The sequence below is a fragment of the Gambusia affinis genome, linkage group LG16, assembly GCF_019740435.1.
Source record: "Gambusia affinis linkage group LG16, SWU_Gaff_1.0, whole genome shotgun sequence".
NCBI classification, from domain to species: domain Eukaryota; kingdom Metazoa; phylum Chordata; class Actinopteri; order Cyprinodontiformes; family Poeciliidae; genus Gambusia; species Gambusia affinis.
In genome coordinates, this window is record NC_057883.1 from 14,335,933 (window position 1) to 14,473,286 (window position 137,354).

Here is a 137,354-nt window from a genome sequence, read left to right on the forward strand (position 1 = left end):
TCTTCTTGTAGATGTGCGTCTCATTTAGGAGCAGAAACAAACTTTCTTGATTTAATAAAAAATACATAAGTTAAAATAAAAAAAATGACAAATTAACACTAGTAGGGGTATGGATAAATTTGACCTCAACTAAGATTTTTTTTCCAGCTGTTACACTCCCATCATCTTCTAGTAATACAATATATTTCATGAGAGACATAAAACTTGAGAAGTGTTACTTTGGTGAATAAATCCCTCAAGATCCCCTCTTAAAGGCGTTTATTACACTTTCCAATGGATAAATTTGAACCCTGTTGATGTGAAAGACAAAATCCGAGAACATTCTGGAGATTTAAGTTCCCCCCTTCACTTATTGCTCGTATTAATGGGTATTTTTACTGCACCTCATTCGGCAAATAAAGAGACATTTTGATGGGGCAGCGACAGTTTTCACAACCAGAAGCTTGGCAAGAAATACACCTTGTTGGATTTGCAGTTTATGGAGTTGGTGCCAACATTTCTCTCTGTACATAACTCGATATTACTGCAGATGTAAGGAGCAGATACTGAGTATGGGAAGCTATGAGGCCTGTAAGTCTAGATGCCTAAACCTCACCTCTGTCCAACAACAACAGCGCTGCGGTCTACAACAAACTGACAGCTGCTCCTGCAGCTACAGGCCTCCAACATGGTCATTAGTTGATGAGAAATATATTTAGCCACATATTACTGAGTATTTACCGAGTAACTCCTCTAGAAATATTCAGGCGAGAGCAGTCAACTTCCAGCTGGATCTTCTCACAGGTGGACGAGACAGAGCTGGCGCAGGTGGAAGCGATTAACTTAATTACGGTCTCGTCCCATTTATTTTTCCCGCGTCATGCTACTAGCTTTATAAGACTGCTTTTCTCCTTCTGTTAAACAATTTGTCTAGACTCTAGACAGTAAAGTAGATTTATTTTGGTGTGGCCAGTGTTGTAAAACCCACAGATAACAAAAAGCAGCAAAGACCAAGTATGGTTGTTTGTTACAAAAAGTAGCTACTTTGTATTGGCCAAAGTCATATCACTAGCTGGCACAACGCAATATTTTAAAATAAGTGTCCCATTAGCCATCTTTGTCAAGTGTAAGAGGAGAAAAAGCACTAAATATCTCTAAAGAATGTTTTTTTTAAGTTTAATTACTTTATTCTCTATTTTTGTAAAATAACAATACTGTCACAATGAAAAGTATTCACCATCTTGGATGTTTTCCCCTTTTGTTGCGTTGCATCACTAACAACATTGGGTGACCCTACCATGGGCATGAAGCCCCAGACAGCATAGCTCCTAGGATCATTGGGGCACTCAAACCCCTCCACCACGATAAGGTGGCAGCCCAAGGAGAGGCTTATATTTTTATAAGCACTGCAATTATTTGGACTTCAAAAGCCATCATAACACTAAAAAGCAAATACTGCAGTTCCTTTTAAGTGTAAAAGAAAAAGAGGTAAAGCAAAACAAAATAAGTAATCCCCTTCCTAAACTGATTACAATATATGACAATGTATGGCTCCTCCAAAGAAGTTTGTTTTGAGGAATCACTTGAAACTAAAAAATACTTAAAACAACATTGTTTTAGTTTCTGTTGTCTGAACCATAGTATAAACAGATCTTGACTCAGATGTTCAGTGACTCATTCCGCCTGTTTTTTCCTACTGAAAAGGTCTAAATACGTCCTTTAAAACACTCTTTACTGTCACAACATAAACCAGACAATGTATTTACATGGCATATTATGTTCATGAAAATGATCACTAATACTTTCTAGAGTGTCACAATGGTTTTATTGTTTCCCTCTGTTAAGTCCTGTGCACTGTCAATCAGCATGCTAAATCAAATAGAAGCAGCCCCCTAACCACATCAAATGTCAGGTGCACAGAGTTCATATGAAAAGAAAGTTTTTCACACATTGTAGGTCCAAAACCCAGTCGGGATATCGCTGTGTACCCTTGAGCGAGCTACTTTACCAGAGTAAATATTTAGTCAGCTGTATAAATGGGTGTTTTGTAAAAAGCTGCAAAGTGAGCTGGCAGTGCTGGGAAAGAGTCAATGCCAAAGAGAAACGCCTCCACTCAACTATTGAGTGATGAAAATACATGTGTGATTGAATTACACTGTATAAAAAAAAAGAAAGGAAAAGAAAGCAGAATAAACAATTTTTTTAAAGAGGCAGTTTTGTGTATTTTCCAGGCACAAAGTGCCATTCTGTGCCACAATCATGTTTACTTCAGTTGGTATACAAATGCTGTATATGTATAACATGACTTAAAATAAATTTGACTTTGTGATCTGTCGCCTTGAAATTGAGTCTTTGTGTCTTTAAGAAGCTCCTACTCTTTTTAGAACACTCTGCCTTCAGCACATCATCCCAATATTTTTTCTTTGAATCACCTTAAACAGTTAGGCTCAAAAAGGTTTGGTTTGAATGCCTCTCATAACAAAGAATGATCTCTTTTTATTAATGATTTTATTGGCCTAATTTAAATATTCAGAAAGCTTTGACAATTCCCATTAATTATTTCTTTTAGTTGTCGCATTAGCTATTTGTATTTATTATTGAGTGAATGAAATGAAATGAAAATGCATTTTCCGTGAATATCAAAGAGTTCAAATAAGAATCCATGTCTTTTCTTCTAAAGAATGTCTAAAGCTTTGAATGTGAAAACAACCTTAATCATGTGATTGTGTTTTAAATTTAAGGATAGTTTTGTTAGGTTTTCCCATCGCTTAAGGAATGTAGGTTAGAAAAGGAAAATCGTAGAATACAGCCTACACTTAATTTAACCTTTGGCTTATCAGGCCTTTGTGATATCTCCTCTCCTGGCAGCAGAAATTCTGTGCTATCAGAGAGTTTACACTCTCTCTTCAATTTTCATGCACACATTGTTCTTTGGGGAGTAGAGAGTGAGTTGAGGTTGTTCAATGTCGGTTTCTTTAAACTTGTTTAAATGTAAAGTAAAGAACCACAAAGAGATCTGAGGCAGAATGTGAAGATTGTTCTTTAGATTTATTTTAAGTCCTCCAGTGTCTTTTTACTTAATTAAATATACAATAAATATATCTCAGATAGATTATCAATAATGGTAATTCTTGATCAGACTGATTTCCAATTCCATTATTTTCTTGTAGATTATTATTTTTTTTTATTAAAGGGAATTTTTAAAGCTGATGAAAAATAAATCTTATTCTTAAGAAATACACAGAAATCTCAGTGCTTTGGTTATTTGTAATAGAGTTTGCTCATTAGATTAGTAAATAATTAATTATTCAAGCTAGTTGTAATAGATTGAGTCTGATTTATTTACGAACATAAATATAATTTAACACAGCGCCTCAATGCTATTTTACACACCTTTTAATGGTGTAAAATACCCATGCTATGTATTTTTAATCCTTTACTAAACTTAAACCAAGATTTCACCAATCATTTAGTCTAAACATTTACCAGTAAAAATTGTTTTAGTCCTTAGGGGTCTAAACTTCAACATTTCTGAAAATAAAAACACATAAGCACACACACCCCTACACACGTAGTCAACATGTTTATGAAACAACACTCAGCCCTCTTGGCCCCACCGCTATTACCCAATTACACTCGCCCTGCTTGTAATGATTGTGTGGTCTGAATGATAGCCAGCCTGTTTTGTTGTTTCTTACCACATTCCCTCTCATACACACAAGCATACACACGCATTCACACACGCACGCCGTCTGTTTGCATCTGGATGGATTTCCACTATAAGAATTACAAGTGAAGGCAGCGTCTCAGTTAGAAGGGAGTAGGGAATGTTTGAGGCTGAAACACGAGACTTTAATGATCTGGAGGGAATCCAAAAAACTCTTCGCCCCCACACCTCTTTTTTTTTTCTTTCCTTTCTCTTCACCCTCTCTTGTGAAACTTTGGCTGCCATGAGCCCTGCAGAATAAATGTGTTTGTGTGCCGAAGTAGCTGAGAAACAGAGTCAAGTCTCACTGTAAAGAGGGTGTCTTCGGGCGGAGGTGGAAGCCACAGTGGGTGGACACCCACACGAGACATTCCTGACTGACAGTGAGCTGTAAACAAACATGTCTTGGCTAAAGGGCTCCAAAGGTTTTCTTCGGAAGCAGAACGGAAAACGTTAAAATATGGACGATATTATGAGGCACTGACCACCAGCATTGTTGATTTTGGAATGGAATTTCTGCAACTCTGAGAAGTGGGGTATGTTTTTTTAGTCAGTCACCCAGAAATTAATAACATGACTGTGTAAAAAAAAAAAGAAAAAAAAAAAAAAGAAAAAAAAGAAGGTAAAACATTTGCATTGAAGCATTCAGATCAGACATAACAGCCTTTGAAAAGTAATAATATGGATTTGTGGGAAAAAGAAATTACAACCTCTTAGTTTTTACATATTAACATTGGTCAGTATCAGGGATAATTGTCTAATAAATGTCTGGTTTCAGTTGTATTTCTAACTGTAAGTGTGCAAATATGCATAGCCATTTCAGGATAAATATATATTGAACAGAGCTAAAGCTAAAATAGAAAAAAAAAACAACTGATGACATTACACCTGTGGCAGCAGTAGACATTTTCTCATGGTTTAACTGTAACCCAGCCTACTTTACAACAGTTTATAACTCTCTTAAACTCCCACCAAAGCTTTTGATTCAGGCCAACTTTCAGATAACTGAAACAATAAAAATCTTCTTGTCTTTCTACACTCAAACCATGACTGCAAGGCATCTAGTTCTTGAAACTGTGAGCAGGCCCATAACATAATGCCTCCGCCACCGTGCTTAAGAGCTGCATGAGGTGTTTGTGCTGATTTGCCGAGTTTACTTTTTGAACAGCTTAAAATTTTAATCTTTTTCTGCTTATGTATGAAATAAACAAAAGAGATCTGCTTAAGTGGAGAGATAAACAATGTCCATATTTCTATTATACCCTGATTAAACCCTAAAAACAAAGTAAAATCATACTTTCTGTAGTATGTAGAGTTAGACTGTGTCTTTAACATCCAGATAAGCCGTTATTTATCCCCTCTGCCACCTCATTTTATCCAAAGAAAAATCTTTGATGAATGTTCCTTGGATGTCTAGAGGGAACTTGTTTGAGTTGGCAATGGACATTGTTTGGGACAATGCACAGTAATTTGAGACAGCTGCAAAGTAAACCTCAGCACCAGAGGCAAACTGTTTCTATTATTGTTAACAACTATTCAGATGTAAAAGAAAACACACAAGTCTAAGTGCCAATAAGAAGTTTATTTAAATTCAGTCAATATTGTAAAAAAAAAAAAAAAAGAGCCATGAAATACCTCCGATATTTCTTTATACAAACTCTAGTTGCTTGAAATGATCTAAAAAAAAAATCCTTCCTGCTAAACATCTGCAGAGAAAACTAGTAAGGCCAACTGGAAAATGTTTCCTCAGAATTCAAACCAGGCCTGGTTTTCCTCAGAATTCTGACGATATGCAATAAATTTACATATTGAAATCAGAGCAATGAAAAAAAAACAATATTTACAATTCCTTTTTAAATCAGATTTGTTTTGTAACAAAAGTCTGAATAAGAAAGACAAAAACATGTGGCAAAGAGGAGAAAAGCATTTTGTTTCATCCACATTAAAGCACTTTCCAGAGCTACTTTATTTATGCGTACATTTGCTACTTCAGATCTGCCTTCATGCCGGAGGGAACGCGAAATGTGACCAGGTTCTAATTATCCCAACGCTCCTCAGTTCCTTTTTTACTTCATAAATATCTTCGGTTTTGCTTGACTTCAGTGTTGTCTCCTTCACCATGTACGTTATGAAGTAGCTGTTAATCTGCCTCTTTTTGGTTCAATGTGCATCACCTACATCAAGAAAAAAAAATCAACATGTTTCTTTGCTTTGACAAGAGCTTTTTTGAATTACTGCAGCAACAAGGCAATAAAAATACTTCACTATGAGCTACATGTGTTTGGATATTTCTAAATCTCAGGGTTTATTAGTCCTGAGACATTTCCTACAATTCTGAGCTGAGCTACTCCCCCCTAAATATTTGAGGCAACAAGGGGAAAAAAAAATAAATAAAAAAATAAAAAATCAAAGCATGCTTGCCAGTCTGTTACAATTTTTTTTTTTTTTATAACAAAGCATCTCTGCATTCCGGTTTGTATTATTTTCAGCTTCTAGTCTAACCCTGTTAAATACTGTAGGCAGAAACACTGAAGCTTCAACACTGCTCACAAGATTTCTGAATCAGCTGAAAATGAAAGGAAAAACACTTAAAGATTTCAGTTACAATCCAAGAAGAAAAAGAAGAATCTAATTTAATCTTCCAGAAACAAAGGCTTGTGACATTTCCTCTGCTGGCAGAGACGACGTCAACCGAAAGGTCACTTATCTAACTCTGAACATTGATATGCTCCGCTATAACGTGTCACACGTACAACAGTAAGTGAAGAACAAAAGCGATTAAATGATCAATGTGGAACAAGGGTGACCCCTGCTGATTCAACTAAGAGAAACCTTCATAAGACCAGAGGGGGAAACAACAACAGGATGAGCAGAGAAGGAAAAGAAGTCCAGAGTTTTTGTTTTCTTCTTTCTCGTAAAGGAGGCACATCAGTCCAGATGCTGAGGAGTGGAAGGTGTGGGGCAGTGAGAGAGGACGGGGGAGTGGGTTGGGGTTTTAGTGAGGAATGTGGGCCGTGAAGAGAGGTTTATTTGACCAGCCTCTTGGCTACATCTCCATAGGCGATCTCTATCTCCTTGTCACTGGGGCAGGTGTTGGTGAACTCTTCACGTGTGTAGGCGTTATTCAGGTACTTCCAGATGGACGTCATCTCTTTGGGAATGTCAAAGCCTCGGTACTTCTTAGTCACAACCTAAAAGAGAAATTTCAAAGTTCTCTTGAATAACCTTCAACATGGGACCAAGAACTGCAGGCAACTGAGATGAAGATGCAAATGTCTGGGGGTATTTTCAGTCTTCATACCCTCTAAAAACCCTTCATCACAGTCTGTTTAAACTTAAAAGTTATGATACATACTGCTGTGTGAGAAAAATTCCATCTTGCTCCCGAGGGGTTTAATCAGTTTCAGTAAAGTTCATCTAATATGACTCAAACTTGCTTAAACCATCAATGTTTACCTTAACTATGTGCAGTTTGGGCAGCAGGTTGCAGTCCGCCAGGGTCATTTCATCCCCGTCCAAGAACTTGCGGCTGGAGAACTTGATGTCCTCGATGCTGTTGTGGTCGATCTCGTCGGGCAGCGGGGAGCGAAGGTAGTCGTCCAGCTTCTGCAATGTCTTTAGCAGCCCACGCTCCAGAGCTGAACACAGCGACAGCAAACGGAAATCATTTCACTGCACCTGCTTAGGCTGTATGCTTTTCAACCACACGAGGGCAGCATGTATCAAGTAACATACAACATGTACATTAACTAAAAGATTGGTTTTATCGTATGCATTCTTGATTAGAAATTTCTTTTAGCAATATTCTGCATTCCGTTTGAATGGAAGGCAAATTCTACACAAAACACTTTTTATCATCTGTGATTGTTTAAGAAATTTTATTGTTAGAAAAAATTTGATGAATTTGAGGGAATGAAAGCTTCAGCGGTTCAACAGCTGCTATGTTTTAGAGCGCTTATCAGTGAACTATGAGATTCAGCCTCTCACTGTTGACACAGCCCTCGTGGCTCTCGTCTAATCTCACTATAGATCAATATTTTCCCAAGGCGGAGCACAGGCAGCTGAAGCGAGATATGGACTTCTCCATAAAGATCCGTAACAAGAAACCTAGCCTAGATTAAGCAACCCCTAAAAGATTTGATATTCTAATCTGTAGTCTCACTGAGAGAAGCTTTACTTTGCAGGGTTAATGTAAAATAACAGGGAGGAGGAGACTGTGGGCACTGGCTAATGAGGGTTTTTTTCTGGAAAGCTCCAGGTGAGATGAGGAGTGACACAAGAGGAGGCAGCAGAACAAAAGAGCTGTGTTCCTGAATCAGGGCAGAATCCGCCAATCAGGGCAGGGCTACAAAGGTTGCCTAGCGACCAGACAGCACTCCCTACACAGCTGAAAGGTATCCATGATGCAGTTAATCTTACACACCTGTGTGAGAATGCAAGCGTGAAAGACAAATACAAGTCATTTACCCTCGTTTGCGTCTGGCTTGGAGTTCTTGATGTAGGCAGAAAACTTGGCAAAGATGTCCATGCCGGCTGTGTTAGACTCGGGGTGTTTGGCACCAAGCTTGATGTACCTAAAAAAAAATAAAAAAAACAGAAAATAAAACAAAGTCTGTGCTTTGCCAAAGGAGAATATTTTTGTCATTATAGCAATTACAACAGAAATAGCAAAGAAACAATCTTCAGTTGCTCAAAAAAACCCTAAAATCATGATTAAGGCAATGTAATCTATAGTCTAAAAGTAATGTACCCATGTAGAGCATAAAACTAACTGCACATCATCCTGGTGAAATTAAGGTGGTTTATGCTTTTCTTCAACGTTAACAGGCCAGATGGATGCAGCCAAATACAAAGCAACTATGGAACGAAGCTGAGAAGGACTTCAGATAAATGTAGGTTTATCACACAAGACAAACCTCAACATGCAACCAGATCAAAAGATATAACGATGTAGACTAAAGCAGATCCATGCGCTGAAATGGCTCCCTTGAACTCTAAACTTAAATTCAGTAGAGAATCAGTGACCAGACCTGAGATATACTGGTCAAACGCACTCACACACACTTCATACAACTGAAAGATGGTCAAACACTCCTGTCTACAAAAAAGCTGGGAAGTTGTGATTTTACTAGTAAATTACATTTTAAAGCATGTATAGTTTTATTTTTATTTAACAATTATGGGCTATTTTGTGATTGTGTATCACATGAAATCTATCCAGTGGCTTTCACTCAAAAACAGACTGGTACACCAAAATTTGCTTTCAATTCATTCATTAAACTTAAAGCAGTCAGCACTCACAAAAAAATAGTGACCCAAACTTCATTCTTTTTGCTGAAAAAGAGACTTTTTCCTTCTGTTTTTCAAATCGAGCCCAGAATAATTTGCAAACTTGTTGCCTCTTTTTTAAATAAAAGGCAAACATTCAAAAAACCTTTTGGACATGTAGTGATTCACATTTCCTACAAATAAATCCAACTACTTGTTTTAATAAAATACTGCAAGCCTAATTTATTGTTGATGCTAAAACATTTGGACACCGCTGGTGTAAATCCCTTTTTCTAGACACATTATGGCAGAATTCCCTAACTGACTCAAGTTGAGGCCTCCACTCCCGTTTTATGTTCAGTGTTATGACTGTAATTTGGTGCATAGGTGTGGTGTGCTATTATAATATGGGCCAGAAAGGACTCACTTGGGTGGGCTGAGAACATCCTCCAGGAACTCCTCGATCTTGTTGACATCAGTTTTGACCTCGCCATTAAACGTGATGAAGGGCGGGTGCGTGCCGGGAGCCAGGTTCTGGAGGTCTGCGGGCTTCCTGTGAAAACAAGACCATTCGATTCAGTCAAAGCTGTTTTTTTGTTTTTTTTGTTTTTTTAAACCAAGCCGTCCAGACATTTCTCCCACTGCAGCTCCAGCTGCTGTCTCTCTAACCAAGTGTTGTGCACTTGTGTGTGTTCTCCATTCTCCGGCCTTCGCAGCCAGCACATTCTGTACCAGATGGCAGGCAGATGAGGCCGAGACACAAACAGAAATGAGCATGTGCTGAATGAGGAGTGTGAACACAAGTGAGTGGTCAAACACAAACAGCCTGTTAAATCCTCTCGCTACAAAAGCAACACAAAACACAGCAACGATGTTGCTGGGGGCTACAAAAACAAACGTCCACAGATCCTCAATGTTTTCATTGTGACAACGGTGGCTGCAGTTTGAGAAAAGCCATTTAAGGGCAAAGAAAAAAAAGGGGAAATGACCTCAACTCTTTGGCATGTTAACGGGGTGTGGTACAGTCCCCAAGTGATATCACCGAGGAGCGGGTAAAGAGGTGCCCTCACAGTCCAGGAGAGCAAAAACATGTTGACCAATCAGAAGGTTGAGAAATTCCAAAGAATTGTTATTAATAAATGTAAAACATGTTTTTCCAGGGAAACGAGTTCAACATGGCCTCCACTACTGGTTAAATTCTACAGTAAAACCACCATAAACAAAAACATGCATTTCATGTTAGTTCAAAAGGCTCCAAATGACAAAAAAAGGCACATTTATGAGCTATTCATTCTAAAAACAAAAATATAGCAACAAGAAAGAATTACAACTGAATGGAAGGGGAAAAGAAGGTAAAATAAATAGTGAGCAACATCACCTTTGAACTAATTGTGAATGTGCAGGCATGCGAGTAAAGCCTGACAAATAACCAAATAGGCATGGCTTTAACTTCTAGCACACTTTTTGAGATTCAAATTCCAGAGGTTTTGGTTGAACTTTTGAGTTAAATTATATGAATGACAAAATGGTGGATGAATGGAATAAGAAATTGATGGAAAGGTGGAGGAATTAATTAACAATCTAAACAGAGAGATAGATAGGATGGATGGAAAAAAATGGATAGATTGGCTTAGGAACCAAGAGGAATGTGACTCAAAGTTACATTGTTTTTTTTTGAGGGTCCCAATCATATTTCTATTCATGAACTATTCTTATTTCCCCAATCATATTTCTATTGCCATATAAGCAAACAACATTTCAAAACAAAGTGGCAAAAATACGTAGAAGACATAAATCATCCATTATAACCCTGGACGGAGGTGAAGATAATCGGGACCCTGGAAAAAGTACATGTTCCTGAATCTGGGCAGCAAAACTAAAGAAAAACTCAGAAGTTCACTGTTTTCTTATCCAAGTGGTTGGAAAACATGTTCCACACCAAACAGGAAGGGAGTCAAGTCAATGAGCTTTAAATAGCTTGTCTGGAGCCAATATGTTTATTTTTTTTTTTCATTTTCTATAGCTTGGGAAGGGGTCATGGGAAAACCAAACAAGGAGTGAGGAAGCAGCGAGCGTGTTAAAGGGTGGATCAAACAGCTCCACTCAGGAAGAAATCAAAAAGATGGAAGAAAGCATTTTGTCTGAAATTAAGCAAAGGTTTAAAAACAAGCAGGCCTCACCTTTTCAGATCCACCGTGGTGACGTTAAAGACGACTCCTTTAAGCCAGAGTATCATGAAGAGCCTCTGAGAGAAGGGGCAGTTTCCGATGCTCTCGCCGTCGCTTCCCGCCTTCAACAAACAGAGTGAGAGTTAGAAAAGCAGAAGAATAACCAAACAACTTCACGGACCTTTCTTTAGAAAGAAGAGGACATAATGGGTAAAAAAAAAACCTGATTTAATCGCTAGGACCATGGAAACCCTAACAGTTAAGATCGAAGCATCTTTGAATGCACTTGACTTGAATTTTAGGGCTGCAATAATTCGACAAGTAGAGACCATATCTCTGTTACACACCCTTTTCAAAGTTCACAGCATTTCACTTCACTCCCTCCCTATGTGAGGGTCTGTTTCAGACAATGATTCTTTCAGTCTCTCTGCCTCAAAAAAGATAAGTAGGAGTGAAGCGCTCGACACCGACTCTTAAGTCCTAAAGACTTCAGCACATTTTCCTCTTCATCAATCTGCAAAAACACTTCAGAGTAACGGGAAACTTAAGAATGAGACTTTTTTTTCTTAAGTAAGCCTGCGCAAACAAGAGCTGGGTGATTAATCGAAACAAACTCTTTCAGTCTGATGAATATTGTTTAACGACGGGATCAAAACAAACCGGGGGCTTGAGAAAATCAAAGCTAGCCAGTCACAAAGAGTTTGTTTTCTTTGAAATAAATGTCTGAATGATCTGCCCTACAAAAGAGAAAAGTTAAAAGCAGTGATTTGTTTTCTCCTTCACACCAAACAATAATCACAAATAGACAAACCTTCAGAGCAGAAAGAGCTTTACCCGAGGTATCCTAATAAAATCTTCTAATATGCACATTTAGATAAATACCAATATCAAATTTAACAGCCTGAAATTACAGAAGTCTTAAAAAACACCGTATATAACTCCAGACCAATTTAAAAAAAAATAAAAAAATCTGAAAAAGGTTTTTAATACAGAAATGCGAGCCTAAATATTTACGAGGAAGACTGATGACTCTCTCTACAAGGAGGTTAAGCAACAGACAATCATTGCTCTTTTCAGAGTGCTGTATTCAAGCATGTCAATGGAAAGTTAAGTGAAAGGAAGAAAAGTGGTGGGAAAACATGCACTTAGTAGCAGTCAGTTCTTCAAGAGAGTACAGAGGTTTAGGTTGGACATGGACTAGACCAGTCACATGTTAAGTCACACCTGGACCAGATGCCTCATCAGAACTGTCTTACATGATCTGAGGAGAAAAAGGATCCAGTTCTTGCTTGGCGTTTCAAACTCTATTCAGATTAATATAAATTGTGCATTTCACTTGGAAATCAAGGAAGATGAGTCTGAATAAGCACTTTGAAACTTTTCTGTATCCACAACACAAAAGCAGATTTTCTTTTACAGCACGACTTGCACTGCTGAATGTACCAACACCTGGTTAACGATCGTCTCATCAATGTTCTTGTCCGACAAGAACATTTCTCTGATTTAAACACCACAGGAATCATTGTGGAGAGGAACATAAGGCGCCAGACTCAGCAGTGCTGAGAAGCTGGAAGTGCTATAAAAGCAACCTAATCTTCCTGAACGTCTCAGCTGAGCCGCAGCCCTAACAACTCCAAATCAGGCCGAACTGATAAAGTAAATCCTGCAGAACCAAGTACAGCATGCCTTCACTCTTTTCTTTAACCAATTTAGAAAATGTCTTATTTAAATTGAATAAAATGAATAACGTCCTATTTTCAAAGTTGAACAACACAAAGGTGAAAGTTCCATATTTATTTTGCAGGCTGCTGGGTGTTTGTGCATGTAAAGCAGTTCTGTAACTCTGTCCATCAGTTCTGCAGTGCACAAGCTGAGGTCATTTGAATGCTGATGCCCTGGAATATATTCATTATGGTAGAGCTGCAGAACTCTGCATTCCTCTTTCTCTCTTCAGTTCTCCTTAAGGTGGTTTCACGTCGTTAAGAAACGGCAAAAATCATGCAAAGCGGGCCAAAAGATAATACTCATAGTTATTCTAGGACAAATTTGAAGCGAGAATTAAGACTGATTAAAATCAGTTAACATCTTAGATAAACACTTTCCTATCAGAGATGCAGGTCTGATCTGTGGACAATAGAGGACTTTGTTCCAACCAAACCCAGCATGGTTTTGCTCATGTGGACAGACTTGCTGCTGTTGTCCTCTGTGTGACGCCCTGTGGGATGGCTCTGTTTGAACTGTCTGCTGGCTCCCATTGTACAGCGGCTGTCCTCTCCCTTTCCCTTTTTGAATTCAGTATCTGCAACGCTGGGATTAAATCCCACAGCCGTTATTTGGTAAATGAAATTCCCCTCAAGCGTTTGCATGATCAGCTCCAGAATAAAGCTGCGGCCTCGGGGTAGTCAGACCTGTGTTAGGATCAGCGGGATGAATGTCTCCCAGGGCAGCACCTACAGAGAAGCATTCAGGTCTAGATCAAGGGTGGAAACGCGACACAGCAACTGTTCCCATAGCAATGCCCGGAACATATGACATGGAAAGAAGAGCTTCCACTATGCAGAGGAAGAATTACACAGGTGAACTGTCTGAAGCACGCTCTTTATCAGTGATAAAATGGAAAGCACATGACAAAATGACATTTGTAAATCAAAAGAGGGTTCACTGTAATTCAAGATACAGAGCAGCTTTAAAATAGAGTTCACATGAGCCACTGTGATCGAGAAGGAGGGCACAGCAGGCCTGAGAAAGAAACTGCACCGTTTTCTTCCTTGTTCTCAGTAAAGCGGCAGACAGCAGCTCTGCCAGGAGAGATGGGCAGCATGATGAGAGCCAGAGACGTTACAGGAAGCCAGGAGGAAATTAAGCATCAAATGTTTTGATAAACATGAAGGAGTGCGAGAGGTAATGGATGCTTTAAATGGGAATGAAAGGAAGAAGTTAGATAGCAAGCTCTACAAGCAATGTGCTCTTTGGCTAATAGCCCTCTTCTTCTTCCTTCTCTTCCCTTTTAATCCCTTCTCCCCTCATCCTGGGCCCCTCTGTGGAGTTGGGGGGGGTTGGGCATTTGGAAAGAAGGGAGAAACTATTCCTGAAATGTCCTGTTGCACCCCCCCAACCAGGATGCCTTCCTTAGTTTAGGAAGTAATACTGGGAGAGAAGTGTTTTACTGTACAGAACAGCAGAATGATATTGTCCTCAGCATTGGCATTAAAAGGTTCGGGTTAGAAAATTCATAATCCATAAGAGGTTTGGGAAGCCTTGTAAACAGTGTCCGCCTTCATCCTACTAACATGTTCCAGAGTTTGACATTTAGGAGAAAGTTACTGGAGAGACTTCTGTAACACACCAGTACAAAGCACGGCTTGTTTGTCAAGATTTAGATCATATTTTAGTAAGAGGAATAAAAAAAAAAAACACAAATAAAACTCATGCACATGAATAAGTTATGTACCCATAGAAGGCAAAGCACATGAATTGGCAAAGGTGTAGCTTTTCCAAATAGGGCTGCTATTCTGATGATTATTCGGGGGGAAAAAAAACCCCTTAGCATATTATGCAGATTTTTTTTATTTGTTATGCGATATTATAAATAAATTAAACATGTAAATAAATACATACCTTGCTACTTTATATGAGCATTTGACTGCTAAAAATGTATTAACAGCATTCATTTAGTGTACACTTCTGCAGCTGATAAAATACTAACATCAATATGTGAAAAGCTGAGCCCTTTCTGTTGGACTTGACATCAATACAGTGTAGATCTGATCTGTTGATTATGTTTTGAATTAACCGATAAATAATTGGATAGCTATAGGTGTTTAATAGGAGATTCTTTTTACTTAATTTCAACTGGGTAAGGCTAAACCTATGCCACTCGACCAGTTCACAGAAGATAAGAAATAGTTAAATGTTTTTTTACTTAAATGTATGTTTTTTCAATAGTTTTGCCTTAGCTGTTGCTGTGTGTGTTTTTCTAAGCAAATTAGCTTTTTCAGTCTGTATGCTCCAGTTAATGATTAATCGATTACTAAATTAGTTGCTGATTATTTCAATAATAATCATCACAATTAATCATTTCAGTCCTATTTCAAATTAATTCAATTGATTTCTTAAAGCATGTAGGAACATTTACTAGTGACAACTGTACTCATTTGTTTTCCCCACTATTAGAAATGTCCATCTGCTGTACACATATTTAACTAATTTGGAAAAAAATTAAAATAAAATCTGAAACAGGAAGTAAGAATCAGCTGACTTTTGCAAACAGCAGAGAGAAAAGTCAACAGATTCCAAACACACACACCGTTGCAGTGGAGGGTGTGAGTGTGAGGTATCTAGGAGATGATGGCCTGGTCAGTGAGGCCAATCCAAAGTACTCAGGATGTGGCAGGGTATGCCCTTCCAGGCACCAAGTCCAAGCCCATAACATTTTACAAAGATAAAATACCAGCTCGACATTCCATTTCTAGAACGGTGACGCGACAATATTCTACAATAATGAATCCTGGCACAGTCTGCTCAGCCTCTGGTATGGAAAGCTAATTTTAGTAATGTGGCGGCCCGTGCAGCTCCCCTCCCCGACACACTTCTTTTTCTAAATTGGTTGGACTGCTCTGAAGGTTCAAGCCGCACTTGACCAAATAAGGAACTGACAATGTAACGAGTGCCACAGCTTCCCTCCTGATGCTTTCACACAGTGGGAATGCAGCCATGGAAACCTGAAGGGCAACGCCTCTCGAGGCGTTCTGAAAACGTCTCCAGAGTTGGTGGGTGACTAAAATAAACCCTGACTACATATGAAATGAACAACTCTGACATAATTACAGAGCTTGTACTGGAATTTTGTTCACTTTATAGATAGAAAAAAAACTAAGTGTGATAATTACTCATGGGCCATATTTTTTTAATCATTCAGCACCTTGCAAAATTATGCACACCTCTTTGAATGCTTTCATACTTTGTGAAGCTGGGATTTTATATGATACACGATATACGTGATATGATAAGGTAGTGCATGTTAAGATCACTATGCTGCTCCTGTGCATTAACAGAATCTCCCAGCTTTGAATTATTTTAATAACAGAAAGCTAAATACACTTCAGATTTGTTATCTAAACATTGTTCCACATTACAATAACATTCTAATTTTCGCTGACTTATCATAAAACTGAAGAATATAGAAGTTTCTGATTAACAAGTAAGAAAATCTGAAAAAGTTTAAGGGCTATGCCTACTTTTTCAAGGCATTAGAGACAAAAAAAATCTTTAAGGGTAAAAAAGTGAGGTTTGGCCTTATGAGTGAATGACTCAGACTGGACTGGGTGGGTAATGAGTCCTGACCACAGTCAGAAAAATGAGTGTACACAGTAGTCATTTTCAGCTGGAATATGGGAACACCAACACATCTTTAGTCTGACTCTGACTCAGGCTGCCGTCACTCTGTGGAAAACTCAGAACATTCCAGTTAGTTGTTTGACTACTGCCCTGGATTAGTCCATAAAAATCAATGGATTTTTGTGGAAACTTTGACCCTGAAGACTAAAAAAAAAACCTTTGAGCAGAAATGAAGGGAACATAAAGGTAAAACAGGAGGTAAATGTTTCATCTTCACAGCTGGAAACCAGTCCATAATTCCAGTGTTAGTATCCCGATTGATGCCACAGAAACTCTGGTTTTATCAACCGTGCTGGACAGACAGAGGCCAAACTGACGTGCCAAAAATTTGCCTCCCAGATCATCTGCTACATCTTGCTTTTCCCTATAACACCATAAATAATCAAATATGCAAAGCAACAGCTCATGCTCCAGTCTGCAAGTTTGAATAGGTCAGTACATAGACTATTTTTATGCATCTTACTGTCCTTTTCTATCAACTAGTGTTGTATTTCTAATTTCCATACAGTATGAAAATACTTTATTTCAAGCCTATCAAAAGGTCTCAAAGGTATGATCAACATTCTTTGCTAAAAAAAAACAAAAAAAACCCACACAAATTCTTTTTTTTAACTCCATTTCTTTTCAGCAGATGAACTGTGAATACATAGCAAGAAAACAACACAAGTTACTCTCACGTTCAGCTTATTATTTCATGAGAATGCTCTAATCCTGAATGTTTTACCTCCAGATGTTGAACTTGTAAAAATGCAGGCTAAAAGTTTGCGTTTTGGTCATTTTTGTCTCTCTTCCACATATCTGTGGTTACAATCAACATTCTCTTTAGCTGAATAATAGCACAAAAGTTTTTGTCTTTGTGTTTTACTACCACAGGAAATGACCACAACAGACGCACTCATCCTCAGATTAGCTGATGAAATGTAAAAGGATGGAAATAAGTTTGAAACTTAAAGCTTCAAAATTGATTACGATTTGACTTAATTTTTATACATATATGTTTGAAAGTTTAAGAAAAAACTTGACAAACTCATGCATCAAACTGGCTGCATCGTACATCAAATGGTAAACAGAGAATGGTAGACCCATATACTGTTAGTACAATGAAGCTAAACTATATAGATATTGTACATCTATTGTCTATTCTTGCATTAAGACAATCTCTTTTGTTGGTATCCAAACAACACCAGATCTTATTTCACAGGCACAACTAACCTTGTTGATGTGGTCAAGAAGAGGTGTGTTTATTTAAGGACATGAACACAAATTAGTTTTGGTCTAATAGAAATTAAAGGGACTTGCTTCTGCAGCACCTGTCCAAATTGGTGTAATAACACACCAGCAGATCGATTAGGCCAGCAGCCAGAGACTCAGTCAACCAGACAGAAGCAGCAGCTCACGGCCGTGCTGCAGAAGCAAATTCACAAAGCGTAAACAACACACAGCAATACTCTGTGACTAACTTGTGAGACAAGACATTAATCTTTGTCCTCTAAACTCATAATGCTGACAGATGAATAAACTGTTTTATTGATTTACGAATAAGTAGAAAATGGTTGCTGAGAATGAGACGAAGAATAGCTTAAAACAGAAAAATAAGACACCAGTCGGCCTTGGATGTCATTAAAGGAAGTAAAGAGAACTGTGCCACTTTGCTTACTGAAGAAGATCTTTGTGTTTCCATAAAACCGGCAAATCACAAGGCGTGTCTGACCGTCACATGTTGCAACAGATAGCACACCACTGGAGCAACTGTCCCTTGGGTCTCACAGTAAATCTCACAGGACAGAGATTTTCTGAGCGTTAATGTTTACCATGAGGTTCATAAATAGAGACGATAAAATTAAATCCGACTGGGAGCCCCGTCTTCATTGACGGCAACAGAAACGCTAAGTTGTTGTCAGCTTCAATGGTTCCCATGGGACCATCCCAGAGGACACGCACAAACACAGATGGGCTCTTCTGCCATCCAGACCTACAAGCACTTCTTAGAGCACATTTACTGGCAGCAGGCTGGAAGTCTGGAGGCAGCAGCAGAAGGCTTTCCAACCCTAATGTGTGACCCTGGCACGGTCTCGGCGTGCAGACGGAGATAAGGACTGCCTGTTTCCCAGACTCATCAGTATTCTGCTCATTTCCATTCAGTCAGGTCGGATGGAGGCGGAGAGCGTTTCTAAATTAGCAACAGTAACTGTTAAAAATATGCCTACGGTACCCTTTGAACTTTTCTTTTTTAAATAAACATTTTGTCCCATCACAAACTTTTATCTATATCATTAGCGCTGCATGTGACAGACAAAATTGCACATAAATGGGGGAAAAAAAAAAAATCATTGATGGTTTTATTAAAAATGGGAAGCGTGTCATTCATTTAGCCTCTTAAATCAATACTAATAAATAAGCCACCTTCACCACAAGTCATATAATCAGTAAATATTGTCCACCTGTGTGTAGTTTCTCTGAATCCATATCCAAGTCGAATACATCCACATAAACTGAAGGGCTGGGCAAAGGGGAAAAGTAAAAAAAAACAAACAAACAAACAAAACATTTTGACGTTTATAGTTGTAAAAGGACCCCATTAGACACATGCTACATTTAACACATGGAGACTATCACCACACAAAGTGACACTTGATGAAGGTTATCTACTTGACGTTTCAATGAGTGGAGGTGCCAAGTAAAACAGACGAGCAGACGACAGGAAGTCAACGTCCAGCAGGAGGATACTACTGAAACCAAAATGTTATCTAATCTTTTGATGAGGTCAACATTGGACCGCCCCACTTACAAAGCCATTATATCATAGGCATGTGCAATTCAAAGCTATAAAAACCAGCAATCATGAGAACAGTGTGAAATGCTACCATGGCAATGTGAACATTGTTGTTGCTATAAACAAGGGCAGGTAGAAAGAAAGGCAAGAACAAAATATTGTCAATCTGGGGCCGTCAGCTTCTTCTAAAAGGTAAACAAGTGAAGCTGTTCATAAAGAGCTTATGACGAGTCTTTTTTCTGGAAAGATGATTAGTCAACTTGGAAATTTCACAGTAATCTGACAGGTAAGACTTCGCACTGCATGAAGAACTTACTGAACCCCAACTTACAGTAATGTGCCTATGGCAACCTGTGTGTCTCTGCTATTGTCTCCCATTACTGGGTTTAATGCAGCAAAGTGAGAACAACCTCATCAATAATACATGCAGGCCACTGCAGCTCCGAAAACAACAACAACAAAAAAGATACACATTGCAAAAATTTTTTTGGACTGCATGGACCAAAGAGGGAGAGGCAGATGACAAAAGTTGGCCACAGTTCTAAACCTTTGAGACCAAGAGATGATGCAACCTCTACTCCAAGATGTGAAATCAGAAATAAAGAGAGGGTTAAGCTTGTTGCTTAGTTCCAATAACACAGTCTTGCCTTTAGACAGTTTTTCCTCAATGTTGCCATGGAAGTCTGCCACCTCAGTAAACACTAAAACTTAAAAGTATGGACATACTGGCAGACATTTAAAAAATGTTTGGACCTTTTCCAACCTGATCTGCTTTGTCCTTCAGACAAAAAAAAGGAGGAAAAAAGCTGCAGTGCAGCTTTGAACAAGCTGCAGTGTTTGCATGAACACTGCAGGCACATTCCACATCTAATTTGTCAGATTTCACATCAAACCTACTGCAACATTTGTTTACTAGCTCACATTTTACTCACCTTTCCTTTCAGTAAAATACAGAAAACAGTTTGATAGGCTGTTTGTCAAAGCAACATGAATTGATGGATGGTCAATGCAAAACATTCACAGAAAACATCTGAGAAGAGACGGGTATAAAATAAAAAAATAAAAAAAAGAGGTGAAAAGAGCATCACCTGGTCAATTTGGATTTGATGGCATGTGGTGCTCATATTCTTAGTTCATTATAATATGTTTCAGTTTAAATATTTCCCATTGCACGTTTTGGAAGATTATTATGGGCACCTCCCTTTGGAGGTTTTACAGATGCTGAAGAGAGCACTTATTCTTTCTGAGCTGGGAATGCCAGCAATCCCCCAGAATGAACTGGAGTGTGTGATGGAGGTGGCTGGGAACTGTTAACCCTCAATCCAAACCCAAATAAGCGTAAGAAAATGGATGGGTGGATGTATTTCTGTTTTGATTAGCCTCTGTGAAGCAAAAAACATTTCTCATGTAGTTATTTGTTTATTCGATGCTTTACGTTCACCCCGTAAAGTGGTTGGTACAAGAGTTTTAATGCTGCAAAAACTAAATAAGAAGAACCACTTTAACATGAGATTTCCTAAAGTTGCAAACCAACAACCTCTCTCAATGCAGGACCACCTCCCACTACCCCAACCCCCTTTCATTCCCCCTTTTTCTCCCCCCTTTTACTATTTTCCCGCCCTGGAAAGGAACACATGCTAAAGAAAGAAAACAACCATTCACAAGTCCTCACCATCATCATGGTCACTGATGAGGCAGAGCTGCATGAACTGGCCTCAACGCAGCAGGCCTGAACAACTAGTATAGAAGAATATAGAAAACGCGTATTCAAGTAGACAGGCTGCATTACAACAAAAACTACAATCTCACCAATTTTGTGTTAAAACAAAACCAGCTTCCCTTTAAACAAAACAAGTAGGGGACTTCACGGACTACCTGATGCCCATAATCCAAAACATTTAATTAACACAACTGATTTCCAACACAATCAACTGCTTTAGAACACGACACCTTTCAGGAATAAACGCAGCACAATGAAAATGGTACAAAGCATAATTCCCATTGTTTAGTTGATCAACCCAGACTGACCGCAGTGAGCCTTTGTTAGCGCCCCGTTTCCAATTTATGTCCCCACCTTTGCGGATAAAAACCTACATCCACCCTGGCTAACACTCTGCAGACTCCACCTGGCTCCAGTTATTTAATATGAATATGTATTTAAACAGGCAAAAACACTTGGCATGTCACAACGCCAAAAAAAAAAAAAAGTCCTCCAACCGAGACATAGCTAAAACAAAACGTTTGAACAACAAAAAACACTTGAATGTATTAACAAGATTTTTGCTTTCAAACGCGTTAATGAGACTTAAATAATCAAAGTGCTCACTGAAATTACTGTAGCAATGAGTCTTCGCTGTAAAAAAAACTTCTACTTGTACTGCAGTCTTACCTTGACAAAAAGCTCGATAACGGGTTCATTGTCCGCCTTTACTCCGTTCTGTGGCACGGACAATGACATTGTGGCTGCTTCTCTTAGTTTTAGGGCAAAAATGACTTTTTCCCCCTTGCTACCACGCCCGAATCAGTTCGGTTCTTTCCCCCCCACCACTTCTTTTCCCCCCCCTCTTTCTTTTGGTAATTTTAGCACCAAAACCTCGTGGATATTTTCTTCCCCTCCGAGGAGGAGCGGCAGTTAGAAGCAGACAAAAGCGAACAAGGAGAAAAAGGACAGCGGGGTCTACCAAGTACAACTGTTTCAACGTCCACTAAGCTAACGTAGCTACAAAACTAACGTTAAAGCGCGAAACTATCGCCGTTGGTCTTGTGTGGAGAACGATGATGGCTCAGGGTGGGAAGAAGCAACGGGAATACTTAGCAGCGTGATGTCATTCAGAAATGTGGGAGGGAGGTGAAGCTTGGGCTGAAGATGGTGATCCCTCGGAGCCGCTTGGTGGCTGGCTGCAGAGGAACGATGGGTATGGCAAGCTAATTTACCACATGATAGTTATTCATATTACATTGAATCCTGGGAAAAGCAAAGTTCAGAATTCCCCATATTCCTGACATTTTGACTTTAAATTACCTTTTGAAAAATTAAGTTACATTTTTTAAACGGCACGTCAATAATTAGCTATACTCTTGCACAATCAGCAGAAAAATCTTTTATTGACATTACAGCAATGAAACCCTCCCGATAAGTTTTTATCCCCCAAGAACCAAAACCTCCCAGGAACTGATGTAATCTGTTCAAAATACTTCTTTTACTGACTTGAAGAGCTATTTGTGGAGAAGGACCAGGGTATCTGAGGACTACTGCATCAAATCAGGGACTGCTGCTGAATGATCCCCCAGACTAATCTGAAAAACAGATCATTCTGTTTAGTGACCTCCAGACTCTGGAACTCTCTTCCTTTCAACTCAGTGGTCTCTTTAAGAAGTTACAAACTTATCTTCATTCAGAAGATGGATGATCTTCTTCCGCTTATCCGGGGTCGGGTCGCGGGGGTAGCAGCTTCAAACCTATCTTTTTAAATATATTTAATTTTACAAATAACTTGTTTTATGCATTGTTGGCTCAAGCTGTTGTATTATCTTGTTGAGAAGCACTTTGCAATGTTTGTCTTGAAATATGTTATATAGTTTTACTTGCTCACATTTGATCAAAAGTGAGCAAGTTAAAAAAAGAAAAAAGAAGTGCACGGTGATGACTGCATGGCCACTCCATGAATCCCCCTGCTGGGTGCCATGGCTCAATCAGACCTCTGCTGGGAGATGCTGTGCCTTTCTTTTACTTGGTATCAGATCGATACCAAAAGGAACCCAGTAAGTCGTGGCAGAGGGGTGTTTGTACTTAGCCACATTCAACATCTATGTGCTATAACTTTTCAAAACTTATGGAGCCGTGCTTTGTTTTACACTTAGCCAATCATACTCCTTTAAAACACGAGTGACAAAATTCAGTTTTAAACAAAAAGGTTTACGCTGTGTCTTAAAAAAGGTTTAATTCTGAAAGCATGACAGGATGACGAGAGAAAAGGTTACTAAATACAAATCATACACTATAGCAGTCCCACAGAAATTAGCACGGTCAGGGGCATCAACATAAATTGCATATCAATCAGTTTAGAAAAAAAATAAAGCATGTTTCACATCAAATTGCTTTCATTTTCAAATAAGACAATTTCAAAGTCAGAATAAAGCAGGTTAAATGATCCAACACCTCAGTTAAGTTAGAATATGAAACAGGACATTTTGTTAAAGCCTCTTCAGCTGCTCATGACGTTGATGCAGCTTCCACTGGGGAAAGACATTAGTAACAGTTTCTTATTGTATGGTGTTATTTCCCTACGCTCTTCATATGGTCAGTGGTCAATCCACATCAGAGGTAATCCCTGAACATGCAATCGCTTTTTAAATGATCTACTGTACATTGACATATCATTAACCTGCCCGACTCAAACCTATGAAATTAAAAATTTCTCCTGTTTAACAATCTGAAAGTATTGACAACACAAGTTTTACAGTTTAGATAAACTATCTAATGGATCCATTTTTTTTATTTTTTTTTAAAGAAACTCACTTTCCAGAATGTACCAAACCTGTAAAAAGAAACAAGATTCAAGAATCAACAATTTGTACATTCTAAAGCTGAACCTAGGATGATGACAAACACCAAAAGTGAAAGGAAAACTCAAAAGCTTTATATTTCAGGACATCTCTGAAGGAGACATCTGGGCCTTCCTCATTGAGCGCAGTGCCTTTTCTCTGAGGTGCTTTTCCAGATCGTCCAAGGTGTCGTCGACTTCACTCTCCGATTCCTGCACAAGGATTAATACATCTTCAAAAAATTATTTTTATATCATGCCCTCATCGACACAAAAAACTAGAAAAGAATCCCTTACCTTTCTTGAATCACCGTCTTCCTCTGCAGGTCGACTCTCTTGGACGTCGCCGGTCACAGCAGCACTGCTTTTCTCCTTCTTATGCTTCTTGTGCTTTTTGTGTTTCTTATCTTTCTTATGTTTCTTTTCCTTCTTCTTCTTCTTTTTCTTGCCACCACCATCAACATCTGAATTCTGAAAAAAACAAATAGATGTTTACATTATGATTAATGTAAATGTAACCTAGCGCACACCATGGAATTGAGCTCCTTTTTCTGCCATAAATTCTAGTACAGGTGCATGTGAGAAAATTAAAAAGCATCATCACAATGTGAAATTATTTTAGAAATTAAAAATTTAATCCTTACACAGAAAATTTGATATGAAAGACAAAAAAAAACATCTGATGTAGAAGTGCTGTCTAACTGGAAAGTCCTTGTATTGCACAGTATATGCACTCAGTGCTTGGCTGGGGTTTCTTTTGCATGGAATGATGCATCATTGCAGTGTTGCATGGAGGGAAAACAACCTCTGGCTCTGCTGACGTAAGGAGGCTTAAGTTGCTTTGATGATAAATTTGTCAAAATTAATTATATTTTTATATAAGTGCTACTAAAAATTGTAAATTCTTTGCAGACACAAATTTTTCAACAAAATCGATACTAAACTAAATGGCTAAACAGGCACTTTTAGCCATTTGCAGAGGTTCATCCAAACAATCAGTTTAACTGTGAAGTTTAAAAATCCACCAACATGGCGAGTTTATCTGGAGATGACTGATCCTTAATTATTTTGTCTATGAGGTCAAAGGAACAGGAAAAGAACCTTCCTATAACTTCTTAAAGACAAGATCTTGTCTACCTTGTAAGAGGAAAAAAAAGTATTAGCAGCACAGTAAGCATATTGTTACACATCATAAGTAACAGTTTATATTCTTCTCCTCTTTATTAGAAAGAATCCTGCGACTTCAGAAAAGGTTACTTCAGTACCTAAAATGGTGGAGTATCAAATTTTGTGACAACCATATTCAATACTGGCCTTCAGTTTATCTACATCACTAGCTCTGGTGTCTCAAATTCCTTTTAAGACTTAGTAAACTTTCTATGGGGCTTAATTCAGATCAGAAGGCTGAGAAATCAAGCTCGATGACATCACAGTCTTTAAAGAAGACACCAGGACTCCAGTTCCTGCTGGACAATGAAATCAATATCCTCACAAAACTCAGCAGAGAGAGGCATGAAGCCCTTTAAATATTTTAGTGGTGCAGTTGTGGTTTTGATCAAAGAATTCAGACAAATACCAACAGATGACATGGCTCTTCAAATCAGAACAGACTGGAGGATTAACATTTGTCATCAAGCAGCACCGATATTGAGAAGCAACTGTACTGGACAAACCTTGCTGGGAGACTGACTGCCAGAACCACTGGTAGCCTTTTTGGCTGGGGGAGGAGGAAGTGGAGACCCGCTGGCAGAGCGGGAAGGTGACGGGGAAGCCGAGGCCGGAGCTGGGGCTGGACGTTTCTGAGCTGCCGGTTGAGGGGAAAGCGATCGGGATCTCGACAAAGCTCTTCTTATAGGCTTCGGACTGGGGGAGATTCTATCAACAAAAAAAGAAAGAAATTTAGAGGCTAAATATTCAAAAGCGACATTAAATCTGCATCTGACTGAAACTTGTTCTGAAGTCACCTTTTGTTGCGCGGCTCTGGGGTACGAGACACCCTACGGATGAGCTTACTGCTGTGCAGAGGGGACTGCTGTCTTCGCTGGGCGGAGGGGGACGTGCTGGACGAATCAAAGCGTCTCTGGGGACTAGTGGACCGCCGAACAGGGCGACCTCGGTTAGCGGGGGAAGGGGAGAGGCGTCTAGCTGACATGACAGGGGATCGGGCGTCCCTGTTCGGCCTGGCAGACAGCGGGCTCCTTCTATGTCTCGGGGGAGACGAGGAGGAAGGAGGCGAACGTCTCCGCTGAGCGGGAGAGCTTCTACGTTTAGGTGACCTGGAGGAGCGTCGCTTAGGGCCTGGAGAAAAGCGCTTTGTGGGAGAACTGGACAGCTTCCTCTTCTGTGGAGGCAAAGGTGAGGGGCTGTAGCGGCGCTGGATAGGGGGAGAATATCGTCTGGGGGACAGAGAACGACGGCGGGGAGGAGGGGAAGGAGACCTGGGAAGAAAAGCATTTATAAAGCAAACCAGTTTTTCAAATATTAAATTATAATGTTTTTCATCAGTAGCACGATTATACCTGCGTCTGGGAGGGGAAGGAGATCTACGACGTCGAGTGGGAGAAGGAGAGCGACGTCTGCGTCCAGGAGATGGAGAACGTCTCCTCCTGAAGGTACAAGCGTCAAACAATTTTTTATTTTTATTTTTTTTTACTTCACATTAGGAAAAATATAAAAATTGTATGCAGAAAAAAATCACTATCAAATAATCTAGCTAATTAAAAATCAAATTGTCTGACCTTGGGGAGGGATCTCTATGTCGCCTACGAGGTGAAGGCGTACGGCTGCGTTTCCTCCTTACTTCACCGTTTCTGGCGCCTGGCCCTGCTGCTGACCTCTTAGGTCCTTCATCTTCTGAGGAGGAAGATCCTGAATCTGAAACGAAGAAAACAAAAATCTAACTTTTTTTTTTTCTTATGGCTTTACGCTTTGCTGAAAAGACAAAAACAACACCAAGGTTGGGACAAGGACACAGCTTCTAAAGTCCATGGGACGATGGAGGCAAGATGACAGAAGGAGACTCGGTTAGAAAGAAGGGTGAAAAAAAATAACGTGGAAAAACAAAAGCGCTTCTTAACCTGAAGAGGACTGTTGATTCTGCCTGCGATACTGACGTCGCTGCTGCACCGAATCTGCTGTTGCCCCTTTTTCATTTTTATCCTCCTCTGAAATGTAAAGCATTGAGCGTCTGATCAGTGTGAGCAAAGCCATGAACAGAGTGCCAAGGAAGACTTACAGAAAGTAAACAGTGTTTACAGTTGGCTTTGTCAGAATATGGTGCAATAGAACAACATGGGAGGTGCTAATCTCCTTTATGGAGTTATACTGTATGACTGGTTCTATTTTTGTTCAATAAACCGACTTTGTAACTTTGTAAATTCACTGCTTTGCAAAAGTGTTCATACTCCTTGACCTTTTCCCCATTTTGACACACTACAACCACAAACTATGAGCAATTTTATGACAATATGAGTTAGTTAAGAATTGTAAAACTGAAAACTTAAACAGATTTTTTTCACCAGAGTCCTGAATCTCACCTGATCAGAATTACCAAGGACTAGAAAAGGCATTTTGGATCATTTATTGCCACAGTGACAATTTTTAACGTCTTATGATAGGAATCTGGATTTTTAAAATAAATTGAAACTGAGATTTTTACAATTTTCTCCATGAGAGCATTCAATGAAAAATAAAAGGTCCATACTGCCCACCACTTTTCTCACTGTCTTAAAGCTGGGTCATAATTTCCATGTCCCGATTATGAATTAAATAGTGCTTTATGAGATGCTCAGAGCTTGGAATATTATTTTATAATTAACTACATTTTAAATTTCTACATATAAAAAGAGATCAAACATCACACTTGTGTAGACTTTGTAGATGTAAATAAGAATATCTGAGTAAAGTAGAGGGCTGAATATTAATACACACTAAACATATAATTATATCTATAATTATAAAAATTGAAGATCATGAATCATTTTTTTTCTTTACAATACTGCATTGCTCTGTATATGTTTAGTCCAACCACAAAAAAAGAAAAAAAAAAAACAGAAGATTGTGGTTGCAAAATATGAAAAAGGTCAAGATGTATTAAACTTTGACACATTTCTGTACATTCGCAACAAAAGCTGGATCAAGTAAACAAATTAAAACCTCACAAAAATATTCTTAAGTAAAGCTTTACTAAACCTTCTACTATATATATATATATGTGCTATTTTTGGACCTAAATTTTCTCAAATACCTGGACAGTTTCTGTGGTGTGACAATTGTCATTTATGTTCTCTACTGACGACCATTTGCAACTTTATACAGCATTTTCACAACTCACCTTTGCAAACAGTATTTCTGTACATTATTATGGTTTAGTACTGAGGCAAACAGGAGTAGTGGTGTACATTAAATCACAGTAACATAGCATGTTTGCCATTTTTAGACAAATAGTATTTTTTTTCCCCACAAAACTGATTCCAGTGCTAAACCGGTGCTAGTGAAAACTCTGTACCAGTATTTTTGTTAGAAGCTGGAGGTCTGGTCATAGAAATCAAGAACCAATCCAAAATGTTTTAGCACCATTTTTTGGAACCAATATTAAATTTAGCATTCACTCTAATTTAAGATATACATTAAAAAAAACACTGGGCTTCAATAGAAATAAAAAAATATTCATAAATTACAGAATATGTTTGTAGGAACACTTGTTTAGTGGAACTGTCATAAGATCAACAATTTACTATACAGACAAGTAAAAAAAATAAACTCAATGGCTTGCCACACCAGTCCTTTTTTGAAAACCCATTTAAAGTCCAGGGCTGGTTGTATTTTTTTTTTTAAGACGACAAACTCTTACCTGACTCAGACCCCTCAGAGGTTCTGGCCTTTACAAAATCAGGTGGAGAATCTCCCCTTCCTCCAGGTTTTCGCTTTACACCTAAAAGTGACAGATTCAAAACTCAACATGCATTCACTGTAACTGAAACCTGAAGATCTTTGGGTGAAATATTCTGACTGTAGTAAAAAAAAGTTTGCTCAGCAGAAGAGGTGAAGGTCTTACCTGATGATCTTGGTGGGGAAGCGGAGCCCCGGCCTCTCCTGGCTTGAGGAGACGGCGAGGGTTTGTCCTTCCCAACAGGGCTTACAGAAGCGCCAGGACGATGGAGTTGTTTCCGGGGCGGCGTGGTAGATATTCTCTTCACAGGTTTCTTAGGTGAACGTGACCCTGAGGAGCTGCTACCAGAAGAGGAAGCAGAACGGGAACGCCTCCTAAAATTAACATATTTCCAGTAATTTAGGGAAATCTAATCAAATCTAATTAAGTTAATCTTCGGGACTTTAAATATCTGATGCTTCTGTGAAGGTGCGACTGACCTGCGAACAGGAGACCGCCGGTGTCTGTGCCTGGAGCTGGTGGGGCCCCGTCTAGGGGGACTCCTCCGACGGGGAGACATTCTCCTTCTGGGACTTTGTCTTCTACGAGGGGAGTAGGATCTGATATAGTAGAGAGAACAGAATTTTATTACATGTTTTATACATTTGTTTCTGTGATATTTTTGCAAAAAAAGAGAAAGCATCACCTGGAACGGGAGCGTCGCCTGCGAGAACGAGAGTGAGAACGTGAGCGAGAGCGGTGGTGGGGTCTTTCCCTCCTCGTTTCCTTTTCTCTTTCACGAGACCTCGGTCTTTCCTCTTTTTTGAGGGATTTCTCTGGGGACGGTTCTTTGACTTCGGCCACAGAGTCGGCTTTAACTGACTCTACAACTGTGTCACTATAAGAAAAAAAAAAAGACAAATGAATCAATACATTTTAAGTATGCAAGAAGAAAGAAGCAAAATCTAGTTGTCATAGAACAGGGAGTTTTACATTAACCCAGTAGACGAAGCTTCTTGGATAACGGTTTCTGGCATGCCTGTTCCTGACGTGTCTGGCTCCTCAGGCTGCTGTGACGTTTTAGTGTTGGACTGCATCAGAGGTGGAGGGGGGGAGTCTCCAACAACTGGGCTGGGTTTGCGCACTGGGGATCGAGACGGACTACGCTTCCTTTCACGCTTCCCTGGAGACCTTGTCTTCCACCTGATCAGACACACAGTAACGTTAGCTTCGATACAGAGACAGATCCTCATGTTTAACAGGGGGTTCAATTGTATTTAACTTAAGGAAAAGTGTCATTGCCAACCTAAAGTATACCTGTCTGGTATTAAATTTAAGACCCCAAACAGAGTAAAACTGTAAATCTTTGGTTTGAAAGAGCCAAATAAAAAACTCTGGTATGCTGATCAGAATACAATATTGTCACTTCAATGCTTTGAGATGAGCAAAGAAGATAAATTAAGGTAACTTTCATTACAACAACAAAATAAACTGTCTGCAAATTCAGACACAAAGCAAAAGAAGCCCAAAGAAGGAAAAGAGAAAACAAATACCTTCTTGGGCTCTTTGATCGAGTCCTTTCTCTTGTGTCCTTGTCCTTCTTATCCTGGTCAACCTTTTTCAAGGAAGCAAGCTTCTCCTGTTCAATCTGCCAGATATGAATTGCATGTAAAATGATGTTGCAATAAGAAATTTATAAGACTTTTAATAATATTGTAAAATACTGAGGTAAACTGGATCACCTCTGTCCAGATTTCTACAAGAATGTCTTAATCAAATAAACACAACATAAAACTTAATCTTAAAAAAAAAATAGTTTTAATGTGACGTGTTTAATATTTATTCAAATTTGAGATTCCCCACAACTCCGAGCTGTTCTGTTGTGAAGATAATCACCTGTCTCTGTCGGATTTCTTCTTTCTTCTGCTCCAGAAAAGCAGAGGGGATGCCAGCGATGTTCTCCTGCGCGCTCAGCAGTAGGGGCCAAAGGTCCCTCATGAACTCCCGGGCGTTCTTGCCATTCAGGAACCCCGTCAGGTTGATCTGCATCATCTTGCTATCAGGGTGCTGCAACACAAACATGAAGGGAAGAGAGAAACAAATATGGCCATTTAAATAATTGAAAAGAAAACATCTAGAGGGAGGCAGGGCCCCAGAAATGGGGTGACCTACCTTCTAACCCTGTCTAAGCTAATCCTGAGCAATAATTAGCCTTATCAAAAACATGTACAGCTCTGAAAGCAATACTTAACATCTCAGGGTTTCACTATTAGAATCGTACACAAAAAAAACTAGTAGATTAACTCATACTGTATTGTACTCAATCTCTTGGGACTGACAATGTGAGTTAGCTGAAGGGAGACATATCTAGTAATAGAAATGCATGCAAAAAAATGTTTTAAAATCCTAGTTACATCCCAGTAAACCCTATAGCAATCTTTTGAGAGATTATTTGTATTCTCAGAGCTAGCCCGCTACTTTTCATCCCTGTGCCACTAACCACCCCCAGTTCTTCCAGTCTCCCCACAGTCTATAGTTCTGAGGTTAAACAAGTAAGCACAATACAGAGTGCATCAAAACCCAACACAGCAAGTACAGTTCCGGTGTCTTCAGTGAGTCCCGTGGGATCAGTGGGCACGGAGCTCCATTGGCTGGCTTCCGCCTCCCTACTGCTTGAGACTCAACCACCTTGAGCATAATGTTATATCATTTATCTAAATTGCAAGAGACGAACAAGCAATAATGAGTACACAGTTACACAAAAAAATATATTTTTATTCAAACTAGATAAAATTGAGACATATCATAATCTCAACTCTATTACAGTACAATTTCTTTCCACATTGCAAAGGTAATTGTTTTACAGTTAGCTTTTAACACAACCCCTGCAAATAAAAAAACTAGGGCAAGCTAAAATTTAAAGTAGAACATTAGCTAAAACTTATGTTGCTGTCAAAACAAACATCATGTGAAATAAATGACTAACAATCTGAACACAGTAGAAAAATCAAGGTCCTAACCAAGGCCAGTATCCATAGATGCTTGCAAAGGGTATCCCATGGTGTAATAAAAATATTATTTAGGATTTTTTATTTAATGACTTGAGTTTCTGCTTCACACTGGCCTTCTATTACTAAAATAAATGTGTGTGCAATGATAACCAGCCAATAGTAGACATCACAAGAGGTTTGTGTATTATATATATAAATATATATATAAAAAAAAAAACCTTGTCTGTTTTATTTCCTTGTTTTAAACAAAAAACGTACGAGGGGAATAAAAGGCCATAGCTTATTCTGACAGGAGTGCAAATCAAGTTATTTGAGACTAAATTTCTTAAGACTAAAGTTTGTTATGGAACAGATAAACAGTTTTTTATGAATGTGTGCATTGGTAAGATGATATGTAGCTGAAAAGTATTGTTTCTAGTAGTTAAAATAGTTTTTTTGCTGACCTCCAGTGGTTGAAGTTATCAACTTACAAATGTAAAACACTCTCCTTATGTCTGTAAACAAGGAGAGTTTTGGGATTTAAAGATGTGTAATAAAAAGTTCATTAAAAAAGATAAACTGATCCAAAAAAATCAAGAACTTAAAAAGGAAAGGAAGTAAACTTGAATAGGCAGTAAAGGGTTTAGTAAAAATTTGAGCTAGAAAAAATTTAAGGCACCAGTTTGTGATTGGTTACTATGGCCTTTACACACCATTACAAACAATTTCACTTTCAGTTTTTATCCAATTAATGACTAAGGTGAGAAGATTTGTTTTTTTCTCCTTCCTTAATAGCATTGTTTTATAGTTTTTAACAACTTATGGCTACTGATAGTGATCCCTACTGGCCCTAGCAACACCGCTTCACACTTTAACAACTTTTAGAGCCTATGTTCTTTTTCACAATTAGATGGAAACAAAGCTATGGCAGGGTGTATGGAACTTCAGACCCCACCCTAAAAAGCTAAAGGTGAAACTTGCAATCAGGGGGGTCAGTGAGACAATACTTTTCAGTTTCAGATTTGATAAGTAAAGAAATAAATATTAATAATACCAAAAAACAAGCTACAGATTTTTTTTTTTTACCTTTTTCTGTATTATCTTTTATAATCTGTAACATTGTTAAATATGAACTTAGCAGCCTAATTATAAACTATATATACATACGGACAGTATGATTATGGTACTGTTCAGTTTTGTCTTTCACTGGCATGATATGGATGATCCCTATATCAACTCACCTCAAAACACACACTGCATCATGAAGGGAGAGTTGGGCTCAGAGACTTTGGGCTCAGGAGAGAGCTAATTAGATGTTGGTGCTATACTTCTGATGCAAGGTATAACATCCATATTGGTTCAGGCCTTTTAAATCATAAATCACATCATCATTAGAAGACTGCTGAATAAAGGCATGTTGTCACAAAACAGCAAAACATGGAAATTTAAGACAAGTCAGATTTAAACCATTTTTTTTTTTTACTTTACCCATTCAATTTCAGTGTCACTAGGATCTGCAAATATTTGTTCATGTCCCTTTTTACTGGCTTAACAATACCCTCAAATTAACAACAGTTCTTTAAATAAAAAAAAAACAAAACAAAACATTAAGACAATGACTTTACCTTCTCTTCAAGTTGGTTGAATATGAACTCTATGACCACATCATCCTCAAATCCCAGAATCTCAGTCACACGTTGAGTGATCCATGGTTTGATGACTTCTAGGTTCACTTTGGTCATGTCCACCTACGGAAAGAACAAGCAACAGTTGTGGAAATGTAAACATACAGCAAATATGCTAATAAAAAGTAAGAAAAAAAAAAACTTATGTCAGCATACATTTTTTTCAACAGTAAAGTAAATGGCTCACTCTGTGCTAAACTAAATAACTAATTTGAACAAATGTTCAAGTGAATGTAAGCATAACAAATAAATTCAGCTGATGTCCAAATGGCTGCCTCTAACATGCAGCCAGGACGTCTCTACACACGTTCTAAAATTCAACTTGGGACTACTTGATGATTAGAGATTTTTCCAAAAAAACTACACATGCTGCATTCAAGTACAGCTGGGACACTAGGTTGTCCCAGCTGAAATATTAACTTCAAAGTAGGGTTGGGAGATATGGCTGAAAAACCTATGATATAAGTGTTTCACATCAGTCGACATCAATAATTGTTGATTTTTGTTTTAATTATCTGAAATACTGCCAAGACCATTCCTGTTTTATTCAGTTTTTAAATCACACCGTGCTTTTTTTGTTTTTTATAAGCAGTTATGAGCCATAGTGGTGAAACCTGAAGCTGCTGCTGCAAGTTACTCAACAGGTTGTTGCTAGGTAACCAACCTTACTAATGGGCTGTATTGGTGGAATCTGTGTAATTCTGGGTTGGAGTTCAGTGAATATTCTATCAGATGTATTATCTATATTGATCACATGTCTACCGTAATATATATTGTTATTGATTTATTGTCCAGCCCCACTCTGAATATGTTTAAAAGCTATTTAAACATATTTAATTATCAAATATGAGCAGTTACTTCTAAAAATGTCTTAAATTTAACACCAATTGTTTTCAATTGGTTAATCTTCAGTCAGTTCTAAGCTCTTCCATTTTGAAGGTTTAGAACAAAAAGTTTAATTAAGTTTAAAAACTGAAAAAGATTATTTGCTTACTGCAGACCAAGGTGAAAAAATATATATGTTTTCAATTTACTTCTACCGAAAACGTAACAAGAAGAGATTTTTGCCCACTGCTACAGTCCTACTCCAGTCTCCTATAAGGAAATTTGACAATGCAACTATTAAGACTTATCAGCAGCAGGTCACTCAAAGAGTTATTTTGGGCTGATTAGAGGTCAAAACTGCTCATATTTTGGGCCACAAGTGCCACTATTAAAATAAAAAAAAAAAAAAAAAAAAAGATAACATACAATATATTCACAATAATTTAAAAGATTTGTATGTTTTCTTTATCTTTGAGAGTCTTCAAATTACATAAAAATTAAGTAAAGAGGTGCAAAAAGGTTTGTTATCTGCACAATTTGGAAGTACAAACAAATGGCAACATTGTGTACAAAATTTGGGGTATTATTTCCACCAAACTGACTTAACAGCATCACAAGCTTTTATTTACAAGCTTATGATTAAATGCCTTTAGTAAACTACGTTAATATGATGTTCTGAAATGATGTATATACTAATATATAATAGAACCTTATGCATACTGGACAAGGAAATCCAGTATGGATGTGTTCCCAAAAGTAACCTAGGTTTAATCATTTTCGCGTAACCAATACTTAAGAAATGTTAATGCAACAAGTTTGTGTTTTAGAATATAAACCCCCATGTTAATAATAAAGCTCGTTGTCAGGCATAGCTCACCTTCTTGTCGAGACATTCTGCAAATTTCAGCTGCTTCAGCAATTTTTTCTGCTTGTTGCTGAAACGGTTGTCTTGCTCCGCACTCGTACCCTAAAATAATAAAATAAAAAAAGGCAAACATTTTTCAGTCAATCTGGGTCACACATGATGATCAGTTGCTAAGTCACCAACAGAAAGATAATGGTTTCGTAGTAGGTTCCACATTGAAAGCAAGATAGGAACATTAGGGGACATTAATAAACAAGAAGTCAACAAACCCGTGTGTAACATTTCTAATTAACATAGGCGCAAACTGTTAGCGAATAGCTCGTCGAAACATTAGCGACGCGCCGGCCAGGCGCCATCTTAAGCCAAGGTCTGGTCTAATTCCTGCAATATTACCTACAAATAGCCTAAAAAGATTTCAAACCGGCAAAGTGACATTTAATGGTGGAGTATTATAATAAACATTTGTTATATAAACACTAATTCATTCCTGAGATGCCTCAGTTCAAAGAAAACCCATAACGAAATCCCGAATTATTTGACATCAGTTGATAGACGAAGCCACGACCGCACTGCTTCTAACAGTATGGCCTCCTACCTAAACACACACGCCAGATTCACGACAAATATCAACAATATATGAACATGCAACCAACCAAACCGGCCATAAAGCATTAGCTATTTGCTTAAAGCACTTACGCGGAAAAATCCCGCGTCCATTTTTGTTGAAATATGATTGTTTCAGGCGCAGTGGAAAAGGACGTGCGTCGGCCCGGTTAAACTCTTGAGTGGGAAGCCGGATGAAACGTGCGTCCCGTGAGGAAGGAACCGGTACTGCAGCTGGAGGAGTAGTTCCTATTCTGTCAAATGGTTTTGGAGAACGAAAGTTACAAAAGCAAAGCTACATAAATTCACACTGTTTACTATCGTTTCACATTAAGACGACAAGAATCTTAGATTAGGAGCCAGATCACATAGCACCTTCGTGGGTCCTTTTGTAAATATTTATATATAAATAAGTGATCATAAACACACTTTCCCGTCTCTAAAACGTGGTAGTGGTAGCATGATACTGTGGGGATATTTTTGTTTATCACGGACCATGGAGCTTGCCAGAGTTGATGGAAAGATAGGTGGAACTAAATAGAGAGCATTTCTGTGAGAAAATCTAGATCTCTCTAAAATCTCTAAAATCAAGAGATCTTACTGGATAGCCTAATTAAAGAATACCATATACATTATTTGGATTTTGAAGAGTTGACAAATTCAAATGGTAAAAATGTTGTTTTTCATATTATTTACATTTGAATTCATCCATCCATCCATTTTCTTACACCCTTCTTCCCTAATGGGGTCGGGAGGGTTGCTGGTGCCTATCTCCAGCTGCGTTCCGGGCGGGAGGCGGGGTTCACCCTGGACAGGTCGCCAGTCTGTCGCAGGGCTACATTTGAATTATAAAGCATAATTCTAATTTTTACATATGGAGTAAAACACAATTTTGGCAGAAAAACATTTTGATTATCCATCTGTGCTATGATAACTGTTCAGCATACACCATATTTCCATGTACTATTCTCCAAAGTGATTAAAGATTGATGACGGTCATCCAAGCACACCTCTGGCAAAAAAATCATATAAATAAATAACGACCTCCTGTCAGATTCTACATCAAGTAGCTTTATTTTTGATATCATAAAAGAGTGTTTTAAAGGCAGCCAGAATGAACAATGTGGTAAGCAGTCCAGAGTTAGGTGAGTGGCCATACCAGAACATTCTGGCAAACAACAGTTTTGTAACTCTAAAGGTGATGTAACTCTAAAGGTTGCCTCTGGTCTATTGTAAAAAAATATACTGTAATGGAATATTGTGTTGTTGCATGCAGGAAACGTAACATTTAGAGATCTCTCTTCCTTAAAAATAGCAATGTGTGTTTTTTTTTCTGAAGTTTATGCAACTTTCTGATGTGTAAAGTGATGCTTATGACAAGACAATAAACAAATGTGAAAAAGCTTCAACAGTGTATGATTCCCTGAAGTAGACTGAGCAAGTTTCACTATAAACTATAAGGTTCTGACTAAAAGAGTTCACGGATGCTTTGTCGCAGTGAAGTAAAAGAAAGTTGTTGATAAATGCAGGTTGAAAAGGCCAGTGGTGAAGCATTTGCCAATCAGCTGCCAAAAAGGAGCTGCTAGCTGACAGGAAATCCCTCTCTGGTCCTCTTGTCTCTGACGCAGCGCAGCATGTCTTTCACCAGCTCCTCGAGCCCGAAGGCCGGTGCCCAGCCCCAATCCCTCCTGGCGTTGGAGTCGTCAAATCTCACAGGCCAGCTGTCAGCTGGAAAGTTACACAAAATCATTTCATCAGTAAGCATATGTTAGCAGTAGGAGTTCACTCTTTAACGTCACAGAGCTTGGGAGAATGTGTACGGCAAATAAAATTAAGTGCTATTCGGGACTGAAAAACCTGTTGGTTCAGAAACTGTCACACTAGTTAACACATCACCTGGAATGCAAGAAATAATGTAACCTTCTGGTTTTGTTTCTCTTATTTCATAGCACATCATGTGTAATGGAGCTGTTGGTGCCATTAACTTTGTGCACTTTCCAGCATTTGGCATTGTGGTTTTGTTGGAGTTTTCTTTTATGCTTCCTCAGAATTAGGACCTGTTAATGACTGGAAATGGCATTTGTTGTGACACATGTTGTGATTCACTTAATGTAGCTTGTCAAAAATAAATTGAATCAACACATCAATGAGTTACACAAAGTACTTATTGTCTGCAATATAAAGACAAAACTGCATGGTGTTTATGTTACATTATGTTTGCAAAGCAGTAAAAAGAAATCATACCAATTGTTTGGCGCACTGAGTCTGGATTGTAGGTGACCTTAAGGTGTGGGAGATGCTTGCGAATTTCTTGGGCCACCTCCTCCGGTGTGAAGCTCATGGCGGCTATGTTGTAAGTGCGCAGAGACAACTGGCACTCTGGAGTTTGCATAAACTCTACCGTGGCACGGTGGCAGTCAGAGATATGCATCATGGGAAGACGGGTGTCAGGTCGCAAGTAGCACTCATGGTGACCTGTGCTGAGAGCATCGTGGAAGATCTGAACTGCATAGTCTGTAATAACATTAGCCCAAAGATTTTAGTCAATCACATCTAGCTTGTCGCCATGGAACTGCGCTTCTTGTGAGGTGACATTTTATGAGGTGAGTAATACCTGTTGTTCCTCCACCAGGAGGAGTGTTGACTGATATTACACCAGGGTAACGCAGGCAGCGAAAGTCCAAGCCATATTTATGATGGAGATACTTGAGAAAAATAATGCGTTAGTGGGTTTTTACCATTAGCGGGTTGTACAAGTATTCAGACAGCTTGAACGCTTACAACTTTTGTTGCAATACAGCCAAAAACTCCAATCTTACAGGAATATCAAGTGAGAGATCACCAGAAAGTAGTGCATAAGAAAATTATACATACATTTGCAATGTAAAAAACTGTGAACCATCCTGTTACCTAAAACATATTGATAAGTGTGGCATACATTTATATTCTGCCTTCTTGCATCAATACCTTTTAGAATCATTCCATTCAGCAATTGAAGTTGTAAATCTTTAGAGATTTCTGTATACCAATTTTATCTAGAAACTAAGATTTTTGCTTAACACTTTCCATTTATAGATGATGGACTGAATAAAGCTCCATGATATATCTGAATATATCTATTGTTTAATAATCTAACCATGCTTTAAACATCTCAATAACCTCATCCTCTATGTGTCTGCTGAGTTTGTTGATCTTCATGACACTGTTTGTTCACTAAACCTTCACAAACAGCTGTTTCTACACTGATATTAAATTACATAACTTATTTAAAAGTTAGGTGACTAGAGGCAATTGGTTGCACTCAATTTTATTTGGGGGTTTCAAAATAAAATGGGCTGAATACAAATTCACAGCACCTGTTTAAATTTTTTATTTGCAAAACTCTTTTACACTATTACAACATTTTCTTTCCATGTCATGGTGATGCAGTACTTTTTGTTGGTGTTTCACAAAAACAATGACATTTGTGCTCGTAACATGACAAAATGTGAAAACATATCAGCATAAATGCTTATGCAAGAATCTGTATTTCCTCTCAATGAAGTTCAATTTATGCCTATGTTTTTAAACCTTACCTCCCCCATCAGTTCGCCATGCACTTTAGAGACACCATAGATGGTTCTAGGACGCTGTACACAGAGGTCAGGGGCGGGGTCACGGGGAGAAGAAGGACCGAATGCCCCAATGGTACTGGGGACGAAGAGGCGAAGGCAGTTCTCCAGGGCCAGATCCAGAACGTTGTGTAGGCCTGGAAGGGGCAACAAAAACTCAGACGTGGGTAACTTAAAACCTGGAGAGATGGAAAACCACGGACATCAAAACCAACCTGTGATGTTAATTTTTCGTGCTAACGCTACGTTAGCCTCACCCACAGCGCTAAGCAAAGCGCTGTAGTGAACCAGCCAAGTAATGCGGTTATTTATGATCAGTTCTCTGAGGTGCTTATAATCCAGCACATCTGCATACACAAACGGCCCTAAAAAATAATCAGAAAGGGGAAACTAAGAAACATGTTAAGGATAAAAACATATCAGAAAAAGGGGAAAACTGAATTACTTTTCCTTACCACTGGTGTAAACTTGAGAAGGGGGCTTCTTGATGTCAGACAAGATCACACTCTCCGGCCCATACTGGTTCCTGGATATTATTACACTTCCAATGAAATTTCAAACATTTTAATTTTGAGATACAAAACGTTTGCACAGAACTTACCTAAGCATTTGAGCAAGCCCCACTCCCAATTGCCCCAAACCACCTGCACAAAGAAATATTTGTACATTTTACCTCTCCAAGAAACCCCCCCCCAAAACAAACATAGAGCGATATTGGTACATCAATAGTCAGTTGGCTGTGAATGCATTTAGAAGATACACAAGAATGGATGGCACAAAAGGGTTTTGTTTGTCACAAGGCTTTGTTACAGAACAAAAAGTCACCTAAGCCTACTATTCTACCCCCTTTCATCTCACAAACACTGTCTGTTTCCACTCTTTTGTGATGAGTCAAAACAGGGTCGTGCTGCAAGCGCAGATTGAAAACAAAGTCCACATGTCTCTCGTGTTCTGCTTTTGACAACAATCACTCAACAACACCAGCCCTTTATCCTTAAACTGCCACATTTCTTCATGTGACTGCTTGAATTTGCTTAGAAAAGATCTTGGGAATTATTCCTTTTACTTCGCTCGCCAGATGCTCATCATCACAGCTCTCTGCTCTTATTGTAATAACTCATGTCCAACAACAGAAAACAGTGGAATGGTGTATAAATCATATTTAAATTCAGAGATGTTCAATGTCCACCAGATATAAATAATTCTGAGCAAATAAAGGCCAGAAATTGTCTTCACCTGTGATGAGCACACGTGGGTTTTCCTGAGGTGTATCAGCATTGCAGGACTCCTGACTGTTCCACCTAGTCATCTTTCTAGGCCAAGAGCTGAAGCTGCGACTGGGTCGATTCTGTGCCCTGCTGAGGCAGCCTCGGCACAGCAGGCCCAGCAACGCAGTGGTGGGCATACACACCTGAAGGCCAGGCTGCATGTCCTGTAGCAGTCCTTAGGAAAGGTAAAATACCAACAGGTTAAATTTATTACTATGATGATCACAGTTAAGTTATTTACACATCAGAAACAGAAGACAGAAATTTACCTTTATGCAGAAAAACTCAGAAATCCCGAACAGGTGACTTTGGATTTCAAAATCAGCTGATGCAAGTCGGTAAATCCACAACAGTTCCTCACAACAAAACTAGAAATCAAAAAATTGCAAGACTACATTTGTGTATTCTAGAATATCGGTTTTAAATCTCCTAGTAACCACTGGGTAAACATGCTGGTTTGGGGAGACATGCTGGGCGATGTGGTTCTGGCCCACCTTTGTGTAATCACAGCGGCCTGTGCCTCCCGACTGCACTGGACTACAGTCTCCAGCCTGCACAGCTCCGTGTGGACAAACATGCTGACTTGCTGCGCACAGGGATTTGCATTGTGAAGACTGTTTAGCTGAGCTTAACAGGACTGCGAGGTGTGTCTCTCATATATCCTTCTTCTATATAATGTGTGTGGTTAAGTTCATAACATGAATTTAGAAAAATTTTATTAAGGCGTAGAAGAACTCTAAAATAACACAAATCCCCACATTTCTTATGTACTACTCTTGTTACTTTTATTCAAGCTCTTCTTCCTTTTCCTTGTTGAACTGTGTATTTTAAAATTAACATTTCTTCAAAAAAAAACTAAAATATTGCACACGAAATTGAATAAACAGTAAATGAAAGTCATGTATAAACTGCGTACACAAATAAAGAACAAAAAAAAACATCACTAAAGCACTGAAACACACTGAGCTTCTGATAGTTTACCTTCTTATGTCTTAGAGCTCATATATCCTCAACTTCATCAAAATCCTTAGCTACTTCAGCGTCTGTTATCGCATCTCGTTTTTTTTTTTGAGATATTGTTGTTCAACCATACATATGGAAATAGCTGTCCACTCTAGGGACCACAATGCGTAAAAGAGATATTTCAATGTAAAATATATCTTTCTACTACAACTATTTTGTGGTAGTTAAGCTTGTATAATATGTCATGAGCTGATATTACAAGGAAAACACTCAAATCTCAAGTCTTAAAACACTAAAGGTATTTGCCCTTATATTGTAGTAAGGCCGGTATTAATAATTACCAGATGTTTTAATCCAATACTTTCTCATAATAATTCATATTAATAATCTGTACTTTTTTTTTTTTAGAAAATCCTAAGAAAAAATATATATAAATGATGACAACACTCAATTCTTAGAAAAAAAAGGATCAACATTTATGAAGGAGAAGAAAATACAGTACATTTAAACATGGAAAAAATCTAAATATGGTTCTGTGAAATAATTTTCTCTTTCAAATCCTAATTTCTTTGTAGAGGTGTCACCTCTGTGTCACCCTGTGCCACTCAATGACCATGCTCCTTATTTCCTCCTGAACTGCCTCAAGATGTCGCGCCTGCTGCGTCCACCTCAGGAAAAAGCCTGGGGGTCAAATCAAAACATCAAGATCAATCACTGTCATGTAATACGTATCAGAATCTATTACTAAAGTGGTATGATTAATGGGACTGCAGCTCACCTCTCCAGAGCTGCAGGGACTGTGGGTGAACTGAGGGCCAGATTGCCAGCTCGTTGGGTTCATACAGAGGGTTTGAGTAGTAATCTCTCTCAGGCGGCCTCAGCAGGGCCTGGAACAAACAGTGAGTCCTGTCCTTCACTTCTAGGGCACACCTGAAAGTGGTTGTTAGTTTCAATGATCAACACTGATGAGCGCTGCATTGCAATCTGTACTGACTGAAAAACCCGCCGCCGGTGCTGAACTGACCTCTCCTGGTCATTGTTGCACAGAAACGTGCCGTAGTCTGAAGCGTAGACCTCATTTGCCAGTCTGAGGAGCAGCGTCTCAGAGAAACCCAGCGCCAGGGGGAACTGACGCCAAAGCTGCCAAACACAATCCAGCAGCAGCAGGAAGATTGGAGACTCCTGCTGGAGGCGAGCGTGGGAGTAGGCTGAATGGGCACACCGCTGCTGGAACGGATGTCCTGCCTGCAGGATAGGCCACACAGTCAAATGAACAAGAAAACATGATGTCTTGCAAAAACCAGAAATGTTTGTCTTGATGTAAGCTGTACTATGTAGAGTTCACCAGTTTTTGGGAGAAAATGATTGAACAAACAACCTCATGAAGTGCAAAGGAGAAAAGCAGACTGCTCAAGTGTGAAGCTGTTTAAGTTGAAAATGCAAAATGTTTAAGTTGGGGTTGGGTCATCAAACTATATTCTAAACATCTCAAGGAGCACTGTTCATTCTATCATCTGCAAATGGAAAAGGCTTCACACAACTTGGCATCAGAAACCTTTTTAGACTAATAAAGGAGATCATTAATCAGAAAAGCCACCAGAGGCCCATAATACTTCTGGCATATTTACAGTTCAATGGAGAAAATCTGTTGACAGGATAACCATGAGTTTTACACTTCACAAAACTGGCTTAACAGTGGAAGAGTGGCAAGAAGACAGTTATTGTTGACAGAAAGCCATAAGAAGTTATAGGCCATATTATTGAGTTGGCAAATATGTCAAAGAAGGTGCTCTGATCAGACAGGGACTGCAATTTAACTTTAAGTACACCATGTAAAATACCGTATGCATAATTCAGAGGGAATGCTTTTCTTCCCCAGGTGCAAGAATGTTTATTAGGATTTGAGTAGAGATGAAAATTTGACAATTCTGGAAGAATTCCTACTTGCTTCTGGAAATAATTTCGAACTGGAACAAAGTCCAACGTCAGCAAACAACCAGAGCCATGATGGAATGATCATATTCATGTTGCAGAATGGCCCAGTAAAAGTCCAGACTTCAAACAAGAGTTTGTGTCAAGACTTGAAAGTTGTTGCTCAGACTCTACCCATTCAACTTTAAGCTTGAACTACATGGTTAAGAAGAAGGAGGAAAAAGAGCTGTAAATGTAAAAGGCATGCAGAGACTGCCCTGTCTGGAAATGCAGTAAAACTGGTTCTGGAAAGTAATGGCTTGTCGATGAAATGCAACAATTTTGGAAAAAAAAATTAAAACCAAGAATAATTTTCTTCACACTTCACAATTTTGTACTCAAGTACAAAATAGTAATGAAGATTCTTTTTGGTTGTAACTCAACAGAATATGAAAATCTCATAGAGTATGAAAAGTTTTGTTTTCAGGCGCTGTCTTGCAAACAGCGCCTGGAAATAATAGTTGGGGATTATTTTTGTGAACTATTATATATTCACAAAAATAGGATCCACTAAAAACAGTCTTCACTGGAAAAATAAAATAAATAAGGCAACAATGCTCTGAACCTCCTTTTTTCTCTCATACACACTGTAGCCCCACCTGTAGCCACTCCCTGTCCAGGAGAGCCAGGAAACCCTCCAGAGTGCGGCAGCTCGGGTCCATGATGAGTTGGGCCAGAGTGCAAATGAGCAAAGTGCAGTCTGTACCTTCATAGCCGTGGACCAGAGCTGAATGACCGTCCCTGGACAAAAACAATACAGTTTAATAAAAAGAGTCATATGCATCCATTCCTTAATGTAGCATGTTTTGGAAGTTTGGGTACAAGACACAGACCTTCTTTCTTCATTATTAATTTTTTCCAAAATCTTTGTATAATTTGGCTTCTTTTATTTCACTTAATGCTTTTATTTTATTAATATCTGCTAAAGGAAATTACAAATTTCACATTTCTTTGGTACTTTAGCAATAAAAAAAAATGCATTTCATCTTATCCTATTTATTCTGCTTTTAATCGTTGCCCAGTTGCCATGCTTGTTTACTCCACTAAATGCTTCTCAAACTGACGTTTATTAAGTTGTTATTATGCAAATTTAGGTGCCCACCAGGTGTAATCTCATCACAGAAATGTACTGTTGGCGTTGCTCCTACCTCTCCACACACTCTACCAGCAGGCCAGCTGCGGACAGAGCAGTCTGGACGTGAGACAGCCATTTTGAATTCTCCAGCTTACTGAGCCAGCGGTCCACGTTGTGGGACTCATCTCCGCAGGCTTCCACCAGTTTAATCAGGCTCTCCTGAAGGGCCTTACCCCTGAACACACAAAGGCAAAGAAGAATGAGAAGCTAGCTCTGGGAGAAAGATCTGCAAAGTTACTAACATACTAACACACAAACCTTTCCATCTGCTTGTGAAGCCTTTTCCAGTGGCTGTAGCACGATTTGGACTCAAAGCCGCCACCAGTCATCCGAGCCTGCTGAACCTGCTGACCTGAACGAGTGTCAATAATGAAACCTTTATCTGAGTCCTCAATCACAACCTGAAGGAGGAGTTCATCTTCCTTGCAACGCTTCTTGTTGGCACCCGTCAGTGGCTGGCTGCTGCGCATGATCACCTGGGTAAATACAGAACGCAGGTTAGAAATAAAATGGTGCATAAAATGGTGCTTGTGAACATTTCCACATTTTGACAGGTTACAATCCAAACTTTACTTTGTTTTATTGAGATTTTGTGTGATAGTTTTCATGATTTATTTACAGATAAAAATCTGAAAAATGAGACTAGGATTTGTCTAACCCTGTCTGAGTTGGACACTGTGTCCAACCACAACAATATATGGCCCTCTGCACACATAAAGCCTGAAATTAGAAAACCTTATATCAGGCCTTCCCTATCGCCTCTTTAGAGCACAATATCCACAGGATGACGTTGTCACCACCATGTTTCACTATGAGGTGTATTCCGTCTCAAAAGAGCTGCTCACCTTTGTATAATATGTTTGCTGTCATCCCTGCATAGCTTGTGGAAATCTGTATGCCAGACATTTCATCACTTTCCTTTAACAATGACTTTCTTCTTGTCAATTTTTTAAAATTTTTTTTAATAAAAAACAGATTTATATATTCACTAAACAACTGTCTTTAAATTTACTTGAATAGTCATGCGTTGTTATGTTAGCAAATTTTCTGTACTATTTCCATTTTTGGATCCGGATTTGAACAGTGATCTGTGAGAGGTTGAAACTTTAGGGCAACATTTCACAAACTAAAACCTCTCCACACATTTCTACCTGTGACCTATCTGTTGTGTTCCTTGGTTTTCATGATTTTGCTCTCTAACAACTCTCTCAGGCCTCTGCAGAACAGTTGGTATTATACTAAGATGAATCCAAATGTACACCGAGTCTTTTACACAACAATATCTGTTTTACTTTCCACTCCACAATCATGAAATACATTGTCTGTCACATAAAATTGGAATAAGATAAATTGAAGTTTGTCCTTTAAATGGAAGAAAATTGTAAGAAATTTCAAGAAGATCACATAATCTCAAAAATCATTCCATCAGGCAGCCTGATCCCCTTACCATGCCATTCTTTCGATGATAGTAGCACAGGACAGGGAAGCGGCCACCTTGTCTAAATTTGGCCACTTTCTTCAGTGTTTCATCATCGATGCCTTTTGGAACAATGACTACCGGAGGATAGGAAGGGCACACAGAGTAGGTTTTGTTCACACTGCTCAACCTCCATTTCCTATGCTGAAAATAAAGAAAGATGACAGTATTTGGTCAGAAATTACTGAACGAACCGTAAATCTGCTAGAATGCCTAGAGAAGGGCGGCTCAAGACCATCTTAAATTACATTAGGTTACAGGATGTTTGAACAGAAAAAGACTGTTGCTGAATATAGTAAGCTCTCCTGTCACATCAGAATATACAGAAAATAGCAGAAAAGCTTGACGAGTTCATGTAGAGGCTGTCTTGGACAAAATAGCACATTGAAAAACTGCATTTCTTTGGGAGGCCTTAAAAAGACGTTAACAAAAGTCAGTCAGAATGTGGTTAAATGTGGTTAAACAAAATATAGGGTCTTTAACGTGCTCAAGATATATAGATAACAGTTAATTTTATTATTTGAAATGTGCTGCAGAAAGACTTCAAACAAAAACAAGAACAAACTAGGAAAAAATGCCTAGACATGCAAATTCCAGTAAGTTTCTCCCAGTAACCAGGCCACCCTGATACGTACATTCCACCTACTTGAAGAATGTTGTGCTCATTAAACACTTCCAACAATTAAAATCCTTATTGCCCAACCTTTTGTCATGGCAACATGCTATTCCCAGGGAAAGACATGAACTCAAGCTGTGTGTTTGCATGTTCTGATATTAGGGGAAAACAAATGAAAGCTAAGCAACAGGGATATCCTGAAAAGTGACCTTTACGTCCACCCTCCCTGGCACTTTCCTGTCATATGGCTGCTGGATTGTTGTTGAAAAAATAATTACTTTTTACAGCTTTAGTGTCATGCTTTACTACATGCAATGCTTAATGTTTCTTAGGCAAGTAAAAAAAGCTTTATAGTTTCTTACAAGTTCCTTAATTTGAGTGTAGTGTTTTTCAGGGGTTGAGAGACCCCACTGCTCCCGCAGGCTGAGGTCATTGGGCCTGTAAAAGAAAGGATACATCTCCGACACATTGTCCAGACAGGACAGGGTCTGCAGGAGAAAAGAGAGTTGGCTGCTAAATGTTGTAATCCAAGAACATAACAATTTAAGGCAAAATATACTGATCCTTTGCTTTTGTTAAGGTATTACTGTAAAATACCTCAATCGATTGAGCAATGTTGAGGCACTGCTCCATGCCTGGAATGTCCAGCTGAAGCACACGCAGATCTTTGCACTTGATGGTGATTGTCCCAGAGGATCCAGGCGTCCTGTGCATGTAAAAGTAAGTATACACATGTTTTTCATTCAGATACTCCATGGATGGTGGATGCTTTTGCTTCCACCAATGCAAGGATTCTTTGCCCGACTTGCAGCAGAAGAGGAACAACAATGGTTATTTTGAAGGTGTGTTTCTCTTAGTCAGTGAACCATAACAGTTTCAAGGGGTTTCAGAAGTACTTTCACAAGGCATTGAAATCAAGCTTCAGCAAGAGGCACAGGAGACAGTAAAGCATGTGGCTAGCAGCAACTTGCATAGAGAGGCTGCAATTTTGTTAGGAAATTTCCTTTTTCAGCAGAGGCAGAACACAGCAGGCACATGGCAACACCAACAATTTCCAACCTGTCACTGTGGGCTGCTTTTGAGAGGAAACCGGAATAGCCCAAAAGGTTTTCCACACTGGTTGGACAGATTTAAGGAAGCGAATTAGACATAGTGGGATTAAAGGACACAGTTATGATTAGTTCATTCGTCAGCTTGGCAGTGTAAGAGTCAATAACTCTGAATGTCATTCCAAGTCGACGGTATAGTTATCAGTTGGTATATTAGAGGGATTTAATAGTCTGATTTAAGTTGCAAGGAATAAAGAATAGATGAAACCAACATGCTTGTTTCAAATCCTTATTCTAAGAAGTCAAGTAGGTGATGAGAAATTTTGTCTTTAATCAGTAAGGTTTCGCTGTTCTGGACGCATCCCAATCTCACCTTTTCTCAATGGCATCGATATTCCTGAGCAGAAGCAGAACCTGCCTGGAGCTTCCCTCCTCCCTGTCCGAGAAGAGCAGGTGGTGACCGGTGACGCACAGGGTCCCTCTGCTCGGTGGGTGCAGCGGCTGACGGAGCACTACATCCTCGACGTTGGCCGTCTTGATATGGTCAGAAAACTCCATCAGCCTCCTCAGACTTCAGAAAAACCCTCACAGAAACGAACTTTTCTTCTTTCTACCCCCGCACTTCACTTCAAATCACCCACTCGCCTCTGTTTAAGAAAATGAAAGCAAGCTTCCTCTTCTACATTCAGAGCTAGCTGGGCTGTCTTGCTCTTGCACTGCTGGATTTTTTTGACGATAAGGGATCTAAAAATAGAAGAAACTTCATATTTGCCTGATCATAGCTGAACCAGATACGGGTTCACCTTTTACTGTTACTACTTGTTAAGCTGGTGTCTGGTGTGGAAATGGAAAATGAGTTACTTGAGGCAACAAAAGACGGAAGTGCGCATTTCCTGAGACAAAAAGCGACCCAGTGTGATGTGACATTTAAGTTAAGTTTAGTTCAGTTTCGAACGGAGAGGCAGTTGAGGTGCGAATGTAATACATAAAACGGCCACCATGTGGCACCACAAGGCAACAAAAGTTAGCTCCAGGCCAGGGTTTTGCAATCTGAACCAGAGAGGCAATTTTGCCTTCAGTTCGTGTAACATTTGCTGTCATCTGAGCCTGGTCATTTGAAGAAAAAAATAAATAAATAAATAAATAAAAAAAAATAAATAAATAAATAGCCTGGCTATTTTTTTTTTAAAAAAGGTAGTATTTAATTGTTAAATAGTGACAGTAGGAAATTTGTAAAGCACTTTTTTCTATTTTTAGTTTCTGAAATAAATTTAAAATAAAGAAAAACATCAATTTTTTCATTCCAAATTAGGATTGATTCATTTTGTTACATTGGATGTTGATATTTGTGGAAAACTATTAAATTCATCTGAGTTATTCCATGATACAAAATCTGAAACGCTGTTAAAAAGTATTTGTTATTATATCCGTTTTAAAAAACAAAACAATAGATATTTCTTTGTCAGTTTTAGCCAAACTTATTAAAAGCCATTTTGAAAGGTCCAAAGAGCCACTTGGGTCTGGGGCCTCAGGTCACAGATCTTTGCTTTTGGTGAGGATTTTAAGACTTTTACAATGATTAAATTAGATTAGATTAGAATAGAAGAGAGGTGTCAAACCCCACTCCTCAAGGGCCACTGTTGTGCAGTTTTTAGATATGCCACAGGTACAAAACACTGGAATGAAAGGGCTTAATTACCTCCTTCTTGTGTAGATAAGTTCTCCAGAGCCTTGCTAATTACCCAATGATCCTATTCAGGTGTGCTGCAGAAGTGGCACATCTAAACGTTGTAGGGCAGTGGCCCTCCAGGACCAGAGTTTGCTCTAGCTTTTCTAAATCTGTCTGTACCTGCAAAAGCTATAAAACATCATTTTATTTTCCCTGGTTTCCTTTAAAGATTTCAGACATAATGTATGTCAAGTGCTATATAATTTTCCCTATTGTCAAACACAATTGCCAATATTTTCATTTATCATAACTAATGCAGGATTTTTTTTTTTTTTTTTTTTCAACTTGATGGTGTAGTTTTAAACAGAAGAACTCAAATAGTGGGGGTTTTTTTCACCTAACCTCATGTGTACAAATTCGACTCTTGAAACATATAAATATAAATGAATGGATGGATTTTTATTTTTTGTGCAAAGTCAATTAAAATTTGTGTTTGACTCATCCTACAAATGCAAATAAGTTGAAAAGAAAATAACTTCCCCATATATAGAAAATGAATAAAGAATTATTGAAAGAATTTCAACAGAAAGCAATGAAAACAAAATTGAAACATAATGATAAATACTGAGGGTACGTGCATGACTCCATTTAGTTTTACAGACATATGACAGATTTAGAAGTAGAAAATTTTAACTAATGTCCCAAATACACAACCCAGCCATATTTTATGATATGTTGCATAAAAAGCAGGGATGTTATGTGTAAAACCACTACACCTGTGATGTATCTCATCATCACATGTGTAATGATACACATGTGAGGAGAGACTGGAATACTAAGATGATCTGTAAAATATGATTAAAAACACAAGACTGGTATTTTATTTCATCCTTTTATAAATAAATGAAACATCACATTTGCACAACAGATGCAGCTAAAAGTGACCTCCAGGTGTCCCACTCTCTGAAGTTGTGCTACACAATTTTTCGTCAGCCAACTCTAGCCTGAGAGTTTCATGCGTAAAGGTAATATCTTAGCAAATCGTTTGGGAAGTCAAGATAAAAAAATTTACAACTTTAATTAGCATTAGTAAGATTTATTATATGAATATTAGGGAGGAATCTTGCTGATTCAAACAACCATTTATAACTTTTTATGAAACTTTTTTCCTGTGAAGATTAATTATTACAATGTGTTACATTATATTACAATGCTAATGATGCATGAGAATGTGACAAGTCATTTGTTGACCTCAGTTTTCTTTTGTCTGAAAAGGAAATAAAAGGTAATGTTTTGTTTTGGTCATCAATTGCTGGAACCTTGATGCTAGAGCTTTGTGCTTGAGGCCAGGAGAGATTGGAATACTACTGTAACTATTTCTCTCCTGAAGCTACAGAAAGATCAATTAGCCCATGCTAAGATGCATTTACCTTCTACCTTACAGATCATCACTGGTTTAGATCTTCTGATTTCTGAAGTGCTTGGTCTTCTACTGGTGCTCTCTTAAAAATCCTTTTTTCTTTCTGCCGTATAAATCTTCATTGTGTTGGTGTATCACATAAAATCTTCCATAAGATGTGAGGTTTGTGGTTGTTACTTGAAAAAATTTGAAAAGTACATGCCATTTTACATTCATTAGCCTTTTATTGGATGCACTCTTTCAATGGCTTGTTAACACAATGAGCCAATCACATGACAGCAACTGAATAGGTTTAGTCTTCTGGAGATAAACTACAAAAGTTCAAACCAAAGACCAAGATGTGGAGGAGAGGGGAATTAAGTGACTCTGAATATAGCACAGTATTTGTATTTCAGAAATTGACAGTCTGCTGAGATTTTCATCCATCGCTCAACTGTCTTTAAACTTGTCAGAAAAAGAGGAAATGAATCCCCCTAATTGATATAACTGTGGACAGGAGGAAGAGAGTGGACTGGTTTGACATGATGAAGAGGCAACAGAAGCTCAAGTGAACACATGTTGTAACTAAGGTATGCAGAATACAATCTCAAAATGCACAATTCTTTAAGCAGAAGAACTACAGCACCTGAAAACCACATCGGGGGCAACGCCTGTTAGTTCAGAACAGGAAACTGAAGTCACAGTTCCTACAAGCTCACTAACATTAAACAATTACAGAATGCAAGATTTAAACGCTACCCAATAATTCTTGACTTCAGCTGTAAGATATATCGAGTCAGAGTTCTGAATGAACAACACATGCAATTAGAACTGACCACTTGGTCGGACTGGTGGTGCCGCTATGTTTTGGGTTATATTTTCTTGATTTTGGGCCCTCAGTGAAATCTGAGAATCAAAATACACAGAGACTACTCTACTTTACATTTTGTGAGGAACTGTTACTTTTTACACTTACATGTATGTAAGAATTGGGTTGTTTAAGGTCACATCTGCTAGTCATGTCATATGAAATGCTTATAAAATCTCACCAAAAGAACTATTTGGGTTACATGTAGAAGGTTGGAAGTTGTTTTCTACAGCTACATCAGGACCAGACTGTCTCGCCCTTGCTGTTAATTCTTTATCTTTGGTATGAAACGCATGTGTTGTCTGTGCCTGACAGAGCGTGGCGAGGTTTTAATCCAGACTTGCTTCATTACTGATTGTCTATGAGCTCTCTGTATTGTGCACAAAATAAAAATAAACCTGATTGAGTGATTTTACAGTGCTTGGAAATAGTATTTTTCCACGACAGTCCTAAATCTGACCCCAAAACAGCGTTTTTCTTGAAATGAAACTCTGCTGAGGTCTTAAGGTCCGACTTCCCCTTTCATAAAACAGCTAATAAGTTATCCACCCCTCCCGTCCTGTGCGGGATGGGCGGCCACTGTGTGACTTCTCCCTATAAAGGAGGTATGGACCTGTTGCGCTCTCCGCACCCTCCGGAGAGCCGTTGTCAAAACTCAGTTCAGAAAGTTTCGCTACCCCGTTGCATGAATGGATTTTAAAGAGCTTGGAGCTGATTGCTCGGAGGGAGACACGGAGGATCTGGACAGCGTCAAGGCGCTGACGGAGAAGCTGAAGCTGCAGACGCGCAGACCGTCCTATCTGGAGTGGCAGGAACGGTTGCAAAGTCGCCCTTGGACGGACAGGAGCCCCACAGACTGTCCGGACTCCGCTGAAGGACACGTTTCCATGCCCGCAATTTTGAGAAACGACAACTCAGAGCTTGTTGTGCGCAACATATGCGGCTTTGATACCATTGATGATGCGCTGGAGTTTCTGAGAAAAGAGCTGGTGAGTTGGGTTTATGTTCAACTAACTTATTGCAACTTGACATGAATGATTTCCAGCTATTTCTCAGCCATCTAAAACCAAAATCTGATAAAGTCAGGAGAGAGGCAGCTTCCCGCTTCACTACAAGGTAGATAATCATCTCCTCGGTGTCTGCATGAATGCCTCTCTCGTTTCAAGGATAGCATGAATGATGGCATGCTTAACTCAGTTTAAACAAACACCTTGTGAAACAATATGATGCCTGTTTTCTCACAACCTTTACCTGGAAGCATCCAAATGCAAATAATTTCAGTTAGGCACAAGTGAACATATGAGTTTTAAATAGTGATCAAATGTGGAATCTGCCCTTTGTTGTTTTTTTTATTTTATTTTATTTTATTTTTTATTTATTTATTTTTTTATTTATTTTTAGCTAAGGGTAGGACTATTTGCAACAATCTGCAAAATATGACAACATTTCTGAAGGAATTTATGTTTCTATATGAGAAAAAATATTTTAGAATGAAACTAAGTTTATAACTACAGTGATTAGCTGTCACACCCTATCAGACTTGTTGGTGGTTAATTAAATATAGTGGATATAAAAAAAAATACCCTTTTTTTTATCAAGAACTTTCTACCCTACACTCTTTGCTATAGAGATAAAACTACTGATTTCTTTCATCTGACCTCTGTTTCCCTTCTTTTTTTCTCACTGCCCAGAGGGAGATGCAAGTCCAGGACAACCGACTGGCCCGGCAGCTGATCCGCCTTCGTGGGGAGATCCACCAGCTGAAAGTGGAGCAGGTGTGCCACCGTCACAAGGAGATGCTGGATGATGCCACTTACGAGTTGGAGGAGTGCGAAGAGGAGTCGGACCTACTGTGCGACATTCCCATGAAGGCCGCCTTTGCTCTCTCCACGCCTCTGAAACACCTAGGCCTCACCAAAATGAACATCAACTCCAGACGTTTCTCACTGTGTTGAAAAGGGTCACATTTTACCTACACAGCAACAGATGTTTTCATATTTCTTCTCTGTGTTTGTACAAGGCACGTCACTAGAGTTACTTCCTTTCCAAGAGAGGACTGGTGAGAGGCAGGCAGCAATTGTTGCCAGCAGTAAAAATTAAAATGTCGGCCTTGATTTATGTCAAGGTATGACATGAATGGGGAAGTATCTATGTACTCACCTGCAGAAGGCATGCACGCCTGCTACTGCCAGAAGATCCTGCTGGTCCGAGTCTTTTTTATACCACAGAAACAATAACTTTGAATGGATTCACTATATTGCCAAAAACATTAAGACAAACCTTCAAATCCTTGATTTCATTTGTTCCAAACACCTCCATGGCCACACAGAGGCAGCAAACTGGATCTGCAAATATTTCTGGGGCAGTCTCAGGATGTCAGTGAAGTCAAGTGTAGTAGTGTGATAGAATCCTGCTTATGCAAAAGTCAATTGTTTGGGGCATCAGAAGGAAGTGGAAACAGTTTTGAGTAGACAACGTAAAATCATAAAATCAGGCACATAGTGTGTACAAGTTGCCACCTATCTTGAAGAGTCAATCTCTATGTACCTCTAGGCTTTGAGCGCCCTTCAGAGTAGATCAAGAACAGTGTTTAGATGCTTTTAAGGAATGGGTTTCCATGGATGAAAACCTCTGTCCAAGTACATAGTAAAACCTTCGGATGTCATGGTGTGAAGCATGCAGCTGCTGGACTGGAAAATCTCTGCTTGGCAGTGGCTAATTTGGTCTGTCGATCAGAATAAATATGAAGGATCTGAAGTGTGTAGATCTTTATTCAAAACAACCCTATTGGAAATGGTGTTTAAATCTAGAATTGATCCTAGGAGATGGTCTGAGGAGGGAAGATTTTGAAGGTTTCTTTGCCGTTGGATGAGTTTGGGTTTTCCAGTTGCTAAGAGAATGGTACTTGCTTGCTCTGTGCCATGGATAAATATTGGTGGTGGGGGTATTATGGTGCGTGGTTGTTCCTTAGGAATGGGGCTGAGGAACAACCCCATTCAATGAACCCCATTAGGTTCATCGAAGGTCCTCTCTGTGCTGCAGAATACAAGCATATTTGGATGCTTTCCCATTCCAGCTTCACTGCCCACCAGAGCAAAAATAAGATCCATGTACATCAGTGAGTTTGGTGTAGAGGTAATTGACTGGACTGAAAAGAGCCTTTACTAGAACCTGATGGAGCTCATTTGAGATGAAGACTGAGAAGCAGACCATCGGGAAAGACCTCACAAATGTTCTCTTGAAACAAAGGTCAAATATTTTCATAAACTCATTCTTAAACCTTGTGGAAATAGATTCTAGAGGAGTTGAGGTCATTAAATCTTACATGCGCGGGGGAACTATTTAAATTGATGTAAACGTCATGGTGAGCATCTGAATACTTTTGGGAACACATTGTATCATGTTATTTCACCGAAACGTGACCAACCGGAGACATTTTTTGTTTATTTTCTCAAAGACCCAGGGACCACTTATTGACAGAATCTTCAAACAGAAAGGTAAAATATAATTTTGAAGCAAAAAGAAATTTGGCCATCAAAGCGGTGAAAGTGAGATAGAAGACAAAAGGTCAAACTTTGTCTGAACTGGTTGAGGGACAAAGCGCCAACAAGTTGGATGCTTTCAGGCTGTCACATGCTTTAGTGAAATCAAAGAGCTCAGAGCCGGTGTGTATTTGTTGGGCCTGGTGGAATCAGATAAAGAAAATGCTCTGCGAGTTTCTATGCTAAACAATGTCTCCTCACACAGCAGCACACTTTAAGCCTTCATCAGTTTCCACCAGGAAGCAGGAGGTCACCCTCCTGCTTTTTTTTTACACCTCTCCCTCATGGACCAAAAATATCTCTTCAACCTCAGTACAGTTGTGACAAGAGCCAGGAGGCTGTTTTGTTTTCCAGTGACATGTTGAGATGCTGCAGAGCACTGATTGTATAAAGCTGACCAAGTGTTGCTTTTTTCCCCTTTAGCACACACTCCCACCCAAGATGAATGATTTGCTTTATACTTAAGTAACAAATGCACGACTGATTACTTTTGCTCCTTGTATACTGATGTATTTTAGTTAAAAGTATAACATTTAATTCTATGCAGATGTTTGGTTGTTATGTACTGATGTAAGTGTATCTAATATGCATGTGAGTATAAAAGAAAATATCTTGGCCGGATCGTTTCTTTCTGGCACAAAAATGTTTAGTAATAATAAATGTAACTTAAATTTCCGGATGGATGGATGGATGAACGGACAGACGGACGGGAATCTAACCGACATATAATATTTTCCACACTATTTTTTTTTCCAAGCTTACCCTGACCAGGAAAATGCTTATTATTCCAGACTTTCCCAGACTGTAATAAAATCCTGTAAGTGGTATTACATTCCCCCTCTAATATTCAAATTCACAATAAAGTTTAAACCACCCATCATTTTCAATATTTTACTTGCATTAACCAGATTTTTCCAGTTTTCCAGGCTTTATTAACTTGTTATTGTTCCCTAGAAATAAGATAAACAAATCAGAGATGACTCAAGAACCTTGCACAGCGCAAAACCTGAAAGTTATTTAAAGCAAAGATCACCACAGACTCTAACCTATCATCTGCCCCCTCTGCTAAAAACAGATTTTGCACACAAGTGTCCTGCTTCTTTCATGTCTTGTTGCTCATTTCCTGCAGGCTTGTGCTGAACCAGACACTTTGTAAGATACAACTTGTAGAACATGAAACAAAATATTCCTTGGCAGATTGCTGTTACCGAGGCAAATGAGCAGACAGAGTCCTCATAATGTGGAGTGCTGCAGGACACATGACATCATGTGTAACTTGAAATCAGAACAATCAGACATGAAGATGAATATCAAATGAAAGATGTTGGATGAAAGCTTGAGTATTGCACCTTCCAGGCCTTTTTCTTTACCCTTGTGTTTCTCACGCCACTCAAGTTTGTCCTTCAGATATTCTCCCTTGACCATTCTTCAGCATACCTAAAGCTAACACGTCCTTTAAAGCTGATATCATAGAGTAAATAAAACATGCACAGCTCTCAGCTCAAGCTGATATGGTGTGTGCGAGTAGTAAGCATCGGCAGCATGAAAGAAGACTGCACCTGCATTACAAAGCGGGCTGTAGGAGGACTGGAAAACTTTTTGTGCGTCGATAGCATCTAAGTTTGATTGCGTAACAGAATGTGATTTCCAACCACGTTTGGAAGCAGTGACAAATGTGGAGCAGGAATACCCTGAGCTTACTGAGCCCTCCGATCTGAGGATTTCTGCTACTGTTTACACACATATATTAGGTGATTTAGACAAAACAGCTACCAGAAAGTCTCTGGAGTGTAACATAATGTGTAAAACTGAAACGCCCTCAGTACATTTTTGCAGAATTTCACTCTAATGGAAAAAAGGAGAGGATTCGGGTGGTTTTTGTCAAGAGCGAGACTCAGTCTAAGCTGTGGCAGCCGTCAGAGCACATATTTCTGTGCTCTGACTGTGATGTTTGGACTGACTTCCTGCCGGTGCAAGCTCTACAGCAGCATCCGTTCACCACAAGAGACGAAATGCGGCCCGCAGCCTGAGGTGTCTGAAGTGTAAATGCAGGAGCTCAGAGAGAGAGACCTCACAAATCCATGTTATGCAAAGTTTATTTTATTTTTATTTTTATTTTTTAAAGGAAAGTGATGTTTGGTGATGTGATACATGAAATCGTTTTTTTAAAGTTTGATTTGATTGGACATAGGATTAAAAAAAAAATCAGGGCAAAACTATTTTTTAATTGACATTAAATGGAAAAAGCATATTTTTTTTAGCTTTGCAGCCATGTGCTCTTGATACTAAATCAAAAGGAGTTTTAACCCACAGCAGAGGAAGCACGGCTGGTGCAAATAAGCTAATGTGGTATCACTTTGAGGGCAAATGTGATCAGTTTCATTAAGGTCTTATATGATTTAAAATTTTTGTTTGTGTTGATTAATCAGCTATTACCGTGTCAGCTGCATACTGGTGGGGCACCTTGTAAAGGTCAGCGACTCCCACATCATCACATGGTGAGAAGCAAGACAAAAATACACAAGCGTAGTGTCACCACCATCCTACAAACCCCTCTTTTCTAACTGTATTGGAACATTCTCATTTTCTGGATAAAGGCATTGTCCTGACCCCCTTTTTTGTCATCTTAGAGCCCATAACGTTCCCCTTTGCTGTCACACAGCTGCACATTCAGCACCTGTTAAAAAGATTGCAGAGCAACCCTCAAAGTTTCAACGACAGGAAACTCTCTGGGTCGCTCTTCCATGTGTGCGTGTGTGTGTTGGGGTGCGTGTGTGTGTGCGTGTACAAGACACCGCATCAAGTCTGTTTGCAGTCTTAGTTATAATAAGAGCGGTGGATGATGACATCTTCACACCCAAGCTCTTGGTGTGTAAAAAAGTTGCTCTCTCGACAAATAGCTCGGCAGAATAAATTCAGGTCTGAACAAAGGGAATCTTGATGGCGGCATCTGAAATCTGACATTATTGGACATTTGAGGAAAGATTCAATTAATTTAACAGGTGAGTAAAAGACTTGTCATGTTTCAACCTTAAAGGTCTGAGTTTAAACATGCTGTTACCACCAAAGACAGCATTAAAACTGACATAAATATGTACTTGCTTTGTTTTTTGCAAATATTTAATCTTTAGCCAACTGGAAAATGAAGAAATCATTTTATCCAAGTAGCTGCGTTCCGTCTTTTATTTTTGTCTATTTACTCTATAAAAAGGCTAAAGCAGAAGTTTCAGAAAGGCTGATGACATCATCACACACAAGTATTGCTTTAATTTATCAATATGAAAACCTTTCTACCGTGTAGTATTCCTTTACCTGTCAGTTTTCTATGTAGTAAACCATCAACCATGTATTTTCTGTTAAACGGAACAATAAACTTCTCAACTGAATTTAAGGTACTTTATTTTAGAGATCATTTGAACAAAGGTAGCATAAAATGAACCTCTGGTGTCAATTTGGTTCTTACTGTTACAAAAGTTGATTTGAAAGTGTCCTCACCATGGAGATCTTGAGTGCTTGTTGTGTTCATATCTGCTATATCCTGTTAACATTCAGCAGTTTGTTTGGAAAAGGCCTTCAGCTGCTTGTAATGATAAGAAAAAAAAGGCAAAGGGTAGCCCCCTGAGTGGAAAATACTGACTTGTGTGACTCCCCAAGTGTGGGCCAGAAAGCCTGGGAGATCTGATAATAAAAAAACGTCTTGAGAAAGGGGTGATCCCCTTTGTGATTCATCCTAAGGACCTCTTTGCTGCAAATGGTGGGTTGTTATTTAGACCTTTTTCAGATTTCTCACGGCTTTAAGCCTCTGGGACAGACGTCGGCTGTAATTAGCCCGCTGACCCTTTTTCCATGAGTGGACAAATACAGGAGTAGAGCGGGCTTGAGAAAGCTGGTTTAAACGGCGCATTAGTGTGAAAATACGAGACATAGCACATGCGGACGACAGATTATGCGAGATTAACATTGCTGTGAATTTCTAAAAGAAAACCATTAGAGCCTTGAGGAAAATTGTTTTTGAAGGGATGTGGAGGGCTCTGAACTAGCATGTGTTTTAAGTGAGCCAAAAGCGCAAAAGTTTCAGCGTTCATGCGGTCATCCTCCATTTTGTGTCAAAACATTTCCTCTTACCGGTCAGAGTTGTCCTAAAAACTTAAGATTTTGGATAGTGGAAACCTCTTAGTCACAAAAACAGTAATACTAATAATATGTTATAATTGCCTAGTTTATTTTTTATGAATATGTACAACATGAAGCATTAGTAATTGTTTTGTGAGCATAAATCTTGAAGAAATAACTCGTTTGTTTGAAATTTCAGAAAAGATGGGATGCGCCTGCAGTTCGGATTCAGACAGCGAATGGATGGAGAACTTGGACGAAATTTGCGAACACTGCAACTGTCCAATTCCTCCACAGGCCTGCAATCCAGTAAGTGGCCGCAGAGCTCACGTTTGCACAAAGGCATAAATGGCTGAATGTGAATGACCACACATGAACTGAAGCCAGAAGGTGTTCACTTTACATGGGCTCCCACCATTCAGTCTGTTTGAGTAAACACGATACAGTACAATGTGTTTCAATCCGCTGCGGTACAACAGAGTTGAATAACTTACATAACTGCAAGGGAAGCTGTCTTTTGTGTGTGTGATTAAGAAAGAGTACAACTATTCCCTCAGTGTTTTTCTTTCCTCGCTGTGACTGAGATGTCCCATTAGATTAGGAATTAAGGAGAAAACCACCTGGCTGTGACACAACACAGAGGCATTGGATTTGTTTGCAGAGAAAAAAAAAACAACAACCGGACAACAATTGCCGTCAAGAGCTGGTTACCCAAACCAGAAACATACGAGAGTCTGCTGAAGTTTTACGTTGTTTTCTTTGTTTGTTCAATCATGTTTTTGTCCCTTCAGTACACAGATCAGGTGATTCCATATCCATCACAGTATACGCCTCCGATGTCACCTTTGGCAGGTATATCTCCTGACTTCGTCTCTTTGCACCATATTAAAGCTTCTTTTGTGTTATTTGTGTTTGAAAAAGTTAAGTTAAACAACTCCTTCTGTGTTCAATTACATTTATCAATATATTCATTTGATAGGGGGGAAACACTGCAAAAGTTGCGTTCAATGAGTTTGTTGAACATACTTTTTCATCCTGTCTAGTGCTGTTCTCATTCTGAAAGGACGATAGAACTGATAATTATTCTCATTTCAGAATCTGTTTACGCAGCATTTTCCACTTTCCTCCAACTTTGTTCTGTCCACGCAAGTTTCCTTTCTTCGTTTTCTTTAAAATGAAAGCTGCGGATCTAGCCGACTGCTCGATTACCATGTTGACGCTTGGAAATATTCAACTTCCTGGGGATTTAAGTTTGAAATGAAATGTAGTTTACAAGTCAAATGTACTTTATTTCAGTCAATCCAAATATTGGCAAACAAATATATGCAAATTTTCAAACATTTTATGAATAGAATTTAATTTACTTTATGCATCCTTCCGACGCCTCACATTCCATATGTCCCATGTCAGCCTCTTGTATTTCCCCAATTTGCCCCATTCTGGGGATAACTAAATGCAATTCCATGCATAATAACTAAGTTATTGTTGCTTTTGGACCAGAGCAATCTGGTTAACACAAAAGTTAATGTATCACCAATATGCTGAAGAACGAGGCAATCTAGTGGCTCCTACTCAAGAACAGAGATTTAAAACGTGAAACTTAAAATAAGTAACCAGTACAAGAATCTGAAAACTGGACCCATAATAAAATAATAGCCATGATAAATTTGGACTTCTTTGTACCTCTGAGAATGTAGCCAATAATGTTTCACATAACTGTGGTGTGTAAATTACAACTTTTGAAAATCCAGCGAGGACAGACATCACAATAGTCGAGCCTACTTGGGACTGAGGGTTAAAATATTTTTTAAAATATATCCTTTGATAGAAAATATTAAAATTTTGTCATTTACTTCATATATATAAAACCTGAGTTTAGCTATATGTGATGTTGCTTTTTTTTAACTTTTAAAACATTGATTACCTAAACTATTAAACTCACGGTTTGTGCTTCGGTTTTGCATTTACCAGAACGCGAAACAATATAAACTTAATTTTGTTACTCAGGTTTTAACTAAAGATGTGTATTTCTGCTTTTAATTTGTTTAGTTGTAAAATAAATATTTTCTATTTATGTATTTATATTAATGACACATTAAATAAAAGAGTATAGGAGCTAGGTCATCAGACACAATTTCCAAAAAACAAGAACTGGCTTCCTCTAAAATATGATAAAACCTAGTGAGGAACCAATTAAGAAAAAAAAAACAACAACATATTTTTGTCCAAAATACACCTTACCTTAGTACAACAAAAATTCTGTTCTAAAAGGCAACAGTGATACTTGTAAGAGGTTTCATGACAGAAATGTTATGCTGCATGGGTCAAGGAGGATGAGATTCAGTTTTGCCATCACTGCTGTGTGTAGTGTGTACAAAACCATTCAGAGAACCGTTCAAAGACATGCAGCGCTCTGAACACTGGCCACCGGACTAAGACTATGAATGCTTTTTCTTGCAGATAACATTGGGGTGGCCATTTACAGCTATGATCCCAAACATGAAGGAGACCTGGGCTTTGATAAAGGAGACAAACTCAAGATCATCAACAAGTGAGCTACTTTTAAATCCATACAAACAAAACTCGCAAGTGTAAAAATGCATCCAACTCTAAACAACGATGCAGTTGAAGCTATAATCTCCCCGGGAACAAAACTCAATGTAGATGGATGTGACTAAAATTTGATTCAAAGTATATTTAACAACTTTTGACATCAAAAAACATATAAATTACATATAAAAGACTCTTGCTGTTGGTTCTGGTGTCACTGTGGTTCTGAGAACAGATAGTGAACTCAAAATGTTTCCGGTGTGTTTCCCGAGCAAGAATGCTATGAAAACATGAGCTCAGCCAAAGTTTCCAGTCAGCTTCACATGTAGAAAATTTAATAAATGCAAAAAATAGTGCTTAGAATACAAAACACAAAGAAGACACCCAAAATACTAGTCAAGAAAAACAATCAAAAGTCACAGCTGTTGCAGATTCTTTTTATATTTACATAATTAAAGACAAATTGCTTCCTTTGAACAAGAATAAGACATGTACAAACGCAGATAATCGTCCTTGAGATTTGCATATGTAGGCTTTCTGGTTTATGAAAGACTTCCTCTTGCAAGAAGTTCTGAACATCGCAGAGGTGATATTTAAATCTTGGGAATCCATCTTGTAAATTGCAAAAAATAGGGTAAAAATGCTACATTTTTAGTTTATTGTTAATTATGTTTCTACTTATTACGTAATCCCAGGTTAAATCGTCCTTATTTACTGTTGAATGATTTCGAAATTCATTAGCACAGAAGAATATTTTTGATCACTTGATGTTTGATAACTTAAAAAACCAACTTGAGTGCTTAAAGAGTTTTAGAAAATCAGTCCAAATCTATTGCTGAATTTGACAGTGTTATGCAGCGGCTCTCCCATTCGCTATTGTAACGTGCTAACGCTCAGTTAACTTCTGCGGTAAAAAGTTCGATTTTGAGCTGCCACTTAATCTGAATAACTGATGTTGTCAGGAAAACAATGCAAGGAAACAAATCAATTCCACTGTAACCAATAAAGGTTTTTTAGTGGGTTTGGTTAAAGACCGGTTTATTATTTTTCTAACAAGCTAAATTTTTGTCATGAACAGAAAACAATTTTAAGACATGACAGAATATTTCAGTCATTCTTTTTTCTGCTGAAAGTTATTTTTTTTTTTGATGTAATGAAGTAAACATTAACCTGTGGCATGTAATAGGTGACAAAACACAAGAAATGACTGAAAAGAAATCTAAAAATGTTACACTTGAGAGTAGATTTATATATTTTCTGCTAAAATATAAAATTATTAAAAGTGTTGGATATTTAACAATTAAATGAATTTGCAAAAAGGGGTTGAAAGTGCTGACTGTGATAAAGGCGGGCATGTTAAATGTGAAATAACTTGACTAATATTAGATTTTGTCAAAACATTTTTTGCTTTAAACATGCTGTGCTAACAGTGGGGAAGATTCAAAGTAAATAGTGAGCTTTCTTCTGCGCATAAATCATTTTTTGCATGCAAAACATGTTTCGTGCTGCGATTATAAATGCAGCAAAGGATCCACCAGACTATAACAGTTCATTAAGAATGTCTGTTCCTGCTCAATTCAAAACGACCAAATCTTCTGCACCGTTAACAGCTGGCATCTGTTCTGTCTTCCAGGGACGACGCAGAGTGGTACCTGGCCGAGTCGCTCACCACAGGCCAGCAGGGCTACATTCCCCACAACTTCATCGCAATGACCACGGTGGAGACTGAACCGTACGTCACAGAGGAAGCAGCATAATGTCACGACTCTCAGCAACATCTCATCTGGCTTGATCTTAACTCATGTGATGCATGCCGGGTCTCTGAGGGAGAGGAAGTGGTTAGCTCAAAGTACGTTTGTGTTGCAGGTGGTTCTTCAGGAACATCTCTCGAAACGATGCTATGAGGCTCCTCCTGGCTCCAGGAAACACGCAGGGCTCTTTCCTGATTCGAGAAAGCGAGACTTCCAAAGGTGAAATGCTCTTGTTTTAATCTTTTTTTTTTCATAAATTAGCAGAGATCTTATAAATGGAACAAGTAGCAAATCGTGTTGCATGACTCAGACCCTCTCCATCCCCGGGGCTGAATTTTCCATACCCCACTTCCTGTTTGCCTATTAGGTTTATTTATTTGATTTCAGTTTTGCTTTCTTATTAAAGACCCAAATTACCTCTGAGACTTTCTTTTACCTCCTTATTTTTTTTTTTCTCAAATTTGCTTTCAGTTGACCAGATATTACTTGCTTGTCCTCTTGGGAAGCATTATTTGCTGTGGTAAACAAACACTGTAAAAGATTTTTGTTCCACTTTCTAAGTTTTAGCTAGCGTTTGAACCCAATTAACTCCATTAGGCTCATTAAATGTCTGTCCTCTTGGGAAGCATTTCAAAAAGTACCTGGTGATTCATCAGATTTTCAGGAAATATTGCTGGGACTTAATGATCATATTAATGGAAATCACCAAGCTAACTGTTTTATAACACCTCGGGTTGAAATGAACACCGAAAATCTTTATTAATAAAATCTTTTTTTGTAAAATGAATTTTATAAAAAATGTATGGAAGTGGTTTTACCCGTCTTTACACACCAGTCAAAAAATGATGTTAGAAGTGAACTGAATGTTTAAACCTGCTGGCATCATTGTCTAAGTGCGTTATTCTACTGCTTCAGTTTGTTCTGGTCAAAACTTGCTTTTGTAATTTTCTCACTATTCATTTTTAATGCTGCTCCAGGGTCATATTCATTATCAGTACGAGATTTAGACCACAACACGGGGGAAGGCGTGAAGCACTACAGGATCCGCAACATGGACGATGGAGGCTTCTACATCACAACCAAGATATCTTTCAACTCCCTGAAGGAACTCGTCCAGCATTACTCCCGTATGTGTGCCTTCTGAGGGATCCTGTCTACATTGCTCATTACTGAGGAATTGAAAAGCTGTATTTGTTGCTGTTTTCCAGGTGAATCAGATGGATTGTGCACAATCCTGGTGAAGCCCTGTCAATCCAGGGCGCCGCAGAAACCCTGGTGGCAGGACGAATGGGAGATCCCCCGAGAGTCCCTGAAGCTGGAGCGCAGGCTCGGAGCTGGACAGTTCGGAGAAGTCTGGATGGGTGAGCTGTTTTCCTTTTGCATGAGATTTAATTTGTGTGCTCAGAAAAAAATGTAGCGCAGATACATCACATAAGAAAATCCTTGGTCTGGTTGGAAGCTAGACTGCGTGCCTGCCAGGAGCCAGAGTTTTTCTGCAGTGTGTGCAGAAGAGTTTCCTTCAGCTTAATCCTAATTGTAGGCTTGTTTGAGCTGCTTAGCAAAAGAATGATGTGTGGTATTAACCCTGTTGTGCATCATTTCTCCAAATACTCTTATTTAACCTTTTGATGAGTTCATGGCTCTTTAAGATTTGTCTCCCAACAACGCTTTGAATCTGATTATGCAGCGTTAAATTAAACAAGAGAGGCTAAACATTTTGATCTCAAGCACATCGGTTAGGCCACAACCTCATTATCATTCAATTGAAGGGATAATTTCCCTGCTATTTTCCATCCTCATTTGCCGGCACCATTTAACCTCCAAAACACAGCACTGAACAAAAGCTAAACATTACTAACCCTGGAACTTGCCCTCATTTCACTGCCACTTTTTGTTCGCATCATTGTACGGCTTGAAATCTGGGCTCTTTGTTTGCCCACCCCATCCAAATGAAATGTTTACTGAAGCTAGCGAACATGAGAGCAACTACGTACCTCGATTCAGATTATTGACATTTTGTCACGCAAAAAACTTATTGGGATTTTATGTTACAAATAAACATGCAGTAATATGTATTCCTGAAGTGTGAGAACTAAGTGATTTTGAGCAGAGAATATTCGTTGGCTAGGATGACCTAAACGTGAATCTGACTAAACTTTTTTGGCGGAACTTCAAAATTGATGTTCACAAACTCTCATTGTCCATTTAAACTGAGCTTGAGCTACAAAAAAGAAAATACACACATTGCTCTAAATGCATCAGGCATCCTGGTAAAGGCACACACAGCAAGAGATTTGCAACTGCATTTGCAGTACATGATGGTTCTGCAAATTAATATATCAAGATACTGAATAAATGTAAAACTGTATGCCACACTTTTCAGATTTTATTTTGAAAAATGTTGAAATCCTTGTGCTAAAAGTTCAGTAAGTACTGCGTAGTAAGTAACTATACGTGATAACCATCGGTGCATTACCAAAAGAGCAAGAAAGAGAAAGAGGAATGCTTTCATTAGTAGATAAAGATTTGTTCCCTCGTCGCTTTACGCTTCATGCTTGGAGTGCGGGAAAGTGTTTTATGTGAAAGAAAGAACAAACTGATTGGCTACGGCTTTGGTTGAGTACATGTTAGTGAGTGTTAGTGTTCCAGAGAGCTTGTCGTCATGAGAGTCATGTGAACCTGTTATAAGAACAACACACATTTGAACCAAGCGATGGTTTACACCCGGCATCAGAGAATGAGTGAATGCGTTTAGTAGTATATCAATTTCATGTGTGTGAACCACAGTGGATAACAAATACTTTCTTATATTTCATATTACCGATGTTTTTACATTTAGATAGAATTTATTGCAAGTAACCGAGGAGGAGAAGCAAGTGAGGAGTTAAAACTGAATTCAGTTACAGCAACAATAATGTGTATACTTTATTATTATTATTATTATTATTATTATTATTATTATTATTATTATTATTATTATTATTATTATTATTATTATTATTACTGCTGATCATCCAGAGAAACTTCTTATATGGTATTAATAATAAATGAAGTAAATAAATAAATAAGTAAAAAAAAAAATTTTTTTTATTATAATTTTCTTGTAGAACTACACTTTTTAAAAATTCACCATGATGTAAAAATTGCTATTGTTTAAAAGAGAAAATTTGAAATAAGACAGACATAATAACGATAAGATTGGTTTTGTTTTGTATTTTCTACAGTCAAAAATATTGACCAAACATTTGCTAAATTAAGTTTTCCTTATCAATTTCTTACTTTGCAGAATCTTATATCTTACATAATATAGAAGAATGACTACATAATATTAGGTGGTCAGTAAGTCTGGCTATGTGCTAATGTAGCCGGTCGGTAGTCGGTTGGCTAACAGACGTAGTCCTCTTGGAGATTTTTAATGACTGAAAATGAGCCTTTCTTGTGAGAAAGTACAAAGTTTATGCAGGTTTCGGTGAGCCATCTTTGAGCAACAAGTGGTGTAGAGGCACAGTTGAATTGGACTCGGGGAAAACTAGTTTCCTATCCCCTCATTACAACAATTTTAAACGTTAGAAGTGAGAAGATTGATATTTTTTGAGATTTTGAAACCTTCGCTATGTAAAAACTTTATACGTTGTTGTTGACCCATGTCTTGTAAAGAGCTACTTTAACCAATATCATTAATTTTGTTAGAATTTGTTTTGCAGTAAAATTAAAGGGTTGTTTCTATATAGGTACCTTTAATTTTCTCTTCACACTTTAAGTGTTTTTGTCTTAGCTTATTTTATTTTTTGTTTTTTTACATCCATTGATATCCAGATGTCCTTTTCCAGGTATCTACAACAATGACAGGAAAGTGGCAATAAAGAATCTGAAAATGGGCACCATGTCAGTGGAGGCTTTCATGGCAGAAGCCAACATGATGAAGAACCTGCAGCATCCTCGTCTCGTCCGTCTCTTTGCCGTAGTCACCCAGGAGCCTATATATATTGTCACAGAGTACATGGAAAATGGTAAGTCCTCTCAATTATCATTATGACAGGGAGATAAACCTTCCTTTGGAGTCTTTTTATATTAAAGATTAATAGAAAATAAGTCCTGGGATAATCATGCAAGCTCCTTCCAAAAAGGTTTAGTCAACTAAAATACGTTTCTGCCTGTCTGAATTAATCATCTTCTTAATCTCCTGCCTCGTTACCATAAAGACAGAGTTAGGAAGAGTGATCTAGGAGCTGGGAACAAAGACAAAGGAGTGGTGTTAGCCCTGTGTCAGAGATGTTCAGGATTAAACATGTTGATCTGTTATCGGACTCAGGGTGGGAACACATGTTGGAACAAAAGACCAGGCAGCACTGGACGTTTCAGCCTTTTAATGAGTCACAATGTTTTCACATGAATACTTCACCCCAGCGATTCTGTTGTATCAACTTAACGTCAGTGGAACTGTTTTTTGGAATATTTTGTTTGTGCATGAGATCAGACATACTGGAAATATATAGTGCATTCATCACCAGTGATTGAGCATGAAGACTGCGATATGAGCAGGAGCTCCAGCTTGTTTATGCTGGCTATTTTTAGTTTCTCCTCATTAGGCTCGCTTGTGTTCACTGCTTAGGTGTTAAAATGTTTCCAAGCAAACATGAACTTTCCCTTCTTCTTTTCCGGGCCTGTCCTGGAAGGTTAATTGTGTTTACATGCAGAGGGGAAGTTTCTGACGTGAAAGGTTTTCATCATGCACACTGGTACCATAAACAATCCTGCAGTAGATTTTACAGCAGCCGTGTGATCAGCATCCTGTCTGTGGGTCTTCCTTCTTTTCCTTCTCATATCAGATATCTCATTTAAGCTAACTGTGAGCTCCAAAGACAGATAAAATAAGGGCATGACAGCAGTCTGCTGGTTTCACATGACCAGAATCTGCATTCAGATGATAGCAATCGCGGATCTTTTTCCCCTTAACCTCAAAAGTCTTTGTGATTCTTTTTATTGTGAGTGACAGCGCCAAAATGCACTGAGAGATGCTTTCACAAACACAACAGCCTTAGAGCTGAAGTGAAAGGAGTGCCTTTGTGTTATCATTTGTAAACCAGCGGCAGTGTTTCCACATAAGGCCAGCTCTTTGTCCGGGATCTATGTGTGGACAATTCTCTTCTGCCGTCGAGGTTCCCATCTTTATGCAGTTTGTCCCGTATTTTTTTGCATTATTGAGCACAATAAAGAAGGAAAAATACCAGGTGCGTCATTCCAGCTGCCCTTTGTGGCCTTGACAAAGAGGGTTGCTCTCCCTTTTAAACTTCAAAAGCAACCTTTCAGACTTGAGTAGAGGAGTAAATGGCTCTTCTTTCCAGGCTCAGTCATTCTTCTCAAAGTATTTCCTTTTGTCTGATTTAGCCGGTCTTCAAACGGAGATATTGTTTTGTGTTAGTTATCAGAAAATGTTCATCAACTTGACAGATTACACTGCACTTCCTTGAAATGCTTCTGCTGATTTCTATTGTTATTCTGATCCTGCTCAATTTATATCCATGAGGAAAAAATTAATTCCAAAATGTCATTTGTCATCCAAATGCAGCAAATTATTGCAAATTATTTCTTCTGTAACATGAAGTTAACATTTTTTACTACCAACAAGTTTTACTACCATGAAACTTTGAAGAGGACGTGGGGTTGAGAAGTAATTGGGCGTTATATTAGCAGGACCACGTCACAGGAGATGCATAACTATATAAGGTAACTATATAGTGATACTTTGAAGACATTGCTTACTAGGTGTCCAATAACATTTTACAAAAGTAAAATTCTTCAAAAATAAATTCACTTCCTGTTTGATTCTATCAGGAATTTGACAATACCAGGTTTCTGCGTGCAAACAATTTTGAATCAGATGTGTTTGATTCGATCAAGAGAAAACACAACACTAAACAGGATCATTTATTTCCCATTTTCTCTTTATGAAAGAGGTCGTAGGTTAAGACTACAGACAAGGATGCCAAATATTCTACAGTTTTATACGTTTTAAAATGGCTGAAATAAATACATTTTGTACATTAAAAAAGAAGAGAGTAGCAGGCTGTGTGACTATCTCAAAGATACCAGAAGTGGGAGATCACACCTAAGATTCCTGCTACACTCAATTTTAGAGATGATTAGTTTATAAAACCCACACATTAGATTTATTACATAAAATTGTGAAATTATCAGAAATTTAGGACATCTCACAAGGTTTGCAGAAATATTAAAGCCTGAGATATTAAGAGGACGGGTCTGTTCAGCGAAGCAGAAAATGAATCAAAAGCAAACATTTCCTTTTTTAATCTACATTTTACTGAAAATACTGTATTTAAAAGGGCTAAAATCTGCCTTTATAACGATTTTTGAAGGCACAGAGAAATGTTTTGGTGTTTGTCATAAATGTTTGAATGTACACATCTTGTTAACTCTTAGTTATTTCCGAACATATTATGAAATTCGATATACAATGTGGCCGTAATCCTATTTTGAAATAGTATATTCAAGCTTCAATTAAAACATTTACTGAATATTTTCTTTTGCAGGAAGCTTGGTAGACTACCTGAAAACACAGGAGGGAAGCAATTTACCCATCAACACACTGATAGACATGTCATCACAGGTGAGATATGTCTGTCTTTAACATTCTTTTATTTGAAAAATAATTTAACGTTCCGATTAATTTACCTGATTACCTCTTGTTTGTACTTCCAATTCCTCATGCTTAGCGTGATCCTACTGGGCAATAAATCAGGAACCGTATTAATGAGGCTTGAATTCCATGCTAATCTTGTAATACGTGCAGACTTGGGTGGGTATGTGTGCAGAAAGGCGTGCATGTAATCGTTATTACAAGTCTAGACGCCGTGACACAAATAAAACCATTCTTCGTACTAATAAACAGGATTTGGAGTGGACAAACTGGCTGAAACTGTAACTTATTTTGTGCTCTCACTTTTGATTTATGAAGAATGGCCACTAAGCTAAAATATGGAGATCACTCCACACTGACAGAACCTGAAGCTCTGATGCAGATTAGTTTCTCTGAATCTCTTTAAACTTAATTTATCAACAGAGACAAAGGTTTTAAACTGATTTTTTATGTTAAACTAGATGGCTAAAAGGAAGTGCATTTAAAGTCATAATATTATGATGTAGTAAGCTCTCAACATGTGAACAGGATGTGCGCTTCAAGGTGTGGGAAGGTTCATGAGTTTAGTCAAGCTCTTTTTGTTCTCTAACCAGACTTAATTCTAACCTGCACCAATTTGAAACAGAAATCAGAGAAAAGTTAAATTCAAGAAGTATTTTTTTATGCCGGATTAATCTTAAGAAATTTCAAAATGTTACTTGCCCTTGAAAAAACTCAGTTTTATGGGGTATTGTGGGTGTGGGAATGACAAAGTCAACCACAGGAAGACAGCCTGAAGTTTCGAAGTCTTACACGGCAAACGGCTTCATCTGAAGAAGGCAAACTCTTAGACGTGTCAGAACGCGGTGCAAAGATCTACGCTTCATGCAGAGCGGTGTGGTGAAGGCTTTACAGCGAGCAATGCTTTCATGCCAAGCCATCATACGCCGACAACATTTTGTGGTAACATGGCTTCTCAGCATCATGCGGTGGCGGATGGTTAAATTTTGGCAAGAATCTGACATTTTCTTTTTGTAATGTGCAAAAGTACAGTATAGAGAAGATAATCTTGGAACATGTAAAAAATAAACTGACTGATGTCTTCTTAACGTTAGTTATCAACAAAGTGTAGCAAGGCGCTAACAGGTCTGAAGTGGACATCATGACAGTATAATACCACTTAAATTTTTTCCATTATGACCTCAAATTTCAAAATATTTTATTGGGATTTTGTGTGATAGACCCCTCCCCACCAAAAAACTTCATAAATATAAAGAGAAAATGAAAACCAACATAATTTTAGATTGCTTTGTAGATAAAAATATGAAAAATGTGATGTGCCTTTGTTTTCAGCCCCCATGAGTCAATACATTGTTGCATCTTCTTTCTGGTGGGATTTGTGTCTGTCAGATTTGCACATTTAAAAACTGAAGTTTTTGCCCATTCTTGTTATCAAACAGCTGAAAGTCTGTCTGATTAAATGAGTACACTCTGCAAACATCAATTTTCAAGTCTTAATTTAATTTAGGTTTTTCCTCTGTCTGGTTCTATGTTTAAGGCTATCCTGGAAAGTTAATATCTATCCTAGATATATCTAAAGTAGAAAAAATCCATGCTTCTTTAAATAAAAACAATAAGAATCATGTTTTTATTTAAAAGATTGCTACTGTATTTACCTCCATCCGTATTCTTGCTCCCTCTTAAGGAAAGCATTTCCGCAGCACAACACTGCTGCCGCCATGTTTCACTATATGGATGGTATATTCGGTGGGGTGTGAGGTGTGTATTTTGTGCTGCACATAGTTTGCATGTTTACCAAAATCAATTTCAGTCTCATTTTACCAAAGTACCATTTTCCATATGTTTTCTGCCTGATAAACTGACCGCAGAACACCTATGGTGATCTTTCCATATTGATTTTTCTTGATGGATTCTCTTAAGGGCCAGATTGATACCAGACTGAAAGTTGTCATGTCAACAGATTCACCCACCTGAGCATCAGATCTCTGCAGCACCTCCAGAGTCACCACAGGCCTTGTAGCTTCTTCTCTGATTCATACTCTGCTTGCATGGTGCCTGTCAGATTAGGTGGATGGACATGTCTCAGGATGTTTGTAGTTGGACAGTTCAGATAAATTTGCTTAATTAGGGAGGGAACTTCTACAGGTCTTTCTTTGCTCTGGATTTTATTAACAAGTGTCACATTGGATGGGTATAAATATACATCCCATTTTTCAGTTGACAAACAATTATACAAACTTTTACCATTTTCCATAACCTTCTAGAATAACCCAATTTAATTCACTGAAATGTGAGTTCAGCATGAGGTGGACATCTCGGGTTCCTGAGAAGAACACTGCCTGCCCTGACACTTACGTGACACATTGCAGCTTCTGTGATGCACGCCTTTCCTCAAACAAATCCTCACAGTTTAAAGCCTTGACTGACAGGCAGAAAATGGTTCAGTTGTTCAGAAACTGTGGGAGGGGAGGTCTTTGGAATTGCAAAAATCTTAATTGAGACACCTCATGCAAAAGAATATCTTCTGTCATTGAGTGTAGAGTCAGATGTCATCAGTGTTTTATGTTTAATAATGAGTCATGTAGTCTGACTGAAACAGAAACTCAGTCACTGAATAGACCAGTCTAAAGTAAGGCTGCAGCTTTTTTTCCATAAAATTGAGTTGCGTAAGCGCAGCTTTGCACCTGGGTGGAGTACGTAAGAGCACAAAAAAGGTAAAAGGGCTAAAGCAAGTGACCAGGGGAAGTGGTAAACTCCCTGGTTTTGGTGCATCTGTCCTGCTGGAGTGCCAACATACACATAGATCCTTCACAGACATTCATTTCACACTTCAACACAGACAAACACACTCTCTAAAGGCATGTGTCATGATGTGCTGCCCTCTGCAGGTGGCTGACGGCATGGCGTTCATCGAGCGAAAGAATTATATTCATCGAGACCTGCGGGCTGCCAACATTCTAGTTTCCCAAGAACTCATCTGTAAAATTGCAGATTTTGGCCTTGCAAGATTGATAGAGGACAATGAATACACAGCCAGAGAAGGTAGGAGTGGAAGCCTCAAGACTTATCGTTTAATGTTATTAAATGTCTGCTCAAAATGACTGTTTTTTGTTGACGTGTTTACGTTTTTTATAACATATATTTATGTTTTTAAATTTATTAACAGGTGCAAAGTTCCCCATTAAATGGACCGCTCCAGAAGCTATAAACTATGGCACTTTCTCCATAAAATCTGATGTCTGGTCATTTGGGATTCTTCTCACAGAAATAGTGACATACGGGCGTATTCCTTACCCAGGTAGATACTCCTACCAAGTGCACTTGATTTTTTTTTATATAGCGGTGTATATGTTTTTTGACATGGTGTGTCCTCAGCATTGACAAAAAGGAACAGTACACATAAGTGACTAACCCAGAGGACGACAACTGAATCACAGAGAAAATAACAGCAGTTATTTATCTGAGTTCAGGCATTCATTTTATATTCATTGTTGGCACTAATAATGTACTTGAACCATTAGAGTTGAACAATTATGTAACACACATGGATGTGTTTTAGGTGTAACTAAACATTAATCTCCCTAAATACTTGAGGTGATGCTGAAGGCTTTAAACCTTTTAATCTTATTAGTTGTTTAGTGTCATTATTCAGTGCAGCTGCTAGTTTTTGTTTTCAGCACAAAGTGATTTGTTTACCATTGGATTAAGTGGATGCTCTTTGAGCTTAGTTTTGAATTGTAGATTTATAAAGTTTTGTAAATCTACAATTTACTTTGGTGTTTTTACAAAAAACCCAACAAAAAACAACTTTACAAGTTATTTAGACGTGTCACGATTTTGCTAGTCCCAAATTTTTCTAGAGTCTGAAGGAAGACCCAACTGTCGTCCTAAGATGAAAGAACTAACTTAGATGACATGTCTTAGATGGTATCAAGAATGAAATATCTATAAAATGTTTTCTATCAACTGAAATAAGTTAACTAAATGGTATGCAGTAGTGGGAAATGTGCATTACAGAGGACAAATTTGGTGTACATGTCATCAGGTGGATATCAACAAATTACTATTCTTTTCTTATTATTATTTCAACTGATCATAATTTTATTTCCTGTTCAGGTATGTCCAACCCAGAAGTGATCCAGAACTTGGAGCGGGGATACAGGATGCCAGCGCCAGAAAACTGCCCTGATGAGCTTTATGACATCATGAAGGAGTGTTGGACAGAGAGACCAGAGGACAGACCCACGTTTGACTACCTGAAGCACCTCCTGGAGGATTTCTTCACTGCCACCGAGAGGCAATACCAAGAGTAGCTGCAATGGACAGAAAAAGACATACAGAGACACATTCATGTGTAATCAAACTAACAGCATGACTGTTGACAGCCAATGCTGGATTTTTAACTGTTTGCTATGGAGTATAAGTGTAGGGGCTGGGACAATTAACATAGTGGTGCATTGTGTCTGCATCAAACTAACCTGGAAAACATTTGCCATAATCTCTGATGGAAATGTGTGAGCAGGGGAGAGAATCGTGATGATCCTGCTGATTGAGTAAACGGGGGACTCAGTACTGGGCTGAATAAACAGCTGCACTCCTGGTGCTTTTACAGTAATATGTAAATAACTTCTACGGTTTAATTTTACCTCCACAGTATAACAGTTTTATTGACAGCAACAAACTTCTTGTGAACGCTGTGTATTGTTGCATAAAATAAGCCAATTGAGCAGAATATTGTTGTGAAGCATAGTAACTATAAGAAAAAGGTACATTATGGATGTTTTTATTATTGTTATAGAGAATGAATGTCTTATGTATAAATAGGAAAATAAGTATTTCTGGAAGTGTGGTGATTAGTGTGCATCAGATACTGTTTTAAAAATCCTGTAAATACAGCTTCATTTGTTTTCTGTTTCCTTTTCCAGTCAAAATTGACATATTTATGTCTGTTACTTTTTATAGCACCAGCAACCCATTGACAGCAAGCTTTGAGTAAACTCAGGCAAGATACATATTAAAAATAAATAAATAAATAAATAAATAAATAAATAAATAAATAAATAAATAAATAAATAAATAAGTGTACTTGAATATCGTGACAGGTTGGGTAAAATTTAGAGCTCAATGTACAAAATAATGTTTACAACCTAATCAGTTTTCAAGACCAATGTTGAAACCAAAAATGTTCCTACACCTCTTAGAAAGACACATCATTTTTGTCATTGTGTATGGAGATTAATTTCTCCCGTTAAGAAAGAATTATGATGAGTTAAGAGTAGCACATTTTTCTATTTTCTTATTCCCAGAATTGAGAGCGCATTAAGCGTTACAGATATTTTATTTTCTTTTAAGTCAGAAGTGTTTTCGTATTGATGCTATCTATTTTGTGAAGTGAATCAATCCATCCTATAAAACGTTTAGACAACATGACGCTACCCATGTGATTCACATTTGCTTCTCAGGCTTTGGAACTTTCCCTTTTTACCTTCAGATGTTATTTTGATCAACATAATAATATAGTGTAGCTGTGGTTCAAGAGCTTTGATTAAAGAAGACCCTTACATACTTTTACTCGATTTACAAGGTACCTCAAAAGAGGAAGAATAATTGAAACTAGATAAATAGGCAGAGGCAAAGTGGTTTCTATGAGACAAAATTGTTAAGTGAAGCACCCAGAAATTGTAATCAAGTTAAGAGTCAAACTACTTCAATATATTTTTACTCAATAAAAAATAAAAAGTAGTAATCCAATAAATGACTTAAGTTGGAATAAAAATGTATTTTGTATAAAAAGCTACTTAAATACTGAGTAACTGATGATGCCATCAGATGGAGTAACATAATTTGAGTGAGTAAGTAATTGTATCCAGTTACTATATCCACCTGTGCAGGAAAGACATGCTTACAGTGATCAAAAATAACTTTTTTTTCTTTTTTTTTAATTACAGAAAAAACTGCAATTTTGAGTGTACTTAAATGATCTATGACTTGATGTATTTTGCTACTATGCCCGAAAGTGGCAAATTATGTTCTAGATTATGAGGCGTAAAAGCAATGTACAGGACCCACAAATATTTCTCTGTGGGTTGTAAACAGAGCTTCTCCCAGGACTCTGATACGTACTTAGCATACCTCAACTTTTTTTAGGTTAAGAAATGTAAACAGTAAAAGATGCAATGTTATATGTTAGACGTAAAGGCGGAGGTAGAAAGCACAGACTATTTATGCACGTAGTAAACGTAAAGTCATATCTCTGCATGAAATCGTTTAGCGTCCCTCTGGCGCCCCCTATGGACAGCTGCTGACATCCCACTGACCAAACGTGTCGCTGTTGTCTCCTCTCCTGCACTGTGGGTAAAACCATCCAAAAAATAAGACTAAAATGGCATTTACCTCCCAAGGTACAAAGAAAAAAGTTTGCTACTACTATGATGGTAAGTACACTCATAGTTTCAGTTTCATAAGTAGACTCGATAACTGATCAAATCCGACAGAGTTTGCATCTATCAATTTTACCTCTTGCTAACCTAAGCTAACGTAGCTAGCTTGAGACGCAGCTTGTACTCCTCACCTCAGTTTTGAGATGTTGGTGTGCTTAAACTCTAAAAACATGTTTTGGCCATAGCCAAAGATGGCTCTTCAAATACAATTCTATGCATTTTTGAAGCGGTTTTTATACTTTGATAAAAAACAGCCAATCAGCTAGCGCGCTAACACATGATGCACGGTTATTGTCAATACAATTACTTTATACTGGGAAAAGACTAATTTTTCTACCTTCGAAAGTTTGGCGTTTGTTGTTGGAAATGCTCAAATCGACGTCAACTGATGCTAAAAAGCTAGTAGGCAACTTTAGATCATTTCCATCCCCTATTTCTAGTATTGCCGATAGGATAGTGAGCAGATCTCAACAGATATTTACTTATTGACAGATTTTGTGTTTGGTTTTTTTTTTCTTTCTCTTTTCAGGTGATGTTGGAAATTACTACTATGGTCAGGGCCATCCCATGAAACCTCACCGAATCCGCATGACCCACAACCTGCTGCTCAACTACGGGCTCTACAGAAAGATGGAGATCTATGTACATGGAATTAAGCAACTTGGGTTTATGCTACTTGGTTGTACAGAAAGGTACTGTACAACCAAGTACCTTTCAAAAATGAAATCAATGACTTTATTTTTGTCGTTGCAGCGTCCACACAAAGCCAGCGGAGAAGAGATGACCAAGTATCACAGTGATGACTACATCCGGTTCTTGCGCTCCATCAGGCCAGACAACATGTCAGAATACAGCAAACAGATGCAGAGATGTAAGTTTCATCTGACAACCTAACAAAATCTTTCTATTCCATTATTGTTTTTACATGCATCTTGACTGATTTAGAGAAAGTAGATCTTACAAAGCCTTTTATGCCTTGCTTTCAACCTTTTTAGAGTAATTAGAAAAAAGCGTGTCGTCTGGTCTTTTAATGCTCCTAAATCAGTAAGCATGTGTTTTTTATTAGTAATTAATTTGTAAGAATAAATAATTTGCTCAGAATTTTCTAGATTTTCTCATGATTATTTGGTTAAAATACATACATTTCTAATAACAAATTTAATATTCTAAAGAAACACAAGTTATTATTTAGTATATTTAGAGAAATGTAAGATTACTCAGTAAAAAAAAAAAGAACAAAAATTGTAACAGAAAGAGAATAACTTATGGTTTCAGGTCATGTGGGTAATCCTTCAGAGTGTCTGAGGATGGATTGTGTTCATGCTGCTAAATTAAGTAACAAGTATCGCATGCTACCTATGAACCTGGTTTCAAGCAAGCCATCCTCAAAAAAACGTTTTAGTAGCACATTTAGTGCGATCGGGTTGTTCAGGACCGATGCTGTGCGCGGTCTGAACAATACGGATGTCACTGATGTTGTGTTTTGCAGTTAATGTGGGTGAGGACTGTCCGGTCTTCGATGGCTTGTTCGAATTCTGCCAGCTCTCAGCAGGGGGCTCCGTCGGTAAGTCCATCTTCTTTGAAGATGTTTGTTTAAGAAAAGTTTTAAGTTCTCACTGTGTTTCAGCCGGTGCCGTGAAGTTGAACAAACAGCAGACGGACATCGCGATCAACTGGGCCGGAGGGCTTCATCACGCCAAAAAGTCTGAAGCCTCTGGGTTTTGCTACGTCAACGACATCGTACTGGCTATCCTGGAGTTACTGAAGTGAGTGTGACGGAGAGGTTGATACTCAGTATGTGTAATAATGACATTTCCGGCTTCTTATGATTCCAGTCACAATATTACACATAACATGCATAAAAACAGTTGGAATTAAGTAATACTTTCTCATTCATAGATACCATCAGAGAGTTCTGTATATAGATATTGACATCCACCATGGAGACGGTGTGGAGGAGGCTTTCTACACCACAGATCGTGTCATGACTGTGTCCTTCCACAAGTATGGAGAGTACTTCCCAGGCACCGGTGACCTCAGGGTATGGTTTTAACGACTGTACATGTAAACATGTCACAGGGCTGTCATAATAAAATGCTGCTTTTCTTCTTCTCTTAAGGATATTGGTGCTGGAAAGGGTAAATACTATGCTGTAAATTATCCACTGAGGGATGGGATTGATGATGAGTCCTATGAAGCCATTTTCAAGCCCGTGAGTTAATAAAGTCCTGTTAAATTTATACTGTAATTTATGATGTTCTTCAACGCAAAAAAAACAACTTTGTGTTGCTGTTGCGTTTTTGTTTTCTTCTGTAGATCATGGCGAAGGTGATGGAGATGTACCAGCCCAGTGCTGTGGTCCTCCAGTGTGGAGCTGACTCTCTGTCAGGGGACAGACTGGGCTGCTTCAACCTCACCATTAAAGGCAAGATTATGAAACTCAGATGAGACACGCAGAGTCTCATATGAATGTATTTTTATATATATATATAATTCTTCCACTATGTCTGCTTAGGCCATGCCAAGTGTGTGGAGTACATTAAGAGCTTCAACCTGCCGCTGCTGATGCTGGGAGGAGGCGGCTATACGATCCGGAACGTGGCTCGTTGCTGGACATTTGAGACTGCTGTGGCCCTTGATAGCTCCATCCCCAATGGTATGCAATTTTTCCTGTTAGAAGTTCTTTGCTCCCAATTCTTTTACGTGATCTACCAATGGAACGCTTTGTGTCAATGTTAAAACATGCTGGGTATGTGTGAGGAGACCTAAAATAAATCAGTAAGTAATAAGAAAATAGTCTGTAAGGCTTTATATTTCTTGATCTATTTCAGTGTTTTCCTATAAAGACACACTAGGAAGCAGTGTGTTTCAAGTTGGCCCTTAAAAATATTCAACTCAGATGTTGTGAATGAACAAATCAGCTGCTCATGTCCTGGTGGCATAATAAAATATTATGTAAATATTTTCTCTCAAACTGACAGAGCTCCCATACAATGACTACTTTGAGTACTTTGGACCAGACTTCAAGTTGCACATCAGCCCCTCCAACATGACCAATCAGAACACAAACGACTACCTGGAGAAGATCAAGTGAGTTCCTGAAACACGTTTTATATTTAGAGTATTTGTTTGCTTTTGGCCAGAGAGAACAGAGAACTTCTTAGAGCTGAAGTATTCCTGTGTCGCCCCCTGCAGGCAGCGCTTGTTTGAGAACCTGCGCATGTTGCCTCACGCCCCCGGAGTCCAGATGCAAGCCATCCCAGAGGACGCCGTGCAGGAGGACAGTGGCGACGAAGAGGACGATCCAAACAAACGCATATCTAGTAAAATCATTTCTCAGTTTCTTCCACATTTACTCTGCATCAGCTCTCAGGCAGTTGTTGTAGTGGAGAACCAGCTGCAGCATGTCCTAATGCACATCTCCCTTCTGATAAACGTCCAGTCCGTGCTCACGACAAAAGGATAGCGTGCGAGGAAGAGTTCTCGGACTCGGAGGACGAAGGTGAAGGCGGTCGCAGGAATGCAGCCAGCTACAAGAAAGCCAAAAGGACCAAGACCGAAGGAGAGAAGGAGACAGAGGAGAAGAAGAAAAGTACAGAGGAAACAAAAGGTAGTCATCCTCACATCCTGTTAAATAATAATCAAGTCATTGAGTAAGTCATTTCAAATCTTTCACAGAAGTAAAAGAAGAAGAGAAGGTACCAGAGGAGGAAAAAATGGACACGTCAAAGTGAGAAAACACAGCACAGTCACATTGACCATGATGGCCAGGAGGCGGCTAACAGAAGGTGTTAATCATTTCCTTCCTCTGGATCCTTTAGGCCAAATGAGGAACCCAAGACACCTTGAGGTCCTGAACTTCCTGTGACAACAGTACATCAGATCAGAGCTGATCCTAAAGTTTTTTTTTCCTAAATGACTGTTGCAGTGAAAGCTGGTAAAGAACTGTATATTTTAAGACGGTGGAGATTAAATGGTTTCCATTTGTTCTTAATCTTTTCAAATTTTTGGTGTTTGGAGAGAAAAGGTATTTTTTGTATGAATTTATCTTTTTATTTACCGTTTGCTTTTCCAGTTGTGAAAATATCTGTAAAAATGGCTTAGCATGTGCCTATTTTATATACTTGGATGTAATTTAACTAATTTTGGCAATTTTCTTTGTCATTCGATCCTCTTGTGTCATGTGCCTTTGGAGTTGTAGCAGAATAATGTAGAAATATGTGTCCCTTTTCTAGAAAACATGCAACTCGTCTTGTCCACCAAAATTTACAAGATTGATATTTCTATACATATTTTACAGTTCTGCTGACATTAACTTGTGCTTTTAAGTTGCATAATAACTTTAGGGATTTTTCAGAAACTAAAGAGATCACACTTTGAACACATTTCTTTAAACAAACTTGTCTGTGGACTTAAAGTTCACTGAAAAGGAAAGCCAGATGTCTCGATTGATTTGTGTATACATTTGTATTCTGAAAACAGGTGCGTTCTTTAAACGTTTTTATTGAACAAAGAGGTTTCAACTCTATTAAAATCTTTTTTTTTTAAAGAATAGAGAATGCAAGTTTTTTTTTTATTATTTTTTTTTTTTTACAAAGAAACAGACATTTAAACTGAAGGCACATGAGGCAGATTTTAAAATGGTACAAAAACGATAACATTTTTAAAAGCATTCCATCAAATCATAACATATGCCACTAATGGGCATAAATAATAAAATGCAACTGCTTTAACTTACTTAAATCCAAATATATCAAAATATTTGAATTGTAACAGATTCTCTCTGTTCAGTTTTTCATCCTGTTCAGTTGGATGAAAAATGTTTTTGCTGGTTTAGACCCAGTCATTCAGCGTCTCTGGACTGTGCAGCAGTTCATCCTGCTCTGCAGGCTGCTCTTCAGCTCCTTCCTCTACAAACTGCGGTGGAGCATCAGCCCTGAACTGGACTTTAACCTGAAAGTGTATGAAAAAAAACAAGTTAAGTTTGGATGAATCGATGATCTGATTCAGTAATTCCTTATTTTTATGAATTGACAACTTCATTTAATTTTCACATATGCTAGAGAAAAAAAAAAGGCAGGGCAGCAAATGTGTAAGCTGGTTCTTTTGTATTCATCAGAAATACACTAACGATTCTTGTACTTTAATTACAAGAAGGCAAAGTAAGAAAAGCTCCAATTGTAGTTTTAATTTAATCCTATACATACAAGTGTATAGGGAACACTGCACATTCTATTCCAGATTGAAAATTAATAAAATGCAGCAACGTTTTCACTAAAAGAATTAGAGACACACCTAAACATTATTGCTTGATATTCTGCAGGTAAGTCTAAGTCAAAAAACTGAAAAACAAAAGGCCAATCCTGCACAGATCTGGAGTCTTTAATGCAACATAAAAAGTATTATGGCATTCACACAGATCTCTGCGGGCTGAGAACACTTGGCAGGACCTTACCCTCCTTGCCTGGATCGGTTTCTTCCTGCACGGACAAAGGTACAGGAAGGAGGTGCAGGCAGCAAAGCAACGAAAGGTGAACACTGATTCCACGATGCACATTACGATGAGAGGCATCCAAAGAATGATGCTGGTTACCTTAATTTACACACAAGACAACATTTCTTACACACTGATTTCATCTCAATATAAAGGGTCACCGATCAAACATGGGTGAATATTGTACCTACATAAATACGGGTAGGATCGAAGGGGCACTCGTTTGTGATGGTCGCAGGGTCAGGGGTTTCATCAAAGAATTTGCAGAATTTATTTAGCAGACGCTCTTTCCTGAGGATGATGGCTTTAACTAAAGAATATGACAATCCCGAGGCAGCAGCAAGTCCTAGGAAACCTGCTAGGATGCTGAAGACCAACAGAACCCACATCTGTCAGAGGAACAGAGTCAGAAGGGCATTTGTTAGGCATAAACCTTCATATTTAAAGGCAATGTAACGGACTGCACATGTGTTTTTGTTCTGTAAAAGATCAGCATATTGTACTGTTACTTTCATCTTTAAACCGCTTTTGTACCTCCAAACACAAAAAGATTTTAACAGGAGCAGACAGACAAGATTTTTGGCGCCCCCCTTAATGACTGAAATAACCTGAAACTGACAAAAGTAATAAATAAAAACATAAATTTAACCAGTGAAAATCATATATTGCCTTTTTTAAAGGTAATCTGTGAAAAAACATTAAGCTCTTCTGCCTCCTTGTGGTCCTACCAGCATTTGCAGAAATGCGTCATTGAGAAGCAACCAATTAGAGACGGGAGGTCATAGCACTGCCAAACATGCGTGTGCATGCACAAACTGAGGGAAAAAGTATTTACCAGGGTTTTGTTTTTCTTGTTCTTAGACAGGACAATAGCAACTATCCCACAGATAACACCCTGAAGGAAAGGAAGCAGAAACATCATTCCTGACATGAAAACCACTAATTTACTTCCAGCAGCAAAAGATTTGATGACAAAAACAAAAGAATAAAGGAAAAAACTTCAGAGTATGTAAACCAACTTACAATCAGACCTTCCACAATGGCAATGACGTTAGACACGGCGTATATAATAGTCCGGATCTTAATCTTAACAATGAAGTATCTGAGGACGGCGCCGTGCACCAGGGCTCCCAGAAGGAAGTTGACGTGGCCCACCAGCACCAGCGTCAACCCCATCTTCATTAGGGCTCTGTTGTCTTTGAGGTTGGCGCAGCATATTCCTGCAGGAAGCGGAAGTAACTTTTATACATGCAAAATTCGTTAGCTTTTGTAAAAAAAATAAAGTACTTAAAACAAATCAATCTTTAGCACATAATAAAATGTAATATTTATCGAGTACATTCAGAAGAAGAAACAAAACTAGCCATTCTCTCACTTATTGCTCCTCACAATGTTAGTGGAAAGTGTTGAATCCAAAGGAAAAAGTTCAGATTGTCAGAGTTTTTTTTTTAAATTATTATCGCTTAAAAGCAGAATATTTCAACAGTAAACCAGTGTGTTACACAAAAAGCCATTCAAGTTTACTATGTACACATTTTGGTTTAAAACTCATTTGATGAGTTTGACAAGCAACATATAAAAGCAATGCACAACTATCCTTAATCAATGATGTGAGCAGGGTTCTGTGGTTTCAACAGAAGAAAATGCAAAACAACTGCAGATGGATGGCATGTAACCAGACCGTGAGCAGGAACAAAACACTCTGCCTCGGGTGAGGGGGATTCAAACACCCTCCACCACTTCTACTCGACCTGAAGGGTCAGTTGGTGTCAGATAGATACTCAGGTTCTCTGTTCGAGAGTGAAGGCTGTGAAAATATAAGCAATGTTTTTGGTCACAATAATGTTTGGCATCTTGCCAAAACAGTAAATATCCATAGCTTTTATTATAAAGCTCATGTATCTAGATTGATAATAAGTTAGTTATCTAATAGAATGAATAATATTCATTGTTCACACAGCTTTTCCTGGGAAAAGCTGCAGAAATAAGACGACGGATGACATTTTATTTGGCCTGCCAGTCAGGGGTGGGCACTCCTGGTCCTCAAGGGCCGGTGTCCTTCAACTCTTAGACATCTCCCTGGTCCAACACACCTGAATCACCTCCCAAGAGCAGTCAGGTTCTCCAGAGTTCTGCTAATGACCTCATTATTTGACTCAGGTGTGTTGAAGTAGAGATGCATCTAAAAGTTGCAGGACACCGGCCCTCGAGGACCAGGAGTGCCCACACCTGGTAGATGGAGGTTAGTCATTGTGTCCTATATCTGATATTAACTTATAAATAGCTTTATAGATATAAACAGACAAATCTTAAACCACTTTTGTGTTTGTGGGCATGCACATGTGTCTGCTTTACAACTCAGTACCTGACCAGTTTGAGAACAAAATAAGAAAATTGCAAAGGCATAAAAATCTTGAAATAGAACCCTAACATGTAGAGTAAAACAAAAATATTATCGAATCCCACTGAATCATTTAGAAATAATAAATTTACACACACAAAACACAACAATGACGATTACTTAAGTGATGTAATTGTGAAAACAAAGATGCCTGAAAAATGGAACCAGCACAGACACTCCAAATGTTTGTTGCAGAAGCACCAGACGAAAGTATAGATACAGATTAAATTACAGCGTCCCTCAATCTGGAGGAACACCTTCACTTTCTCACAGGTTGCGCTTTAAAATGAAACACGTTTAGGGTTAAAAGCAATCAACCGATTGAAAAAAAGGAAGGTTTGGATTTCAGGCGTTTCAACGGTTTCCAAGTGCAAAGACCACGCCTAAACATTTCACACCGAAACCAATCAACCCTCTGAGGCTCCCAAAGAATTTCACTCACCAGCTTCGCTCACATACCTGAGTTAACCATGATGGATTCTACGTCCCTTCAGATCACAGCTGCTATTAGAAAGGTTGTGGTGAAATCATTTCTGACGACGCGCTTTTCACCGTTCAGGGATGGTGGATCTTTGACTTCCGTGACAGAAAGTTACCTGAGAACAAACAGGCGATCCCGACTGCCTACCTGAGCGGAGGCTCCGCCCACAACAGTTCAACAACGCTACTGCTGCGGGTAGAGAGTTAAGAACATCAGACAAAACATTAACTGGATCAGTGGTTTTGTTTTATACATTTTTGTAACTAAGAAGAAACTAAGAAGAGCCACCATATTTACAGGCCTTGTTATGCAGCACTACAACATCACACTTTGTCAGTTTCGTGTGACAACTTATGGAAGACTATTTCTGCTAACGTGATGTAAACAAGCAAAAATGACTTTGTATAACATAACTATGACTATACTACAATATGAGATAGTTTTAAGATGAGATGACTGGATCAAAATGATGAGAGAATATCTCATGGATAAAGGGTTTTTCTATTATATTCTTTTTGGCTCCATTCTATTCTATAGGATAGAATATAATAAAACCACACATATGATATCTATATGTTATGTGTGGCTTATATGTTCTCTCTTTTTAATGTTGGTTCAGATAGAAGTTATTCATGATTAAAAAAGGTCTTAAACAGCCATATTTTGTATGATCAGAATGAGGAATTGAATCCAAAGAAAAGTTTGAGGAAATCCGTTTATTTCTTTGGTTAGATTTTTTTGTTTAAATATTTTACAAATACTAATATTCTGAATCAAACTATTTTCCCATTCATATTGAGACTGATTAGAAATCTTTGTAATTGCATAATATGAGAAGACTGAATTAGAATGACCAGATTTAAATTATCCTTTCTATAAAATAAATGATGAAAATACAAAGATGGCTGCAAGACAGTTACGCAAGAAAAAAAAAAATTCTTGGCGTCTCATTGGCTTGATTGCCCACTCCTGCCTCTGCTGTCTCATCAATCTATTAATGCCTCACTGACCTGAGGCCCCATAGAGTTGTTGGCCCAGTAGGAGGCTCACAATGGGTACAGTACAGCAAAGTCTTTGGATTTTTTGGTGGCACATTATGGCTGTTCAGTCTTTTCTGTCACTTGAAGATGCCACATTTCCTCAAGATTTTTCAGGCATTTTTGATGATAACTGGCTTTTTCCATTTGAAAGGAACTTGGATTTTCCATCATTTGATGCTATCTTCAACTCTTGGCAGGCATGGAGCCCTGGCTTCCCCATGCTGACTGATTTTCCTCCTATGAATGTTCCCAGAGTCCAAGTGTTTTGTGATGAAACAAAACTAACTTTGCTAATCGACAAGAAAGCATTTGGCCTCACATTGACTGCAGAAGAACTGCAGTTGGGGAATGGCTGCTACAGCAACAAAGAGCAACTGAATCATCTTGTTTTTATTTATAACTTGGACCAACGTGGAACAATACCTGTGGTTAGTTATGTGCTTTGTGCAACCTGCTAAGGTTGTACTGTCTTGCAGCTCCAGAATGGTTTGGAGGCATTTACCAACTCTCTCCACTTTACACTCAAGAGAACACCAGCCACACTGTGGCAAGCTCTCCCACCAATTCACATCTCCTGCATTCCAAGGAGGTGTGTTGTGCACAATTTGTATCTGCTCATGAAATGGAAATATGTGAAGTATGATCCATTTTCAGATGGGAGGAAGTAAATGGTGATGCAGATGTGTGTGCCTGCTGTAGCTCAAAGTGTAAAGGTCCATCAATCAAGAACCTTCCTAATTGTGAGTTTCTTAAAACCTGAGGCTGAGTTGTAACCTCTTGCCATAACTTCATGCTTATCAACTCAGACACTAAAGGAGTCGCCAACATTGGCCCCTTGGTCATTGTGGAGGACTGGGAGTCAAGTCCTGTACTTCCAGACTCTAAACCACTTGATGCGTCAGGCTCCTCTTTACCCACCACCATGATGGCTGCAACTGGAGAAAACTTTCTTGGTGCTGCTGCTTTTCTGACACAAGCTGAGCTTCAGTCTTCCCCACAGGGTGTTGTTGTGGTGCGCCAGGAGCCAACATCCAAGCTAACACTCTGGCTACCCGGAGAAGTGCAAGGTGACCTCATTTCTCAGTTTGGTTTACCGGGTCAAGATGGTCATTCATTGCAGGAAGTTTCAAGCATAAATGGAAATTCTCTGACTCTACCCATAAATTAAATCACTCACTTAGTAAGCGACAAAGGTGATTCCTCACAATGGGACATGAAGCTGCTAACACTGGTTGATGGATGGCAGATTCCTCAAGAAAATGAAATTGTTGCCAATGAATTTCAGAGGAAAAGCAGATATGGAAGATCTGGGAATTCTGATAAAGCCACTCGGTCTAATTTATCTCTTCCATCTGAGATGAATGTCAGCCATAGGCTGGTCAACGAGGCAAAATTAACAGTTCCAGATGCCACAGCAGAGGAAATCCAAATGAAATGGTTACCAGCAGATCTAGCTAAGTCTTCTGACACACAGATGGATGCAGCAATGGAGCCTAATGAGGATCATCCAATAATTCGCACAAAACTGGAGTTTTCAAAGGGTGCAGATGGGTCAAAGAAGCTGAGTTATGAGGAAGAAGTACAGCAGCAAGAGAGAAGGCATGAAAAAGATGACCTGAAGAGGAAGTTTGGATTGAAGGGCCTGCGTTTAACATTTCTGGATTTGTTGAGGTATTGAGTGAACTTAAATGGCACTATTTAACATGCATTCAATATATTAAGACACTTTTGTTTTCAGGAGGATGGACAAGGGAGAATGATGGACGCATATTGTAACACAATAAACAATCTGCAACATTTACTCTTGGTTGTGTTGCATAATTTAGGGGTTTCTGATAAATGATCGATTTTCACAGGTGCAAGCTTTGATCCTATTTGTGCAGAATGAGGGGAAAATGGGACTGTAACGATTCCTGTAGCTAATGAGCATGGCTCCAAATGTTGAAAAATTTGCCCTGTTGGGACAGATTATCATACAGATGCATGAGATCTTGTTACTGAAGCGAGGTATTTCACATGATGCCAAAAAAACATTTAGATAGACACACCAGAATAGTCTAAAAGCATAGTAAATGAGGCCCGAGCTAAATATACTGAGGCTTTTTTGTTTTCATGTATGAAATTGTACAACTTCATAATGCACTCGGATCAGCACAGTTTGTACGTCCTTTACAAAACCTTAATTCACGTTAAAATAAGTAACTCAGCATACGGACCCCCTCCAGCTGTGGGATTTCATTGAGTTAAATTTAAGAGTAATGTTTCATGGCTTTCATGAGGGAGGATAGCCTGTCAGAGATGCTGGTTGTATTTAGTTTGTGCACAAACAACAGACTGGCAGAGTGCTACACAATTTGCACTGAAACTCTTGATGCAAATGGTCAAAGTATTGGTGCATGATGCTTGCTTTTCCCAGCACCCAGTCAAAGGTCCATGGAGAATCTAGGATGTTAAGAAAATGTGACTGAAGGCCAAAACTACCTCAGTCACATTCTGCTCACCATCCACAATACCCTGCATTGTAAGTCATGCAAAACGTATTATATGCATATGCTACAAACTTTATGTAATCTATTTCTATCTGGAATATTAGAATTTCATTATAAGCCATTGTTTAAAATAAACTCTTCAAATATGACCATTTTCTCTCTTTGAATTACTGAAATTTTAGATCTAAGGTATGAAACGAAGCATTTTATAGCAACACCTGTTATTTCCCGTATAGGCTATTCATTTATCCATTCTTACGACACATGCCGAATTAACTCACTTCGGCTGGGTTTTCCTGTATAAAGTTTTTGTTTGTATTCCAACGCAGGCGTCGCTGTGGGGAGCTGGGCTCTGTTGGGGGCAGTTACACTGTGCACTCTCCCTTTTACTACGCATGCTCTGTGTGTTTTTCCTATCCCAGGTTTGACCCTGACCACTATTTCCTCCGCACCGCTACTCTCTATAAAGTGCCCATGCTTCCCTCACGCAGTCTCTTTCCCCGGCCGCAAAACGACCGTGAGTGTCCAACTCACCGTTATAGGAAAAAAAAAAAAACTTAAAATAAAAACGCATAAAAAAATATAAAATCTACAAAATCTAAATAAAAAACAAACGCAGAAATACTTAAACACAAACCTTTAAAAAAATAGCAAAATTAAAAAATATAAACAAACAAAGGTGGGATTTTAAAGAAGTTCTCAAGGTTTATTCTAAGAAGCTGGATTTGCGGAAGCTCTTATAATAATCGGGGAAAACTGAGGTACGATTAGGAACCGGGTTGTTCACTGTTTCGGGACAATTTCACTAATAGCGTATATATTTGTATTCGGGGAAGCTCTAAGAAATGAACACTGCGACGGGGAGTTATCCGATGGCTTCTCTCTACGTTGGCGACCTGCACCCAGACATAACGGAGGCGATGCTGTACGAGAAGTTCAGCCCCGCCGGACCGGTGCTCTCCATTCGGGTCTGCAGAGACATGATCACCCGGCGCTCCCTCGGATATGCTTATGTGAACTTCTCGCAGCCCGCTGACGGTAAGGAGTGACTTGAAGCAACTCAGTGCAGTGTGAGCATGGCTTGAAAAAACAACAACAAAAACTTTGGCATGTTTTCACTTGATGCTCATAATGAATGTAAATATATGTATATTTTTAATTTAAAGGTAGTTTGTTGCACTCTTAACTGGGGATTTTCGCCTCAGGTTCATTTCTTGCATTTTGTAAAATAACCCAATAAAAAAATGTTCACGTAATTATTCTTAAAAGGCAGCAACGTACTCTCAAAAAGGGACATTATCTTTACACCAAGCAATTAGCTATTTAAATGGACATCTTCTCTAAGCAGGCAGAAAAAGCTACAAGCACAGCAGAACCTCCCTCTCCCCTTTGAATCTGTCGATTTGCCTTTTATTATGGTTTATTCTGTTTGGATGAAATCGTGCAACTTTTCCTTTTTAAATAAGTTTGATGGCACTACATTATAAAATTAAAGTATGAACTTTATAATGTTCATACTTTATAAAGTATAAACCCTGTAATGGTTATATTATAATTGTTTGTATTTATAAACAGCCTACCTGGTACTTCTCAGTATTCAGAGGTAGTTTCCTGAAATATTTACTTTCTGGAACTCACTAACTTGCTCTTACTTTCTCTACGTGTACCAGGTGTGATCCTAAAACATAGATGTTTTATGTTTGAAATGTCCAGAAAGTACTTGTTAACTTTTAGAAATTTAAAACTTGTACATTTCAGGAAAATACCTTGTAAGTTCTGAAACACATGGACTATTATGTGCTAAAGGTTTTGTGACGATTATTCAGGAAATAATCGTCACATCCACTAGTTAACATCAGTGGATAATAAATGACAGCAAAATCTCAATTAGGAGATGGACAGTTATTCAAACACTTTTGAGGTTAAGAAGATAAAGAGACTGCATGTTTTCAAGATGACATTTCTTGTTTACAGTTAATTATTGAGGATGTAAATATTTTGAACATTGATTTCTTTTTATTGAGAAAGTATGATACAGCTTCTTCTCTGAATATTGGGGCACATAGTAATAAGGCTTCAAAAATATGGACAAATGGTAGGAGGCAGGGTGGGGTAATGTTAGCATGGCACACCAAAACCCAAATACAGGAGTTAATTTCTGATGTTTGATAATGATTTATACATTAAGAGCGTTTGGGATGGTGGTGGTGTCAAGAACTGAACCATAATCACAATGGTCACACTTTAGGAATAAATAAATAAATAAATGAATATTATAACTTACTGAAACATTTACTCTGCTATCTTAAAGCTAGTTAAAAAAAAATTAAATATAATGCTGCCTGGCTGGGACAACTGCCCCTCCCTCTTTGTGGTGCCACTGGAGTATTGATATCCCCAAACTGACATAATTAAAAAATACCTTTACAACAAGTTTAGCATTGTATGATTTGAGGTAAGTAAAACTGTCTGCATAAACAACTGTATCAGCAAATGTTTTCACAGTCTATAGGATTAGATCATATCAGGCACGGAGAGGAAAGGTAGCAGGTGTTGCGGTTGCCATTGGGGTCTTGGTGACACTGTCTACATTGTGTGAACTTTTCTCCTGTTGTGTCAACACAAAACACCTGTGACAGCTTATCCACGCTTGAGTTTGTGACTCAAGCCCACCAGAGATGGATGACGACAAACTTGTTTCCTGGAAGGTGCTTGGCAGTGAGCAAGCCCCGAATGAGTTATGCTGCAGGTTGTATCTGTTGGGTGTGTAAATAGATTTCAGGATTCGTTGGTGTGAATATGAACAACTGGTTGATATTCCTATTCAGAACCAGTTGGTTTAGGAGAGTCTTTGCAATCAAAAAAGTAGTATATGTAATTTCTGGAGTTTTTTTTCTCACTTGTGGCGTTTCTCATCCGAGTGGTGTTGTTGAATGTTTCTCTTCCCCATCAATGGTGAAGAACGCTCTACTCCCACTCCATGCCAGCACACATGCCACACAGGACCCCTCTCTAAATATAGCTCTCACATGTGAGCAGCCCAAAATGTGCCTGCTGTACAACACTTGAGACAAACAGTTACTGGTTATTAAAGACAACATTGATTACACCTACTGATAAACTAAATTAACACGTTAGTCTATCAGCTCTTGATCTACAATTTCCATTCAGAATCTTCCAGAAGTCCCTGTGATGCCATCTTCTGTGAGCACGCTGGCTGGGAAGTACAATTGTGAACCAAACTGCTGATGCCAGCAGACGCAAGGGAGCTCCGTTTTGTTTACCAGACACTTTCAGCTGGAGAGCCCCTCTCTGTGTGTGTGTGTGTAGCTCCTGAACAAAAGGATGTTTAGCACGGGAGCCCACATTGACATGGGAGGTGAAGCAAAAGACAGCTACAAATTGATGTTACTGGGCACACAGAGCAATGGTCGATGACTGCACTAAGAAAAATCTAAATCGAAACGTATTTGTTCGTAACTATATGAGCTGAAAGTTTTGTTTTGACTTCAAGGCATGTGGTTTGTCCAAAAAGAAAGACATGTGTTGCGAGCTTTCCGACTGCAGCTGCCCCACACTCGTCCCAGCTGCTGGCAGATAACTCATGAGCCGCCTGCTTCACTGCTGCTTCACTGCTTGCAGCCGGGATTCTCCACAGTGAAAGAAAAAAAAGGCAAAATGGTTTTAAATTATAACTTTATGATTATTGTTGCACCAAATGACTGGTACAATAGAAGCAGTGCATTCAGTTCATAATATCTTTACTGTATCTTCCACAAGTACTCATAACCTGTGAACTTTTGCAGGTTTTCACATGTTTCAGCCTCAAACTACAATTTTTCTTTGAAGAGGTTTGTTAGAGAGTGTCTTGAAGACCAAAGAAGAGATCAGACAAGTCAGGGATAATGTATAAAGATATTAAAAGCATGGTTAGATTTGACTTGCTGAACTTTAGACAACTCTTGGAAAATGTTTAAAGTATTATCTGGAAATGGAAAGAGTATGGGACAAAAACAAACTGTTCAGTCCCAGAATGTTCCAGTATGTTTTCTGAGTAAACATATAAAAAGTAGCAAAACTTGACCTTTCTCTTCACTTCTTTCTAGCGGAGAGAGCCCTAGACACCATGAACTTTGATGTGGTGAAAGGGAAGCCAATCAGGATCATGTGGTCGCAGAGAGATCCCTCACTCAGGAAGTCCGGCGTGGGCAATGTTTTCATCAAGAACCTTGACAAGTCCATCGACAACAAAGCCCTGTATGACACCTTCTCTGCCTTTGGCAACATCTTATCCTGCAAGGTAGAGTCTTTCTAAAAGTAAATATTTATTTAATATCTGTATTCAGATTAAGTCAATCAGTGTTGGGTTTACGCAATGTAGAACTGTGATCTAAGTTTTTTGTTATTAACAATATGAACAATTTTTGTTTGTTTATTTTTAGGGTAAAGGACAAAGATAAAAAAAAAGGACTTTTATCTTTATTCTATAATGCAGTACCAAATACATTTCTGATTTCTGCTCCCTAATAGCCAAATCCGTTGGTTAAATTTTAAGACGGTCTTTATGAATAGTTTTCCGTAAAATATTTTCTCCTTGGAATTTGGCCGTAATTTCCCATATTTTCTGTTCTTACACCCGACAATTGGATACTTAAAAAATAAGGGAAGAGGTAAAGTGGAGAACAAAAGACCTAAACTGCCATCTACATCCAAAACTTCACACAAGTCTGGAAACATTTCTCATCCTTCACCATTGCTCTGCTCTAAATTTTATCTATTGGATATTTAGTTCTCTGGTTATTTGTTTAATAATATTTTGCAATATTTTTCTTAGCATCAATAGGAACAAACTACTTTTTTCTGAAAGGGAATTTGAAACAAAGAACATGAAATTCCAATTTGAAACATATTTTTCAATAAGTTCAGTAAAAAAGCAGGGTGCCAAATATAACCAGTGTCACATAATGGGGAAACTTGGATACAAAGTAAAAAAATGTTATATCAAAGTTATACTATAGCAAAACAAAGAGTCCAAAACAGAAGTACTAATAGAGTCCAAAAAAAATAAAGACTTCAAATGAGAACATCATAAAACCTCCAAGCTTGCACATAAAGACTTAGATTTTTTACACAGCAATCACATAGTATGTAAATTGTAAAAAGCCATGCTTACTGTATCCTAGCACTCCTCTTTGTGCTAGGCTAACTGAGTGTAGCTTTCCAAAGTAGTGCTAAAGCATCTCATACAATTGTCCTTCCAAATTCTTCAGTCTGTGCTTTAAAACTTGAGAGCTGTCTGCATTCCTGAAGACATTATACCTCTGTCCGCCTTTCCAAGGTGGTGTGTGATGAAAATGGATCAAAGGGCTACGCGTTTGTCCACTTCGAGACGCAGGATGCAGCAGATCGCGCCATTGACAAGATGAACGGCATGCTTCTGAATGACCGCAAGGTGTGAGTGTCTGATCAGTCCCTTTCATTTTTTTATAACCGTTACCATGAGTTTGTCTAAGTGAATTATACATGTTATCAACCCTAATTAGAGTTCCAGGCGTCAAGAGTTTTGTGTGTGTTGACGTTATGCGGAGACTGTTATTCACTTTGCCTTGCAGAAGTTCACAGTCGTTGAACTTTATTGCATTTGTCATGCTGAATCAAACTCAAACTTCAATGTATGTTATTCAGATTGCTTGTGATCCACCAACAAGAAGCAAATAATACATAATTTTCAGTTTTTTTTTTTTTTTTCCCCAGATAAAAGTCTGAAACATGGAGCATGTATGTGTCTTCACATGGATTGTGAAGACATATGGAATTTGACTGGTCCAGTCAGACTAACACGCTTTGATCTCATACAGGCTCTTGCTGCAGCTGAATGTTTAGGATTGTTGTCCTGCCTTGTGGTGAATCTCCATCCAATCTTCATGGCTTTATGAGCCTTTAACAAATGTTCCTCCAAGACTATTCAGCTCCAACCGTTCATTCATCTCATCGACTCCTGTTAAATTAAAGCAACATGCCGCAACATGATGCTGCCACTACATACTTTTTGGGTTCTGGATGATGTGAGGCATTAGATTTCCACTACACATAGCACTTTGCATGTATCTCAAAAACCAGAGAATCTTCTTTCACATGTTTGTGGCTCTTGGCAAACTGCAAATGGGACTTTTTATGTTTTCTTTTTTAGAAATAGTTTTTTTCACTCAGCTCCTCCATAAAGGTCAGATTTTTGGACTGCAAGGCTTATTATGAGTAAGAAGATACTCTTGGTTATTCATTATGTTGTTTCTTTTACAAAGCACCATTCTCTGTGCAGTTCTGTCTTGAGGCCCCTGAGCATTTCTCAAAAACAGCTTAGCCTTTTTTTTTCAGTTTGCTGAGATTTTTTAAGTCTCTAACTCTGATGCTGATGGTAGAACAGATCGTACTCTCCACAGCAGTCTTATACAAGAGCTGCAGCATCTTGCAGCAAACACTTAAGGATAGACACTTCCTCAACTATTACAGCTCTTTCCTTCCTCATCTAAGCAAACTTCTCCACTGGCAGCTCTACTCCCATGATGAATATAAATGCATGACTCTTTTCTTTTCTTTTTTACATTATTCTTTGTAAAGAAAATAAGAACAAAAACATAATTGAGATAAACTCATTTTCTGTTCACACTGTAGCTTTGCACCATATTGTGTTGGTATAAATCACGGTGAAATCCATTGAAGTTTGAGTTTGTTGCCTAACAAAATATGGAAATGTTCAGTGGTTATGAATGCATTTGCAGGGCATTGTTTTTTTATTCCTGAATTTTGAAACATGAGTGAACTGACATGATATGGTTTTTCTTTTGTTTGAGTTGGTGAGTTTGTGTGAAAATATATTGACTAATTCATCATTTATTCCCCGCCGAACTTAGAAATAACCAACTAAAAACTCTTTCCCACCAGAGACATTCTTTGTTCCCTTATCGTCCACTTGCTGGTCATTCATCTTAGAGTGTGAGTGTGCGTGTGTGTGCGTGTGTCTGCGTGTGTTTTAGTGATGGATCGAATGCCGATATGCAATACAGGATGGCTGAAGGGGAGAGGTCCTCATAACCAGGTAGATAAGATTGTTCAGTCTGCATCTGATTTCCCTTTAAACTTGTGAGAGTTTTCCTCAAGCTCTCTTCATCCACCTCCTCATCACGTTTCGGACCAAGACCTTGACATGGTTATGTCCAGCATGCCATCATTTATGCTTGCCTTTGGATGCTGGATGTGTTTTATTTCCTTTTTTTTCACAGTCAACCCTGAGAATGAAGAGTCACACAATCAAATCTTGGATTCAGTTTGTCCAATGGATGTTGTCCATGTTTATGAAAATAAAACAAAGAGATTGGGCCTGGTGTATATCTCAGGACTGTTGAGACTTTTTTACAAAGGTGTGTTTCGCTCCTCATGTTGCTTGTTCAGGTTTGTGGGTCGTTTTAAATCTCGAAAAGAACGGGAGGCTGAACTCGGTGCCAAAGCCAAGGAGTTTACTAATGTTTACATCAAGAACTTTGGTGATGACATGGACGACGAACGACTGAAGGAACTTTTTGAAAAATATGGTAAATTGACACATACAAGCGCTTTGCAAGCTGTTTAATGTTAACTGTTATCAGGTTACACCCAAACATGTCCATGTATTCTACTGGGGTTAAACATGATAGACCAACACGGAGTGATACGACTATGAAATGGAAGGAAAATGGTTCATGGTTTAGATTTTATTTTCAAGTAAAGGTGGGAGAATCTGTTGACAGGAAAACTTTGAGTTGTGCACTTTACAAATCCAGTCTTTGGGGAAGAGGTATGTTATTGCCAAAGAGGTGGGTTTAAAATGTTCTGGCTCAGAAAGCTGTAAAGAAATGCACACCACATTTTCAGACTGTTGTTTGCAAAATTAAAATACCGATTATGTGCGATTATTTTTCATAATGTGCTACTTCATGTTGCATATCATGTTATATACCAAGACAATACAATGAAATTAGTTTCACTTCCTCTTTTCCACATTTGCAGGTAAAACCCTGAGTGTGAAAGTGATGGCAGATTCCTCCGGAAAATCTAGGGGTTTTGGGTTTGTTAGCTTCGAGAAACACGAGGATGCTAACAAGGTATTTTAAATTACCAGGGATCCTTAGAGGCTATGCTTGATTTTGGAAATGTTCTCACTTAAATATTTGTTCTTCCAAAAGGCTGTGGAGGAAATGAATGGTACCGATCTGAATGGTAAGACTGTCTTTGTGGGCAGAGCTCAGAAGAAGATGGAGCGGCAGGCGGAGCTGAAGAGGAAGTTTGAGCAGCTCAAACAAGAACGAATCAGTCGGTATCAGGTGAGCTTCCTCACATATTCATGGTAAGAACAAGAGTTGAACTCTCTTTTCATTGGGTTCTAGAGCTCTGTTTCAGGCTCTCCAGGCCTGAGAGAGCATGGCAAGATTTTTATGAACATTTGTTTATTTGAAGGGGTTACTTGGAGAAGGCATTTTTATTCTAAGATCAATATGGCAGCACAACTTATTTTTTCATATTTGCGTGTGATCATAAAGGGAAGCCATGAAATATTGTTGGAGAAAGAGTAAATGTGAAACACTGATGATTTCCTACAGAAAACAACAACAGAAAGTTATTATTATTAAAGATGGTTCTACAAGCTTTTAGATGATGAGGTGAATTTAGTGTTAAACAAAGATTTTCCATTTTGGATGCATCTGTATTCAATAAATACGATACTGTGTGTTGTGTTTTTTGTACACTTGGTTTTAGACTTAACTAAATGTTGCTTTTACTGACTTTATATTAATATCTGAAACTGAAATGTGAAATTCTTTCATCAGGGAGTCAATCTTTACATAAAGAACCTTGACGACACAATCGATGATGAAAAATTGCGTAAGGAGTTTTCTCCATTTGGCTCCATTACAAGTGCTAAGGTGAAAAAAAAAATCTAAACTGATTATTACACCTCAACTGAAACAAATCTGCACTGCACTGTGATTGCGCATGTGTGTTTAGAACCTTTGTTTATTCATTAGGTGATGTTAGAAGAAGGCCGTTCAAAGGGCTTCGGCTTCGTCTGCTTCTCTTCGCCTGAGGAGGCCACCAAGGCTGTGACAGAGATGAACGGCCGTATCGTTGGCTCTAAACCTCTGTACGTCGCTCTTGCTCAGCGCAAAGAGGAGCGCAAAGCTCACCTCACCAACCAGTACATGCAACGTATTGCAGGCATGAGGGCCATGCCAGCTAACGCCATCATCAATCAGTTCCAGCCCACAAGTGGCTACTTTATGCCTGCTGTGCCCCAGGTGAGGGAATCACTTTCTGAATTGATAAACTGACCAACTAGTAAATTAAGGAGAATGAGCCGATTTGATGTAAGGAAAAATTGTAGTATTACTTTAGAAAATCCGGCAACAAATAAAAGTTTCATAATAGTTTTGTGCATGTATTGTGGTTAAATGTGTAAATTTATATTTACTTTTTATTGTTAAGCATTGCATTGGAACGCAAATTATAGTTGGACGTCTTTCCATCAAAATAGTGAGACATGTCCTGTTTGACCAGAAGAAGAAGTAGAGGTCCATAGCATGATGGAGGACGGGCAGACATTCACAGTTCAGGTGGAACAATCTGATAACAGTAAAGTTATTAGTTGTACACTTCACAAATTTAGCATTTATGGAAGAGTTTTTCTTAAAGGAAAAAAAAGTATTAAAAACTCCTGTTTGCAGTCTGCCACTGGTGAAAGTAGACACAACATGTGCATTGTACAAGAAACTTCTTTAGCTAGATAACACCTAAATATAATCTTGTGGTCATTTAAAAAGAAAAAAAAACAACATTGCACATCAACCTGAACACGCCAACCCCAAAGAGAAATATAGCGGCAGCACCACAAAAGTCCTGTGGGGATGTTTATTGTCAATAAACAATATTGACAATAAATATGTCAATATTTATGCTGTATCCCCACTGTGGGGGATGTTCATTGTTGCGCAGGGACAGGAAAGCTGGTCGGATTTAAGAGCTGGATGGAGGGAATTAAATACAGGACAAGACTGGAAGACAATATCTTCGAGGTTGCTAAAGACCTCAAAAATAGAAATAACCAACTATTTGGTTGGTTATTTCACCAACTGGGAAGGAAGATTACATTCTAGTAGGATAACAACACAACTTGCACAAGCATGCTTAGATCATAGCATGTTTGTGTGTTAGAATAAACCAATCAAATCCACATTAATCCACCTGAAAATCTTCATTTCAAGAGTTGACTGTTGATGTTCACAGACTCTTTCCATCCAATGTGAATATGATTAAGCTATTTTTCTACAGGAATTGGCAAACATTTTAGTCTCTTGGTGTAAGAACCCAATAGAGACATATCCCCCAATAACTGCTGCCTTAATTCCCTTCTTGCCCCTATTAGGCACAGAACAGGACCACATACTATGCACCGAACCAGCTGGCTCAGATGCGGCCCAACCCACGGTGGCAGCAACAAGGTGGTAGAGGTCAAGGTGAGCATATAGTGCCTCCGTAACATTCAAGTAAACATTCAACATAGTGTAGAAATACTTTGCCTCTTCGATCTCTGCTTGTGTTGATCCCAGGCGGTTTCCAAGGAATGCCTAACTCGCTGCGTCAGCCTGGACCCCGAGCCAATCTCAGACACATGACTCCTAGCAGTGGTGCACAGGGTCCACGAGGTCTGCTTTGCTATGAAAAGTGACTATTATCAGTGTGTCTGCTATTTAAATTTGTACTTTTTTGTTTTTATTTTACCTCTCTCCTTTTAGGTGCCGGTCAGACCATGGGTCCTCGTCAGTCAATGGGAGTTCCAGGCCCCAGGGCCATGCCGCCGTACAAATATGCCACTAGTGTCCGTAACCCCAATCCCCAAGTGGTGCAACCAATTGCCGTACAGCAGGTATTATTTTTTTATCTCCCTTTCAGAATAAGCATGCATATCTATAAACACTCTTTTCTAAAATACCTCATCCATCCCGTTTAGACTCAGCCAGCTGTGCATGTTCAGGGCCAGGAGCCGCTCACGGCCTCCATGCTGGCTGCTGCGCCGCCTCAGGAACAGAAACAGATGCTAGGTATGACTTTGTTCTGCTGCGAACAAACTGTACCGACTTTTGACTTTCTTGAGACTAATTTGTTATCATTTTAAAACAGGGGAGCGTTTGTTCCCGCTGATTCAGGCCATGCATGCCAACCTGGCAGGAAAGATCACTGGCATGCTGCTGGAAATCGACAACTCGGAGCTGCTGCACATGCTGGAGTCGCATGAGTCTCTCCGTTCAAAGGTACCTTATTTATCCTGCCTAGAACAAAGAATGTTCCCCATGAAGTTACTAAACTGTTTCTTTCCTGTTTGATTGGTTCAGGTAGAGGAAGCTGTTGCAGTGCTGCAGGCCCATCAAGCAAAGAAGGATGCTACTCAGAAAGTAGGTGGCATGGCGACTACTGCTGCTGCTACATCCTAAAAACCGGATACTGTATTAACTTGGTATGAAAAACAGTAAAACTAATCATATTTGATAATTTCAAATGAATTACATTGTGGTACTAATGAGTTCATTGTGTTGTTCCAGGACTGAGAAATCAAAGTCAGGATGGACAGATACACTACAGTACCTACAATAACTTATGCAAAAATATCAGAAAAAAATTTAAATTAAGAAAAAAATGTTAAAACCTGTTCAAGTATGTTTCTAGTTGCAATATACTTTTAAACTGCACACTACGTTAATGTGAAAGAGGAACACAGGACATATTTGATCAGAAAAGGCCAGAAACCTTTTTTCCAAAACCAACATGAATCTTGTTCTTTATTTTGCTTGCAGGCTTCACTTTGATTTTAAAATGATCTGCTTCTTAGCCATCTCAAATTATCATGGGTGTGTGGAATTGTCAATAAAGGGATGATAAACAAACATAAGTCTCTTGGTGTTTTATTGAGTCAAGTTTGACTTCAGGTATTTTGAATGGGAATAAAGTCAAGGATCATGACTCATATTGAATAGGATGTATTGCTGTGACAGGTTTAGGTGCTGATAAGTGGTTGGAATTTCTTAAATTTTTGAAAATTACAGATTTTTTTTGAACAGCAGAAATAATTACTGTAAAGCAACTGTAAACAAATAAACATTATCATTTTAAGAGTTTTGAAGATTTTTAAAAATGTCTTCCATGTCATGTATTTGTAAAGAAACATAGAATAAAATATAGTGTGTATTTTACTATGCTAGTTAGCTTACACTTTTAAGTTAATATTTTTGAAGGAAATAGTAATTTACAAAATAAATAAGTTTTTTAATAATCATCATTATATCATACGAAAATACATATATATTTGCAATTTAATTAAATGTATTATGATAGTTGGCATACGATTATAAAAGTCAAAATAACCAGTTATTTTTATACTTTTATAATATGCTGAAGTCTTGACAAAATGATACTGAAAGTGATCACAATATAAATATTGTGTAAACAATTTAAAATTTCGTTTTATATAACTTAGCGGAGACAAAGTAAAACAGGAGACCGGCTCTCGAGGACCGACTTTGAGCACCACTGACTTAAGTCGATCGAACAAACTGAAAAAGATCATAAACGTAAGTGGTAGTTCCAGGGATGACCACTAAGAGGCGCTGTAGCAAAGCACACTCTGGAGGAGGGCTTTACTTTCAGTCCACCAATCAGCGGAAGCGGTCATAGTTGAAAGGTTACGTCTGATATGGCGGCCAACAAACGAGTTCTGTATGTCGGTGAGTCTTTTAGATTTTTTTACTTTAAAAGTGCATCATGTGATTTATGGTTTATGTATTTTAGGAATATTGTTCTACTTCACTTATAATTGTGTTCATGAAAGTAAAAAGAGAGCGCAAAGACGGCGTTTGTGCCTTTAGAAGACATGTAGACAGAGAAAATGTGCACTAATCTACCAAATGCTGCAACCTTTTAACATCTTCTAACTTTAATGTAGTATTGTTAACATCACTAGTTATGATATAAAGGCTAAAGATTGGCATTCACCGCCGAATCTTGGCAAACCTCTAACATCAATAAAAACAGTATATTATTATTGTGTATAAGCTGAGTGTCTGTAATGTGTGTTTTCTGTGAGGTGGCTTGGCTGAGGAGGTGGATGAAAAGGTGTTGCATGCAGCTTTTATTCCCTTTGGAGACATCATAGACATCCAGATACCACTAGACTATGAAACGGGTAAATCCACACACTTATTGTTACATTTACTAAAAGTGCCGGTGGATCCAGGCCTAATTACTGTGTTGTGCTAAATTTTCAGAAAAGCACAGAGGATTTGCATTCATTGAGTTTGAGCTGGCAGAGGTATGTGAAGGAATGGAAATATAGCGATTTAAGGCGTGTTTCTTTATAAGGTGACTGGTGGGTATTTTCTTCTTGTGCAGGATGCAGCTGCAGCTATCGATAACATGGTAAGAAGTAAAAGTGTGCTGTTACTCTCTGGTGGCCTTGAGAGTTGTTGCTGACGTGCTTCTTCTTTGCTTTTGGCTAATCAGAATGAGTCTGAGCTTTTTGGACGGACCATCCGTGTCAACATTGCAAAGCCAATGAGAATCAAAGAGGGCTCTTCTCGACCAGGTACAGAAAATTATACTCCACTCTGAACTTTTTTTATTTTCTTTTGCTTCATTCTGTAATATTTTTCCTCCCCATAGTGTGGTCGGATGACGACTGGCTGAAGAAATTCTCAGGGAAAACGGTAGAGGAAGCTGAGGCAGAGGCAGCATCTGGAGAAGCAACCACCACAACACAGGAAGTAAGAGCCATTTCCTTGTCTTAATAGTTTACATGTCTCATAAGTGGGTTTCCTTGTTGGTCACCGCTTTTATGCAAATTCAAAATATAAATTATAAAAGCTAATGTGAACAGAATTGGATCATATTCTAATTTAAATAGTTACAAATGTAAATACCATTGTGTGTAGCAGTATGGCTATGTCAGGATGATAATGTCTTCTTTGATTCAGTAAACGTAGTTAAATGAGATCAGATACATTTATTTGCTTCCAGATAAGATGTTTTTCAGCATCTCTTATGAAGGATGTGATTGTGATTGCATAAATTACTGAATTACCTTACAAAAGTAGCTAATTTGATTTAAGAAATTACTGCATCTGGAAATCGATGGAAAAATAAAACAATTTTTAGTTATTGATATTGTTCAAGATCACATTTTCTGAAAACCCACATCTATCAGTCACTTCATTTCTCTATCCTTCCTCATCATCATTCCTTCCATTAGTCCATTCTACTGTCTCTTGTCATTCCTACAGCTTTTTTCCTACATGCACCAGTGTTTCTGCTTCAATTTTTTTTTTTTTTACAAGCTTCATATTTAAAATCTGACTAATGTAGACGTTTCTGTCATAAATTTATTGTACTTATCATTTTAAAACATGCTAAAATAAAACTAATACTAAATTGAAACTAATAACTCTTTAAGAATTTGATTTAAAATGTATATATGAATCCTGATCTATGTTTTCAGACTGGATAAGACTGAAAACATATTTACCCACTTATTTACCTTATAACAGTAAGTAAGTGGAGAATAATTAATCATTTGCAGGGTGAGCCTCCAGCTAAGAAGGGCAGAGTGAATCCACAGGTCTACATGGATATAAAGATCGGCAACAAGCCAGCAGGGAGACTGCGCTTCCTCCTCCGGGCCGACATTGTTCCAATGACAGTAGGTCTGTACAAACTCCTTAAACATGTTGTTGTAGGATTGACAGATCTGTAAGGATGAACTTTCTTTCTTGCTTAGCTACCAGTTGTCCTGTTTTTTCTGTGTGGTGGGATTCTGTGGTGTAGGTTTATTTTTTTAAGTTTCTAATTGACACAAAGCAAAAAGACAAAATAAGATGTCTTTAGCATCTCATCTGCAGTGGTTTCCAGAGATACTACTCCCAGAACAGGGACATTTAGTTTATGTACTTAAGGAATTAGAAGAAACTTAAAATCCAGAGAAACTACTCATTACCTTAGATCAACATTTAGGACCATCTACTTTATAGAATCAAACAAGGAGAACCAACATCTAGTTTTATCAAGTCATGAATCCAGAGAAACCCCTCCTAGTTTATACATTTTTATTAAACATGAGGAACCAATATGTAGTTCCATACGTTTATACTTTTATTTTTCTCTTGCTTTTCTTTTATTTTGTTTGTATTTCCTCTAAATCATGCAAAGCACTTTGAATTGCCTTGTTGCTGAAAATGTGCTATATAAGTAAAATGATCTTGCCTTACAACATTTCACAGTAATGTGCAGTTAGTGTTGCCATCTCAACATTTTAAGCCCAAACATTAGGATAAAGGTGGACATTTAGATGCCTCCAAATTCCAGCAGCAATCTGTGAAATATGACTCAAGCCTGCTGGAAATCTCTCTGATGCACCAAAGAAATGGGGGGAAAAAAACACAAACCAGTTTTCTACAGCTTTAAAATGAAACTAAAGATTTAATATAGTGTTTATCTAAAACTTTACATTATTTTTAAATTCGATAGAGAACTTCCGCTGCCTGTGCACACATGAAAAGGGGTTTGGCTACAAAGGCAGCAGCTTCCATCGCATTATCCCTCAGTTCATGTGCCAAGGAGGAGACTTCACCAACCACAACGGCACCGGCGGGAAATCCATCTATGGCAGAAAGTTTGATGACGAGAACTTTGTCCTCAAACACACAGCTCCAGGTAAGGAATCTAGCACTAAGTGAATAGTTGTTTTTTTTCTGATCCTAACAATGTTTGGCTAAAGTTGCGTGCTCGCTCACACAGGGCAACTCTCCATGGCCAACTCTGGGCCAAACACAAACGGCTCTCAGTTCTTCATCACCACAGACAAAACGGACTGGCTGGATGGGAAACATGTTGTGTTTGGCGATCTGGTGGAGGGGATGGATGTGCTGCGTGCAATGGAAGTAAGAAATCAAGCCACAATCTGCTTATTTCACTGAAATGCAGGTTTCTAATCCAGCATAAAGAATATGCATTCAGTGATTTTTGTTTATGCGGTTCCAACTAAAATAAGTTGGATTTAAATGTAACCTGACTTTGTTTTATTCCTCCAGGCTCAGGGAACGAAGGATGGCAAACCAAAGCAGAAAGTGATCATCTCAGATTGTGGTGAATATGTATGAATGAGTAAAAAAAAAATCAACAAAAACAGTGTTTGCTTGGTTGTCTGTGTCTGATGACAGATGTTTGTCTAAGACAATTTTTTTAACGGAAATCCATTTTGTTATGTAAATATTTCAATAAACACATTTTTTATAACTAAATCACAAGTTGGTATGCATTTTTCAATAATTGCAATGTTATAATTTATGCTTGAGTTACATATAGACTGTGCAAGAGGTGTTATCATTACTAATTTTAAAAAATTATTTCAATTGCAAGGAGAGAGATCTACCCAAACTGTCATAAAAAATGCAATATGTTCCTGTTTCTTTAGATCAGTATATCAAAAAAACGGATCAGGACAGTTTGACATATATGCTAAAACTCTTTTATTAATTCCTTTGCCCTCTTAAGACTTGATTTCTAAATACTTATCAGTTGTTTTAGCTCTCAATTATTTTCTGTTGTCCTTATCTTTGTCTTCCCTTTTGGTCATTAAACACAAAATTCTGCCTTATCCAAGTGACAAGAACTGGACAGAAGTTGAGTGACGGATCATACAAAGTTTGAAGGAAAACTTTGAAAGACCCACATAAAGTCTGGCTCCTTCAAAAGTTTTCACTGTCCTGCATAAATGTTTACCATCTTTTTGCACTGACTTAATAATAAAATGTTTTAACTGGCTTGCATCACTAGTTATCAGTTGCCTATAATCCAAATTATATCCACAAAGGATACGAACAAAGTACTCATTAATTTACAATCATTCCCCAGAGACTTAATGAAGAGACTTATGTTGCTAAGCCAGAATAATGCTGCCTGTCTCTGGATTCTGAATTTCATGCTGGAGAGATTCAGCATAATGACTCTTCCTAATTTCATTTTGCACTGGGATCCCTCAAAGCTATGTCCTCAGTCCGTTTCTTTTAACTCTATTAACGTACAACTGTACGTACACATCAGAATTTGATCTGGAAAGTTCCCTATTACATAGTTGTAATTTTGCTCAGTGTAAAAGTAATAATTGAACCAACAAGGAGTGAAGTCTGGTCCACTTTTAATGAATGATCTTGCCTGAATAATACCACTGGGATTGTGAACTGGACCCGGCAGAGATTGTACTTTCCAAGAAAATAAAAACCAGCATAGCCTAGAAGCACCCTTACAACATTCTTTAACGCTGAGTTTTGAGATTATGTTGACATGACAATCAGAGCTATTCAGATGCAAACTGATGAACTGAAATGGGTACATTTAAAAAGGTCAAATGTCATGGAAAAGGTCCTTTGTTTCAGAAATTGAATTCAAAAAGCCAAACTCATTAGATGGTGATCACACACTAGTGGATATATTTCAAGTGTTTATTTCTGCTAATTTCGACAAAAAATCAGTTTGTTGTGCTAAAAAATATCACACACAAAAAAGAAATTTACTTTTAATTAAGAAATGTACTAGAAACCATATGCATTCAGTTCTTAATTGGTCTTCATCACACATTATAGAAGCTGCAAGGCTGTAGCACTGATTAGGTATTAGGTAAACACTAGGGTGCACCGATGGCAGTCTTCTGGCCGATCTTTTAAAAAGCCTAACTTACCAATTCCAATTCTGGCCGATGCCAGTTTTTTTGTCTGAAAAGTTGCTTAATATATCAATAAAGTTGCTGAACTGGCAACAATGGGGTGACTTGTTATCTGTAAACGTGCAAACATGACCTGGTTGGTCGGTTTGTCAGTCAAACCTCTCTCACAGGAGAAAAGAAAAGCAGAGTGGTTGATTTTTAGACCTTTGCTGAGGTTGATAACATCGGTGGATAAGATGGGCTTCACATGTAAAAATCACCATTCTCCCAAAATTAAGGAAATCAGCACCAATAAATTAGCTGACTGATAAATTGGTGCACCCCTAGTAAACCCAGTCAGGAGAGTTTGCTTGCAAAGTCAGTTAATCAAGTGCCTGCATTGGGTTTGGCTGATAAATTAAGACACTTGGCTTTGAATCAAAACAAATTATGTCTCTCTGTGGAACCTTTATGCTGGATTTCAATGCAGTGCCTTTCTACACGTCCTCTAAATTCTGTGACCTTTATTTCTAAATCAAATGCACTTCAATGACTTAAATTTTAAGTGACAACTTTGGACCACGAAGCAACAGTTCAGTCAATGCAATGGTTTTAACCTTTTCTACAACACTTCTTCCTTCCACTAAACCTTCCTGTAATGTGCTTTGATACAACATTCTGACCAACTTTCTCTAGCATTGACTTTTTGTAGCTTGCCTATCAGTGTCAATACTAATTAAACATTTACATTTATGTATAAAAATTGCTTTCATTTGTATTATTTAATATTTTCTCTTTTGGTAAAGTTTGGTGTTTTGTTTTTCCAAGATGACAGAAATAAAACTTTAATATTTATAACTGAAATATTTCAGTAAATCAATTTATTGATAATATTTTAATCAGTTGAGTCGCCTTATAAATATTTTTGGAAAGGTTTTTTCTTTTTCATGTTTTTTAAAAAGTAAAAAAAACAAAACATTGTTAAATCTGCATATCTTTATATGAAAAGCAACTGCTAACTTTGGAGAGCTTGTTTGGATCGTGTTTTACGTAAGACTCTAGACTCTGTTAAAGGAACATCTTTAATTGGTCGAACAAGCGTTGTTTTGCGGAGCCACACCTGAACAGGTCAGCGCGGTGGGAAGTTACATACCAGTCTAGAAGCTCCACCCCAACTTTCTGCTCCGTTCCAGTCCCGGGGAGTGAATCTGCCGAGATTCTCGTCGGGGTTGTTGATCCACGGACTGCTGCTCTGCTGCGACTCTGAAGCACCGCGACTGTTTTTGAGCTTTAAACTGTGAGTAACTTCTGACAGATACGAGCGAACATATTAGATTAGACTGTGATATGAAAGCTGTTTTAATGTGTTTCATGTGGGAACTCGTGTCAGCGCGCAATTACGCACGGAATGTACAAACTTGGAAGTCTTTATTGCAGGCTATGGAAAGTAATAGGCTGGACTTAGCAAGAGTTACAACACTGTAAGAATGAAATGGACGCTCATGTAAATGAGATCTAAATAAATAAGAACAATGTGTATTTTAGCGATCTTTGGACGGATTAAATACTGTTTAAACTAAACTACCAGAACACAAAGTTACTGACATTTCTTTGTTTTTGTTGCTTTCTCAGTGATTGACTTCAGATTTTGGCTGTTTCAGATACCTGAGATCTATCTGTGACATTTAAACCCTGACGAAAGCCTTTCGTCTGCCTCCGATCAGCAGGAAGAGACAGTCTGTGAACAAACTCCATCATGAACTGGGCATTCCTCCAAGGCTTGCTCAGTGGGGTGAACAAGTACTCCACAGCCTTTGGTAGAGTGTGGCTGTCCATTGTGTTCCTCTTCAGGGTCATGGTGTTTGTGGTGGCGGCTGAGAAGGTGTGGGGAGATGAGCAGAAAGACTTCAGTTGCAACACGGCTCAGCCAGGATGCCACAATGTCTGCTTCGACTACTTCTTCCCAGTGTCCCATATCAGGCTGTGGGCCCTGCAGCTCATCTTCGTCACCTGCCCCTCGCTCCTGGTGGTGATGCATGTAGCCTACAGGGAAGATCGGGAGAAAAAGCACAGGGAAAAGCATGGCGAAAACAGCGGCCGACTTTACCTGAACACTGGGAAGAAACGCGGAGGTCTGTGGTGGACCTACGTCCTCACGTTGCTTTTCAAAATAGGGGTGGATGTGACCTTCGTCTACCTTCTCTACCATATCTACGAGGGGTACGACTTCCCCTCTCTGATCAAGTGCACACAGGACCCGTGTCCCAACACAGTGGACTGCTTCATCTCTCGGCCTACCGAGAAGAAAATCTTCACCGTCTTCATGGTGGCCACCAGCCTGGTCTGCGTTCTGCTCTCCATCTTCGAGGTCATCTACCTGGTGGGAAAACGCCTCCACGAGTGTGTCACTGGGAATCATCACTCAAATCGCATGACCAACACGCTGTCCAGCAGATCCAGTCTGATGGAATTGAACGCTATGAAACATACAGGGAAAAAAACACCCGAAACGCCTGCACCCTCATACAGCACAGCTGTATCGTGAGACACGAGAGCAAAGACTTTCTGAAAGAGCACAAAGACGGAGAGGAAGCAAAGCTGGGACTCCTTGCTGCCTGAAAAGACTTGTTGGTATAAAGTATCTCAAAGACTGAATTTTTGTACAGAGATTGAATTTCTGGATCAGATTATGTGTGTCATACTGTTGACAAATATAATGTTTTTTAACTGAAAAAGCTCTACTGCTGTTTTAAAGAAGGAGAAACAAAAATCTCATAAGTTGCTTTGTCTGATTTAGGCTTGGGACGAAAAGCATGAGTCACTCCTCGGTTTGGCTAGTTTTACCAGCACATGTGGTTCCTCTGTGTCAGAATTTCCCCGTGCTTAAGCCCAACCTCAAATGTTCAGCCTGCTGAGAGTCTTCCCCATTCCCTCAGAGCCTGATGTTACTTGTTTTTGTTAGTGTTGTTGTGCTTTCCTGTGTTTATGCTGGGGGCAAGAATGTGGTTTTCATAAATACAGCTAATCAGGATGTGGCTATTTTACATTCGACCTCACTGCATATGTGTTAATATTTTGTAATAAATGTTATTTTATGTTTTAAAAGGCTTCTTTCTCATTACAAAAAAAAACAAACAAAAAAAAACTTACATGACGGGTGGAAGAAAGGGGAATGTGTTTAAGAGAACTGTAAACCATCCACCCTCTCTACAGAAAAGGATTTGTTGACTCTGCACAAACTTGTGGCTGAGCAAAGATCTCAGCCTTCCTTCCTGTCTTATTCTTACTTTTTTATTTGTTCGGTAAAAAGCCTTCCACCCAGTCTGATTATCCTGTTGCCATGGAGCAACGCTTTCATTGTTTGGGTAGATTGGCACCCACTCCGTGATTTGATTCATCTCCTCTGACGAGTGACTCCACCCAATAGAGGAATCCATGTTTACATTGCCTTTTTGCTGTATTGCAGTTTTATACGGTTGATTACTGTAGTTTCTCTGCAACGTGGCAAAGCAGTGATGTAGTCAGAATTAAGAGGGATTTGCAACTCTCTCCTTTTTGCCTTGCTAAGGTTTTGAAATGCAGCTGTTTACATCTACCTTGGCACAGTCACCAGTGACAGAGTGGTATATACAAAAGTAAACCAGCCAAACGGAGCTCTGCAAATAAGGACTGGATAAACTGCAGGCATCAGTAGTTCACTGGAAACATATGAAGGGTTTTTAAGGCAATCATCCAACCAACACAGTCTTCAGCAATTTTGTAATTTCTAAAGGGTATTAGCAGATAGATGGAAGATTGACATTTGAACCTTCAAAAGAAGATATTTAAGACATGAACAAAGGCTTTCTTGGGTAGATGCATTTACTTGTTAAAGAAGATGAACTCAGTCTACACTAGGTGACATTAACATGTAAGAAAACACACAAATAAGATATAAAATACTGTACATACAATTTGAGAAAAAAAAATACTATTTTTGCTTCAATGAAAGTGATAAAGTCTAAATAAATGTGGTGTCTAGTCAATGAGGAAAAACAGGATATGAAATCCCAGCCTGGGGTCTTTCCGCATGTAGTTAGCATGTTTTCCACAGGTCTGTGGGGTTTTATTTCAGTGAGCAGCTTCTTTTCATATCCTAAAAAATCTGACTGGTCATTTGGGCTCTGATTTGCTCTTGGGTATGTGCATGCATGCAGTTGTTTGCATGCACATACCCAAAGCACACCCAAAACTCTCACCCAAGTTTTGGTTGAGAGGCGGGGTACACATAGATCTGGTTCTATTGTCTGGATATAAAACAAAGAACTTCATTGTAAAAATGTGGAGTGGAAAGTAGAGATCAGTGAAATCCTTTAGTTTTTTTCTTATCTCCGAAGAAAGACACTGGGAGTATCATAGTTTGTGACCTTTGTTTGGGATATCAAGTTAACTTGTAATTGCTGATGAAACGATTGCTAAAAGATATTTTCCCCATACAGAACAGACAATAAAACAAAAATTAATCTCTTCCTCTAAGAGATTAGATTGCATCAAAAATCCAGATTATTATAAAACAATTCTAAAAAGAGTAAAAAAAAAAAAAAAGAGGCACTGACATTCTGGTTCTTCACACCTTGAAGTTTCACAATGGGTGTTCCCCTGATTCACGAGTCTGTCAAGTTGGAAACTGGTTGATCTGTCCTTCTGGGATAAAAAATAGTCTAAACACTGTTTTGAACTAATCAACTCTAAAAACAGGAGTTATGAAGGATATGATCTTTCTACAGTAATGTAAAGAAGTTGCTAAGAATCGCCAATCTCTCAGACAAGCTACCTTAATTTCAACTTTTTAGAGCTCTACTCACTTTTAGGAAGAATTTCGAATATTTCAGGGTATAAAAAGAAAAATTTTGATTTTTTTTTTCCAGAGTTTCAAGACAGATGCTCAGTTTTGAGCCAATTTTTCCATCACAGTGGCTTGATAATTCATACCATTAATTCAAGGAAGGTATTGGAAAACTTCCTTCATGATTTTGGTCCTTCTTGACACAGTAGCAACTCAGAGTTGCTTCATATTTGTCAGCTGCACATCTACAGTTCCACCACATCCCACAGATGGTCTGTTGGATTGAGATCTGGAGACTCTAATGGCCACTCAACTCATTGTGCTTTATGACACGATGCCTAGGCTGCATGCAAGACTTTCTTGCAATCAGAACATCCTGGTTTTTGATGGCAGTTGGGGACTTTCTCAACTTAGTTTTAATGTTCTTCCCATATTCTGTCTAGGTTGTTTCCAAAAACAATATATGTTAAATTCATCAACCATCCTAAAATGTTTTTACGTGTGAGAGTATGTTTGTTTGTTCTGTTTTATCCTGTGATGGAAAGAGAGGCACGATACACCCTGCCTCTCTTTCATTGAACTGTTAGACTCCGACATGAGAGCATTGTTGAAGGAGGTAGCTACTTCAGCAATGGTTTCCTTCCTATCTTGTCAAACCAGTCTCCCCAAACTTTTCTTTTTCAGCACAAGTCATGGGTGTCCTTTAGCATCACAACATGTTAGCAGTTTCTGAAATACTCAGGCACCAAAACCTTTCACAATGGTTCGCACTGTCTGATTCTTGTTTTAAACTTCAGCAAGTCATTTTCTAGATGCCTAAATGCATCAAAAAAACTTTTTATGACTGATATTTCTGTTTATGTAAGTCAGTAAATAAATAGTGTTCCCTGAGTGAAACCTTTCACAGGACATATTGGAAAACTTCCTTCAAGATTTTGTTCTTCATTTACATAGTAGCAGCTCAAAGTTGCTACGATGTTACACATGTGATTGCCTTTGGCCATTATCTTGTTTATCCAGATATTTGGACTGTGTCTCTGTAAACAATCCTGCCCTCCCACTGGCAATGGGAACCTCTAGGGTCTTGTGGAAAGACCTTCTCACACAATTTCTTGGCTTCCTTCCTTTTTCAGAGCCAGCAGTTGAAAGTTGTGCCTTTCAGTCTGTTGTATCCGTCTTGTTGGGACTTGTCGCTGGCAGAGGTTGAGTCACACTATAAATGTTTTAGGGTGTGTTCCATTCAGACTGGAACCAGTTCTTCACTTAGAGTCTAGAAAAATTCTTGCCACCCCTCCTCCCAGTCTGAAAGGGATTATTGTCTAGTAAAAAGATAAAAACGCAGATGTTGAAGCAGCTGTGGAACTAGGTGACATTAACATGTAAGAAAACACACAAATAAGATATAAAATACTGTACATACAATTTGAGAAAAAAAAATACTATTTTTGCTTCAATGAAAGTGATAAAGTCTAAATAAATGTGGTGTCTAGTCAATGAGGAAAAACAGGATATGAAATCCCAGCCTGGGGTCTTTCCGCATGTAGTTAGCATGTTTTCCACAGGTCTGTGGGGTTTTATTTCAGTGAGCAGCTTCTTTTCATATCCTAAAAAATCTGACTGGTCATTTGGGCTCTGATTTGCTCTTGGGTATGTGCATGCATGCAGTTGTTTGCATGCACATACCCAAAGCACACCCAAAACTCTCACCCAAGTTTTGGTTGAGAGGCGGGGTACACATAGATCTGGTTCTATTGTCTGGATATAAAACAAAGAACTTCATTGTAAAAATGTGGAGTGGAAAGTAGAGATCAGTGAAATCCTTTAGTTTTTTTCTTATCTCCGAAGAAAGACACTGGGAGTATCATAGTTTGTGACCTTTGTTTGGGATATCAAGTTAACTTGTAATTGCTGATGAAACGATTGCTAAAAGATATTTTCCCCATACAGAACAGACAATAAAACAAAAATTAATCTCTTCCTCTAAGAGATTAGATTGCATCAAAAATCCAGATTATTATAAAACAATTCTAAAAAGAGTAAAAAAAAAAAAAAAAGAGGCACTGACATTCTGGTTCTTCACACCTTGAAGTTTCACAATGGGTGTTCCCCTGATTCACGAGTCTGTCAAGTTGGAAACTGGTTGATCTGTCCTTCTGGGATAAAAAATAGTCTAAACACTGTTTTGAACTAATCAACTCTAAAAACAGGAGTTATGAAGGATATGATCTTTCTACAGTAATGTAAAGAAGTTGCTAAGAATCGCCAATCTCTCAGACAAGCTACCTTAATTTCAACTTTTTAGAGCTCTACTCACTTTTAGGAAGAATTTCGAATATTTCAGGGTATAAAAAGAAAAATTTTGATGTTGAAGCAGCTGTGGAAAACATGACTTTCCAAGAAAGTCGCGTTTAACCCTGCGCAACAGCCATTAAAATAAACAATATCGAGAAGCTTTGTCCTAACAATCTACCAGTTCATTCTCCATTTCCAACATGGAAGAGTTTACTACTTTCATAAAAAATTATGATCACATGCCACGCCACACTTTCCTTGTTCCTCATTTTTCTTTGTTTGTTCCTTTTGAGAACTGACTTCTTAGAAACTAAGACTTTCTTTTTCTGTTCCTTGAACACATTGCCTAAATTTTTCAACACTGACTTTGGAACTAAATGAAAATACGTTTTATTAATCCTCTGCTATGTAGATAGAGAATGTTATTGTTCTGAGCAGGAACAGATTTGCAAGAGCTAGCTTGCTCTGGCACAGCCCAGGGATTTTAGCACACAGACTAAAGAAAAGACACAAAAGCTACACCTTACATAATTTCAGAAGGTGAATGATACTGAGACCCTTTCGGAGGAGGTGAATGGCTGGGCTGTTATTTGAGCAGAGTAAAGTTAAAACATTGCTACACTACACAATGCTACTTTTTGAATTGTATTATGATATAAATCTCCATAAAAGAGCATGTAAAAAGTGTTTTGCTTTTTTAAACCCACAGCAAATCTCTATGTTAGACATCCCCTAAGAAACAAATATGTACAAGTCAAAAGGATGTGCACAACAAAAATATGCATTCATGTTAAGGTGTGTCTCTTGCTCGTTCAGACAAGGAGACAATCCTGTTTCTAGACATATATTCTATTGTAATGTTAACTGTCAAAATAAAATCAGCATAATTAACAGAAATTAAGGCATTAAAACATGACTTTGTGTTTAATTTAGCTATATAATGTGTTTCAAAAAGTCAGAGGTTTCTCATCACTCTAACCTCAAAGTTCTATATGACTGCCCTGTTTGCAAACCTACTGACAACTGAATAAAAATGAGAATACAACTTTGCACCTATTAAGATTTCTACATCGTTAAATCAGTCACACACAGTACAAATTAATTTCCTTCAGCAGAGGTGTTGCTTCTGTGTTTTGAAAGAACACAAGGGATAGAAATACATTGTACCACATTTTTAAGCCAACATCTATTTTATCCCACTACTTTTTGGAATCAGAACATAGCTAAAGACTTCTAAGCCATAAGTAATTGTTACAGATGTAGACAGTATTGCCCCCGTTAATTTCCTGTGTAGGTTTTATCCTGTTCAGGACCATCTTCACAGCTAGATGACAGCCTGTCAAAAAATTCCTCCACTCTTGGCAAATTTAAGTGAATATATTAACTGAGAAAGAGGATTTTGACTGAGCCTGAGGAGAGAGATAACTAAACAGAAAAAGAACCCCCAAGAGTTTAAATCTGAAGAAGAAAAGTCACATGTTCCTCACCTGAGCTCAAAATCCAATATGTCCATCTATATATGAAAAAGAAAACAGCTTTATTTTGGAGTTTTGATGATTTTTACTTCAACAGCACAGGGTCTCTCTCACATACACACAGTATTGCACACTATGTTCTAGTCAACATGTTGCTACAGTGTTCGGAAATAACACATCTAGATAAATGCATTTTTTTGGTTTGCATTGCAAGTGGCAGCCTGTTCACTTAACATTTCAATCAGCAGATCACACTGGCTTTGGAACTTGAAGCTAAAACAAGGTTAAAGTTTAAATTTATATAATTCCCAGATCTAAATTTGAACCCAGGAGCTGACTGGAAACTGGAAACTAGCCACCAGAAGTAGTTCCAGCCCAGGGAACACTTATGTGTAAGAATGTGGCTAAAAATCCAGGTAACACTGTCTGTAGCTTACATACAGCAATTGTCTGATGTGAACGGTCTGTATAAGATTCCAACTGGACAACTCTGGGTGGAATGTGGGACTCATAGTGTCCTAGATGTGTTGTGAACTTCAACAAAATCTGAGCTAAGATTATTAATATCTATTATAGATCTTACTAAGCAACCAGATTGGATTTTGCATACTGTGAGTAAAATTCATATGGATTTTTCTCCTAACTCGTGGGCTGAGTGATTCTTTGACATCCACTAAGACAAAAGTTGAAGCAATGTAGTATTACACTCATGCAACGTGTTTTTTTCAGTACAAGACATTCAGCTGAATTTTATGATGGAAACAAGGATTTACGTAAACAGAGAAATGAAGAAAACAAAGGAAGACAAAGGCAAAAGAGTGGAATTTTAATTAAAAGTTCAGCTCAGCTCAAGATGTTTTAAAGGTAAGAGCGGGTTTGTTAAAAGCCTCTCTTATTGGCAGTGGCTTGTTTTTTCCCCCAGATTCAGCAGAAACGAGAGAGAAAAAAAAGACTTCAGTTGTGAGACCCACGATTTTTTTTTAAGTTTCTTTTGGTAAAATTGTTCACTTCGCACTAAACACAAGTAGCTCGAATCTCACCAGTGCCATTTCAGATTCATAATAACTATATAAAATACGGTTAAGTTCTGTCAGAGTGACGGAGAAGGGAGCCCACAAAGGCGGAGGGAAGGAGGGTGGAGAGGAACATCTAAGGCAGTTCCAGCCTTTCTTCATTTTTTTTTTAACCACACCCACGGCCGGATTTCTCCTCTCTGCGCTCCTATCTGTCCACGGTAGCCAAATCTGTGCGTCAAAAGATCGGCACGAAGCTGAACTGAGACGGAATAAAGGGGAAGTAAATAAGCTGGTGGTTCGTTTAGTGAGATATGGATTAAACATCTCAAAGTAAGTGAAAGAAAACTATTTTGAAAATGTCTTAGAAGGATTTGGCAATGTTCATGTTCGCGTTTCAGACAGAAATTAAACCATGAGGTCGCGGTTTGCCAGTCCGCACTGAGCAGACCTACTCGTTTGTAACCGATTGTCTGTGATTTAAAATATAAAAATACTGTCTCAGAGCGATTCTTCCCACGAAAATATGTACAGAGAGCGCGGACAGTTAGTGCGTAAAAGCCGTTTTTTAAAAAATGTATCAAGGTTTAAGACACTTTGAGACTCAATAACAGATTTTCTTCAACTCTTCAACGTGAAAATATTCGCAAAAGGAGACAGGCATGCTCGAACCTCATTTCGAAAGTGTCTATTTGTCTAAAAATGCCCTCAAGAAAAAAACTGAACAAATAGTTAATGGGTGTGTAAAAAAAAAAAGTTTTCAGCTTATGTCCTTTGTTGGGAGTTTGAGCTGTGATTTTACAAACGCCTTCTTGATATGATTAAAGAAGTTGGAGATGTTTTTTGTTTTATTTCCAATCAGGTTTGAACTGACGTCCTGATATTTATCCCCCTAGAAAAGTGTCTATTGGCTAAAACTCCACTGGTTCTGGAAACATGATGTTCCTGACCCATTTTTTTTTTTTTTACATTTCCACTTCCAGGTGACAGGAGAAACACTAACCATAGAGAGAAGAATTTCAGACAACAGATATTTGACTACAAGTCAGCAAAATGGACTGGAAAACCTTCCAATCCCTCCTCAGTGGAGTGAACAAATACTCCACTGCATTTGGACGGGTATGGCTGTCGGTGGTGTTTGTGTTCAGGGTGATGGTGTACGTGGTCGCAGCTGAACGGGTTTGGGGGGATGAGCAGAAGGACTTTGACTGCAACACCAAGCAGCCTGGCTGTCCCAACGTCTGCTACGATCACTTCTTCCCCATCTCCCACATCCGCCTATGGGCCCTGCAGCTCATCTTCGTCACCTGCCCTTCGTTCATGGTGGTGATGCATGTGGCGTACCGCGATGACCGCGAGCGAAAGCACAGGGCCAAATTCGGTGATGACACCAAGCTATACAACAACACTGGCAAGAAACACGGTGGGCTGTGGTGGACCTACCTGATCAGTCTTTTTGCAAAAACAGGCATTGAGATTGCCTTCCTCTACATCCTTCACCACATCTACAACAGCTTCTACCTACCGAGGCTCGTCAAGTGCGAGGTGATGCCCTGTCCCAACGTGGTTGATTGCTACATCGGTCACCCAACAGAGAAGAAGGTCTTCACCTACTTCATGGTTGGAGCTTCAGCACTCTGTATCGTCCTGAACATATGCGAGATCATCTATCTCATCTCCAAGAGAATTGCACGGGCCATAAACAAGTGCAAAAGGCACAATCGCAACATTGTGCATCATGCCGACTACACCAACGACAATTTCCTCAACTACAACGTGGCTATGCCAAAGAGAGATATGGATGATAGACCTCCATCCTTCAAGAATGTCTACAAATCACACCGGCTGGATGTACTCGGGTCAGATCCAAAGATACGGGCCTCTGCTCCCAACTTGACCCTATGTCATGATGGAAGTCAGGCCACAGCTCAAGAGCTGAGAACTGCTTTGGCTGGATTCCAGGTTACAAACCTTAAAAAAAAAATTGCAGACTCGTGAGCCAAATTACAGAATGTTTCAGACCTGCGTCATTGATACTGGATTCATTGTGACTTTGTGTCTGCATCTAAAACTCTGGAGGAATTGTTTGAACTTCGGTCTCCAAGTCAACGTCCACAATATTTACAAGTCAACTGTTAAATTCAAGTCTGATTTGTGGGTGAGATGTGGCTGTCCTTTTTGAATACTATAAATATCTCTGCCATTTCAGTTCTACTTTTTAAAATAAGCCAGTGAAGATTTTATCAGCTTTACTTTTGAGTAGTTTTGGAATGGGGAGGGAGGGAAAGAAGTGTCACAAAAGAAGCTAAGACACACCTGGACGAAGTATTCACCCTCCGTGCCAGTGGTGTGTCAGAAACTGATGTCGTAATCTACAGTTTAGCACTAAAAAGGTATTTTTACAATTTAATTTACACTCAGATTATGGTTTTAGCTTCATGATTTCATGTAACTCCAGTGAAGAAAAGGACACCTTTCATCATAGAAATGCAGATGCTTCAGAACTTGTATAAAAGGTGTCCAGAGATGAACTTTTTATTCTCACAGACAAAATCAAATGCATTTGTTTTGCATTTCATGTTTTTAAAATCCTTGCTCTTTCTGTCAGGTTTTTGCTGCTTTGACTCCTAGTGTTTTGACATGCTTGTGCAGAATCTCACCCGATCCAAGACCACTGTTGATCCAAGTCAGCCTCAAGGGAATACTGCTGTTTCATTTTGTCTTTAGTGCTGAATCATGTTGGATGAAAACTGGACAGAGCTGGATGCGGCTTGTGGAACTGTAACAGTCCAATCTAGACCTCACCTGGAAATGTCTTAATTGCAGATGCTGTTAATATTTTTCCTTTTTATAAATTGTAAATGTATGACGACAATGTGTGTCTTTGCTGTTTTTGAATTGAGATTCATTATAAGATACAAGCAACTACTTTAAGAGAAAACATGCTAAAAATATAGATTTTAATTCTGCATGTGGATCCTGACTATCTTCATCTAAGGAGCTGGTCATGCTTTATGATGAATCCTGACATCGGCATAAATTTGTGCCAGACATGCATCTGAATAAGCTGAGAGTCATAATGAAATTGTTTTTCATAACTGTTACGTACGTTTCCAGGTATTTCTTGGACTACGCAACAACCTCAAGTTGCCTGTTAGACTTGTCACTCAGGTTTCTTTAAGTTACATAAACTGAAATGCTTTGTTTTTTTTCCTGGATGTTTTCTTAGAACTGGAAATGTTCCACAAAGACAATAGGAAATCTACTCACAATAGTTCCTCAGATGGTCGTTAATGGCTCAAAATATGCTTCTTCCTGAAGAAGTATAAAAGCATAAAAAGGTACATGTGACGCCCTCTACTGTTACTGGTACTCTATGGTAGGGGTGTGAAAAACCTGAATATAAATTATTTTACTGCAGTTGGACAATGTAGCTCTAAAATATTATGAAAGAGGCAGCCTTTCATTTTATTAGCTGGAGGGGTAAAAGTTTTTAACTTCACAGCTGCAACATTTACCATTTCTATGAAGGGATGTAAGTGAAACATAAAAAATAATAATCCATGGCTTCCGTTTTTCATCTCAATATTTTTTGGCAGTATTGAAGCTATGATTGGCATTCGAGTACAAACCATTTTCCAAGTTGGGTTTTATGGGTTACTTTTCACAAATGCCGTTAAAACCCTGATGAAAAGAGTTGTGTAGGCTAAAGAAGCAAATACTGGTGAAATAGCTTGCACCCCAAGCAGCTTTATCTCTGTAAGCAACCCAATGTGTCTTGCCCAGACGCACTCAGACACACAGCAGGGGATGAAACAGGAATCTGAATCACATTTTTTCCAAATTCAAGACAGCTACTCTTCCAACTGTTGCCCTCATTAAGTAAGGGGGTGAAATAGACAAGAACTGAAGAGGAGTTGTGGAAAATCAAATCTAAAAAAAAAATCATCCAAATTAAAAATACCATAGATATTCTTAAGATAATGGGATAAGTAGCATCCCATTCAAAATAGAAACAGTAAGAGAACATTCCGTTTGAGTGAGGCAGATAAATGACATTGCAATGCATTTTCACTGTTTTATCAAGTCAGACAACTCAAAAATACCTTAAACTAGATGCAGTCAAATCCATAACACATTTAAGGCGGTGAGCTGACAGAAGTTAGCATGGCCACCGATGACGAATAAATGGATTTTCTGTAATGGTAAGTTGTTTCTTCACCATTAGCAGGTTTAGCTGCATGTACAGAGATTGATTGACACTTATAAGACACTCCTTCCTCTGATTGGTTGTTTTTGACCAGGAGGTATGAATTTCTTCAAATAGCAATAGAAGCACCTGGAGGTGGTGGAAGCGCTCGATCTTTTCACAGATTATCCGTCTCACATTACACTGTCACAACATGGTGAGTTTTAACAAATTTAAAAAAAAACATATTTTTGCGAAAGCTACGTACTGTAAATATACTTTATGTCTAAGCTGGAATTCCAGTCACACATTAAACAAATAGACTTAAAAGCAGGATTTCTCAAAGGTTTGCAATGATGATAAAACAATTATTACATCCTAGCAATATTAGTAGACAAACACAATCACAAATTACACTGTAAAATAGTTTTATTTTTGAAACTTTCATAAATATGTACATTTTAGATTTAAAGACATAATTTAAATAAATAACCTTGAGGAATATGTTAATAAAAAGAAACAGTTTCACTAACCATTATATATTGTCCAAACTTCAAAGGCATGATGGTTTCCACAGGTACATCCTGAACTAAATCTTCTGCTGTGATATTAGTGCTATAATCTGTATTTACATGAAAATGTGTCATTAGAAACTTAAAGTTAAGTCCATTCTTCATCCACTGACCACAACTTGACAAACGCATTCCTTTAAAAGAGAAGTGCTCTTACGAATCACAGATTTTACATAAGGCACTAATATGCTATAATTATCAATACAGAAAACAATGTTTAACAACAAATTTTAGAATCAAACCATATTTTATTTTGGAAACTGAGGATGATATAGCCTAGGAAAAAGCCACCATTTTTTTGTCTACAGTTTGCAGGTGGCTTGTGCCACTTTGGAGCTGGTCTTCCTGTTGATGGTTCGACAGATAAAAGCTCCAGCCTCCATCAGCTTCGAGAGGTCCACTCCCTGACGTTAGAACACAGAGTCACAGCTTAAATGATTTAAAGAAAAGATCAAGTATGACATAAATAATCCATCTATTTTTAAAGTTTATAAGCAGAACAACAACAGCATAAACAGACTGAAAGAAAACAAAAACAGAATGCAATTATTCCCAATTGATAGAAGGTGAAAATTTAACTGCAATATTATTTTTTTAAAATACTGGAAAATATCGTTTTTCCCAGAGTACTGTAACGTTCAATTGTAGTTCTTAAGAGAACGTACAAGTCATTTAATATGTGACCGTTTCATCCAGAAGACAGAAAATGGATCAACTGAGGCATTATAAACTAATAACTAATGGAAAAACTGCTGTTAATAAGTGGTATATACACTTGTCAGAAATGTAATTAACAACTGGTTTTCTTTTCCCTCATAACCACTCCAAAACAAAGAAAAGTAGATAAAATGTTGATCTCTTACGGTTTGAATTCCAAGTCCATGCAGCATATAAACAACATCTTCAGTTGCAACATTCCCAGAAGCCCCCTGAGCGTACGGACAGCCCCCCAGTCCAGCTACCGATGAGTCCACCACACTGATTCCCATCTGAGAGAGCAAAACAAAACAAAAAACAGAAAAACTTCACTTTTATAATAATACCCTAGATTGTTTCAGGGAAAGGTTTTAAATTCAGAAACATGAACTCAGCCTGACCTGCAAGGCTATGAGGATGTTAGCCAGAGCCTGGCCATAAGTGTCGTGGCAGTGAACAGCTAAAGCGCTAACTGGCACCTCTTTGGTCACCGCTTCCAACATTTTAGTCATACTTCCAGGAGTCCCCACTCCAATAGTGTCACCCAGAGAAATCTCATAACAACCCATAGAGTACAGGCGCTTCGCCACCTGTGAGACAGAAGCAAATCTTAAGAGCTTTGCATATGGCTGCTTGGGAAAAGATGATGATTTATTTGCTGAACAAACTCAACCTCTTTCGAGCCAGAACTCACATGTGCAACTTTTTCAGGCGCCACCTGCCCTTCATACGGACATCCCACAACGCACGAGACATAACTGCAGTGATGAGAAACATGGATGAAAGAGTTTAAGAGCAAGTCCAAATGATTTAAAGGTTTACTGAGAAAGGCGAGGACGCTGGCAATTATACCCCCGAACTGGCACAGCAGCTTCTTTAGCTGCCTTCATGACCTCCTCGAAGCGCTGTAAACTCTCCTCCACAGAGCAGTTTATGTTCTTCTTACTAAACAGCTCAGATGCAGCACCAAATATGGCCACCTCTGAAGCTCCGGCCTTTAGCTGCAGCACAAGACATCAAAACATGTTTTAGAGCAATCACCTACAGTGTTAAAACCTGAGTCAGCCCTATGCCGGGCTGACAGGAACACAGCAATGTGTAGCACTCACAGCAGCTTGAAAACCTTTCAGGTTTGGCGTGAGGACTGGATAAGACACTCCTGGTTTCTTAATGATACCTTTCATTACCTCCACTTGATCTGCCATCTGATATTTAAACAATAGAAACCAATTAGTATAAAAAACAAAAAAAACAAAGCTCAATTCATTCTTACATGCTGAAGTCAGAGTGGGTTTTGTTCTAAAATGCTTACCTGAGGAACCCATTTAGGGGACACAAAGCTGGTGGCCTCAATGACTGGAAGTCCAGACTCTGACAACATGTTAATTAAATTGATTTTTGCCTCTGTTGGAACGACAGTCTAAGGAATAGAATAATAAAACACAAAAATGAAGAACAGCTGATAAATAATGCCAACTATGCATGACTCACGTTGTTTCACCAGGTTGCCACACCTATTCTTTAGCTCACTGAAGCACTAGGGCAACAATTTAACTTCATATTTAAAGGTGTTTAGCTTTTTTTTAAAAGGTAGTCTCTTAACCTGAATACAAAAATTAGCATTGTACCAAAACAGAAACAAAAACAGCCAATATGTTAGGCTAAATCATATTTGCTGTATTACATAATTATAGCTACATAAGAAAAAAGGGGGGACCAATTTGTATGAGATGTGTCCAATCAAGCCTGCAAACTCAAAATGAGTATGCTATAATGTCTGTACTGACAGTTATTATACAAAGACGCATTAAAATAAAGACAATTTAATAATATAATTGCACAGTACTAATAAAACAAAAATATTTTGTTGTAATTGTGATTTTTTTTAAAGCTAAAAATAAATAAATATCTATTTATATTATGAACTTCACTGACATTTCTGAAAGACACAAGAAAGCACCTGCTCCCCTTGGATAAACATTTAGAAGTAAATCGTGATTAATCTTCATTTGGCTAATCTTATGGTTTGAAAATCAAATAAGACCAAAGAAAACTTTAAAAAATAGACATGATTTATTTATTTATATAAGTGTACCTTTTCATTTTGAAGACCGTCTCTGGGTCCAACTTCCACTATTTTCACCGTTTGTGGGAGAGCATGAGCAGCTTTTACACATGCCTAAAAGCAACAAAACACACATAGAACCACCAACAGGTGAAATCAAGTCAAATAAAAATAGAGTGAAAGCTGAATTGTAGAGTCTCCTCAAGTGTCACCAAACACAACCAGCTTCAAGTGGAGGCTAATGGATATTTGGAGACCGATGTTCTTTACGGCACCAACCGTTTAGTTCAAACAACGGGGAAATAAAAACCCAGAACTAACCGTCTTCTCCTTTGGTGCGGAGCTGAACGACATATATTGCTGGCCCATTCTTAATCTTAAAGTGGTTCTGTTGACAAGCCTCATTGTAGCAGCCATCACTAGCTGGCTAACAGCAGCCTGACGTCATACTTCCTGGAAACGCGAGTTGTGACGTTTTCTTAAAAAAAAAGAAAAAAAAAAGGCGTAGGCGCCATCTACTGGCAATAATTAGGTAGTGAATAAGAACCGATGGGATATAGAGAAACAAAAACAACATTTATTTATTGCACATTTTTTTGTCAATACACAAAAGAAAAAATATTGATATGGCCTTATAGTTTTAAAAATATCTTTTTCAATTGGATGTCAGCTTTCCACGGGACGGGACCCCAGAAGAGTCAGTATAGCAAAATAAAATTATCAATGTAAATAAATAAATAAATAAAGATCAGAAAAAATAAGTTGAGTCAGATCGCCTGTTCACACATTCATATACTTTAATTCTGTACTTGAAAACAAATCCATTTCATACACCAACCACACAGCACCAGTTTATTTCACTTAATAGTTTAGGTTTAAATTAAGTTTGAAGAAGGGTAGTAGAAAACCGCTGAAATATAACATGAAAATAATTTTATTTCCTGAAGACTGAGTGTTGTGGTCAATTTCTATTGATTGTAGTTCTGATTCCTGGCGAGACAACTTCACTCATGAAGAGAAAGTGCACATACTTTCTCCTTGATCAAACAAAATGTAACATTTTATGGTTTAAAAAAAAGAAAATGTTTTCTGGAGTCTTAGTACTCTAATTTTTTGTAGGTAGGCTTCACAAAAATTATATTGTGTTACTTGGATCTTAAAATATGCTATGGCACTTTGTTCATTTGAGTGATCAATTTTCCTTAAAAATTAGCAAATGTGTTTTTGTAAATACTTTCTTTAGTTTTTCAACTTGATGATTTTCATATTTCGGAATATGAAAGCTATGTTCTTCTTTTTCAAAGTAAATTGCACAAATGAATAACTGCTAGAGACATAGTAGTTCAGTTACAACTCACATCTAATGATGACTCAGGCACAGGTGTATAAAAATATCTTTAATGTGTCAGAAAGTAAAAATAAAAAGTAATAAATAAATTATAATTGATTATACGATAGTGCATATAATAAACAAGAAATCATAAATCACTTCAAACAAAATTATGTCTCCTTAAACTTGAAAAATCCTTAAAAGCTGCCATTTAGTCTGGACCAACATTTTGGGTTCATTGCTAGTAAAAAGTCCCAAATCTCTGCAAAGACATTAGTGTCTTTTCATGCATTCAAATGAAGAAACACTTATTAAAATCATTTTAACACAACAACTCAACCAAAACAATAAAAATTAAAATGCATGCTTTGGATACTGCATAAATTTAGCAACATTTACAAAAAGCAGTTTTTGTTTTCCCCACAGGTTCGAAATGAATGATTCCTGTGTTGGACACAACCAACAAACTGAGAGCTTACATCTCTAGGCTAAAATTGTATTTTATTTGTTAATTTTTTTTGCATTGCTTTAACACAGAAATACAAACTGTCAATATATATGCACATAGTTTGGTCATTCTTCACTGCAGCTCCTCGTCGCTGTCATCCACTTGCTGGATGATGAGATCTGCACCCGAGTCTTCAGCGAGATCATCTTCATCATTCACCATCCAGTTTCTCTTGGCGTCGCCTTCCTCCTCACCGTCCACACCTAATAACAGCGCTGGCTCCTCGTTGGGCGTCTGCAGACCGTCCATGGGTAAGTCATCACAGCCCACCTCCTGGATACAAGTGGTGCAGATGCGGTAGCGCCGAGTGCCCTCACACACCACATGCCCAGTTTCCTCTGTCACCTGACATTTACACTTCCTGCACACCAGTTTCCTGGCTTGATGAATCTGTGGAAAGCCACAAAACAGTTAAAATGCAATTCTGTTTTTCTTTTATAATTTAGTCCAGATTTTAAGTGTTGATTTTTTTAAAGAGTTTAGACTTTAATTTGCCAGTATGGGGATTGAACCCATGACTTTGCATTATAAGCAACACACTGAGCTGAGCTAACCAGCCATACATAATGTTTAGTTATCATCGATGTAAGAAAAACTTTCACGATCTTGGCAAAAGCAGTGATATTTTAATGTCTTTCGAAATTAATATGCATAATAGCTTAATTTAAGGCCTTCTGCTATTTTGAAGTGTTGATTTCCTGAAAGACTTTAGATTTCCATTGTCCAGTATGGGGATTGAACCCATGACCTCAGCATCTGATGCATTTGTTTCCTCCACACTGTAAAATGGGGTATAAGAATCAAGCTAAACTGAATTGCATGCAGCTTTTTTTTAAATTTTATTCACTGAATTGTGTATGAATAGACCTTATATTTTACCTGGTGCTGTATAAAAAAGCACAACTGAATGTTAGCTTCAGACTCTGAGAAGACCTACCGTCTCAAAGTGGCTACGTAGGTGCTCCAGGCGGGTGAAGCGCTTATTGCAGGCCTGACATGGGTACGGTCTCTCTCCGGTGTGACAGCGCAGGTGACGCTTCAGGTCTGCCTTCCTCTTCACAGTGTGTGTGCAAAATGGGCATTTAAAACGCATAACAGGGTTGGAATCTGCAAAAAATTATAAGATATGGCTGAAATATTTGTCTTATCAAATAAGACTCACGTCATTCAAGTCTGTTCATCAATAATGTCTCTAGCAAAGCTATTGATGGTGTGTACAGACAAACACACCTTTATTAAAGTGGCCAATAACACCAACGATTGGAGGTAGTGTGGCGTAAAGCTCCTCTGCTTTCTCAGCCTTTAGGGTTCTTGCCTCCTGAATATCCAGGTCTTCATGCTGGCCAGAACGAATGCTGTTGGGAGCTCTCCTTTTGGTACCTGCTTTCCCACGTCGGCGCTCTGATCCTGGCAGAGTGTACAGAGGGTCCTGAGGGTCATGCAGGTCATCTGTCTCTGCACTGAGCTCATTAGCAGGGCTACCTGGGTCAGTCTTAAGGGCTGAGACTACACCTTCCTGCTCCGGCTCCTTCCCCATAAAACTGGACTGGGACCTGGAGTTGTCCCGGGTCCAGAGTGCAGGTGGTGGGCTGACGGAGCGGGGGCCTTGCTGCGGATGCTCTGTAGACTCTTCTCCTGCTCCGCTGGTGAAAGAACAGGTCTCAGACAGGCTATGGCAGCGGTCACTGTCTTCGTCCTTTACACTAATGTCCAGGGACGATTTGATGAAGTTTTTGCAGTATGTGATGACACTGTTCATCTGCAAGTAGCTGGCCGCGGACATGACCTCAATCACATTGTGACTGGACAGATCCAGCTGCCCAGAGTAGATAAAATCCAGAATGACGGTGAAAGTCTCTGGGCTGAAGACGTCGAAGGTTGCGTTGACAGTTTCTGGCAGCCCATCTGGTCCCTGGGACAGCAGCATCCGGAAGTAGCCGCTGCTGGCAAACAAGACGTTCCGGTGAGCCCTGAAGAGCTGGCCCTCAACCAACACACTGCAGTCACAAAAAAGCTCCTGCCGGCGCTGCTCGTTTAGCTGCTTCAAAAGGTTGCTCTGGTGAGATGCAGTGATGTCGGCCGTGTTGAACCACCTCTGAGGTTGCCTGCAGGAGACAAAGTGACAGCAGTACCAGTACCTGTAAATGTCAAATACAAACTGACTGCATTTGTCACAACAAAATATTATCAAAGCTAGAATTTTATATTCCACTTAAATTACAAACAATATCTCTTGAACTTTTTCACACGTTGTCTTGTTGCTCCCACAAATAAACAGGTAATATATTAGGAAATAGACTAAAACAAAGCAGTGCATGACTGTGAAGAGAAAGGGGATTGATCATTTTATTTTCAAAGTTGTTCGTGGATACAAATCTTCATAGTGTGGCATGCATTTGTATTCTGTCCCACAGAGTGAATACTATGCAGAACTGTTAGTCACTGCAACAACACAGGCAAATCTGTTTGAGTATGTCTCTACCTGCTTTGGACATCAAAAGGTTTTAACCATTTTTCTTTGCAAACTCAGTTTGATTAGATGTAAAGCATCAATGAAGAGTGATTTTCAAGCCTTGCCACATGCCTTAAATTAATTTAGGTCTGATTTTCTAATACGTTACATTTTCATCTAAACTATTCCGGTGTAGTTTTGGATGTATGTTTAGGGTCCATGTCTTAGATCTCTCAAAACCTCTAATAAATTTGGTTCTTAAAAGTGTTTAGCACTTAGGCCAGAAAGGTACATTCCGGTCTCATCTGACTAAGCCCCTTCTTCCAGATGTTGGCTGTTGGTTTGTAGTTAAAAAGCAACCAAGACTCAGTCTTGATTTCTTCAAGCTGTTGCTTTTATCTTGCCACTCTTTATTAATATCCTGAATTATGTAGAACTAATAATTGTCCGATCCACACAATCTCTGGGGAACTCTGGAGCTCCATGAAGCATGGACTTCATGGCTGCTTCTGTGAGCTCATTGTGACAGACAGGAAATAGAGTCGGATTTCTCTGTTCAGCGTTCTGGGGTGCCTCCACATGCATAAATGCCATATAAATCTTGTTCAGATGACAAATGACAGACAAATGTTCGGTTTAAAGCAATACTCCTGTGCACTATCTCCTCTAGCGCCACCTTGTGACTGAATTTTTGCACTATGATTAGTGCTTCTCAATTCCGGTCCTCAGGCCCCCCTGCCCTGCATGTTTTTGGTGTTTCCCTGCTGCAACACACGCTTAACACGCTTCTGCAGTACTTGATGCCTGAACAGGTAATGCAATCATTTGGATCAGATGCTCTGAAATAGGGGCAGATCTAAAACATGCAGAGTAGGGGGGCCTGAGGACTGGAATTGAGAAGCTCTGGATCAATCCAGTACCAATCCCAATAAAATCGCTAGTTGCATGATAGTTTTGCACATTACGGTAAATTCACATTAACATAACAATGTAGTTACTGGAACTAACTCTATAATAGAAGCAGCACCTGCTCACTGTTTGCAACCATTTTTTTTTACATCAGCTTAATCCTTTTCAGGTTGTAGATGCCTTTCTCCAATAGTCATTTGGTAAGAAGTGGGGTACATTAAAGGTTGCCAGTTCATCACAGATGTATGTCCCTACATACCTTCACATAACATCTAAGGGCAATTTAGAGCAGTCAATTAACCCAACTTTTTTTTTTTTTTTTTTACAGTAGAAGGAAAATGTATTTGTATCATGTACTAATGCATCTCATCACATGTAGCTCAATTAAATAGGAGACAGGCATTGCTAATAGCAAAAAATTAATAGCCCAGACCTACATCCATGTAAGCCACTGATTTACCTGGACATTGTGTCTTTTATTTTACCTATGCTTTAAACCCAAAAAATTATTTCAATATTATTTGCAATATTCACGTGGGCAATATCAAAAAAAAACGAAACTAAATACACCTCACATCAACATGTAATTTAATGTATCTTTGTCTGCACTAGACGACCCCGCCTACATGATTTCCTTCTGCACTGTGATTGGCTAAGAGATCCTTCAGTCAAAGCAAGCCCTTTTAATGGGTTACGCCCGACTCCAGTCAGAGAGGTTCGGGTGACAAACCTTTTAAACATTCCTGTATGGTGAGTTCAAAGTGTTTAAGGAACCCCTGATGATGAAACACATCCGACTAGTAGAAAATTATCTAAAAAGACTACAGCTGGACATGCAGTCCAAAGGAAAAGAAATAATAAATCTCTCAACCTCATTTGGAGAATGGTGTCTGTTTTTCTGAGGCATAAGAAATCTGATTCTTAAAGCTTTCGTATGTAAATTGCGCCGGCGTGCCATCTGTAAGACTCGGCAGCGCCCGATAAGCCCACGGTGAAACACCCGCAGTACTCTGTGGCCATTTCTTTTACGCTCAAAACCAAAGGAAATGTCTGAGCTGAGCCATTATCCTTTCACCGAGGCACCATTCGACCTACAAAACGACACGACAGTGCTGCAGTCCTGCAAGAGAAAAGCGGGCAGCGCCGCACCGGAGCAGCCCAGGCTGTCCTGGAGCGACGCCCACTTCAGGCTTCAGCCAGCACACAATGGAGAAAACAGCCAGGCGACCGTCCTGGGTGCAGAGCAATAAATACACTGACACAGTTAAGATATGATGCGCTAAAACGCCCGTTTTTTATATCCACAAGGCCACCCCTCCCCATCCCGCCCCACTCCACTCCTCGCTGGAGGTCCGGAGCGCGACGAGCAGCGGGGGAGGATTCGCCTGCTGCCCAGATCGAGCGGCTCGTTTTCAGGCGAGAGGTGTCGCCGAGACCCGCTTACGCCCCATATCCTGATCTGCCCCCCTCTGAAGTAAAAAAAAAAAAAGAAAAAAAAGAAAGAAAAAAAAACACCATCAATACTCACTGGTGGCTGGATTCACCCGGCGCCCGATAGAGTCTGCTCGCCCCCAAATCCGCCACCATATCCATTTTATCTTATTTTACCACGCCGCGTCACCCCCCTCTGCTTTCTTTCCCCCTCGTCCAGGGTCCACAGGCAGACACTTCCTGTTCAGCCCTAAAGACCGAAACCCGGTCGGAGCGACTGGAGCTCTGTGCTGACGTGGGTGTTTATTAACTGGGTGCCCGAAGGTTCAAGGAGCCATTTAAAGCCCTAGCGACCCTTTTAAAATGAACAAGTGAATAGTGCAATATTTACACGGTATTTAGGAGTCTGTGATGAACTGAGCACATTTTAACCTTATTATAGATGCATGGGTGCATATTGAAACCAGCACTGTTCTAATTTGTTTCACTGAAGCCTTCTATATTAATCTCACAACACATTTCAACTTTAATAGGATATCATAGATTTTTGATGGGATATAAATCAAACTCAAAATGAACTGAAACACTGAAAGTGATTTATTCTGTAGGAACATTTATTTATTTTTCCATTTGTAAAGAATCCCTTATTAAATCTGAATTGCAAGGAGAAAAATTAGATTTATACACATTTCCTCTTGTATAAAATATCTTGAAACAGTTTATAGCCACAGTTTTATGTAGGTGATTTCCAAAGAAGCAGCTGCAGATGCATCAAGAGGGTACGCCATTGGTGAATCCAGTGGGATTCATGGACTGCCAGCGCCACAGGTCTTCACCTACACAATACAAGATGCAGAAACATTAGGAAGTTATTGTGGATGACATCTAAAGGCAGTTTTCTTTATTTTGTCACTTTAAAAAAAACGAGACATGTCAATGTGTTTTATTTGATGGATCAACATATAGTGCATACCAGTGAGTGTGGAAGACAAAAAGATCAAATGTTTTACATTTCTTAAAAAAAAAAAAAATCTGAAAAGTGTGGTGTGCATTTGGTTTCTTCACCTCTTTTACTCAGACGACCCTAAGTAAACTCCAGTGCAACCAACTCTTTCTGAATCCACCTCTCAGTAATTTAATGTCAGTATCAGTGCAGCTGTTTGTAAAGATTGTTCAATCTTATCTGAAAATGGAAGGAGGAAGCTATCAGAGGCCATATTTGCAATGCAGGGGGCCACTGTAAATGTGTGGAGGATAGGGAACCTGGGCAAGAATCTGTTGTAGACTGCAAAACAGTTGAGACTGGGCTGGAGATTCGCCTTCAGTGCTTTTGTCAGGTGTTTGGATGGTCAAGTCAGAGTCCTGACCTAAAAATTATTTGGAATCTGTGGCAAGACTTTAAAATCAATGTTCACATAGCTGGAGTTATTTTGCACAGGAAAATGAGCAAAAAATTCAAACTTCAAGCTAGATGTAACCAAGAAGAGTTGCAGCTTTAAATCTACACCGTTTTTACCGAGGAGGTGATCGAAAGATTTTTATGTTTCAAGAAATGAAAAGTAGTTAATCTATTTCACATACAATTCCAATAAAACACACTGAAACTTGTGGCTCTCGTGTGACAAACTGTGATACAGTTTCTGAAATGCTTTTGTCTAACACTAAAAATTTATATTCTTACTAGATTCATTAGATGGTGATTTATGGCTCACTTACACATTCTTTCCAAGTCAAAGGCAGCTGTCCAGCCAAGCTCTTTCTCAGCTAGTCTGGGGTCTGCATAGCAGGACGCTATATCTCCTTCTCTACGAGGTGCAATCTTGTATTTAACCTATGTAAGGAAAGATAAAAAATAAATAATCCATAACAGAACTTGAAGATACTTAGAAGTCATCTTATTCTTTAATGTGCTGCATATTAGTAATTACACCTTCCAACAAGGATACAAACCAAAACCATGATTTTGTGCTTGTGAAAGTTTTATGACTTGCCTCTTTTCCTGAAGCCTTCTCCATCGCTTTCACCATCTGGAGCACAGAGTAGCCCCTTCCTGTGCCAAGATTGTAAACCTAAACACAAAAATTAAGAAAACACAGATAATATAGCAGGACTAACTATGTCGGATAAACATAAATGGTAAAAAAAAAAAATAACGCTGAAAAATACCTGGCATCCACAGTTGTCCTTCAGTTTCTTCAATGCTGCTATATGCCCCTTTGCCAGGTCTACTACATGGATATAATCCCGAACTCCTACAACAAACAATGAAAAAGTTGCATCATTCTGAATATTTAATTTGTACTTTCAATGCTAAAAAGAAAACCCCTCTGTTCTTGCCTGTTCCATCGACTGTTTCATAGTCATTTCCAAATACATTGAGAAATGGTCTCCTCCCAACCGCGACCTGCGAGAATCACAAAAAGGCAACAGATTAACAGATTATTACAGTAGAATTTACATCCACAAAGCCTGTAGATGCTGCTGTGCTTTTACCTGAGCTACATAAGGCATCAAGTTATTCGGGATGCCCTGAGGGTCCTCTCCAATCTGACCTGAGGCATGAGCTCCGATAGGGTTGAAGTAGCGCAGCAGCACAGCATTCCAGTTCTGCACACAAGAAGCAACAGTTATCTTCCGGCAAGGAGCAACGGTGCACGTCTGAGATTCTTTAAGTGCTCCGATGAGTACCTTCTCAGATTTACAGTGATCCTTGATCATCTCTTCTATGAAGTACTTGGTCTTGCCGTAGGGGTTGGTGCACGCGCCCACAGGGTGCTGCTCGTCTATGGGGAGGTGCTGGGGGTCTCCATACACCGTGGCAGAGCTGCTGAAGACCAGATTGTGCACCTTGTGAGCCTGCATCACCTGAGACACATGACGATCAAGACAAAGATAGCAACGCATACAGTTAGCTGCAGTGAACTGAGAATAAGCCGGAAGCCTGATCTAGCAGAGAAATATTAAGGCATACTTTCATTTCATATTCCAACAGAAAACTTTTAGTTTTTTACAAATGAAAATCTCATATGTGGATGTGGTTTGCATTTATATCCAGCCCACTTAAGTCAATAGTGTGCAAAAATACCATTTGTTGCAATTAAAGTATATTAAATATAACAAGCAGCTTTAAAAATCTACACTAATCAATGCAATGTTTTTATTAAACCTAAGTATAACTTAGTCTCAAAAAGACTGACTTTGTAATTGTGATTTGGACTTTAACTAGGCCATCCAAACACGTGCTGGAAAGTGAACCTACTTCAGAGGCATTTAAAATGTTTTCTTGCAGGATCCTGATTTCTCTGCATTTTGTGTTGTGAATGATAACCAGCTTCCTTTTTACTGGCGGAGGTACCGTTTCCATCCAGGACTTGCATATTGAAAGTATTGTTTTCCTTTTCCATCAAAATTACACAGTATGTTCTATGTCCTGTTAAGCTGCAACGGAACGACCGTGTGCCGTTTTTCTATTGTACTTTCCAGCGGTGAAGGTTAAGGGGATTTTAAGCTCTCACATATTTCTAAAAAAAAATACATTTTCAAGAGATATGTATACTTTGGTAAGCGACTGTGCATGCAGTAGCAGATGTTGTGAACTCTGCAAACAAAGGTGAGGAATAGTGCAAATAAAGTTGAGCGTGGCGCAGGATGAAAACAGAGTTGTGCAGATTGAATGGAGGCTGGTTGAGTAAGACGGAACTGACCTCCATCAGGTTCATGGAAGCAGTGAGGTTGACTCTGTAGTAACGCAACGGCTGCTCCACCGACTCTCCGACTGCTTTCAAACCGGCAAAGTGCATCACAGCACTGAAAGAGTGCTGCACAACAGATGAAGCAGAATGAAATCCAAGTGAATGCACTGTAAAACTTGTTAGCAGTAATTAATCTAACTGTCAAATGTTTTTCTTTATGTGGAAGAGTAATTAGAAATCTCAGGTTGACTTACTCAAATCTAGTCTGAATCCAAATATGCTCATCAGTAACTTATTTGTGGTGGGGATATTGTATGATGGTGAAGAAACAAAATGTGTCCAGAAATCATGTTTTAATTCTAATTGATTTCCTTATTACAACTTTTAGCAATAGTGTCACAATCAAACATTTTCATAAAATCATTTAACCTCCCAAAAGAAAAGCAAACTTCTGTGTTAGAATAATTATGTTTTATCATTCATACATAAGTAGTTACCAGTTTGCTTTTCATTTAAAGGGTCAGTATTCACACCCCAGAGAAGAATTTGTTAAACTGTGTGAAAGATAAAACTTGCTTTTTCCCTAAACCTTGAAGCTGCAGCTGCTTCTTATCTTGGTATACTCCTTAAACTGCGAGTGTGTAGAATGAAGTTCTCCCTTGTTTCAGAATAGCCCCCTTCTTTTATTTATTACTCTCCCATATTTCACTCCCAACTCCTTTCTTTCCTCCTGCTTAATAAAATGACAGGCTCTGCTACTGGGAGTCAGAAAACATGGTAAACACCTTGGAGAAGTGGTTTGCTGTGTCTTCTCCTTCTGCAGAAGCTTGGTTGAAAACTCATAAACGTTGTCTGTGGTTGTCTCTTTATGTAGGTTTAGAAAAATACCTATCATTCTGGTATTTAAAATTGGAAGAAAACATTACAGATACTGACTTAGCAGAAACTAGTTATCATGTCTAACAAAATTCGGACCTTTTTGAAGAGTTTTTCCAGTGCAGGTCGATCCAGAAGGTCTAGCTCATGAAATTCAATGCTGGTGTTTAGAAGCTTCTCTATCCTTCGAATGCTCTCTGCCACATTCCCCTCTCCTCCATCAAAACACAAACACACACAGATCTTAATAATCGATGAGCTTCATTAGATAAGAGTTTTTTAACCCTTCCTTAAGGAACTAGAACTCACCTCGGACGGCGTTGCTGTAGTTATCCACCACCACTGGCTGGTAGCCTGCTTCGATCAGCTCCACCACGCAGTGACTCCCGATGTAGCCGGCTCCACCTGTGACCAACACCTTCTCCGCCATCCTGTGGGACTGTGACATCATGCAGCAAGTCAAGCAAAGGATGCATTCTTCAGAGGATGCCAACCTGCCTCACTTCTTCTGAACACACCTCAAGCGTTTGTTAGAGCCTATTAAGAGCTGTGTGACTCACCTGTATTGTCCCACGTCAGCAGGTTAACCCTGTCTAACTGCAGGACACAATATTGAACTATAAAAGGCATTAACGTCAGAAGAAGCAGATATTTTATTTTGGAACATTCCTCGTCTAAAAATAAATTTATCTACTAAATTTCTTTAATTTTTATTTCTTCGAGTGCTTACATATAAAACATGTTTTCTTTTTTTTTTTGTAATTAATTGCCACAAACTGAAAAAAAAGACATCCAGAATTGATAGAAACACAATTTATAGCCTCTTTTTTGCCTTAGCAGTTTGTTTTCAAGTTATGCTGAAGGTCAAAGTCCAAACTGAACAAGAATGAAACAAAAACTGACAAACAAAACCCTGAACTCCTGCCAACTCCAGCCAAATTCCAACTTTTTTGCCACGATTGGACTAAAACTGAATTATATTTTACAGCACAACATGAGCTGTTTGTAAAATACTCACCTAATCTTTCTGTATGGATGAAGGAATGTCGCTCCAGGTAATGTTTCTTTGTAAATCTGGTCAGAGCAGACTTAAAATGAGGCGTTTATACCAGTCTGCCCATTTAAAAACGACTTGACTTGACACATAAAGTCTTTACTTCCTGGTAAACGTGGAGAAGAGTTAAGTACTTGAATAACTGGCAACTTAAAGGATATTAGTTTTCAAAATAAGACAAAACATGTGAATATTTGTAATTTAAGTCATAATTTTACGTTGAAACCCTCTTAGAAAACAAGCAGTAATTTAAAACACTATCCAGAGTATCCTTCACTTCAGGCAGACTTGTATTGGAATATTTTTTAAAAAATATTTTGGATTTTATTTTGAAGGGCAAGACGGATTTAGCTAAAACAGAACCGTACATATGATTCCCTGTGGTACGTGAACGCCCCCTCCTACGTGGAGTTGCGTCAAAGAGTATCATGATGATACCACGCCTCATCTCAGTGATACAAGGAAGTGTTTGTGCATAGCAGCCACCACAGAGGGCAAATTAAAGAGTGCCACGTTATTAGGAGCCCAAGCTGCCAAATTAGGTACGCAGCAAATGTAAACATACGGCCACTTACTGCAGATAATACATCCTTCACTCCATCTGGGTCCTTTGAAAACAGAAAATGCAGAAAAAAAAAAACATAAATGCCAACCCTCACCATATATTATTCACTACCATTAACCATTTAGATGCCAGTTTTTTTGTTTCTCTTTTTTTTGGAGGGGGCGGGTTGCTCCACATGGGTGCCTTGGACAAAACTGTATATATATACATTTATATACAGATATATATATATATATCTGTATATACATACATATATATATGTATGTATATATGAAAAAAAAATACATTTATGAATCTTGGGAGTTAGTTTACAGCTTCAGTTCCAGTGTTGTTTAAACAAAGAACACGAAGAAACTCCTTGAATTAAAACTTCCCAACATCCCCTTTTTGTATGACCTACTAAACACGTTCTGCTGCAGCCAAGCGTCTTTCAGTTCTCATTTGGGTGAATTAAACTTGTGATTTTTTTAGGTAAAAGGATTTAACTTCCTGTTTGAGAAAGAGGGATGCTTCTTTCTCGCTTGGACGAATGACTAAAAGGGAAATGTGCTTTTGTTTCTTTTTCCTTCTTTTAGCTATTGAGACACAGGACTTGCTTCTATGTAGGCTGAATCATATAAAGGTAGTTTAAATGTTCACTTGTAAACTTTAACCAGACAATCATTGTTTTAACAGTAAACTAAGCTATCAAAATCTTTCTTTTTAGGAAAAGCCAGCATCACTTTATATTTGGATTCTCTGTTTCCATACACTAAAACAGATAGCAGTGACAAATTGGTAAAAGTTGTCTGACCACCAAGAATTTAGTTGCCACAGCATGATGCTGCCACCACACCTTTCGCCTTGTGTTCAGGTTGCCATGTTGGTGAACACAGATTCAGCAGACTGTGAAACATTTCTTCAACCACTGATGGTCCTGACAAACCCAGAAATACTGGCATTTGAAAAGAGATGCAGTAGGAATGGGAAGAAAGAAAATGAA

The 137,354-nt window shown here is 38.5% G+C and overlaps 15 protein-coding genes and 1 long non-coding RNA gene across 28 annotated transcripts; 8 read left to right on the forward strand and 8 right to left on the reverse strand.

The window, feature by feature from the left end:
* Nucleotides 1–5,246: 5,246 nt before the first annotated feature.
* clic4 (chloride intracellular channel 4) lies at nt 5,247–22,192 on the reverse strand. Its single transcript, XM_044142489.1, has 6 exons — nt 21,681–22,192; nt 11,134–11,243; nt 9,381–9,506; nt 8,153–8,259; nt 7,142–7,323; nt 5,247–6,876 (listed from the first exon to the last, which is right to left on the reverse strand). The coding sequence occupies exons 1-6, from the start codon at nt 21,747–21,749 to the stop codon at nt 6,712–6,714; spliced, it is 759 nt and encodes a 252-aa protein (XP_043998424.1). The 5' UTR covers nt 21,750–22,192; the 3' UTR covers nt 5,247–6,711.
* Nucleotides 22,193–23,206: 1,014 nt separating this feature from the next.
* Nucleotides 23,207–35,914, reverse strand: srrm1 (serine/arginine repetitive matrix 1). 7 transcript variants are annotated; one of them, XM_044142976.1, is made up of 17 exons: nt 35,767–35,914; nt 35,083–35,172; nt 33,321–33,443; nt 30,602–30,772; nt 30,259–30,353; nt 29,699–29,908; nt 29,412–29,603; nt 29,206–29,325; nt 28,892–29,064; nt 28,688–28,768; nt 26,913–26,999; nt 26,574–26,709; nt 26,355–26,441; nt 25,800–26,273; nt 25,509–25,710; nt 24,133–24,306; nt 23,207–24,048 (listed from the first exon to the last, which is right to left on the reverse strand). In XM_044142976.1, exons 1-17 carry the CDS (start codon nt 35,785–35,787, stop codon nt 23,938–23,940), a joined length of 2,547 nt encoding a protein of 848 aa, XP_043998911.1. In that variant the 5' UTR covers nt 35,788–35,914; the 3' UTR covers nt 23,207–23,937. The 7 variants fall into 7 exon arrangements, with proteins under 7 accessions (XP_043998911.1, XP_043998914.1, XP_043998909.1 ...); XM_044142979.1 differs by having other exon boundaries at nt 23,207–24,068; XM_044142974.1 differs by having other exon boundaries at nt 28,892–29,067.
* An 841-nt stretch (nt 35,915–36,755) lies between these two features.
* tdh2 (L-threonine dehydrogenase 2) lies at nt 36,756–41,191 on the reverse strand. Its single transcript, XM_044143390.1, has 9 exons — nt 40,822–41,191; nt 40,521–40,727; nt 39,886–39,928; nt 39,740–39,810; nt 39,500–39,649; nt 39,249–39,421; nt 38,288–38,378; nt 37,918–38,187; nt 36,756–37,401 (listed from the first exon to the last, which is right to left on the reverse strand). Exons 2-9 carry the CDS (start codon nt 40,711–40,713, stop codon nt 37,256–37,258), a joined length of 1,137 nt encoding a protein of 378 aa, XP_043999325.1. The 5' UTR covers nt 40,714–40,727; nt 40,822–41,191; the 3' UTR covers nt 36,756–37,255.
* Nucleotides 41,192–41,216: 25 nt separating this feature from the next.
* On the reverse strand, nt 41,217–48,704 carry zgc:154055 (uncharacterized protein LOC556036 homolog). Of its 2 annotated transcripts, XM_044143388.1 has the most exons (11): nt 48,137–48,704; nt 47,774–47,830; nt 47,312–47,420; nt 47,077–47,202; nt 46,069–46,242; nt 44,880–45,097; nt 44,635–44,796; nt 44,086–44,227; nt 42,540–42,760; nt 42,294–42,445; nt 41,217–42,196 (listed from the first exon to the last, which is right to left on the reverse strand). In XM_044143388.1, the coding sequence occupies exons 1-11, from the start codon at nt 48,319–48,321 to the stop codon at nt 42,096–42,098; spliced, it is 1,647 nt and encodes a 548-aa protein (XP_043999323.1). In that variant the 5' UTR covers nt 48,322–48,704; the 3' UTR covers nt 41,217–42,095. The 2 variants fall into 2 exon arrangements, with proteins under 2 accessions (XP_043999323.1, XP_043999324.1); XM_044143389.1 differs by lacking the exon at nt 47,774–47,830 and having other exon boundaries at nt 41,218–42,196; nt 48,137–48,700.
* A 3,609-nt stretch (nt 48,705–52,313) lies between these two features.
* fam167b (family with sequence similarity 167 member B) lies at nt 52,314–56,118 on the forward strand. Its single transcript, XM_044143298.1, has 2 exons — nt 52,314–52,688; nt 53,391–56,118. Exons 1-2 carry the CDS (start codon nt 52,389–52,391, stop codon nt 53,652–53,654), a joined length of 564 nt encoding a protein of 187 aa, XP_043999233.1. The 5' UTR covers nt 52,314–52,388; the 3' UTR covers nt 53,655–56,118.
* A 1,942-nt stretch (nt 56,119–58,060) lies between these two features.
* lck (LCK proto-oncogene, Src family tyrosine kinase) lies at nt 58,061–75,208 on the forward strand. Its single transcript, XM_044143485.1, has 13 exons — nt 58,061–58,243; nt 59,554–59,663; nt 60,146–60,206; nt 61,815–61,905; nt 63,538–63,636; nt 63,771–63,874; nt 64,633–64,782; nt 64,864–65,016; nt 67,486–67,665; nt 70,207–70,283; nt 73,202–73,355; nt 73,480–73,611; nt 74,430–75,208. Exons 2-13 carry the CDS (start codon nt 59,559–59,561, stop codon nt 74,624–74,626), a joined length of 1,503 nt encoding a protein of 500 aa, XP_043999420.1. The 5' UTR covers nt 58,061–58,243; nt 59,554–59,558; the 3' UTR covers nt 74,627–75,208.
* A 1,354-nt stretch (nt 75,209–76,562) lies between these two features.
* On the forward strand, nt 76,563–81,305 carry LOC122846389 (probable histone deacetylase 1-B). The gene is made up of 14 exons (XM_044143332.1): nt 76,563–76,747; nt 77,283–77,395; nt 77,507–77,624; nt 78,243–78,317; nt 78,381–78,519; nt 78,653–78,794; nt 78,873–78,965; nt 79,070–79,178; nt 79,269–79,409; nt 79,735–79,843; nt 79,949–80,076; nt 80,196–80,363; nt 80,432–80,483; nt 80,575–81,305. The coding sequence occupies exons 1-14, from the start codon at nt 76,696–76,698 to the stop codon at nt 80,600–80,602; spliced, it is 1,467 nt and encodes a 488-aa protein (XP_043999267.1). The 5' UTR covers nt 76,563–76,695; the 3' UTR covers nt 80,603–81,305.
* Nucleotides 81,306–81,442: 137 nt separating this feature from the next.
* tmem54a (transmembrane protein 54a) lies at nt 81,443–85,303 on the reverse strand. 2 transcript variants are annotated; one of them, XM_044143333.1, is made up of 6 exons: nt 85,108–85,303; nt 83,271–83,467; nt 83,083–83,142; nt 82,439–82,636; nt 82,209–82,346; nt 81,443–81,706 (listed from the first exon to the last, which is right to left on the reverse strand). In XM_044143333.1, exons 1-6 carry the CDS (start codon nt 85,118–85,120, stop codon nt 81,587–81,589), a joined length of 726 nt encoding a protein of 241 aa, XP_043999268.1. In that variant the 5' UTR covers nt 85,121–85,303; the 3' UTR covers nt 81,443–81,586. The 2 variants fall into 2 exon arrangements, with proteins under 2 accessions (XP_043999268.1, XP_043999269.1); XM_044143334.1 differs by having other exon boundaries at nt 85,091–85,296.
* LOC122846392 lies at nt 84,448–87,952 on the forward strand. The gene is made up of 4 exons (XR_006373230.1): nt 84,448–84,489; nt 86,646–86,758; nt 86,824–87,840; nt 87,908–87,952. It is a non-coding gene; the product is annotated as an uncharacterized LOC122846392 (long non-coding RNA).
* Nucleotides 87,953–89,133: 1,181 nt separating this feature from the next.
* pabpc4 (poly(A) binding protein, cytoplasmic 4 (inducible form)) lies at nt 89,134–100,627 on the forward strand. 2 transcript variants are annotated; one of them, XM_044143336.1, is made up of 16 exons: nt 89,134–89,419; nt 89,495–89,696; nt 92,765–92,958; nt 93,997–94,112; nt 96,108–96,247; nt 96,702–96,796; nt 96,878–97,015; nt 97,520–97,615; nt 97,718–97,987; nt 99,112–99,202; nt 99,296–99,391; nt 99,482–99,612; nt 99,697–99,787; nt 99,867–99,997; nt 100,079–100,200; nt 100,286–100,627. In XM_044143336.1, the coding sequence occupies exons 2-15, from the start codon at nt 89,504–89,506 to the stop codon at nt 100,175–100,177; spliced, it is 1,881 nt and encodes a 626-aa protein (XP_043999271.1). In that variant the 5' UTR covers nt 89,134–89,419; nt 89,495–89,503; the 3' UTR covers nt 100,178–100,200; nt 100,286–100,627. The 2 variants fall into 2 exon arrangements, with proteins under 2 accessions (XP_043999271.1, XP_043999270.1); XM_044143335.1 differs by having other exon boundaries at nt 89,134–89,696.
* Nucleotides 100,628–101,366: 739 nt separating this feature from the next.
* Nucleotides 101,367–105,028, forward strand: ppie (peptidylprolyl isomerase E (cyclophilin E)). Its single transcript, XM_044143337.1, has 10 exons — nt 101,367–101,464; nt 101,824–101,922; nt 102,005–102,048; nt 102,129–102,155; nt 102,240–102,321; nt 102,399–102,499; nt 103,312–103,435; nt 104,256–104,441; nt 104,526–104,668; nt 104,819–105,028. Exons 1-10 carry the CDS (start codon nt 101,434–101,436, stop codon nt 104,885–104,887), a joined length of 906 nt encoding a protein of 301 aa, XP_043999272.1. The 5' UTR covers nt 101,367–101,433; the 3' UTR covers nt 104,888–105,028.
* Nucleotides 105,029–107,584: 2,556 nt separating this feature from the next.
* On the forward strand, nt 107,585–109,533 carry gjb10 (gap junction protein beta 10). Of its 2 annotated transcripts, none has more exons than XM_044143340.1 (2): nt 107,585–107,725; nt 108,061–109,533. In XM_044143340.1, the coding sequence occupies exon 2, from the start codon at nt 108,185–108,187 to the stop codon at nt 108,971–108,973; it is 789 nt and encodes a 262-aa protein (XP_043999275.1). In that variant the 5' UTR covers nt 107,585–107,725; nt 108,061–108,184; the 3' UTR covers nt 108,974–109,533. The 2 variants fall into 2 exon arrangements, with proteins under 2 accessions (XP_043999275.1, XP_043999274.1); XM_044143339.1 differs by having other exon boundaries at nt 107,591–107,725; nt 108,090–109,533.
* A 6,593-nt stretch (nt 109,534–116,126) lies between these two features.
* Nucleotides 116,127–118,902, forward strand: gjb3 (gap junction protein beta 3). Its single transcript, XM_044143343.1, has 2 exons — nt 116,127–116,366; nt 117,017–118,902. The coding sequence occupies exon 2, from the start codon at nt 117,087–117,089 to the stop codon at nt 118,029–118,031; it is 945 nt and encodes a 314-aa protein (XP_043999278.1). The 5' UTR covers nt 116,127–116,366; nt 117,017–117,086; the 3' UTR covers nt 118,032–118,902.
* Nucleotides 118,903–120,638: 1,736 nt separating this feature from the next.
* Nucleotides 120,639–124,013, reverse strand: hmgcl (3-hydroxy-3-methylglutaryl-CoA lyase). The gene is made up of 9 exons (XM_044143342.1): nt 123,877–124,013; nt 123,586–123,669; nt 122,803–122,910; nt 122,600–122,695; nt 122,343–122,491; nt 122,185–122,248; nt 121,892–122,080; nt 121,658–121,783; nt 120,639–121,198 (listed from the first exon to the last, which is right to left on the reverse strand). The coding sequence occupies exons 1-9, from the start codon at nt 123,970–123,972 to the stop codon at nt 121,097–121,099; spliced, it is 1,014 nt and encodes a 337-aa protein (XP_043999277.1). The 5' UTR covers nt 123,973–124,013; the 3' UTR covers nt 120,639–121,096.
* A 1,354-nt stretch (nt 124,014–125,367) lies between these two features.
* On the reverse strand, nt 125,368–130,470 carry zbtb8a (zinc finger and BTB domain containing 8A). The gene is made up of 4 exons (XM_044143341.1): nt 130,283–130,470; nt 126,624–127,498; nt 126,331–126,500; nt 125,368–125,783 (listed from the first exon to the last, which is right to left on the reverse strand). The coding sequence occupies exons 1-4, from the start codon at nt 130,345–130,347 to the stop codon at nt 125,466–125,468; spliced, it is 1,428 nt and encodes a 475-aa protein (XP_043999276.1). The 5' UTR covers nt 130,348–130,470; the 3' UTR covers nt 125,368–125,465.
* A 291-nt stretch (nt 130,471–130,761) lies between these two features.
* gale (UDP-galactose-4-epimerase) lies at nt 130,762–135,929 on the reverse strand. Of its 3 annotated transcripts, none has more exons than XM_044143344.1 (11): nt 135,772–135,929; nt 135,063–135,192; nt 134,853–134,974; nt 133,890–134,003; nt 132,874–133,050; nt 132,679–132,792; nt 132,523–132,589; nt 132,352–132,437; nt 132,177–132,254; nt 131,902–132,016; nt 130,762–131,021 (listed from the first exon to the last, which is right to left on the reverse strand). In XM_044143344.1, the coding sequence occupies exons 2-11, from the start codon at nt 135,181–135,183 to the stop codon at nt 130,957–130,959; spliced, it is 1,059 nt and encodes a 352-aa protein (XP_043999279.1). In that variant the 5' UTR covers nt 135,184–135,192; nt 135,772–135,929; the 3' UTR covers nt 130,762–130,956. The 3 variants fall into 3 exon arrangements, with proteins under 3 accessions (XP_043999279.1, XP_043999282.1, XP_043999280.1); XM_044143347.1 differs by having other exon boundaries at nt 134,853–134,965; nt 135,772–135,928; XM_044143345.1 differs by having other exon boundaries at nt 134,853–134,968; nt 135,772–135,928.
* Nucleotides 135,930–137,354: the final 1,425 nt, after the last annotated feature.

What these genes read in the sequence shown, in the direction of transcription:
- clic4 (XM_044142489.1), bottom strand. Translation starts at nt 21,749, where the DNA reads ATGTCATTGTCCGTGCCACAGAACGGAGTAAAGGCGGACAATGAACCC. An exon ending in TTATCGAGCTTTTTGTCAAG is followed by an intron (nt 11,244 to 21,680) that starts GTAAGACTGCAG and finishes TGTTTGTTGAAG; the next exon opens with GCGGGAAGCGACGGCGAGAG. An exon ending in CAAGCCAGACGCAAACGAGG is followed by an intron (nt 7,324 to 8,152) that starts GTAAATGACTTG and finishes CGCTGTGTTCAG; the next exon opens with CTCTGGAGCGTGGGCTGCTA.
- srrm1 (XM_044142973.1), bottom strand. Translation starts at nt 35,787, where the DNA reads ATGGACGCGGGATTTTTCCGC. An exon ending in TCAACCAACTTGAAGAGAAG is followed by an intron (nt 30,773 to 33,320) that starts GTAAAGTCATTG and finishes TTTGTGTTGCAG; the next exon opens with CACCCTGATAGCAAGATGAT. An exon ending in GCAGTCAGTCTCCCAGCAAG is followed by an intron (nt 24,307 to 25,508) that starts GTTTGTCCAGTA and finishes TGTTTTTTTCAG; the next exon opens with AATTCAGATGTTGATGGTGG.
- tdh2 (XM_044143390.1), bottom strand. Translation starts at nt 40,713, where the DNA reads ATGCAGCCTGGCCTTCAGGTGTGTATGCCCACCACTGCGTTGCTGGGC. An exon ending in CCCACGTGTGCTCATCACAG is followed by an intron (nt 39,929 to 40,520) that starts GTGAAGACAATT and finishes TTCTTTGTGCAG; the next exon opens with GTGGTTTGGGGCAATTGGGA. An exon ending in ATGGCGAACTGATGGGGGAG is followed by an intron (nt 38,379 to 39,248) that starts GTAAGGTTTAAA and finishes ATTTTTCTCAAG; the next exon opens with TATCTCCATCATAAATATGG.
- zgc:154055 (XM_044143388.1), bottom strand. Translation starts at nt 48,321, where the DNA reads ATGGAGTTTTCTGACCATATCAAGACGGCCAACGTCGAGGATGTAGTG. An exon ending in CTTCACAAGCAGATGGAAAG is followed by an intron (nt 44,797 to 44,879) that starts GTTTGTGTGTTA and finishes TTGTGTGTTCAG; the next exon opens with GGGTAAGGCCCTTCAGGAGA. An exon ending in TGGACAGGGAGTGGCTACAG is followed by an intron (nt 42,761 to 44,085) that starts GTGGGGCTACAG and finishes CCTATCCTGCAG; the next exon opens with GCAGGACATCCGTTCCAGCA.
- fam167b (XM_044143298.1), top strand. Translation starts at nt 52,389, where the DNA reads ATGGATTTTAAAGAGCTTGGAGCTGATTGCTCGGAGGGAGACACGGAG. An exon ending in AGTTTCTGAGAAAAGAGCTG is followed by an intron (nt 52,689 to 53,390) that starts GTGAGTTGGGTT and finishes CTCACTGCCCAG; the next exon opens with AGGGAGATGCAAGTCCAGGA.
- lck (XM_044143485.1), top strand. Translation starts at nt 59,559, where the DNA reads ATGGGATGCGCCTGCAGTTCGGATTCAGACAGCGAATGGATGGAGAAC. An exon ending in CTCCACAGGCCTGCAATCCA is followed by an intron (nt 59,664 to 60,145) that starts GTAAGTGGCCGC and finishes TTGTCCCTTCAG; the next exon opens with TACACAGATCAGGTGATTCC. An exon ending in ACTCGTCCAGCATTACTCCC is followed by an intron (nt 64,783 to 64,863) that starts GTATGTGTGCCT and finishes GCTGTTTTCCAG; the next exon opens with GTGAATCAGATGGATTGTGC.
- LOC122846389 (XM_044143332.1), top strand. Translation starts at nt 76,696, where the DNA reads ATGGCATTTACCTCCCAAGGTACAAAGAAAAAAGTTTGCTACTACTAT. An exon ending in ACAGAAAGATGGAGATCTAT is followed by an intron (nt 77,396 to 77,506) that starts GTACATGGAATT and finishes TTGTCGTTGCAG; the next exon opens with CGTCCACACAAAGCCAGCGG. An exon ending in GACTACCTGGAGAAGATCAA is followed by an intron (nt 79,844 to 79,948) that starts GTGAGTTCCTGA and finishes CGCCCCCTGCAG; the next exon opens with GCAGCGCTTGTTTGAGAACC.
- tmem54a (XM_044143333.1), bottom strand. An exon ending in CCATTGTGGAAGGTCTGATT is followed by an intron (nt 83,143 to 83,270) that starts GTAAGTTGGTTT and finishes CCTTTCCTTCAG; the next exon opens with GGTGTTATCTGTGGGATAGT. An exon ending in AACCGATCCAGGCAAGGAGG is followed by an intron (nt 81,707 to 82,208) that starts GTAAGGTCCTGC and finishes ATACACTTTCAG; the next exon opens with GTTAAAGTCCAGTTCAGGGC.
- pabpc4 (XM_044143335.1), top strand. Translation starts at nt 89,504, where the DNA reads ATGAACACTGCGACGGGGAGTTATCCGATGGCTTCTCTCTACGTTGGC. An exon ending in CTTCTGAATGACCGCAAGGT is followed by an intron (nt 94,113 to 96,107) that starts GTGAGTGTCTGA and finishes TTGCTTGTTCAG; the next exon opens with GTTTGTGGGTCGTTTTAAAT. An exon ending in AACACGAGGATGCTAACAAG is followed by an intron (nt 96,797 to 96,877) that starts GTATTTTAAATT and finishes TTCTTCCAAAAG; the next exon opens with GCTGTGGAGGAAATGAATGG.
- ppie (XM_044143337.1), top strand. Translation starts at nt 101,434, where the DNA reads ATGGCGGCCAACAAACGAGTTCTGTATGTCG. An exon ending in CAACCACCACAACACAGGAA is followed by an intron (nt 102,500 to 103,311) that starts GTAAGAGCCATT and finishes AATCATTTGCAG; the next exon opens with GGTGAGCCTCCAGCTAAGAA. An exon ending in CATTGTTCCAATGACAGTAG is followed by an intron (nt 103,436 to 104,255) that starts GTCTGTACAAAC and finishes TAAATTCGATAG; the next exon opens with AGAACTTCCGCTGCCTGTGC.
- gjb10 (XM_044143340.1), top strand. Translation starts at nt 108,185, where the DNA reads ATGAACTGGGCATTCCTCCAAGGCTTGCTCAGTGGGGTGAACAAGTAC.
- gjb3 (XM_044143343.1), top strand. Translation starts at nt 117,087, where the DNA reads ATGGACTGGAAAACCTTCCAATCCCTCCTCAGTGGAGTGAACAAATAC.
- hmgcl (XM_044143342.1), bottom strand. Translation starts at nt 123,972, where the DNA reads ATGGCTGCTACAATGAGGCTTGTCAACAGAACCACTTTAAGATTAAGA. An exon ending in CCGCACCAAAGGAGAAGACG is followed by an intron (nt 123,670 to 123,876) that starts GTTAGTTCTGGG and finishes TGTTGCTTTTAG; the next exon opens with GCATGTGTAAAAGCTGCTCA. An exon ending in CCCCTAAATGGGTTCCTCAG is followed by an intron (nt 122,696 to 122,802) that starts GTAAGCATTTTA and finishes TTTAAATATCAG; the next exon opens with ATGGCAGATCAAGTGGAGGT.
- zbtb8a (XM_044143341.1), bottom strand. Translation starts at nt 130,347, where the DNA reads ATGGATATGGTGGCGGATTTGGGGGCGAGCAGACTCTATCGGGCGCCG. An exon ending in TATTGGCCACTTTAATAAAG is followed by an intron (nt 126,501 to 126,623) that starts GTGTGTTTGTCT and finishes AATTTTTTGCAG; the next exon opens with ATTCCAACCCTGTTATGCGT. An exon ending in TACGTAGCCACTTTGAGACG is followed by an intron (nt 125,784 to 126,330) that starts GTAGGTCTTCTC and finishes GGCTTTCCACAG; the next exon opens with ATTCATCAAGCCAGGAAACT.
- gale (XM_044143344.1), bottom strand. Translation starts at nt 135,183, where the DNA reads ATGGCGGAGAAGGTGTTGGTCACAGGTGGAGCCGGCTACATCGGGAGT. An exon ending in CTTCCATGAACCTGATGGAG is followed by an intron (nt 133,051 to 133,889) that starts GTCAGTTCCGTC and finishes CATGTGTCTCAG; the next exon opens with GTGATGCAGGCTCACAAGGT. An exon ending in TGAAACAGTCGATGGAACAG is followed by an intron (nt 132,438 to 132,522) that starts GCAAGAACAGAG and finishes TGTTTGTTGTAG; the next exon opens with GAGTTCGGGATTATATCCAT.